Genomic DNA, 119,976 nt, shown 5'->3' with positions numbered 1-119,976 from the left:
TGGGAAAGCCAGATTCACTTAGCAACTGTGTCACTAACGTAACAGTTGCAGTGATTCAGTTAACAACTGTGGCAAGAAAGGTCATAAAATGGGGCAAAATTCACTTAACAAACATCTCATTTAGCAATATAAATTGTTGCTGTTGTTATTTGTGAAATTGTGTCCGACCCATCACGACTCCATGGACAACGTTCCTCCAGGCCTTCCTGTCCTCTACCATCCTCTGGAGTCCATTTAAGCAGCAACATAAATATTGGACTCAAAATTGTAAGTCGAAGACTAACTGTATTTTGAAGTCACTTCCAGTGAGGAATGACAAACTGAGATATTATGGCTGAAAGGTAGCTGGATACTGGATCCAGACTGCCAAAAATTCTCTTTAGATGGGAAATCTTTAGATTACCTATGCATCCTCCAGACAGCTGTTTTTAGTGAGCAAAAACTGCTATTTATTGGTCTCTTGCAAACAGTTGGGAGTCATGTGATTCCATTGTGCTCTGAATCATTAATCTAGCCTTTTAGGGGGTCTCAAAGTTCAACCAAACCATCTTTTTAATCACTTTGGAGCTTCCCCCTCACCTTATTGTTTGTTAAAGTTAAAAAAAACCTTCAGAACTGTAAGTTTGGCACTTGCTGGGTGTTTCTCTTCAATTCATTTAAAAAGAAATAAAATTATACATATACGGTTTTAAGAAATTGCTTGACATAGTGTAAGCCGCCCTGAGTCTTCGGAGAAGGGCGGGATATAAATGCAAATAAATAAATAAATAAATAAATAAATAAATAAATAAATAAATAAATAAATAAATAAATAAATAAATAAATAAATAAATAAATAAATAAATAAATAAATAAATAAATAAATAAATAAATAAATAAATAAATAAATAAATAAATAAATAAATAAATAAATAAATAAATAAATAAATAAATAAATAAATAAATAAATAAATAAATAAATAAATAAATAAATAAATAAATAAATAAATAAATAAATAAATAAATAAATAAATAAATAAATAAATAAATAAATAAATAAATAAATAAATAAATAAATAAATAAATAAATAAATAAATAAATAAATAAATAAATAAATAAATAAATAAATAAATAAATAAATAAATAAATAAATAAATAAATAAATAAATAAATAAATAAATAAATAAATAAATAAATAAATAAATAAATAAATAAATAAATAAATAAATAAATAAATAAATAAATAAATAAATAAATAAATAAATAAATAAATAAATAAATAAATAAATAAATAAATAAATAAATAAATAAATAAATAAATAAATAAATAAATAAATAAATAAATAAATAAATAAATAAATAAATAAATAAATAAATAAATAAATAAATAAATAAATAAATAAATAAATAAATAAATAAATAAATAAATAAATAAATAAATAAATAAATAAATAAATAAATAAATAAATAAATAAATAAATAAATAAATAAATAAATAAATAAATAAATAAATAAATAAATAAATAAATAAATAAATAAATAAATAAATAAATAAATAAATAAATAAATAAATAAATAAATAAATAAATAAATAAATAAATAAATAAATAAATAAATAAATAAATAAATAAATAAATAAATAAATAAATAAATAAATAAATAAATAAATAAATAAATAAATAAATAAATAAATAAATAAATAAATAAATAAATAAATAAATAAATAAATAAATAAATAAATAAATAAATAAATAAATAAATAAATAAATAAATAAATAAATAAATAAATAAATAAATAAATAAATAAATAAATAAATAAATAAATAAATAAATAAATAAATAAATAAATAAATAAATAAATAAATAAATAAATAAATAAATAAATAAATAAATAAATAAATAAATAAATAAATAAATAAATAAATAAATAAATAAATAAATAAATAAATAAATAAATAAATAAATAAATAAATAAATAAATAAATAAATAAATAAATAAATAAATAAATAAATAAATAAATAAATAAATAAATAAATAAATAAATAAATAAATAAATAAATAAATAAATAAATAAATAAATAAATAAATAAATAAATAAATAAATAAATAAATAAATAAATAAATAAATAAATAAATAAATAAATAAATAAATAAATAAATAAATAAATAAATAAATAAATAAATAAATAAATAAATAAATAAATAAATAAATAAATAAATAAATAAATAAATAAATAAATAAATAAATAAATAAATAAATAAATAAATAAATAAATAAATAAATAAATAAATAAATAAATAAATAAATAAATAAATAAATAAATAAATAAATAAATAAATAAATAAATAAATAAATAAATAAATAAATAAATAAATAAATAAATAAATAAATAAATAAATAAATAAATAAATAAATAAATAAATAAATAAATAAATAAATAAATAAATAAATAAATAAATAAATAAATAAATAAATAAATAAATAAATAAATAAATAAATAAATAAATAAATAAATAAATAAATAAATAAATAAATAAATAAATAAATAAATAAATAAATAAATAAATAAATAAATAAATAAATAAATAAATAAATAAATAAATAAATAAATAAATAAATAAATAAATAAATAAATAAATAAATAAATAAATAAATAAATAAATAAATAAATAAATAAATAAATAAATAAATAAATAAATAAATAAATAAATAAATAAATAAATAAATAAATAAATAAATAAATAAATAAATAAATAAATAAATAAATAAATAAATAAATAAATAAATAAATAAATAAATAAATAAATAAATAAATAAATAAATAAATAAATAAATAAATAAATAAATAAATAAATAAATAAATAAATAAATAAATAAATAAATAAATAAATAAATAAATAAATAAATAAATAAATAAATAAATAAATAAATAAATAAATAAATAAATAAATAAATAAATAAATAAATAAATAAATAAATACACAGCAAAAGGGTTATTAAAGTCTTGATTTTAGAAAGTTTTTTTGTAAATGGATGATTTAGATGAATTTGAATTAAAAAATTTTGAAGTTAATTAAAAAGACCCTCTCTCATGAGAATTATTTTTTTACTTATATAACAAACTGATTAACAAGTCTTTGAAAGTTTGGACATTGGCACCAGATGGCTACTTTAAAGGAAATATTTGACACTTGGGTCTCAAGCTGTTTAACTCTGCAATGGAATCAAAAGATGTTATTGAAGAGGAACAAGCTTCATTGAATAAAACTGAAATTAAGTTGGATTAAGTTGGACCCACAGAGGTGGCGAAGAGGAGGAGTCTTTGGGGTTTTTTAGATAGGGCATTTTTAAGGGGTGGGAGGGCAAGGGCGGGTGTTGGGGGAAACCCGTTGGGTGGGGGTCCAGTTCCTGCGTGCGCTCGCGGCAGTAAGTTAATAGGTTCGAAGGTCACGGGGGGGGGGTTGTGTTCCGCCGGTTGAGGGTGGTCTTATTTGTACGGTAAGTGGGAGGGGCAGATATGACGGAAGTGGGGGCTCATATCGTTCTTTGGGGGTGCGCGCTGGATGTTTGCAGGCAATCGCGTGCCCCGAGCCCCCAGACTTTTCCCGTTTCCCGGATGGTCAAGACTCTCAGAGCCTGGGCCTTCGGCTGATGCTGTGCAACGCACGGTCCGTGGCCAATAAGGCCCCCCTAATTTATGATCTTATCCAGGGGGGTGCCGCGGACCTTATGGGCGTTACGGAGACCTGGTTGGGCACAGAAGGGGGCGTGCCCCTTGTTGAGATGTGCCCACCGGGTTTCCGTGCATTCCATCAGCCGAGGGCTCAGGGTAGGGGTGGGGGGGTGGCGGTTGTGATTAGAGAGAGTCTGGAGCCGAGGGAGACCACTGTACCTCAGATTGCCGGGTGCGAATCCCTCTTTGTGAGATGGGGTCATAGGTGTCAGATGGGCTTGCTGGTCGCGTACCTGGCTCCTTGCTGCGTGACAGCTGCCCTGCCCGAGCTCCTGGAGGTGCTTGCTGGGGTGGCAGTTGAGACCCCCAGACTTTTAGTCATGGGGGACTTTAACTTGCCATCTTCCGGCTCGTCATCGACAGCAGCTCGGGAGTTCACGGCTTCCATGACGGCCTTGGACCTGACCCAAGTAGTTGATGGCCCTACTCACATTGGGGGTGGCACTCTGGACTTGATTTTTGTCTCTGGTCAGTGGTTGAGAGATCTGGACTTGAAGGAAATAGTCATTGAACCTTTGTCATGGTCAGATCACTCTCTCCTTCGCCTGGACTTTCTGACCGCCATTCAACACCGCAGGGAGACGGAGCCGATACGTTGGTTCCGTCCCAGGCGCCTGATGGACCCGGAGAGGTTCCGGACGGAGCTTGGGCCATTTCCTGAGGGTCTGGCTCACGGCACGGCTGAGGAACTTGTTGCGGCCTGGGAACGGGCCGCGGCGGGGGCCTTAGACCGTGTCGTGCCTTTGCGGCCTCTGACCCGGCGCAGGTCCCAACCGGCTCCTTGGTTCTCCGAGGAGCTGAGAGGGATGAAGCGCCGGAGAAGACGCCTAGAGAGTTCCTGGAGGTCTAGCCGTTCGAAGGCTGATCGGACACTAGTGAAGTCCTATAATAGGGCTTACCTAGTGGCATTGAGGAAGCGAGGCGTAGCTCGCCTCCTCCCTCATTGCATCGGCAGATAACCGCCCAGCCGCCCTGTTTGGGTGACTCGTTCCCTCCTTCACCAGGGGCGGGATGACCCGTTGCAGGGGCGTGCTGAGGAGTTTAACGGTTATCTATACGATAAAATCGTTCAGCTTGGACGGTCTGGACCAAAATTGCGGTGCCTCAGGTGAGATGTCTGAGGGTGGTCTTGGTGACATTTTATGGGATGAGTTTGACCCTGTGGCTCCCGAGGACATGGACAGGTTGTTGGGTAGGTTGAATGCCACCACGTGTTTACTGGACCCGTGCCCCTCCTGGTTGGTGCTGGCCACTCAGGAGGTGACACGGGGCTGGCTCCAGGCAATTCTGGCGCTTCTTTGGTGGAGGAGTCTTCCGGCCGCCTTGAAAGAGGCGGTGGTGAGACCCTCCTCAAGAAGCCTTCCTGGACCCGGCTGTTTTAGGTAATTATCGTCGGTCTCCAACCCGCCTCGCGAAGGTTGTAGAGAGTATGGTGGCATATCAGTTTCCCTCACACCTGGAGGAAACTGTCTATCTAGACCCGTTCCAGTCTGGTTTCTGGCCCGGTTACAGCATGGAGACGGCTTTCTCTCCTATCTCTCCGATCGGTCGCAGACGGTGTTGACAGGGGGGCAGAGGTCGGCTCCGAGGCGCCTCACTTGTGGGGTGCCGCAGGGGTCGATCCTCTCGCCCCTTCTGTTCAACATCTATATGAAGCCGCTGGGTGAGATCATCAGTGGCTTCAGTGTGAGGTACCAGCTGTATGCTGATGACACCCAGCTGTACTTTTCCACACTGGTCCACCCCAACGAAGCTATCGAAGTGCTGTCCCGGTGTTTGGAGGCCGTACGGGTCTGGATGGGGAGAAACAGGCTCAAGCTCAATCCCTCCAAGACAGAGTGGCTGTGGATGCCGGCATCCCGGTACAGTCAGCTGAGTCCACGGCTGACTGTTGGGGGCGAGTCACTGGCCCCGATGGAGAGGGTGCGCAACTTGGGCGTCCTCCTGGATGAACGGCTGTCTTTTGAAGATCATTTGACGGCCGTCTCCAGGAGAGCTTTTTACCAGGTTCGCCTGGTGCGCCAGTTGCGCCCCTTTCTAGACCGGGATGCCCTATGCACGGTCACTCACGCCCTCGTGACGTCTTGCCTGGATTACTGCAATGCTCTCTACATGGGGCTCCCCTTGAAGGGCATCCGGAGACTGCAGTTAGTTCAGAATGCGGCTGCGCGGGTTATAGAGGGAGCCCCTCGTGGCTCCCGTATGACACCTATCCTGCGCAGACTGCACTGGCTACCTGTGGCCTTCCAGATGCGCTTCAAGGTTTTGGTAACCACCTTTAAAGCGCTCCATGGCATAGGGCCGGGTTACTTACGGGACCGTCTACTGCTACCGAATACCTCTCACCGGCCCGTGCGCTCTCACAGAGAGGGACTCCTCAGGGTGCCGTCAGCTAGGCAGTGTCGTCTGGCGACGCCCAGGGGAACGGCCTTCTCTGTGGGGGCTCCCACCCTCTGGAACGAACTCCCCCCAGGACTCCGTCAACTTCCGGACCTCCGAACCTTCCGTCGCGAGCTTAAAACACACTTATTCATCTGCGCAAGACTGGACTAGTTTTTAAATTTATAGGGGTTTTAATTGGTTTTAATATTTATACTATTTTTAATAATTTGGCTTTTAGAATAAGTTTTTTAATGGTTTTCTTAATTTGTACATATATGTTTTTTACTTGCCTGTGAACCGCCCTGAGTCCTTCGGGAGATAGGGCGGTATACAAATACGAATAAATAAATAAATACATAAATAAATAAATATTCAGTTATCCAGATCATGGTTGTTCCAAAGGTGCTTTTCCAAATGGCAACTGGATTTTCTTGGTTTATTCCTTGAAAATGTTTCGCTTCTTATCCAAGAATTCTTCAGTTCTGACTGAATGATGGGGAATAGAAAGATTGATAAATCCGTTTTTGGGACAACATAAAGGAGGTGTTTGGAAATTTGTTTGCCGCTCAAGGAGCTGATGGCTGAAGATTTTTCTCTATGGCTTGAGGAAGAAGCTGGTAAATAGGATGGGAAACTAACTGATTCAATTTCTTTCTCTATCCCTATGATAGAAAAGCTAATAAAAGCCGCCTCTGGTGGCTCAGACTGCTAAGACAGTCTGTTATTAACAGCAGCTGCTTGCAATTACTGCAAGTTCAAGTCCCACCAGGCCCAAGGTTGACTCAGCCTTCCATCCTTTATAAGGTAGGTAAAATGAGGACCCAGATTGTTGGGGGCAATAAGTTGATTTTGTATATAATATACAAATGGATGAAGACTATTGCTTGACATAGTGTAAGCCGCCCTGAGTCTTCGGAGAAGGGTGAGATATAAATGCAAATAAATAAATAAATAAAAAAGGTAGTCCTTGACTTACAACAGTTCATTTAGTGACCATTTGAAGTTATAATGGCACTAAAATAAGTGACTTATGAAGTTTTTCATACTTAAGACCATTGCAGCATCCCCATGGTTACATGATCAAAATTCAGATGCTTGGTAACTGACTCATGTTTATGACGGTTGCCGTATCCCAGGGTCATATGATCACCTTTTGCGACCTTCTGACAAGCAAAATCAATGGGAAAGCCAGATTCACTTAGCAACTGTGTCACTAACGTAACAGTTGCAGTGATTCAGTTAACAACTGTGGCAAGAAAGGTCATAAAATGGGGCAAAATTCACTTAACAAACATCTCATTTAGCAACATAAATTGTTGCTGTTGTTATTTGTTAAATTGTGTCCGACCCATCACGACTCCATGGACAACGTTCCTCCAGGCCTTCCTGTCCTCTACCATCCTCTGGAGTCCATTTAAGCAGCAACATAAGTATTGGGCTCAAAATTGTAAGTCGAAGACTAACTGTATTTTGAAGTCACTTCCAGTGAGGAATGACAAACTGAGATATTATGGCTGAAAGGTAGCTGGATACTGGATCCAGACTGCCAAAAATTCTCTCTAGATGGGAAATCTTTAGATTACCTATGCATCCTCCAGACAGCTGTTTTTGGTGAGCAAAATTGCTATTTATTGGTCTCTTGCAAACAGTTGGGAGTCATGTGATTCCATTGTGCTCTGAATCATTAATCTAGCCTTTTAGGGGTCTCAAAGTTCAACCAAACCATCTTTTAATCACTTTGGAGCTTCCTCACCTTATTGTTTGTTAAAGTTAAAAAAAACCTTCAGAACTGTAAGTTTGGCACTTGCTGGGTGTTTCTCTTCAATTCATTTAAAAAGAAATAAAATTATACATATACGGTTTTAAGAAATTTTCTTTTTTGCAATACACAGCAAAAGGGTTATTAAAGTCTTGATTTTAGAAAGTTTTTTTGTAAATGGATTAAGGATTCAGATGAATTTGAATTAAAATTTTTTTGAAGTTAATTAAAAAGACCCTCTCTCATGAGAATTATTTTTTTACTTATATAACAAACTGATTAACAAGTCTTTGAAAGTTTGGACATTACAGGGCACCAGATGGCTACTTTAAAGGAAATATTTGACACTTGGGTCTCAAGCTGTTTAACTCTGCAATGGAATCAAAAGATGTTATTGAAGAGGAACAAGCTTCATTGAATAAAACTGAAATTAAGTTGGATTAAGTTGGATTTTAGAGAGACTAAGTTGGATTTTAAAATTACAATTTACATGAAAGAAAGGGAAACATTGGGCTGACAAATAGAATTGGATGACTTAAACATTTAAAAAGCTATCGAATAAGCCAAAATAGTGATGTAGATTATTATTGTTTTTATTTTGAATTATAAGGAATTTAATGGAGCTGTTTCACTGGAACTGCTAAGGGATTTTGATAAAAGTGACAAGAATTTTGAGAGAAGAGACAGAGAGATATGGGAAAGCAGCGGTTAGAAATTTGTGGGTTTCAAAGATAGCTGACAGAAAAAAATAAGGAAATGGTTTATTTGATTAGTTTCAAGAAAACAAAAAAAAGCCAATTCTAGTTCCATTTTTGTATGCCTTCTCATCCCCTTTACTTTTAAAAGTCTTTTAAAAGTAAATTTTGAACCAAAAATGTAATCCCAAATTAAATATTTGCACTTGAATGGTTTCATGTACTCCATGTCGTAACAACTCTTAGCATTAATCTTGTCAGGAATTTCTTTAACAGACTTTTCTAAATATTGAGGGGCTAGATCCCACTCAAAGAGTTTAATATCCCTCCTTTTATTTCCGACTTGCACTTTTCTTTAGGTTTTTTTGTGCAAGATCACAATTTTATTTAGACTAGCACAGATTAATCTGGTTAATAACAGGGCACTCAAGCCCTGTTCGCTGTCAGTTTTCTGAATTTTTGAAATCATATTACCACCTGTATTTCATCTTGTGTGCTTCAGTGAACCAATTTCCAATCACTGATCTATTATTATGAGTTAAATCACTGTCAGGGTATACGCAGAATGGAGGTAGTGAGTGGTTTCTAGCCCTTGAATCTTGGGTGGCTGAATGGACTACCTGCTGGATCCCAGTGTTCTATACTTAAGAGAATTACTGGCCTAGACCTGGTAGAAAAGTCTTGCCTCTCAGCCAGTTTTGCTAATGAAACACATACTTTTTATTCCAATGACGGCAGCAGATGTTCAAATGCTCACTGCCATTTACTGTAATAAAGCATGGAGAATCCCAAAGATCAACATTACGCTCATGTATGATAAATGCAAACTATGTCTTTTCCCAAAGGGAGCAAATCTAAATTCTAACCTCCATTAGAAAAACATACAGCTTAACTTTTTGTTTTTTGCATTTATCATTTGAAATGAATAATTTTTAAAGATATCTTGCTCTGGTCCCTAGCAAAACTAGCAAAACAATGCAAACCAGTGCTCTTTGGCTAACTCACAACTACCTGCGTTATTCAAACCTTTTTTTTTCCTATAGTACATGCTCCCCAGCAACATTTTTTTCTTCGTTATTTCTCTGTGATATTGTCTTCTACTCATTTCCAACCATGAGATAAAATTAAACCGGCCTTAGCTGAACTCTTATTAAAGTGCTACTTATCCCTTATTCCCAATATGGTCCAAAGGCAGCTTCAAGATGGAGACAATGTGTTAAGTCTACAATGCTTGTTAATCTGGAGGGAAATCAGGTGGGGGCAGTGATGTGCAATAGAGGCAGGACAGGGATCAGCAATGGAAATGGCAATTTCCACACCAATTATTTTTCTGCCAAGGATGGAAAACCTCAGCTGAGCATTGGAAAAGGCCCCCAAGAGCCTAACAGAATCAGAGTTTGGATAGAAGCCCTGCTCTGGCAGGAACCAAATGCATGTAGGGCACAATGAAAAATAGGGCTGCTCTAAGAGTTAAGATTCCGCTCCTCCCCCACATTTGGTAGAAATTTGAAGGAAAGCTGTATTTCTATGTACAAGAATGTGATTACAGTTCTTTTGTGTAATTAGAGGTTTTGCTTTACTAAAATCCTGAATACAGTGGTGGCAAACTCCAATTCACTTCATGTTGTTTTCTGAATGAGGTGAGAGTTCATAGACAATGGAGGCTTAGAATATGTACAATGTGCATAGCTCCATTCTCTGTCATTGTCTTAAAGTCAGCAGCGGTAAACCACTTCCTTATTATTGTTAAGAAAGCTACTGGATGTGTTTGGTTCTTTAAAATGGACAGACTTCACTTCAGACTGTCTGGGTTCATGCACCAGCTAAGTTAAAATGTGGTCAGCTGATTTATGGATTCAGGCATTGTATGAGTCCCACCAGAATAGTTGCTTTATAATCCCGTCTGAGAAGCAAACTCAGGCAAATTGGTTAATGTGCTAAACTAGAATTCCATATACTGTTCATAGCAAACTTTGAAAAACATGAAATGCCTATTTGTATCCACAAGTTTATTTTATTTATTGAATTTATTTGCTGCCCATCTCAACAACACAACTCTGGCCAGTTTACAATACAATATGTGAAAAAGTGAAAAAAATTAAAAGTTAAAAAATAAAATTAGAAACCAAGATGATGGGCAGCCTGGGGGAGAGAATCTTCTCTATCCCATCAGCCACTACCAATTTAGCGGCAGCAGAGCCAAATTTTCAGGCTCTTCCAGAAGGCCAGGAGTGTGGGGGCCCAATCTCATCTCTGACAGGAGAATATTCCAGAGGGAGGGGGCCACAGCAGAAAAGGATTAGAAGTAGCTCTTTCTGCTGGAACAAATGGGCAGGTTAATCTCAACAGAGTAAGACAGTTCCTAAAATACCCTGGGAGCCTGCCATAAAGGGCTTTAAAGGTAACCAACACCTTGAATTGAGTCTGGAAGCAAAATGGCAACCAGTGCAGCTGTTATTTCTAATAGCAGTGTCATTTCTGCCACCCCAGGGGCCTTCAGAACTGTCCACACTGTATCTTCGCATATTTATCAGTACTCAGAACCAGTAGTGCACTCTGGAGACTAAAGGTCCCAATGAACAGAAATCTAGCATGTGAAATCCTGCTACACATTTAAGATATTCTTCTTGAAAAGATAGTACACAAAAAGTAATTTTTGTACTGGTTGAATAAAAAAGTATCTTTGCAGTGCTTCTTCATTGCTATGCTTTACAAGCATATCATTTATATCAGTGGGAATGTGTAGGATTTCAAAAAAAGAACACTGCTCCCACTTCAGAAAATGTTGAGCACCTGAGAACCAAATCTTATTTTTAAGGCTTATGTGGATAATTATAAGATTTTAAGAAGTAAAATACTAGGTTAAATACCATGCACACCTGTTCCACAAACAAACCACAGAATGAAAACTAGAGATGGTGTATTGAGATGAATATTTATGTAATATAGGAATGCCTCAAATATTTTAAAATAAAAGTAGAAAACTAACGTGTCAAGGGACAGACTAGAAGTCCTGTGTTTTAATATATTGACTTTGCATGCCTAAAGAGCATGAAGTTACAGTATTATATAAGCCCAAATTGCACAGCTGATTTTAATAGCAATTATATCATAAAACAGCTACTTTGACTCTGAATGTATGTCTATTAACATTGCTATTAATGCTAAGATAAGTGTTTCCTACCAAATATCTGAGTTAGTGATGTAATCACGTCTTTGTGCTTTACCAGCCAGAAAACAAGGGTGAATATAAAGAAAAGCTAACAGGCAGGAGAACATTATTCTTCCCTTGACTTTATGATGGGAGGTGAGGAATAAAAAGCTATTTGTAGGGCTAGACAGGGACATTACAGAGCCCCAGGAGTCTCATGCAAACATGAGCATGTTCTCTGCCTCCTGGAGAGAAGGCAGGCATAAAGACATTCATTCAATTCAACCCCAGGGACCAGATGGGCACACTGTGGCAATAGCAAAGAAGCATTTTGTCACGGCTTTCTTCCAAATTGGCCTTTCAGCTTCCAAATCTAGTTTACCACCCAAATTATCTCCCTGTGATCAGACATCCCAAATACTAACCACATCTGTCTGTAGCTTTTTCAAGGGTGTTCAAAATGTGCTGCCACCTGCTGGGGCCAAAACATTTCATCCAGTTTGTTTGATATCTTCCATTTGAATTCATGCTACTTCTTTACTATTGGAACTGTCAAGGAGAAAAAGGTGTTCTGTAGTGCATCAAGATGCTCACATAGCACCTGTCAGGAACTCCTTAACACAGCTGTATCTTTTTCCAAAGCTCTCTTAAGCTAGCCTCTGCAGAAGCATGAAAAGCAATCTGGTTTAATGTCAACATCTTCCCTAGTGTTATCGGAAACCTTTGCTCTGTATTTTAAAAAGTCCTGGTTTTAAGAGCAGTTGTCTGCAAAGGTTCAGAAACACATGTAATCTGTCTGTCCATTACCTGCGTTTTGGTACTGGTATTAGGAAACACTAATTAAGAATTTAGTTAACAATAAACTAAAGTCATAAGAAACCATTTACTTCTCTGCCAAGGGACCACTCTGTATTTTTCAGTTGTACTTTCCTATGATAAAATTCTACAATTCAAGAAAAAAGCCAGTAAGAAATTCTAAGGAAATAGTTAATATCTGAAAAATGATTAAAACATGACAATTAAATGAATTTTTAATAAACCATCAAAAACTTTATTTACATAAATTAAAATCAATTGCCTATAAATACAGAAGCATATATATATATATATATATATATATATATATATATATATATATATATATATATATATATATATATATATATAAACAAACACACACACACACACAAAACAAATATCTGAAGGTTGTTTAAAGCTTTATTACTAAGCCAACATCTGTTCTGAAAACAAATATCAAAAGTGCACTTTCCTCTCTTAAACGCATGTAACATTTATTGTTCAGACAGTTATGTAATTTCAAACAGGAGAATTCATGAAAAAGTAGAGAACTGCATTCATAATCCCAAGTTTATATAAGGCTTGTTTAACCTCATTAATTGATTTTACAATAGTTCTACAATAAGCATGGACATTTTTCAAGTGCATTTTTTCAAAAAAAAAATTACTAAAATTCTTGAATAGATCAGATTACTACATCATGCCATCCACCAGTTTATTACAAATATCACTTTTATGCTCAAAATCAGTTCCTTATATGTTCTTATTTCTTACAGGCTTGAAATGTTATTGGCTACTATTTATGGGAAAGAGCAGCCTAAATTAGGCAATTTAATTTGTATAACTGCCCACATTAAAGACAAAAATGTCGCTAATCACAAAATTTCCATATGAGTCCAAGTAGAGGACATTCACAGTTCTTATTACCATTAAGAGTCTTAATTATGAATGCAATTAAAATGAAAATTTAGGCTACCAAAGAAAATTCATGTATACATAATATCCATGTACATAGTCTGAGATTTGAGTTCTAGGTTTTATAATCCTATCCATTTGGGAGTTCAGCATTTTTACTTGGGCTCTATTAACACAAAAGAGATTTTCTCACTAAATAATAAGTTTTCCATCAAGTGAGTTTTATTATTTTAATTCTAATAAGATGCTTGTAACAGTGCCCTAAATTCTTCATCAGCTTCTGCCTGATTGCATTAATATTTTTATAACTGGCTTATGATAAACAAAAAATAAGTTCTCTTTACTACTTGTACAGGTTTTTTTTAACATAGGTTTCAATAGATGGGAGTCTATGGTCCCCGAGTAAACTGAACTATAATACTCCTTAAAGCAGAATTAGGTTTACATAAAATAAACAAAACACAAAGCAACCAAATGAGAAAAGTTAGATTACCAAATTCATCCATGTATTCATATATATATTGGATGATATTGTTTGCGATTGAGTTTTTTCCTACAACTTGGACAAGAGTTTGTACTTTTAAGAGAATTTTGGAGGCACTGACTACAAAAGATGTGGCCACATTTTGTTGACATTATAAGTCGTCCACTGTGGATAATTTCTGCATAGCCATCCATGCAAATTGGACAACTCACAGTGCCTGAATATTTCAGACTTCCAATTTTCTCCTTTTCTAATTCTCTAGGCAATTTACTGGCAGCCAACTCCTCACTTTCACTACATTCATTGTCATTATCATTACATACTATACAGCTGTTGAACAGCGGCCGGCTTCTTAATTTTTGGTTTTGCTGTTGTCTAGTCTCTTCTGCAAATACAATGGAATCATTATGTGTAAGATCAACCACTGAAGTGTCACCGGTGAGATCTATTACTTCTACACTTTCATCAAGTTTGAATGGCTCTATTTTTGATACTGCTTCTGCAGCTGAAGCTGATATTCTACTTTGCTTAGGAATTTGCAGGGGAGTCCTCTCTCCATAGCGTTCCTTGTGAATCTCTTCCTGATCCATGCCTCTGCTAACACTCAAGGGGACAACTGCATACAGAAAACTGGGCCCAGCTTTAGGAGAAGAGCCAATAGAGGCAGTTTCTACAGTGGCTATGGGAGAAATGGATGGCAAGGAGAAACTCTTGATTTTAGAAGAAGCTCCTGTAGCCATTTTGCCTGGGCCACTAGAAGGCGTTGCTGGGTTGAACGGACTCTGTGTTTTGCTTTTTCTGCTCTTGTTTCCATCAAGCTTCACACTGGCTGACTTCATGGTATGCAGCAAGAGAACTGGAACAAGTTGCAGAGTATCTGTTTTCTCCCTTATCTCCAACTGCAGGTTAATGCTTAGCTGCCACTCAGTTCTACAGTACTGATTATGAATATTCTGGAGTACCTTTATACAATGGGAGAATTTTTAGAGCACTACAACCATTAAAGTGATCTCTTTAATGCCACGTACTGCCAAGCTGGGAGCAAGTTCAAACTCTTGTGTTGAAATGTTACACTTTAGAACTGCATCAAAGTAGGAAAAAAACATGATTAGGCTCAGAAGCCAGTACATACAATTCATTTTCTATTTTTTTCAGCCAATAATCAGCTAAAAGTATTATGAGGTAATGAAGAAATTCAGATTATTTATTGCAGTATACTAAGTCAAAGCAAGGCTTCTGGTTGCAGATACTATATTTACCTCTGCTCAAACAACTGAGCAAACTAGTTGTCCAATTATCTGTAGGTATCTATTCTATCCGAATTGAAAAACTAGTTACCAATTTTGGGTGCAATCTAAGAATATTAAAACACAACTTAAAGTTGTTGTAATTTTCTGGCTTATTCCAAAGTTGGCAGTCATACCATTTAGGTTGGACCACCTAAAACTAAACATTTTGTCAATTTTGTTTATACACTCAAGCAAAGAAATGCATGTGCAGCAAAGTAATCATTTTGCTGAGGTGATAATCTCAATGACTCCTTGACTGCTACCTTTATAAAAGAAGTCAGAAAAGAAGAGAAAACCAGAAAATGAATGCAAGAAGTGAATGCTTCTTAGGAATAAGTAGGACATAAAGATTTTTTATACATGTTTAAACATTTAAATATTATGTAACTGTTGCTTCAAATGTCTGATAGCATCAGTATGTAAAGTCAGATCTTGCAGAACTACCCAGCATTGGGGTTTGTCTTACAATACTGCAAGAAAGACAACATGGCCTGCATTATGTAAAAAAGGGATATCATTATGGGCTCTCCTGCATGCTGGAATCCCTCTTTTCTTGTTACAATAGCTTATTTTGCTTAGTTGTAGGCTGTTTTGTACAAAGCGACTCTAAAGTGACTCACAATCATAAGTAAATAACTGTAACATTATTTGCAACAGAAAAACTGCTATTTTCCCAAAGCCCCACATCATAAAAGGTGTAAAAAGTTTCCCAAAATCATGAGAGAAGGAGGAGGAGGAAGAGAAAAAAGAACTAGGCACCCATACAGTGTTCCAAGAGCCCCTAAATAGCAATAGCGCTTAGACATATATAGCTTCATAGTGCTTTACAGCCCACTCTAAGTAGTTTATAGAGTCAGCATATTGCCCCCAACAATCACAGTCCTCATATTATGGCTCAATAATGTTCTTCCAATAATGGAAGAAAAAGATCCTAAAGGAAGGATTTTTGAAACTTATTCATATAATTTCAATTTAGCAGTAACATAAAGACAATTTCAAATGAATATGATTTGAATAATATATCTTTTTTTCTGCTTGGGTAAAATGTTAGTTAATTAACGGTATACTCTCTTTCACACAACATTGAGGCTAAAAGGTTAAATTTGTTATTTAAATCTAACCAAAACTAAATCAGAATACCAAAGCAGAAAAGAAAACATTCTGCAATATCCTGATCTTACCCTTGAACTGGTGAAGTGTTTTGTGCACTCAGACTTCGAACTGTAGACCTCAACAGAAATGCTGAAAGAGAAAGAGGGACAAAAAGTCACTCAGATAGGACTTTTTTTTTTAAATTTGCATTTATATCCCGCCCTTCTCCGAAGACTCAGGGCGGCTTACACTATGTTAGCAATAGTCTTCATTCTATTTGTATATTTATATACAAAGTCAACTTATTGCCCCCAACAATCTGGGTCCTCATTTTACCTACCTTATAAAGGATGGAAGGCTGAGTCAACCTTGGGCCTGGTGAGACTAGAACCTGCAGTAATTGCAGGCAGCTGCTGTTAATAACAGACTGCATTAGCAGCCTGAGCCACAGAGGCCCACATTGGATTAAGATGTTCCAATTCTAGAATTAGTAAGAATAGTTTACATTTTTTAAGGAAGAGTAAAAGTTATCCTGGAATCGTCATATTCCTCCTTAGAGACTTTACAATTCCTACAAAAAGATCTTTGCAACCTTTTTGGGGTCAGAGAGGCAAGAGTTTAACAGTAAAGAATCTCATTTAATTGGGCAGACTTAATCACTTAAAACTCTGGCTTATGAGAATTATAAAGAGCTTCAGATATAAAGGCAGACCTAATGAGGTACTAGGTAGACAATCAGCATAGTTGTCAGTAAAGTGGCATACTGGAGCATAGCCAAATATTATGAAAATATGCCGCACCAGATCTTAAATCCTAAAATATGTGCTCACTTTTCAATATGAATAGAATTCCTGAAAACATATTGGATAGATAGACTGAGTAGCAATATTTCATATCATCAAGATTAAGTTTATGCCTTTTTAAATGCAATTTTTCCTTCTTTCATAACAATTGCTTTTATATACAAAATAAAAAAATCGAAGTAAAAAAAATTGGGAAGGGTATTTTAAGATGCTATAAACAGGAAATGGAGAATTAAATGGGTGATCTCCAACATAAACAGGAATAAGTGATAATACAGAGAAGGAGAACATGAAGGTCTCTAGACATTTCAGGTATATAGCCATTGTTTGAAATGGTTGGTTCATACAATCTGAACTAAATTAACTTCTCTTTAATTTGGCACAATACACTGAGCCACAATAACAAACAGGCTAAATTCATGTCACATTGTAGGACAAAACAAACCAAATTTCAGTATATGGTGTGCACCCAGCCATTAGGCCTTTAACTGCTTTAGCTGGGAATGCTATTTGAACGGAGGTGAATAGGGCTGTCACAAGTCCTATTCACCTCGTTTCCTATGTTTCCTCCTCCTGGCAAAGATCTTTTATAACTATTTTTTGGCTTTTTAGATACACTTACATAACACACATAATAGAACCTTGTAACAAAAATTACCCATTTATAAATAATAAATGAACAATAGTTATCTGCAGGAAAATGCCAGCAAAAATTGCTGACTGAAATCCTGAGGGTTAAGTTTGCTCCAACTGATCCAATACTTTCTGATAGACAAAAATTGCACAGATACTACAGTAATTGAAATGGTTCTTTTAAAGCATGTAATGGCAAATAACTTTACTTTCTTGGAATGCTTATTTGGGTAGGTGGGTGTTTGTTCAAATATTACCAGCTTGGAAGAATAAGAAAGGAATAGTAGGATCTCAATCTTGACTGCCATTAGAGCACTCAGATGTTACTCTTTATTAAATGTGGGGTGCTACTTAATACTATCCATACTTAAGAAGTAAATAAAACATTGAGTGAATTTATACTAAAGAGTAAAATAAGTGTAATTTACCAAACTTGTCACTTAAACCACCAGAGTTCAAAAACATGTAACAAGAATGTAGCCATCACAAAATATTCAATTGGAATGAAGACTAACATTTGTTTTATCATATACTTACATCCTAAGAAATAAAACAATTTGGCAATGCTAAAAAAATCAGTGATGAAGCAGTTTAGTTATAAACTACCAAAGCACACAAAACAACAGAAAAAAAGTTGAATATTTAAAGTATTCTATTTTACACTATCAATTTAATAAAATTAAGACTGAAAAGAGTAAAAGGCACTATTAGCAATATCAGTCTTACCATTATTATGCGAGTTTGGTTTGAGTCAGGTTTTCAAAATTTTCAAAAATAGATAGCTCCAAGTTTTCTGGCCGTATTTTTGTAATAATATAAATGAAACATGCAAACATAATACAGAAGATACAACCAGTTAGGCCTCATTGAAATTTAGGGGGAAAATGCAAGAAACATTTGAGCTTTACCGGTTCAAAACCTGACTAAACGTGCTTTGCTTCTTAAAGGCCGAGTTCCTCAGAAATACAGAAATTACTTGCATTATGAGGAACTCATATATGCAACCCATAATTGCTCTTAGCAGGGAAAACACAATAAACAAGGCAAAACAAATATATATATATGCAAATATATATATGTATATTTTTATCTGGCTGTGAACCGCCCTGAGTCCCTAGGGAGATAGGGCGGTATAAAAATACGAAAAATAAATAAATAAATAAAATATATTATCCAGGATTTGAAGCACCCTTTCTCACCTGGTTGAGGTGAGTTACAAATCGGAAAGCATTCTCAATTACAGGACCGGCCAGAGGTGAAGTCCAACGTAATTGGGGAGTTTATGGGGAATGGGGTCGGAGGAAAAGGAAGGCCGCCTGAAGAAAAATGCCAGAATAAACAAGAGCTCGATGCAGGAGATAAAAAAGGTTTTCGATTTAAAACCAGCAGCAAAGAGAACTCAAAGGGTAATTATAATGCAGGCAGAAAGCGCAGAATAAAACAGCCGAGCCACATTAACAGAAAAATACCAGAAAGGTAACCAACCCTGGAAACGAATAAACGTTGGATTTAAAAAGGTCACAGCCCGCGCTCACCTGTGCGAGAAAGAAGCTGCCCGTAACCGAAGGCAGACGCCGCTATTGCCATTACAAGCCGACCAGGTTCTCTCCCGCCTGCGCTCGCTCCCGACGGAACCGGAAGTAAAGCTCTGGGAACAGCTGGGGCGCCATTTATAGGGACCGTGGGGCAACGAGAGTCGGGTTTTAAACGGCCGTTCGTTGGTCGGCACGTCGTTGCCTGCTGTCCCCAGAACGGGGCATCCCGGGGCATCCGCTCAAGCCGGCAGCAATGGCGGCGTCGGTAGAAGAGTTTGTGTCCCGGCAAATGGAGTTGCTAAAGGAGGAAAGAGAGGCCGAAATTTCCGAAGCAAGGTATCCCTTCGGCTAGGGGGCAGTTCGGTTTCTCAGCATCCCTTTGTCCCCATAGCAAAAATAGGAATGTAGTAATTTAAGCAATGCCTTAAGTTATACATTCTGACCTGTGTAAACACGCTTATTGAAATATCTGCTTCCTAATCCTAAATTGCTGCTAGTCAATGCTGGTTTACAACCTGGCTTATAGACATTTGTTAGGGCAAGAACAGGTAAGCTAAGGTGTCTTTCTGTAGACTTTGACCATCGGCCATTAGGAAGAATTGATGGGGGGCTGTAATCAAAAATATTTGAGGGACAGCTGGTTGACCTAGCTTATTCAATTAAACTGTTTAATTTTGAGTATCTATCACCTGCCTTATAACGGAAGACGTGAAACCGTTAAGCAAACCTGCCATTGGAGAATTGGATCTATTAGAAACAAATACTTGTGTAAATACACAAATAGTATTTGTATATTTGATAGATAAATACCATAGTAAACAAGCTCATGTGAGGGCTAAATTCTATAAACCTGTGTGGTATTTACTTCAGAATAAGTATAAGGTACTGCTGGTCAGTTGACCAGAATGACAGAGCAAAAATAGTGAGAAAGTGGCTTGCAGCCATAATGACTGGTTTACAAAGTATGCTAATCCAAACAATTATAGCAGATTTTTATGTGTGAACCCAGTCAATATGTTTCTAGTTATATAGATAGCAGAGTTGAAAGCACATACAAATAAACTAATAATTTAAAAGTATTCATTAAAATATAAAATCCAGATACTTGAACTTAAATATAGTTTTGGTGTCACAAATGCTTGGAAGTTACTGATTAATGTGTTCTCTAAATTGTAACAGCTGCAGGTAATTAGAATAGCACATTAGCTAAGACCTAAGAGGAAAAGTCCTGTACCTATAGTAATACATTGAATACAATGGCACTTTCTTTTGAGCAATACGTTTTTTTAAGAGCCCAGAGAATAAATAAAACAGGCTTCACCTCACTTTCTGATTTCAGCTTTTTCTGTTCTTTATCCAGCACAATACGAAAATTAGGCAATGTTCAAGGTCACTGCTTTCTGCCTTGCAGCAGCATTGCTAGGGAACAATAGAGCAGGTGTTATCAGCATACTAATGAATCCTACTCCGAAGTTTCTGAAGGACTTCCGGCATGTTCATGTATGTGCTTAACAGCATAGAGGCAAGGGAGACCCCTATGGGTTTCTATAGATCAACAATTTATGTATCAAATAGTAGTCTCCCAACACTACTTATCTGGACACATCCTGAGAGGAAGGGTCAGGACCACTGCAATGTAGTGTCCAGGTAGTCCAGAAGGTTATCACAGTCAGGCTTATTAAAAGGTACTGAGAGGTCCAGAGAAACTGGAATAATTGTACTTGCCCCCACTATCTTCCAGCATAAAACATCCATTAAAATGATCAAAGCAATCATCACATCTGGACAAAATCCTGTTTAAATTGATCCAAGTAATCTTTAAGCGATTGCAATAATCAAGTGTGACAAAACTTAGTTTGTTGCTTAGTGTAGGCCCTGAAGTGAACTTTTAGAAAGCAACTAGGTCTGAGATATGTTTAAGATTTCTTCCCATCCTCAACACAACAACATCCCAATGCTTATAGCTAGTAATGGAATATTTTTTCTAGTTGTACCAGTTTACTTGATTCACACATTGTAAAAGCTGTAGTATGTTTAACTATGAATAAATTACTGCTGTTTGGTTTTGCACAATATGTTAACAAGAATCAATAGATTGTGATAGAATATAACTTAAATAAGCAAATGAAATGTTAACATAACATTGGGTAGAGGAGGTGACTGAGCAATTGCCATTGCATTATCAGACAATGAGTTTTAAGAATGCAGGAGTGTCTAGCAATTGATTTCTGGAGAAATGCAATAACCACATGTTTTATTATAGCCAAATTAAATGTATACATACACATTAAAAATTGCTGAAGTAAAAACTATCTGTTCCTTAAATTTGTGAGCTTTTTTTGAACTATTGTTCATTTGCTGATATTAACAAATATGTAATATGTTCCTTGGGTGAAATACTCAGCTGAAAAACAAAAACAGGAGTGGAGGAATATGTGACAAAGTGGCAACTCTTTTGACAGGCTGTTTAGATGGGTAGTGGGAATGCACAATGCCAGGTCCTTCAGCCATTCATTGTCCACAGAAGCTTTGAATGGAATCTCTGGAGACCTTTTTTTTTTTAATAAAAAGTTTTTATTTTTTTACAAAAACAAACATAAAAATCTCATCAATCCAATTACAATGTGTTGGTGGGATGTTTACATATCTTCTTGTGCAATTTCAAAATAAACATCACTTTTGTTCATCTGTCTTACATTGTCCAAATCTCTTAATCAATTTTTAATTAAACAATGGTGTTTTATCTAATAACATTAATCATTCCATTCTCCTAAATTAGTTTAATTCAAATTACTTCTCATAAAAATCTCATCAATCCAATTACAATGTGTTGGTGGGTGTTTACATATCTTCTTGTGCAATTTCAAAATAAACATCACTTTTGTTCATCTGTCTTACATTGTCCAAATCTCTTAATCAATTTTTAATTAAACAATGGTGTTTTATCTAATAACATTAACCATTCCATTCTCCTAAATTAGTTTAATTCAAATTACTTCTCTTAACCTCAACCTTTTTAAACTCTTTTCTAACATATCTTTCCTTCTAACCATTGATAAAATAATTCCCATATTTTATAATATTGCTTATCTTCTTGTTCTCTAATTTCAAATGTCAATTTGCTCATTTCTGCAAATCTGTGGAGACCTTTATGTATTACCAAATTATAGCTCATAATTTGAAAGAAAGGGAAATTAAATTTATGGCTAGAGAACAATCCTGTTAGCTATGTTACTTTACATTAAGAGGAAATGAAAAAAAAATTCCTCTCCACATCTATTATTTTTGGGAGGGTAGCTGCAAGCATGCCATTCAAAACATATATGTGGTTTTCCCCACCCCAAAATCTTCTGCATCCCTGCTAAACATAAACATAAGAGTTAGAAAGTAGTTTGATTTGCTCCATGATTCATTCAAAGCCTAGCATATGCAAGATATGACTCAAGAAAACAAGCAGTCTTGAACATGCTAAATGGGCCACCAAAAATATGAATATTTTACAATATATGACTATTGTAAGATATTGCAGGGTTTCTTCACTTATAGGTTAGGAAATTTATCTGCAATTCAAAGTTAAGCTTACACAATAAATTATAAGCCATACTTATCAGATGTTGTGGCTGGCTTTATGTATTGTGCTAAAACAAGATTAAATGTAATTGCTTAGTATAATCTGTGAATCTTGTTACTGACTCTGACTTTTTAAAATAGTTTTATCTAACTTGATATCTTTCAAATGGAAATTATAAATGTTCTAGTTCAACATATTAGGAAGTTTGAGAAGACTTGCTACAATGTTATGAGTCACCCAGAATTGTTTAAGATGAGTAATTATACACATCTTTTAAATAAATAAAATAACATTATTATCTATATGGGAGATGTTCTTTGTTGTCCGCCAATGTTCTCTCTGGATGGAAGTAAAGAGGGCCACAATATGATTTAGTCTCTCAGGTGGTATCTGGTTAACAATGAAGTGGTTTTTCTCTTTGCATGATCTGTTTCAGAGCATGGCAAGAAGGAATCTCCCTGAAAGAGCTGCAGCGCAGAGGAGTTTGCTTACTGAAACTTGAACTACATTGTCAAAAAACTGGGCTATACGGCCATCTGCTTGTAACTTTACAACCGCAAAAACGTGGCTTAGACACAGAATTACCTTCCAATAGTTTTGGGCCTGGTAAGTAAAAGTGTTTATTTTGAAAGAAAGTTTGTTGTAAAAGGGTAGGTGTAACTATAGATATTGGAAGCCATAGCTTTAGATATTGGAAGGACAGACCTTCATGATGTGATGGGTTCTTTCTGAATCTGTAATGATTTCAGAGTTTTTGAATTACAGCTGCTACATCAAACAATGAGGAAACTAGACTTCTTTTTTTATTCACCCATGGAGTTATTAGCAGCATAAATCTTGCATTCTTTTAAAAATATAAATGCCCAAGAAAAACAGTTTATTATCACAAATATAATACTCTGAGGGACGGAGATAAGGATTTCTCAGTATTCAATCAGTTTTGACAATTTACAGTAGAAGAATAAGCAATATTTTTCCCCCCGAAAATAACTACATTCACATAATTAAAATTTGGTGGAGGGAAACTTTATTGCACTTGCCATCTTTTAGCTTGATTGTAATCTTTCTTTGATTATTGTAAACTACCCAGAACTGTTGTGGATTGAATGGTAAAGAAGTTTAATAAATTCTTACTGTTACAAAAGATAAAGTAAATGAAAACACATTTCTGGGAAATGAGGGAGCAGAAGAAAGAAACTCAAAAAACCCATGCCTTGATTCTGTATGGTAGAAAAGAGGAAGAATGCCACCTCTGGCTGGCTTTCAAAATTCTGCTATTTTATCCTACAACAATAGAGTCCTTGCTGTGTTTTCTTCCTGATCCTGGTCTATTCTGGAGTGCTGACAAACCTGATTGTTTCAGATTGAATTTGTCAGATTGTTGCCTTTGTCATGATGACTTTTGTGAGTACAGTGACAGAGCATCTTGGAGATTCTCTCAAGATAGTCAACGACAATAGTAAAGTTTGTGAAATACACTCAGAAAATAAATGTGCCTTACCTTCTAACCCAGGTTTTTATTTTTTATGCGCAGCTGTTCGTGTTAGCAACTCACTATTTCATAATGAAACAATGTACAATATTAGTAGAGGCTTATGCTTAGAATCTGATTTTCACAGATTTGCAAAGTAATTTTGTCACAGTTCTGCATCCACTCACTTAAGAAAAAGGCTTATCAATTCAGTAAGATTAACTTCTGACTAAATATTTGAATCATACCCTTTCTCTGATTTGTTTTTAAAAAGAGCCTTTATCTTCCTTCCTGCTTGGTTGGTCACACATCATGTTAAGGCCTGATTTGTATTAATTGCATAGTTCAAACATAATTTTAATACAATTTTAAGCCATAAATCATGGTTTACTAACCACCGTGGCTAGGTTCAGAAGCCAAAAACCAAACATTATAAGGTTTATTACAGTTTATGAATCAACTGACTGTAGCCTAAAAAGTGCCATTCTCCAAGAGCTTTATTAAACATTATGTTGCAGTCACTGAGAATGCTACTTACTGCATGCGCAGTTCTGCATTAATGGAGACACACATGCACACGCGCGCGCACACACACACACACACACACACACACACACACACACACACACACACACTTGAGCTGCCTATTGGCCAGTCCTGTAAAACAATAAGTTCTAGGCATATTTTTCAATTTGGATCAGTATTGAATCTCAAGGGTATTTTTTTTTTTTGGTTTAAAAAGGAGATTCAAGACCCTCCCGGCATTCTTTTCCCTTGCCACAGACAGTTGGACTAATTGTATAATTAATTAATTCTATGTTTGAATTAACTGTGTATCAAGTAATCAGGAAGATAATTTTTGTCTTTTTAAAATGCTGTTTAGAAATAGGATGTGTGCAGAATTAGACAAATATGTGCTTTGAAAAGAGCTTCAGGGACTTTGAAAAGCACATGAGCTCAAGACAGGCTGTTTCTGAGGGGCAAGTTTTCTAAACTGAAACTATGTGCTAAAGACACATACTCTGTTAGATTCAGAGTTGCTAGGGGGTGAACCTCCAGCCTTGGGTTCAATAATGCACAATTGCATTTTTCTTGTTGTGAATAAATCAGATACATGTGGAGGGTAATGTTGTGTGAACTTGCACAGGGCATTTCTTATGGCTTAAAGGAGAATAGATTCATTGAATCATGACAGTTTACATTAAAATTGTTATGATGAAAGATGCCCCACAGCTTATATTTAAACAATTGAGCTAATCAGTTTCATTGTCAGTTCAATTACTTTCCAGAACAGAATGTATTCTCACTGGTAAATAAGAGTGGATAGAGGTGGGTTTTTAAAACCTAAATGGGAATGGGATGTAAGAATGTATGTTTCTTACATTTCTTATATTTACATAGAGGCTTAATTTCTGTATCAGTGTTTCAAAATATTTATGGTGTCTGCCAAGAATAGCATCATTCCAGGGCTTTCTGGAAGGCTTTCGTTTTTCTGGATGATGCTAGTCAGAGAGCCTAAAGTAACTTGATTCTGAACTGCCCTCTAAAGCTGTGGGTTTCAATGCGGGGGCTTTCAATGCTTCTTCTGCTTTTACTATTTTGAATTTTAAAAAATGGGGATTGCATCTTCTTTTAAGCTTTGCTTAGCCAAAGACTTTTCCTGTGTATTCAAGTTTTGACCATGGATAAAGGGCTCCCAATGGCAAAATGTGTTCTGGAGCCTGTGGATTTTGCCATTGCATTGGAGCTCTTCTGTGCTGGAATTTTAGCACCCACTGGGAATTAAAGTGAGAAACCTTGGAAAGAATTAAAAGGAATATAAGGTGTCCTAGTTAATTTTAGTGGATTCTCCTCAGATGGGTAGCAATGTCACTTGGTATGACTGACAGTTTTGCCTCCTTTGTGTCTTGTGATGTTTAATAAATTATTATTGTTTTACATATAGTTTATTTCAGTAACCATCCAGGAGGGTTTTTTTTTCTTATGAAAGCCTGGATTCTCTTAATGCATAATTGATGAATCCATCGGACCTGACCTACTTTCAGTCTCATCAGTACAGACCACAGTCTGCATGAGGGCTTTTGAAAAATCTTATCTGCGATGCTATTTTTTTAGTACATTGGAACATTATGAAAGGTAGCAAAAGGATGGCCAGGCAAATTTAGAGTATGATACTTGTCCATTTTTCTGTACAATTCAGTCATTTTTAAACCTCATCTTAATAACTATTGCATTTTGATTGGCACTGCACCAGTTTAGCACCAAAAATGTTGTAATCTCCTTATACATTATTATAATTTCCACATGTCCTGTGAGTTGACAGAAGACTTTAGTATCCTTAAAAAAAAACAAATGCTGCATAGTCTCTCTGGATCCTGTCAAATGATGGTTCACTGTACTATTTCCACAACATATAAACTTCTAATATTATATATTAAACTACCGTATATACTCGAGTATAAGCCGAGTTTTTCAGCACGTTTTTTGTGCTGAAAAGCGGCCCCTCGGCTTATACTCGAGTCTACCCTTGCAGAGTACTGACTACCTAAGTAATATGCCCCCCCTTCCTGGTTGAACGGATCTCCTGCCAACCCAGGGAGAGGGTTTTTTGCCCTCGGGAACAGCTGGGCCGGCAGGACGAGCCCAAATGCTGCCGGCATGCTTTGCCAGCTCGGCCGGCTCGTTTTGGGGCGGCGGCTGGCCTCCGGCGTTTTCTTCCGCCGCTTTTTGATGGCGGCGGCGGCAGTGGTCGGCGGAGGGGGCGGGGGGCGGAGGGGGCGTTTGACATTTTCGCCCCCCTCTCACTCGTCCTCCTCTTGCCTGCGGTGGGGGCGGAGGGGGCGTTTGTCGCCCTCCTCTTACTCGTCCTCCTCTCGCCCTCGGAGGGGGCGGAGGGGGCGTTTGTCACGAATACATCCCAATAAAATGCAAACAGTATAAAAAAAAAAACATTTGCACTCAGTACTTTTTATTTTATTTTATTTTTTGCCAAGTTTTCCCCAGGGTTTTTTTCCCCCCCTATGGAAATTGGGGAGGTGGGGAGAAAGAGGTGAAAAAGAAAAAGCCTCTTGGAAAGCGGAGAAATACGGCAAGAACAAACGATTTCTCCCCCCGCCCCTCCCGGCGCCATCCTTCTCTCCCGCCAGTCACACGGTTCAGTTTTTTTTCAGGCTAACTATACTTTGCGTTTCACTCCCCCGAGTGAGGAAGAAGAAGGGAGGCAAAAGAAACCGACCCTCGCGCAGATCAGCAAATTAGCTTTCCTTCTCCAAACCAATTGGAAGCGGGGGGCGACGCTGCCGAGAAGCCGCTGCTTACAGAGAGCGAAAAAGCCAGGGAGACCTTGGCATAGGTGGGCGGCTGGTGTAAGGCAGGGCAGAACCTTCGACCCGCAAGGATCCCGGGAGGGGGGACGAAGAGAGGCAGAGAAGGAGGGAGGGAGGAGGAAGGAAGGAAAGAAAGAAAAGGGGGAGTGAAAATAAGAGCAGTCCGAGCTCTGAACTGGGGAACGAGAAGGAAAGAAAGAGGGAGAGAGAGAGAGACAGAGAGGGAGAGAGAAAAAGCGAAGAAGGAAGAGAACAGTGCAATGAGTAAGGACTGCCACTGGGGTCAGGGAGCAGAGCACCAGGAAACAGGGCGGCCAACGCGCACATACTACACACACACAAACACAGAGCCAGCTCCTCCCTGCCGCTGTTGAATCTTACTTCACCGCACCCCCTCCACCCCGGCCACACTCACAGCCAAAAAAAAAGGAAGAGCAGCATCCCTCGCCGAACGGCGGCGAATCTTTTGCCTTCCCTGAAAGATTAAAGATTAAATAGGAGAGGAGACCCAAGGCGTGCAAATCATCAGAATGCCTCGACGTTTCGCACTCATTATGTCGTCATCTTAATTAATCAGACCGTGGTGGGGTTCCCTACACCTTCCTCTCCCTTTAAGAAATAGAACAAGGTGCGTTTAAAAAAAAAAAGTAATATTAGCAGGAAGGGTTACAGCAAGGAAAATCAATACTACCGCGTTCTAAGCCGAAAACACATTTATATAAAGAGACCTGAAAACATATTTGTATAGAAACAAATGTATTTGTCTCTTGTGATGATGTATTGCAGGGTTGCCTTAAATTGCTGTGTGATAGTTACAGCATTTCCAGAAAACACAGACTGGAAAAGAAAAGAAAAGGGAACGGTAGGGAATGAAAATGGATGACTGTGTCATCCATATCATCAACCTTTTGTGAAGTGTGTTGGGAAGCAACTTTTTAAAATAAGACCTTTTCTTGATCGTCTCCCTTATTAAAAAGTGGGCGTTTGTCACTCTCGCTCTCCTCTCACTCGCCCTCTTTTCGCCTTTGGAAAAGATAGCTTGCCGGTCCACGGGTCTCTTTGGACAGCTTTCTGGGGGTGATGGTTTCCTGATGGCAGTTGACGTCGTAATAATTTTTTTTTTCCTGTTATAAATGGATCCCAATATTGGTACCGGTACTTCTAATCCTGGACCATCAAAACAAAAACGCAGGTCATACGAAGCTGCTTTCAAACTTAAGGTTGTGTCAAGAGCAGAAGAAAGCAATAACAGTATTGCAAGTAGGGAATTTTGTGTTGACGAAAAACAAGTAAGGGAGTGGCGGAAAATGAAAGCTGACTTGGAAAAGCTTCCAAAGGCAAAAAAAGCTCGACGTGGTTTAACGAGTTCATATGGGGCTCTACAGACTGAATTGCATAAATGGGTTATGGAGTGTCGTCAAAATGGTTACTGTGTAACACGTATGGGAATTCGCTTACATGCCCTTCAAATGGCTAAAGAAGAAAAATTTAAAGTACCAGGCACTGAAAAATTTGTTGCATCAGCAGGATGGTGTACCGCTTCATGAATAGGTTTGGCCTATGTTTGCAAAGAACAAAGATTGCACAGAAGCTGCCAAAAGACCTTGATGAAAAAGTGATGTCATTCCATTCATTCATCATAAAACAAAGAAGGATCCATAACTATGACCTTCAAGATATTGGAAATATGGATGAAACGCCTATGACCTTTGATCTTCCAAGCAACAGAACTGTGGCAAGTTTGGGAGACAAAACAATTTTACTAAGAACCACAGGAAATGAAAAAAACCATTTCACAGTCGTTCTGTCATGTTTGGCTAATGGAACCAAGCTGAGGCCTGTTATTATTTTTAAAAGAAAGACCTTGCCTAAAAAGGTAAAATTCCCGCCACGAATTACAGTGCGTGCACATGTTAAAGGCTGGATGGATGAAGATGGAACAAAAAAATGGCTGGAAGAAATTTGGAACGGACGACCAGGAGCAGCCTTAAAGAAAAAACCATCACTGTTAGTTTGGGATATGTTCAGAGCCCACACATCTGATGACATTAAAAAATTGGCAAAGTCATCTCAAGTCACTTTGGCCGTTATTCCAGGTGGGCTTACATCTGTATTGCAGCCCCTAGATGTCAGTTTAAATAAACCTTTCAAGGACCGTGTGCGAAAGATGTGGCATGAATGGATGACATCTGGTCAAGCTCGTCTGACAAAAGTTGGAAATCTGAGAAAGCCAGACATAGAACTAATAGCACAGTGGGTTCGTGATGCATGGGAAGATATTCCAGAGGACATGGTGCAACGTGCCTTCAAGAAATGTGGCATTAGTAATGCTATGGATGGCAGTGAAGACAGCGCATTGTATGAGAGTGACAGCAGTGATGATGACGACTGTGAACTCAGTGATGACGACAACGTATATGCGGATAACATCACAGAAGCTGAAGTAGCTGAAGCTCTGTTTGGACAAACAGATGATGAGGAGGAGAACTCCAGTTTTGAGGGATTTTAGCTCTTGTTAGCTTGGTTGCTGTTAATTTTAAAGATACTGTATTTTTGATACCATATTCTTTTTGGGGACCCCCTTTTGCACTTTTATTGTTTTTCGTTCAAATAAATATTCATGTTATTTTACTTGGCTCTATCTTTATTTTTTACATTGACCAGTAGCTGCCTCATTTCCCACCCTAGGCTTATACTCGAGTCAATAGTTTTTCCCAGTTTTTTGTGGTAAAATTAGGTACCTCGGCTTATATTCGGGTCGGCTTATACTCGAGTATATACGGTACCTTTCCCTTAGGCATGAAAGTCAGCTGAATGACTGGGCTAATTACTTTCTCTTAGCCTGACCAATCTCACACTGTTGTTATGTGGAAAATAGGAGGTAGAAACAATACAGTTGAGTGCTGCCTTGAGTTGTCCCCAAATAAATGGGTTAAAGTTAAATATATTTTTAGCAATAGGTTGTTTGTTTTGTATAACTTTCTATAAATAATGTTTTAGTACCTGAGGGTTTGTTTTGTTGCTTGATTAAGGGTTAAGACAGAATTGAAATGGCAACAGTAAGGTATGTTATCTCATTTCAACTTTAGAATCACCAGTGCATGGTCTAACCTACAAATCGCCACATTTCAGCTTGTTGAATATGACTTCGAATTTAAAAGCTGATAACTAATCAATTTTTGAGTAAGATAATCTGTTTCGTATTACATATAATACGTAAATCTATTTGATTGGGGATTCATAATTCCTATGTATTAAGTAATTTTTGAGCCTGCACAATTTTTGGAAGACTTTTATACAATGAATTTTGTCTTTACATTTTTGTGTTCCATTTTCCCTAAATTATGCCTGCAGTTATAATTTCTTCCTAATAATCAAGTTCTCTATACCAAATATTTTAAATGTTGAATTACTTTCTGAAGGAAATGTATTTGTCATAGATTAGCGTATATCGAAGCAAGTGTTAATATTTAGCTGTCCCATTTCCCTTTATAAAACTAAACCTCCTATCTTTTTGTATTTTTCACTATAAAATTCAAATTGATTTCATTTAATTTGCTATCTTGTGTTTGATTTATTTGTACTCCCAGAAAATATTTTTATAAAATAATCATTGTTAATGCCTTTATATATATATATATCTTATAGCATTACTACAGATGTATTTAAATATTTGAAATATTTACTAATTCTAGTTCTTTCGATTAGAATTCTTAAACTTCTACATTCAAGGAAACTTTCTTGGTCACTCACAAGGATTTTTTTGCTAATGTTAATTTATTTTTCATATAATTTAGATTGGATTAGATTAGATTAGATTAGATTAGATTAGATTAGATTAGATTAGATTAGATTAGATTAGATTAGATGGTTATAAGGTTCAGTGTTTCTCAACCTTGGCAACTTGAAGATGGGTGGCTTTCAGCTTCCAAAATCCCATCTTCAAGTTGCAATGGCTGAGAAACCAGTGCCTGCCTGTTTGTCTGGATCTTGGAGTCTCCTTGGATCTTAAGCATTTTTATTCTCCACAAACTTTTGTGGGAACAAAAGGTTGTGGGGTCTCCCATTTAGGTTTATGAGCATCTAGTCCATATTCTGTACATATGTTACTGTATACAATGCAAGCTACTCGGTTATGCCATTCTTGCCTACATCTTACACTCTGTCACTTTGTATTGGACTATCTTTGAGGCCTCTCTACTAGCATTGGTCCTTTTTAGTGTGGTAGATCCCTGCTTCTGTGGATCTGGTGTTTAATTCTTGTTCTTGTGCTGCTATGATCAACACTATCTTTTAATCCAGCCCATTCTAGTCATTGGGATTTCCCATTATCTGCCACCTCCGCTACAGTGTCTGTCAACCGTATATTTTACTAAGGATCTTGCCTTGCCTCCTCCCCTCTCCATTCCTCCCTCCCTTCCTGTCTCTCTTTCTTTCTTTCTTTCTCTCTCTCAGAAAGGAAATAATTGGAATATTTAAATAAATAATTTGAAAGGAACTCTTCGCTTAGTCCTTATTTAGTTTCTTGGAACTGTTTCCTTTTCTATAGCTTATCTTGTTGATATCTTGAAATAATATCACTACGATTTCCTTCTTGGTTTATTTCTTGTAGCTCATATTTCTTTCAGATAAGTTTGTCTTTTATGGGTACAGTGAGAAATGTTGATACGTCTCTCACAGTCTTTGTATCTTCATGAAGCAAATACTCTATTTGCATCGTCAATATTCTTATCCATAGGTTTTAGATCAGGAAACAATTCATTAAGTTTTGTCACCAAATAATCAATTATATCAACATTCTCAGCAGTTTCTCTAAAATCTCTGACCCTTAGATTATTTCTTTTGAAGAACTCTGATCTTGTAAATTCACCAAATTTATCTTGCTATTTGAAATACCATTTTTTGAACCTTTTCTATCTTAGATGTATTCTGTATGCTAGAATCATATGATTGGCTACCTATTTAAACTTTATTAGACATTTGCTTTGACATTTCCTTAAATTTTGTATTAATTTATTATGCCTGCTAAATTTTCTCTTATTAGCATTATAATCTTCTCCCATTTCAGTTTTAGATCTTGCCTGAGTTGTCTGATCAATGATTGAATGAGAATCAATGTATTGTTTACCACAATGATGTATCTAAGATGCTTCACCTCTCTTTGTCTTTATTGCTGATTTATTCCTGTTTGTTGCTGGAAGAATGATGAGCTTCGTATATTTGTGGTTTCTTCAGATAGGCTGTAATTCCTGTGCTTTTATGTGAGATATCTTTTCTGTCTCCTAATTTTATTCTTTGTCGTCATTTATCTCCTTCAGGTGACATAGTGGGACTTTATGAAGCAGCTGGACAAAATAATCAGGTCTGCACAGGAATTGTCACCCGGACGGCCTCCAATTCAATTACTATCGCAGTTGATGAGCCTCAGAGTAACCTTGTGAGTTTAGATCAGGAGAATTTGTACCGTCTGTTGAAACTTGCCAATGATGTTACATACAACAGACTCAAAAGGTAAACTAACGAAGAATGATTATGGAACTTTTATGTCTTAAACAAAGAATAACAAATTATTTAATAACCAGAATGCTTGAAAAAAAGTAAGGAAAATAATGGTTGTCCTAGTGGACAACCATTTAGATATGAGCCAGCAGTGTGCAGCAGCTGCCAAAAAAGCCAACACAGTTCTGGGCTGCATAAACAGAGGGATAGAATCAAGAACACGTGAAGTGTTAATACCACTTTATAATGCCTTGGTAAGGCCACACTTGCATTCAGTTTTGGTCGCCACGATGTAAAAAAGATGTTGAGACTCTAGAAAGAGTGCAGAGAAGAGCAACGAAGATGATTAGGGGACTGGAGGCTAAAACATATGAAGAACAGTTGCAGGAATTCGGTATGCGTAGTTTAATGAAAAGAAGGACTAGGGGAGACATGATAGGAGTGTTCCAATATCTCAGGGGTTGCCACAAAGAAGAGGGAGTCAAACTATTCTCCAAAGCACCTGAGGGTAGAAAAAGAAGCAATGGGTGGAAACTAATCAAGGAGAGATGCAACTTAGAACTAAGGAGAAATTTCCTGACAGTTAGAACAATTAATCAGTGGAACAACTTGCCTGCAGAAATTGTGAATGCTCCAACACTGGAAATTTTTAAGAAAATGTTGGATAACCGTTTGTCTGAAGTGGTGTAGGGTTTCCTGCCTGGGCAGGGGGTTGGAATAGAAGACTTCCAAGGTCCCTTCCAACTCTGTTATTATTATTATTATTATTAATAGTTATGCGAAGTATAGTTGGGAGATACCTGTCCATTTACTCCATTGTACCGAGATTTTGGATGATAGCCTCATCTTCCTAGATTCTGGAACTCAAAGATGCATGAATATTTCTCTATTTTTTCTTCACTGGTATATTGGCGGCTGCATTTTTGTCATACACTTTGTAGTGCATATGTTGGCAACATATGTTCATAATCTGAGCCTTTCACTTGTGAAAACGATGAAACAAGTAGGCTCCAGCTGGCACGTGCCTGTTGGGTTAAGTTGGCATGTGGTTGGAAGTTTTTTTTAGCCCTGAATGAAGGAGCTAGTGGAGAACAGCTAATTTAACTTTACAAGACTGATAATACTAAGTTCCTGGGAAGTTTTAGTGTGGTTTTGAGACCACACGATATGTCGTTTCAAGCTGATCACACAGCATTTGTAATTATTTAAGATATTATTGTTTGGTGGTGTTTCCTAAGTTCTGAAGGGGAGTCGTCTGTAAGATTCAGTTCCTTTTATTTTCTTCTCTTTGGAAGGGCTTTAAGTACACTTAATCACTATGGGTCCGGTCCAGCATCTGATCTTATTGATGTGCTTTTGTGTTCTTCTGAACCTAGTGGTGCCAGTGATACAAGTAAGAACTATTTCTTTTTTTTTCTTTAATGAATGTTGAAAAATCTATGGAAATAAAGTTATTCAGTATGCATGATTTAATCCACAACTGGTGTCCCTAAAAAGCCTTACTCTCTTGCCCTCTGTGATGCCTTTTGAAGAAAAGATACAAATGAACCTCATTTTCTTCGTTCAGTGCAATTTTGCACTGACCTGGCATATATTAAGCAAATATAAATATTTATTTCATAGAGGGTAAGCATTTATATCTGGGCAAGTATTGTTCTGTATTGTCTTTATAGATCTTCATAACGCAAGTACAAATGTATATTCATTTATCAAAACGATAGTTGTTGACTAGATTCTCACATCCTGCTAATCCATAACATTGTTGAGGCTTAGTGTAGAATAATGCATATCTTGATAATTTTCCCTCTAGTTTTCCACCTTTAGTAAACATTCTAGCAAGGATCAGAAATTTGTCCATTTGTTTTGTTTTTCACCATTTAGATGTAACTTGTAATTGTTTCCTGCATTTTCCTAGTTGAACATAATTACCTCAGACTTTGCTTCTGTTTTGTGTTGTATTGTTCCTGAAGCATTTCATTTATTTTCATCTATGCCTTAGTCTCAATATATACAGTACACTGCTTTTATTGCATTCAGCAAATCTTCAATCCCATATTCACGAAATGCATTCCATAATTCAAACTTATTTATAATCTACTTTCTTTAAATCAAGTGTCTAAACTTGCTTTTTCACATTTGTATATTTCTCAATTAATTCTGAAGAACAAAAATCTGATCTGCTTGTGTATGCCCCTCCCCCTCTGGTATAAAATCAAACCACATTTTCTAATTTTGCTTATTATCACCTCTCTCATACTCATACCGGCACCCCGGTACAGTCAGCTGCACCCGCAGCTGACTGTTGGGGGCGAGTTAGTGGCCCCAAAGGAGGTGGTTCGCAACTTGGGCATCCTCCTGGATGGTCGGCTGTCCTTTGATGAACATCTGGCGGCCGTCACCAGGAGGGCCTTTTACCAAGTTCGCTTGGTTCGCCAGTTGCGTCCCTTCCTTGACCGGGATGCCTTATGCACAGTCACTCACGCTCTGGTTACGTCTCGGCTGGATTATTGCAATGCTCTCTACATGGGGCTGCCCTTGAGGTGCACCCGGAGGCTGCAGTTAGTCCAGAATGCAGCTGCGCGAGTGGTAATGGGAGCCGCTCGTGGCTCCCACATAACACCACTGCACCACTGCTCCGTAGTCTGCACTGGCTTCCTGTAGTCTTTCGGGTGCGCTTCAAGATCCTGGTTACCACCTTTAAAGCACTCCATGGCTTAGGACCCGGGTACTTACGAGAGTTGCTGTTACCTTATGCCTCCCATCGACCCGTACGCTCTCACAGAGAGGGCCTTCTCAGGGTGCCGTCCGCCAAACAATGTCGGCTGGCGGCCCCCAGGAGTAGGGCCTTCTCTGCGGGAGCACCGACGCTCTGGAACGAACTCCCCCCTGGCTTACGTCAAGTGCCTGATCTTCGGACCTTTCGTCATGAGCTAAAAACATATTTATTCAAGCAGGACTGGCATAAATAGTTGATTTTATATTGGGGTTTTAGTAATATTTTAAATTTTTAAATCTTTTAAATTATCGGCCGTTTAGTAATAGTTTATTTTAAATTCTTTTAATTGTATATATTCTGTATTTTATTCTGGCTGTACACCGCCCTGAGTCCTTCGGGAGAAGGGCGGTATAAAAATCTAATAAAATAGAAATAGAAATAAATAATCCAAACTCCAGATGATGCCCATCCAGCATTCATACTGCGTACTCTCCATTTGTCTTTATAGATCCTGTGCTGATAATGTTCAACATTTAGAATAGAATAGAATAGAATAGAATAGAATAGAATAGAATAGAATAGAATAGAATAGAATAGAATAGAATTCTTTATTGGCCAAGTGTGATTGGACACACAAGGAATTTGTCTTTGGTGCATATGCTCTCAGTGTACATAAAAAGATACACTCATCAAGAATCACAGGGCACAACACCCAGTGACAGTCATACGGTACAATAAGCAATCAAATCATACTAGGATGATTTCATAAATTGACTCTTTATTTTTCTGTTTCCATTTATCAAGAACCCAATTAAGCCAGTAGACACAATTCCTACTGTTAGCAAGCATAGTAATATACTTACACTAAAATCTGTAGATTTTTTTCCCCTTAACTTTTTTTTTTTAATTTGCATTTATATCCCCGCCCTTCTTCGAAGACTCAGGGCGGCTTACACTATGTTAAGCAGTAGTCTTCATCCATTTGTATATTATATACAAAGTCAACTTATTGCCCCCAACAATCTGGATCCTCATTTTACCTACCTTATAAAAGATGGAAGGCTGAGTCAACCTTGGGCCTGGTGGGACTTGAACCTGCAGTAATTGCAAGCAGCTGTATTAATAACAGACTGTCTTAGTCCGTTGAGCCACCAGAGGCCCTTGAGTGAAACAACTTAAATGACCTCAAAAATTATAGATGGCTATATAAGTCATTTTAAATAAATAAATGAGCAAGCCTGTCTGTGAGGAAAAGATCGCGGTCATATAATGCTTCCTTTCTAGTTTATAATAATGGCACACAATGGTTTAATTAGTGTTATGTGAACTGTGAACCTGATCACTATGTTAAATTATAAAACATACTTTAGTGTATTTGTACTGATGTAGTGTATACATCAGAAGTTAAAATGAAGCCACACACATACATATACACATATACTTAGACACACACACACATTTAAAGGCCAATTATATAAAGGCCAACCAATAGAAATAAAGGCCAATCAATATATCAGAAAAAACACATATAATAAAATGAGTCATTCTATTCTGAATAGAAGAGAGAGAATACTTTTAGAAATTCACCTACATTTAAAAATAAGTACCCAGAAGGCTCACCATAGAGAAACCTAGAATTTGGGAATCATATATAAAGATAGTTGGTAACCACCAGAGGTCAGCATTTTTCTATGAGCAGCACAGCCATAACAGTGCGATTGTCACTTTCCCCAAAATTTGCTGCTTCTGCAGAAAAAAAAAACAGACTTAGGCATCCCTGTAAAGCCATACAAATTCTGATAATTTTTGTGCTGCTCGTCTCTATTCTTGTTGGATTCTCATTTGTACCGAGATGTCTTTTTATCCCACTTATGATCAACTATCAGAGGAGAAGTGAGTGAGTGCTGCCTTTAAGAATCAAGGGCAGCAGGTGTGCCTCTTTTCCCTTCATCATTTCCTATAATCATTTGATTACAATTGAATTCCAACCAACTAGAACATCAGATCAATCTTATATGAGTTTATATCTGTGGTAAAGGCTCGTGTAAGCTCCTGAACTACTTTTAGTGGTTGAGTGGTTTTTCATAGTTCCAGTTAGATTTTGGGAATCATTCTATCCTGATATATTAAAGAAAAGGTTAAAAAATGTGATGCTTTGATTGTGTTAATTGGGAAACAGAAACAAGAGTATGCTGTTGTACTCCTGTCCTGCTTTAGCCTTGCTAAAGCATAGTAAAAGCCTCCTCACCATAGTAGGAGGAGATGCTGGACTGAGCAGCCCTTTGGTCCTGTACAGCAGTTCCTACATTCTTAGAAGGGATGGGTCATAAAAGAAACAGCAAATTTTGCTGTTTGAAACTACCTGAAGACAGTTTCCTGAAGCTTACACACAAATAAATATGTACATATGTTACTTTCTTCAGCATTATGTTTTTTGCTAGCTGTGTGCAAGTGCATTTGGTGTCATTCAGAAGTGAATGAATTTCAGCCCCATAGCAAAAAACAGGTCCACTTTCTTAAATACTAGTAATCACTAGCATTCAAGTAATACAATCCAAAAGAAGGTGTGCAGAAAAAGCCAAAACCAACTTGCCATAAATCATGATATACTTTGAGGTTGACAGTAAATACTGCCTTTTTTTCTGTTTTCCCTAACACTTTCCTTGAGAGAACATAAAAATGGCAGTTTATAAATTGCTTATATCTTTAGTGAATTGTGAAAAAGAAGAAGTCTAAATACTGGGGCAAAATCACTGCTGTGAATAGATACAGAATTTGTTCCATGAATTAATCTTTTAGGTAACTTAATGTGGTAGAAAAACTTCTGTCTTTTTACTAAAACTATCTCATACTTCTCATGTGCATCACAGATGCACTGTCCTGTTCTTGAATCTGTTCTGCAGAAAAATAACAAATGCATTATAATTTTCTCTAGTGATTATTTATGCACCTTGGCAAATAGGCACCTTATCAGCTTGCCTAACATGCCTTCCCTCATTCTGCATTTGTCAGCTAATAAATGAATCTGATCTTGTGAATAACTTAGAATGCAGTATAAATGCCAAGTGGAGCCAAAAGCTTCTTTAGCATTTGTGATGTATAGGATTTTTGGCTTTTGAAGGTGTAGCTTAGTTATGACTAACAAACCAGAACTCATTCATGCTATCACAAGAGCTGGGATCTTTCATTTGTACTGTTTTGCGAAGGGCTGCAATATTGCCTTATTCATCAGCAAGAAATAGAACATAAGTATAGTAAATGGAAAATGCACTAAAAGTATGTTTTTTAAAAAAATGAAGAGTCCCTACAGCTCATGTTAAAGTAATTGAAAGTTTAAGGTGTTCAAATGTTCACAACAATTTTTAAAGGTTGACTTTATATGTGGCAAGAGGATTTACTTAAAGGTTCTTATTTTTAGGCATTAAAAGAAATTTTGATGTGACATTTTCAACAATAAAAACATTATAAAACATAGCAAAAAAGCTTAAAATGACATATTGCTTGGATTAGCAGTCCCCAACCTTTCCAGTTCCACCAATTGGCAGCAGTGGCGGGGGAAGGGATAGTTTTGCACGCTTGCTTGGCATTTGGGCAGCCCAGTTCCCAATGGGCCGCAAACCGATAACAGTCCATAGATAGGGAGTTGGGGACCCCTGGCTTGGATTATCTATAAAAAATAGAAATATGGGATGGTGATAACTTTCTAACATATTCTTTACCAATCATTACAAAACTTGCTGTTACTATGATTTTACAAACATCTGTAATTTGCTTTTTGTGTTTTTAAACAAACTTGCTATTTGCATTATTTTAATAAAATCTGCCTGAGAAATAGTTATATGGTAAAACTGTAATGCTAGCATCTCTTCACTTGCAGAAGACCCATTCCAATCGGTCGTCTTAGCAGCAGCAAATTTGGAGAGAGAATTCTTTTCTTGCTGTTCAGAATGCAAAGCCTTTTGGCATCCTGATCCAGCAAAGTGCCAGCTCCTATAGCTAGAGAGGAATTAAATTGTCCATTTAGTGTCTTTTGCCAGTCTGAAATTAAAAATGCCTGTTCCAATAGCATTTGCCAAACTAACAATGACAACAACACCTACTTACCAACTGCTCCCCTATATATAAAATTCCTGTTTATATTTTAGTTGATTTCCTCCGGATTTGGGTGAATAAATGTTCTTCTGCTTCTTCCTGCAATACTGGCATCAAACAAGCTAAAAGCCTCCTCATCTTTGCAATTGAAAATCTGGTGGGATGAAGAGGAGGAGGTGGACAATAATAATGATGATGATGATGATGATGATGATATAATAATGATAATGGCAACAATAATATCAACATTGGCATAATATCAATTCCTGAGATACACCCAAAGAAAAAGTAACATTTTTACAGAAGGGAGGGTCTTCTGAAAGTTCCCTTTCCCCATTCCTGTTGGGACTGCATTCTAGAGGCAGAAGTGAGATGTTACACAGGATGTTAATTGACAGTTCTACTCCAGAGGTGGGTTTCAGCAGGTTCTGATCAGTTCTGGAGAACCGGTAGCAGAATTTTTTAGTAGTTTGGAGAACTGGTAGTAAACATTCTGACTGGCCCCGCCCCCGTCTATTCTCTGCCTCCCGAGTCCCAGCTGATCGGGAGGATGTGGGGATTTTGCAGTATCCTTCCCCTAGAAGCGGGTGGGAATGGAGATTTTACAGTATCCTTCCCCTGCCACGCCCACCATACCACACCCACAGAAGCGGTAGTAAAAAAAAAATTGAAACCCACCACTATTCCACTCCCTCCCCTGCAACTATCATCAAGAAAAAAAGGGTGGTCCTGAATTAAGAAATCAAGGTATAGATGTTTATGTAGTTATTTTAAAGTTTGCACAGCACTCAAAACATGAGGTTTCAAGAAAACAAGGCAGAAGTTGATATTCATACCTGTTAGCTCCATTGTTCTAAGTAGGACCCACCCTCACTGACTAAAGAGTATTTTCCTTGCATCCTTCCAGCAGCCACCATTGTCTGTTAGCTATTTCAAGGTAGCGCTTCTTGCTTTTTTCCCGTCAGTGTCTAATGAATTGTTAGCAGTTCTATGAAACTTTGCTGCTCATCTAATTACACATTAGTGTTCAAAGCTATAATTAGGGTTTTGGCTCGGCATATTGTTTAAAATGTTTGTACTTTTAGGAAAGCAAGGTGTCTGTGTTTTTTCAAGGAATTTCCTAGTAAGGAAAAAAAAAAGTATTCTGTATGGTGGAACAGCTAAAGGCAATGGGCTGTTAAAGCACATTAATCTTCTGTTATTCTTTCAAAGACTGAAAATATTTGCAGTAAAACAGAAACTTTCTTGAGAGATGCCAGGCCTCAGTGGGAGCTTAGAATTGCTCTTAGTAATTATCAGGATGCTTCCTTTGCTGAGAATCTGGTCAATGTCCAAAAGCAGCCTCTTATTTGTATTGTACTTGCTTTCTCGCAAATGTTCTTGATAAGACTGAGATTTGAACAAATGTTCCTGCCGCTTACAGAGCTTTTGAAGTTCTACGATGAATCCCTGGATGCCTCTCAGAAGGAGGCTGTTTGCTTTTCATTGGCACAGAAGGAACTTGCTATCATCCATGGACCACCTGGAACCGGCAAGACGACAACTGTGGTAGAGATAATACTCCAAGCTGTGGAGCAAGGCTTGAAAGTGAGTGAAGGAATACATTTTCTGAGGAGATACCTATTTCCAGGTCAGAATGATTTAGCCCAGAAACTTAGGTCTCTGAGGCCATCGTACTATTATGAGGCAAGAATGGAAAGTGAACCTTGCCATTCAAAATGATGCACATTTCAGCTTTGGTTAAAGCAGGAGGTGGGAAGTAGCTGGCAGAGTGAGGGCAGTGGTGGGATTCAGCCAGTTCACACCACTTCGGGAGAACCGGTTGTTAACTGTCTGAGCAGTTTGGCAAACTGGTTGTTGGAAGAAATCATTAGGGCAGAGAACCGGTTGTTAAAATACATGAATCCCACCACTGAGTGAGGGGTATTGTCTATAATTCTTAATAGACCTGTAGCCTCTTTCCTGCTTATAGCACCTTCTTAGTGTTTTAAGTCCAGTATGGCAGGTGAATTCCGAACGGTCACAATACATACATATGGTAATCATGCTTTTCTCAGAGAATTTAGAATAGAATAGAGCTGGAAGGGACCTTGGAGGTCTTCTAGTCCAGCCCCCTGCTAAAGCAGGAGAACCTATATCAGGGGTGTCAAACTCGCAGCTGACGGGCCAGATGCATCACGTGCCGGCCATGCCCACCCCCGTTTTATCGAAGGGAGGAAAAAATGCAATACATCACATGACGACAATGTGTCGTCGTGAGTTTGACACCCCTGACCTATACCATTTAAGATAAGTGACCGTCTAGTCTCTTCTTAAAAACCTCCAGTGATGGAGCGTCCACAATTTCTGAAGGCATGTGCAAGAAATGGCACATGTATAAGACTTGCAGATTAGGTGAGTTTGTGAGAGAGAGAGAAAAAGAGGGAGAAATGGGCTTTAAGACCATGAACTGCTGGCCAGATGCTTCATATTTGAATGTAGTCAATACTTAATGGTATTGTCCATTACTAATGACTCTAATGTTTGGGGGGAAACAGTGTTCGAACTGATGAAAAGCTTGTACATAAGTTTGTGTGGAACTGTATGCAAATGTTTGAAAGAATGCTATGTGCAATAATGATGTATTTGTTACTGTATAAAAATATGAGGATGCTTGATAACTCCATCCTTCACTTTAAAAGGAAGATATGTAATAGAATAGTAGGTTGATACTCTAATATAATTTAAGTAAAAAGGCTTATTTTTAACAAAGTGTCCAAGGTTTTGGGGTGAGGGGAGAGGGAAGGAATAATTTTACAAAGAGAGAAAATAAAGGAAAAGGAACTGTAAATATAAAACAAATAATAATTGGTAACCCTTATAGAAAAATAAAGTACAGTATGGTAATATTATTATGCTCAGAGGAACAGTTTAGTGTGTGTTAAACTACAATTCCCAATCCTCTCTGTTCACAAAATGTTATTGTTAAATAAAGTTTTAATTGTTCATAATAAACTGGACCTCTGGGTAAATAACCTGAATAAATTTGACAAAATAACATTTGTCCTCAGAATACATTTAGAAAAACATTAGGTCATGAATATGGGAATTTGGATATAATATAAACCTTGGAATATTTCTAGAGAATGGCTATTTGGCAGTATCAAAGATTGGGTATGGGGTCATCTGAAGTCTGATTCTGCAGTCAAAATCTCAGCAGAAAGATACATAATTTTATTTCACAAACAGAAGTTTTTAAAAACCACCATGTTTATCTTATAGTTTAGATTCTTTGTGATGGATAATATTCCATTCCCACTTTCAAAGTGTTATAAATTCATCCAGGCTACTTGTATTTCTAGAAAACCGTTTTTTCCCCTGCTAATCTCTCTCTATATTTCTTGGCTGAAGCCCAACAGTTTCTGCTCAGAGGATCTTCTGCGTTTCAGTGAGATGTAGAAATAAAGCTTGGGAATTAAAGGGTACCATCAGAGACATAAAAGAAAAAGAAAAAGCTGAAAGATCCTTGGCAGGTTAGAAGTTAAATTTGGCTGGGACTAGTTTCTCAAAGTAACTTTTGTCCTTGATCCTGGTTTAATCCTTTGAATTTGTACTGTTCCTTTTAGCTCAGAGGTCTGGCATATAATAAAGTCCTTCAAACTCCAGGTCAAATCCTGATCCAGCATTGACTTGAGAATAATCTCTTTTCCTGGCACTTATAAAATAACCTCCTTTCTTTTCCTTTTGACATTGATGCTTATAGTGTTTCTGTAGATATGAATCTGTGTAAGACTGTAGCTATTTCAGTGAAGCAAATTAATACTGTTTAAAGAGATATTTTTTCTTCCTAGGTTCTCTGTTGTGCTCCCTCTAACATTGCAGTCGATAACTTGGTGGAAAGGCTCTCTGAGCATAAGGTGCGGATCCTGCGTCTGGGTCGCCCAGCTCGTCTCCTGGAGTCCATACAGCACCATTCACTGGATGCTGTCCTGTTGCGTGGAGATAATGCCCAGATTGTAGCAGATATCAGGAAAGATATTGATCAAGCATTCGTAAGTTTTCTATTACATTTTTACAGCCGTTCTTTGAAATAATCTGTAGAATAAATTGTGGCTATAAATCTATGCACTATAAACCTATAGTGTTCTTTGTGACATTGTATTCTTGGAATAAGTACAGTGCTATGCAGAAATGATTTATTTTATTTATTTTTATTTATTTATTTATTTGATCATATTTATATACCGCCCTATCTCCCGAAAGACTCAGGGCGGTTTACAGGCACTTAAAAAACACATAAATACAATATAAAAACAATTAAAAAACTTATTCTAAAAGCCCAATAATTAAAAATATAGGAATAAAACCCAATTTAAAACCCATAAATTTAAAATCTAACTCAGTCCTGCGCAATTAAATAAGTATGTTTTAAGCTCGCGGCGGAAGGTCCGAAGGTCCGGAAGCTGACGAAGTCCGGGGGGTAGATCGTTCCAGAGGGTGGGAGCCCCCACAGAAAAGGCCCTTCCCCTGGGCGTCGCCAGACGACATTGCCTCGCTGACGGCACCCTGAGGAGTCCCTCTCTATGAGAGCGCACGGGTCGGTGAGAGGTATTCGGTAGCAGTAGGCGGTTCCGTAAATAACCCGGCCCTATGCCATGGAGCGCTTTAAAGGTGGTCACCAAAACCTTGAAGCGCACCCGGAAGGCCACAGGTAGCCAGTGCAGTCTGCACAGGATGGGTGTTATGCGGGAGCCACGAGGGGCTCCATCTATCACCCGCGCAGCCGCATTCTGGACTAACTGTAGCCTCCGGATGCCCCTCAAGGGGAGCCCCATGTAGAGAGCATTGCAGTAATCCAGGCGAGACGTCACGAGTGCGTGAGTGACCGTGCATAGGGCATCCCGGTCCAGAAAGGGGCGCAACTGGCGTACCAGGCGAACCTGGTAGAACGCTCTCCTGGAGACGGCCGTCAAATGATCTTCTAGAGACAGCCGTTCATCCAGGAGGACGCCTAAATTGAATATGTGACTTCTTGAAATTGAACCAAAACTCAGCAGGTATATAAGCAGAGTTGGGTTGAATGGCTAAAATTAAAAATAACTATAGCTTTGTAATTGACTTTGACGTAATGTGATACAGGTGGTCCTCGACTTACAACAGTTCATTGAATGACCATTCAAAGCTACGACGGCACTGAAAATCATGACTTACGACCATTTTTTACACTTACGACCGTTGCAGCATTCCAGTGGTCACATAATTTACATTCAGATGCTTGACAACTGATTCATATTTATGACGGTAACAGTGTTCAGGAGTCATTTTGCGACCTTCTGACAAGCAAAGTCAATGGAGAACCCAGATTCACTTAACAACCATGTTACTAATTTAGCAACTGCAGTGATTCACTCAACAAATGTGGCAAGAAAAGTCGTAAAATGGGACAAATTCACTTAACAAATTTTTCACTTAGCAACATAAATTTTGGGCTCAGTTGTAATTGCAAGTTAAGGACTACCTGTATTCTATAGAATGTTCAGGATTCTTTAGGATCCAGTCTTTTCTTTCCATTTTCTTTTTCCCAAGTTTTCTAGCACTGTTAAGATCAAATTGAGATTCCTCACTCAGTTTTTCTCTGCCCTTCTCTCCTGAGTACTTTTCTGTTGTTGTTTTAAACCAGAAAGTCCAATTGCCTTTGGAAAAAACACCTTTGGGACAATCACTGTAGTTGTTAAGCAAATTACGTCGTTAAGCAAATTCAGCTTTGCCCATTGACTTTGCTTGTTGGAAGCCCCCTGGAAAGGTCACCAATGGTGATCACATGGCCCCAGGACACTGCAACTATTGTAAATACATTGTTGTGTCTCGCTCACTCCCCCTGCCGCAGCCGGGCCCCTCTTATCTCCTGCCAGACGCTGATAGTGCTGAAGAATGTCCTGGAATGCCTCCAGCCCCCAGCCCTGGCACCATGCCCGGACAGGCCGAACAAACAAACCTCCCTCCAATAGCATGTGTGCCTGAAGCCAGCCACGAGCTGAGATTACCAACAGCTGGAGACGAAACGATGCAATGGATAGACCCACGCTTCCGGAGAATGGAGAGGCGACTTCACCAAAAGGAAGGGAGGGGCAGGCCTGGATAAGTGCTGAGTCATGGAGCCACACCCCATGGCCTATATAAAGGATCTGCTTTCTGGCATTCTCTGAGTCAGGCAAAGTCTAACTTGGATTGCTGAAGTCACTTCCTGGTCTCCTGCCTGCCTTGAGAACTCTGATAGGACTTTGGCAGAGCTACAGAGGCACGCTTGATACGGACTTCCCCGACCCGGCTGTCAGCGGAGGAGTGGGACACGACATACATGCTGGTTGCCAAGAGCCCAAATTTTGATCACATGATCAGGGGACACTGCGACTGTCATAAGTGTGAAGAATGATCACTTTTTTCAGTACCGTCATGACTTCAAATGGGTGTTAAATGTAAGTCGAGGATTGCAAAGCAGGCAGAAAAGAGAGGCATTTATGTGAGGGTTGAAAGGAGAAAATGTTAAGTGGCTTGCTTATTTGTTATCTTTTAACTTCTGCTGTGCTCAGCACTATGAGTGTGTTCAGTGGCACTTTTTAATACACTTCAACTTAAGATTTTCTGTAAAGTTTAATGTTATTTTTATTGTTTGCTTTGTCCTTTTCAGGGCTAGGAAATTGATTTTAATAAAAGATGAGGTTTGGAGAATTTTGAGAGTAATCTCTTCACCAAGGATAGCTCAGCTGCAAACTTCTGTACAGGCATGCAATATATTCTAGTTGTATTACGTCCCTAGAGAACTTGTAAGGGTGAAGAATGAAAAAGGTATAGATCAAGGATTGATGGGCTCACTCTAAATGAAAAGTCAGCTGCCTTTTCATCACACTCACCGTTCCTGGGATCCTTGAAGTCATTTTCAGTAATTTTCTTGATTGGGCCAACTTTAATTATTCAGAGGAGTATAAGGGATTTATAATTTATAATTTAATTTATAAAGAATTCTCATTGGAGAACAAGGACAGTGATCTCCAATCCTCCCTTAGTTCTCCTGTTAGTGATAATATTTCATAGTGTAGCAAGTTTCATTTGTGTACTTTTGTAAGAAACCAGAAGATCACTTTAAACTAAAAAGAATTGGAGCAAATGACTAGCACTTTGGCGACTTCCCTTTAAATAACAACTTCTTTGTATTCTAAAAGTTATCCCTTTCACTGTTCACCCTGCCTCTGAAAACTGATTTTTTCCCCCGCCAACCCTTTTTGCTTTGCCCCATCCTTCAAATGTTCAAAAAGCAAACCGGTACAAAGTATAGGATCACTGTGTAGGAAAAAAAATCTATACTGGTTGCCAGTTGCCTACTGGACATATTTAAGATAGGATCTCCAACCCTGGCAACTTTAAGACTTGTGGCCTTCAACTCCCAGAGCAAAGCTGGCTGAGGAATTCTGGGAGTTGAAGTCCACAAGTCTTAAAGTTGTCAAGGTTGGAGACCCCTGATTTAAGGTGTGAAATTTTGAATCCCTCTATATTATCATGGTTTTGACTATTTGAGAGACTGTCGATATCACTATGAACTTGCCCACATGGCAAAAGAGGCTGTTTTGAAGGAGCTCCCACTGCCACAGGTGAGGCAGTTCTGTTTTCAGGAATGGGCTTTTACAATGTTTATTCCACTGCAGTGCAGTGCAGGTAGTCCTTGCTTAATGACCAGTCACTTAACGATAGGTCAAAATTACAAAGGCCTCAAAAAAGCAAAGTGTTTCCAACTACCGCAAAATGCCACATCCCCCATATGATCACTGTCTGGGTGCTTGGCAAATATTTGCCAAGCACCCCCTCATGTGATTGCCACTTACCATGTTTCCTGCCAGTCTCCCCAGAGAGTCGATAGGGAAGCTGGCAGGAAAGGTTGAAAACTACTGCCGACTACCAAAAGCGCTCCCTGTCATCTCTGGAAGCTGGATGAAAGAGCTTCTTGCTGATCCATGCCTGCTTGAACCTTAGCAACTGAAATTCAATCACACGTGGACCCCAGAATCCCTCTCTACCTGTCTGCCGAAAGCTTCTCTAAGGCAGGGAAAGAAAAATGGCCAGCTTTGTGCCTGCTTGAGCCAAGAAAGCCTGCAGTCCAAAATCCCTTCACAGGCATTGTGAGGGACTCCATTTGCTTCGCCTGTATAATCATTTAGTGACCGCAACAGGAGTGCTGGGATCAATTATTATTGAGTAAAGGACCCAGGTGGATTTCTCCCTTAATGTCTGCTTTGCTCAGTCACCAAGACTCCAGTCTCAATCGTAGGTTGTTGTTCAAAAAAAGTTTTATTTTGACATTCTTATCCAATAACATATCCAATAACATATTTAATGTACCATCATATACAATTAATCGGATCTGCCCGGTCACCACCCCCTTCTTTTTCCTTTTACTCTCCTTCTCTACCTTCTTCTACTTTCCATAACCATCCTCCCCCTCTCTTATCTACATCCTCTCCTCTTTCCTCCCTACTCCTTTCTTCTCCCTCTTCCCCTCTTCCTTCCTTTCCTCCTCCTCCTCTTCTCTTTCCTCCTTCTCTCTTCTACTTCCTTCTTTCCCATCATTCTAAAGTAGTAGCCAGGCAGGTCCGATCTTACATTAATTATACATCTTCAATCATCTTTGTACATTAACTATCAATCCATTTTCTGCCCCCTCCCCCTCCCTTCCCCTTCCTCCCCCCACCCCCCAAGACTTCCGAGAACCGAATACAGGGTATAAAACTAACAACAAAATTAAAATCTAGCACAAATCATAATCCATAGTCATTCCTTAAAACCTCCACTCCTTCCAAAGACAAAGAAGATACTTTTCTTCCAATCCATTATATATCAGACCATTCCACTCCTAGAGTTCTCAGAAGTTTCCGATTGAGTTAGTGTTTATTCTTGAATAAAGTACATAGTTTTAATATCCAACCTTCATCAATCAATATCAAAACAACGTTCCATCTTCCAATATTCACCAAGGGTTCTTCTAAAATGTCTTTCTTCCTAAGCAGTCTCTCAAAATAGTTCATATTTCCAACTTAGTTTCTTTAATTTTTCTGTCCAACCTTCAAGGGTAAGCAATAGTCCATCTTTTCACATCTTTAACATTTATATATACGACAAATAATATTACAAATATCCAAAGTATCAATTGTAGTAGTTAAAATCTTCACTTTACCTTACTTATATCAAATAACATTATTAAAATTACACCTATAACTTATCCAAAATATATCTATTATAACAATTACATTCTAATTAACATTACATCCATCTCTTAAATATAATATTTAATCCAAATTCCTAAATTTTACTATCTATCCTCCAAAATTAAACAATATTCCATCTTCCTATTCCTTTATACCTTAAATATATCAAATAGTACCCCTAAAATTACACATTTATATCCACAATAAATCATTTACAAAAATTAACCATAATCATATATAATAAAGTTAAACATTCTCCCTCCCCTTCTTCTGTCTTACACATTTTCGACCATCTATTCACCATTCAACTTAACATCTGTTAACAAAGAATTCCCAATCTTTAATACATTAGTATAAAAATCTCGTGCTTTACAAATTGTGTTGAGAAAATACTTTCTTCCTTTATAATTCAGTGTTAAACCAGCTGGAACCTCCCATCTAAAATATATCTGATGTTTCTTAAGCTCATCCACCAGAAAGGCAAATTCTTTTCTCTTTCTTAACATTTTAGGAGGAATTTCCTTCATCATTATTATATCTTGTCCTAATATTTGAAATTTATTTTTATAAAATGCTCGCAAAATTCCATACCTAATCCTCTTATTTGTAAAATAAATAACCACATCTCTCGGTAAGCACTTCTGCCTTGCCCACCAAGAATTAACACGATAAATTTTTTCAATATTAACTTCAAAATCTTCTGGTTCCACTCCCTCTATCTGAGCAAAGGCCTGAATAAAAATCTCTTTCAAATTTTCTTCCTTACACTCTCTTATTCCTCTCACCCTTATAGCATATTCCATTAATTTATATTGTAATATAACCCTTTCTTCCTCTGCCTTATCAGCCTTAACCTGAATATCATCTATTTTATTTTCTAAATTCAAATTAATTTGAACTTCATCTATTTTCCTTTGCAAATCTGAATTAATTTGGTTAAATTCATTCAGTCTTTCTTCTGTCTGTGTACTAGATAACAATAATGGGGTAATTGATTCCTTTAATTTTTTCATCTCTCTACTCTGCTCTTCCAGCAAATCTTTAAAATCCAGTATTTCTTTCTCCATTTCATTAAATTTTGATCTATTTCTGAAAGATGAGCCCATAAGCTCCTGTAAAAATTCCTTAGACTTTCTTTAATATCCTCTCTCAATTTCCGTACCTGAAGTGAAGAAATTTCCAATATTTTAGAAGTGGTTAAATCTCTTTGCTTAAAAGCCATTTTTAAACTAAGTAATATCAAGAAGAAGAAAAAAAAAGGTGGGGGAATAAAAAGAAAAAAAAACCAATAAATTTTTCTTCTTAAACACTGTAAGAAAAAGATAATTAAAAAAAAGAATAGATTTTTAAAAAAAGAATTCCATTTTTTAAAAAATCTTGTTATTTTCTTCTTAAAGGTTCCACGCCAGCAATTGTAATCAGCATTTCCTTAGCTTTCACTTTCAAAACACAAAACGCCATCTTTCTTCATCTCCACTCTTAGATACAAATAACTTCTTTGTCAGGGAGTTAAAATCATCTTACAAACAAATGCCAGCCCTCCTGCTTTCGGCTCTTTCCGTGTTGACAATTTATCAATAATCCTCTTCAGTCACGGAGATGGACGCTGCGTTTTGCTCTGCTTTTGCAGAGGTGTTCTGGATTCTGGAGCTTTTTTTGAGCTATAGAAGGAGCGTTCCCATCAAACCACCAGAAATCATTCTGGGGCTTTTCTTGGGGGCTCAACTTCAGCTCAAATGCTCATCATCCCCCTCCTTGCCTGAGGGTAGAGATTTACGAGCTGTTGACAGCAGATTAACGCTGTCTAAACAGCTCTCACAGAATCACAAAGAACGGGCGGACTAAGATTGCCCGCCATTTAGCGCAGCGGAGCCACCCGGAAGTCCCTCAATCGTAGGTTGTTAAGTGAGGGTTATCTGAATGTTTTTAAATCCAGCAACTTTAAGATGCGTGGACTTCAACTCACCAGCATGTTGCCTAAGAAAGGCCACACATTTTAAATCTCTGCTGACATTGCGAAGCACTGCTCCAATGTTTGGTTCCTGTTCTTCCCTTATTTAGGAAAATGGCAAATAATCCCCTCTTTCAGTTTTGACTTTTGATTGTTAATTGCTTTCAATGATACTGATTTTCATTTATATTATGCAGAATTAATTATACAGTAGTGTTTTTTGCTACTGTAAACTGCTTTGAATATTTATGTAAGCAGAAAAGCAGGTATACATTTAAAAATAACAAGAATTTAATGAGTACTGTTATCAACCTTTTCAGTGGTCATATGTTCATACCAAACTACAACTCTCATTGTCCCCAGACAGTTGATGGGGTCAGATTGGAGAAGATCTACCCAAAAAGCATTTGTGATGTTCTAATTGCATTTTATCAGAGAAATCCTGCTGCTGTTTTACAGTTATCTTGACTACTAAATATGTGCTGTGCTGAGATCATTGTCTCTCTTATGCAGATGAAAACCAGGAAGACTCAAGACAAAGGAGAGAGAAAACATTTTTTTAATGAAATTAAGATACTGAGAAAGGAGCTGAAGGAACGAGAAGAAATGGCTATGTCTGAAACCTTGCAAAAAGCTAATGTTATTCTTGCTACAAATACAGGTTAGGAGAATTTTTCTAGATTGGCCTATAAGGTTTAATCAAATGACTAATTTGATTATTATTGATCTAACTGTTCCATTTGTAACTGTATTTAAACTGGAACTCCCAAACTGCATAGTATAACTTTGAAAAGTTTCTTACCCCGGTATCTGTAAACATAAACAGTGCACTGTATTTATTATTCATTTATTTGTATCTCTCTTTATTATTTTTATCAGTAGCTCAAGGGATCTTCCTCCTTCTATTTTTTCTGCAACAACAAGCCTGTGAGGTGGGTTGAGCTGAGAGAGAGAGTGACTGGCTTAAAGCCACCCATGGCTAAGATGAGACTTGAACACACGGTCTCCTGCTTTCTAGCCTGAAGTCTTAATTACTAGACCAAACGGACTCCAATCTTGCTGCCCAATTTTATCTTTTTTCTTTTGATCAACTTTTACTCTGTGATTGGGTGATTTGATAACTAACCAATACAGATAAATACTGCTGTTCACATTTTACAAAGCATTGCTTGCCATTTTCTTGTTCCATTTAATGAAGGAAAGGAATTTATGCATTATTTATAGGAATAATTAAGCAAAGGAGGGAAATTATTTTTTTTCCAAGTGCATACTCCTGTGCATAACCTCTTGGAGAGGACTCAACCAGACTGCAATTATTTATGGTTGGGGAACTGTTTCCGATCCCGTAAGGATAATTTTCAGGAAACCTTGCAGATAATTTTGTGTAAAGAATACACATTAAAATGTCTATTGTACAAAGTTGATTTATGAACACAATATCAGTTCCAATTTCTTACTGAAAATTATATTCCCCTTCTGCTCTGAAATTTCTCATACCAGAGAATTCTGGGCAAGCTCTGGATGTTATTTAAAAGAAATACTTTAGTCAACAATCTATAGAAGGCATAAAATCATACTCACTCCTTTGTCAATTTAATTTACTTCTCCTGGAAAGGTGCCAAAGCCTGATGACAAGGTTGTTCAGTCTTATTCTGTTCATCCTACCCTAAGTGATGACCTTAAAAAAGGCTATATTCATTTGCAGAAGGACAGGATACATCATACAAAGTGGTATTCACTTTTACAGAGGCAGACACCATCTCTGTAATTAGTGTGGTAAATATCAACATGCATAGTCCATACCATCACAGCCAGCTCAGGAAAGGGAATTAGCCTCAAGTGACAGGTCTCCAACCAAGCCCCCTCCCCCCCCGGTTTTGTGTGGATTTTAATTGCCATGAATACCCATTCAGATGACTTGAGAATAACCTTTTCTCCCAACCACTGTTGAAATAACTTTAAGAACTTTTTGGTAGTTGTCTTGGTCTATCTAGGTTGTTTTGAGGTGCTTGGTCTAATAACTAGGTCCACCATCAAGGTTTTGAAATAACATGTTTTCTGAAAACGTGGGGCTATTACAACAAGCATAGGAATCCTTTTCTCCTTTAGCTTTTTTCATAGAAACCTGGTTTGCATTGGTTGTCAGAAGCAAAATTTCAAACGTTGTGGTTTTAAAGGCAAAATGCAAAATTGTTTTATTTGTTAAAAGACAATTGGGAATAGATTACTCAGCACCTTTCCATTTGTTCATGCAGGCATGCATGTGTATATTTGCTTATATGTATATGTGTGTGTGGGTCTACAATAATCTTTTTGTTCCCTTTGTAAGCATAAACTCTTATGTGTTCATGTTACATACAGTTACATATTTTCTGCAAATGAATTGATTTGAAATCAGTGGCATAGATATCATGAAGATTTACAGTGTTGAAGCATCAATTTCTCTGCAGTAGATTCTTTCTCCCCTCTCCCCTCTCTCCCCCACCTTTTTTTAGAAGCATGTTCCCCTTGCAGCAATTACCCGGTTTTTATAACTAAAGGTAGAAATCATTGTTGCCTTCTCTCTTCTGCAAGGTTATTTGGTGCAACCCAATCTTGTCACTTTATTGCTATGCTCAGCAGGCAAACTTAATTGCTTTTACCCAAGGAACAGAACTGGCTTTTAATTAACTGAGTTCAATACACTAGGATTTTCCCAGAATAGTTAAAGTGGAATAAACCAGGACTGGGGTAATTTTACCTGCGACTTAAAACTCAGAGCCATATAACTGATTATTTATTAAATATTTTTCTTACCTTTCAAACTGTTATGTGTGTACAACCCCTGAGGGCTGTATAGAGAATGTTATGCCATCTCAAATATTACTTGTCCTTCATCCAAAAATTCAGACACCTAGAGACAAATGCAGATTTGCAGCTTTTATTGTTTATTTTCTGCCCTAAATGCTGCACTCACTCACTCACACATCCTTACTTCATTCCAGCCTAGTTAGTCAGGCAAAGAGAAGAAACAAGATATGGGATACCTCTATAATCAAGGCTTGATCAGTCCCAGTCTTGACATTTTTATCTCATTCCTGCTATTTTTCTGCTTGATTGCCACTGCCTCATTCAGTCTTATTATTTTGAGAACTATAATTTTTATTTTATCCAAAGTCTTCATTTTTGTTCTTTTCTACGTGTTCCATAAATTGAAATCATTTTGAGCATCCCTTTCTGAGGCTGGATTGCGATTGCCAGTCTAGGAGGAAGCAAAAGTTTAAGAATAAAGATGTTCTTTCCAATACTTCATTTTCCCTGTTTGTAAGTTACGTTTTCAGCTATTACATGGCCATGTGGCCCTGTGATTCATGGAGGTTTTATTGTTAGGCGACTTCATTGATGGCATCCTTGTTGTCAGCCAGTTTAATGGGCAGGCTGCTTCCATACCAATGCCAAGAAAACTACACAAAAGCAATATATTTCTGGATATTAGTTGGTAGGAAAAAGAGCAGGAGGATGCTGTGGCACTCAAGTCCTCCCTGTAGACTTCCCATTGGTGGAAATGGAAGATTCATGTAGATTGGGCTGCTGTTGGGTCCACAGAATGTTCTGCCAAGCTAAAGAAAAGGGTAAAGGTTATTATGGCATACTGCAGCTCTAAATCCTTCCATAGATATAAACTCGGCAGCTCTTTCATTTATAGGCTTGCAAATCAATTTCTTTTCATTTCACACGTAAATCTGCCAGCTCTTACTTCTGCCCATTCTTCTGACAGATAGATTTCTTATAGCAAATAAACAATTGTGAATAAAAAGGTAGAATTTTACAAGGAGGCTGCAACTGGCATAACCATGTCTGTGTTGTTTTCTGGCAGCAATCTGCCACAGCTCTCTTCTGGGATTTTTATGAGTTCCTAAATTAAGTCTGCAGCTCTGGGATTTGCTGGTGGTCTCTTATCCAACCGTTAACCAAACCCAACCCTGCTTAACTTTCTGAAATCTGTTGATTTCAAGGAGATATTGCATCATTTCTATTCTTCTTCTTCTTTAGTAGAAGAATGTTCTGGTGGAAAGGAAAATTGATATCATTGGAAACTTCATTTGCATGTAATTGAAGATCATACAACTTGAAGAATGGCAGTAATTATATATATATATATATATATATATATATATATATATATATATATATATATATATATGTCGTGTCCCACTCCTCCGCTGACGGCTGGGTCCGGGAAATCCGAATCAGGCGTGCCTCTGCAGCTCTGTCCAAAGTCCTAGCAAAGTCCTCAGAGCAGGCAGGAGACCAGTAAGTGACTTCAGCAAGATAAGTTTGACTTTTTGCCTGACTCAGAGACTGCCAGAAAGTAGCTCCTTTATATAGGCCATGGGGTGTGGCACCATGACTCAGCACTCATTAAGGCCTGCCCCTCCCTTCCCTCTGCAGCCTCCGCCTCTCCAATCTTCTGATGCGAGGGTCACACCAATCAGCTGTTCTTGGGAGTAAACCCTCCTCAGGCTCACCTGCTGTGGAGGAGGGGGAGGGGTCTAGCTGCTCCGTTTGCCTGGGCATGGAGTCAGGGCTGGGGCAGGGAGATTCTCCTTCTGCAGTTTGTGTGGGCATGGAGCCAGGACTGGGACCGGGAGGCATACATTCCTCAGTGTGCGGGAGCAGGTAAGAAGGCCCCGGCTGCTCTGAGGGCGGGCAAGACACAACAATATATATATATATATATATATCTTTGTTTTCTGAGGTTTTCGCGGGTGTTTGTATGTAGGTCTTTGGTTATTTGAGTTTTCTCCCATGTAAAATTGGAAGTGTCTTGGCGACGTTTCGACGAAGTCTCATTCGTCATCTTCAGGCTTCAGCTTCGTGCTTCTGGGAGCAATGAAGCTCCCAGAAGCACGAAGCTGAAGTCTGAAGATGACGAATGAGACTTTGTCGAAACGTCGCCAAGACACTTCCAATTTTACATGGGAGAAAACCCAAATAACCAAAGACCTACATATATATATATATATATAGAGAGAGAGAGAGAGAGAGAGAGAATTGTGTCATGTATATATGTATGTATATGTGTGTGTCTGTCTGTCTGTCTGTCTGTCTGTCTGTCTGTCTGTCTGTCTGTCTATCTATCTATCTATCTATCTATCTATCTATCTATCTATGTTAAATTATGGAGTCCTTGGTGCTCTCTGAGCAGGTAATGAAACATCTGCAGGCAAACAACCACACTCAGAAAGCACCAAAGAATCAGAAGACACAATCTTTTAAGACAACTAGTCCTTTTCCATTTTTGCAGTGGTGAAAGGCTCAATGTAGTTTTTAATCTTGTTTTTAATTAGGTGCTTCTTCTGATGGTCCGTTGAAGCTTCTTCCCGAGAACCACTTTGATCTTGTGGTGATTGATGAATGTGCTCAAGCTCTTGAAGCAAGCTGTTGGATCCCACTGCTGAAGGTTAGGAAGTGTATCCTGGCTGGTGATCACAAACAGCTGCCTCCCACAATCATCTCTCACAAGTAAGAAAATGTCCTCCATTACCAATTAATTATTTTAAAGGTGCTGGGAAAAAGCCTATCTGGAAAAAGGCCTGTCAATTAGAATACCCATCTTTGCATTTAATTGCACAGCAGGTAGAGATAACCTTCCTTGTTTTTTAATGAGATTTGGTTATATATGTCAGCTGCTTATTATAAAGCAGAAAACTTAAATCAACTAACTTAAGATAATAAAGTATTTTTTTTAATTATAATTAACAGAGCACACTCTTGAACTGAATGCACCTTGTGAAAGAATAAGAAATAAGGCTTGAATGTATTTTTAGATTGGAAGAAAACTTTTATATTACAGTCCAATCATTTGAGATATCCACACTTCAGAGGTTCCATCCCTTCTGCTGAGGGGATGGTTGAACTGAATTTATGTTTCCTTGGGCACAATTTGGAATTTCTCTTATAACAAGAACCATGATGAAAAACGAATAGAATAGAATAGAAAATAGAACAGAATAGAATAACAGAGTTGGAAAGGACCTTGGAAGTCTTCTAGTCCAACTCCCTGCTTAGGCAGGAAACCCTACTCACTTCAGACAAATGGCTATCTAGTCTCTTCTTAAAAACTTCCAGTGTTGGAGCATTTACAACTTCTGGAGGCAAGTTGTTCCACTGATTAATTGTTCTAACTGTCAGGAAATTTCTCCTTAGTTCCAAGTTGCTTCTCTCCTTGATTAATTTCCATTCATTGCTTTTTGTTCTGCGCTCAGGTGCTTTGGAGAATAGTTTGACTCCCTCTTCTTTGTGGCAACCCCTGAGATATTGGAACACTGCTATCATGTCTCCCCTAGTCCTTCTTTTCATTAAACTAGACATACCCAGTTCCTGCAACCCTTCTTCATATGTTTTAGTCTCCAGTCCCCTAATCATCTTTGTTGCTCTTCTCTGCACTCTTTCTAGAGTCTCAATATCTTTTTTACATCGTGGCGACCAAAACTGAATGCAATATTCCAAGTGTGGCCTTACCAAAGCATTATAAAGTGGTATTAACACTTCACCTGATCTTGATTCTATCCCTCTGTTTATGCAGCCCAGAACTGTGTTGGCTTTTTTGGCAACTGCAGCACCCTGCTGGCTCATATTTAAGTGATTGTCCACTAGGACTCCAAGATCCATCATCCAAGAAATGATGGATTCTATTATTATTTTTTTTGCTACACCCATACATTTAAGTGGGCCCAGTATAATCTCCAAAATTCGTAGGTAGCTATATGTTTTGCATAAAAGCTTATAGGCATCCAGAAATTGAGGAACTGTAACTCTCAGCATTTCTTCTAATTCAGTTCTGTAGGCTGGGTAGCATTAGAGCTACAGACACTTTTGAAATGCTACAAATCTATCCTTGACCTATTTAAAGGAACCCCTGTTATTCATTTGTTTGTAATTGCTGCCTTGCTCACTATCGATAGATTTTTCAACTGGCTTTTTCCATTCTTAAACTATATACTGTGCTTTAATGAATTACTTCCACTTTCAGTGAAACCATAGCTTTCAATTATACCCGAAGCAAGTTAATTATATTTTACTGGATATAGATTAATCCTGGTTGTGAAGGATCTGTGTGCATTATGTATTATTGGTTAACTTGTAACAAAGATTTCTGCCAAAAGTGAAGCAATTTGTTAGAGACCCACCCCACAGAGTTCATTTGTTATCAAGCAATATATGTGAAACAAGTCTATATTTGACTTTAAAATAGTTTGTAATGGTCAAATTGAAATGATTGATTTAATTATAGAACTGCTCTAGAAGGAAGGCCCAAGCCCCTGAAGCAACGAGGGGGATAAATTTGACAGTACAACAGAACTAGGCTCAAGTGCTAGAAATAAAAAAAAATCACTCATAGAAAGAATGAAGGGAAATTATCACAATGAAACAAACTCCTATGGAAAGAGCTTTGCAATTCTAGACCATGAACTTCTGTTAGCTGCAGAATTTTTCTTGTGTAATAAATCATGTAGGTATTTGGGGGACATTTGCATAGTTCAGTCAATTAAAAAAGGAAACTACTTTGGGAGAGAATGTCTCAACTGGCCAATCAACTGTTGGAAAGAGTAGTTGCAGTAATTAAAGATTCATAAGAATGTATTCATTCTTATATACAGAATGAATTCATTCCATACTTTATCACAGAACATATGATCTAGAAGCATCTGTTGCTGAAATACAACCTGTCTAAAATCTGCTTAAATTAGCTCCCACTAATAAGGTAGGTGAAAAGAGATCAGTATGGAAATGGCATTAGCAGTTTGTCCTTTCATAAGTTTTTATGAAGAGCTACTTGCATCCCATGGTGTTATATCTTGACCAAGATTCCAAATTAAGTTTACTCTAGATCTTCAAATTTCCACATTCTGTGAAACATTTGTTAATCTTTCCCTATCAATATAGTCTTATTGACATCCTGTTCATATTTTAATTGTTAATGATTTATATTCTGTAATTTTCCCCATGGGTGTATGTGTAGGTTGCTTGAATTTTTCTGTTTGCTGTGCTAGAATAAATTGCATGCAATTTATTAAACTGCACCCTGGAAGATGTTAAATCAGAAGCAGGAATGTAATTCTCTACATTTCTGGCAGAAAATTAGCATACAGGAGACTATAAATCGTGCATTGTTGTATATGCTGCACTTGCTATGAAACTCTTCAGTCATTATTGTTTATGCACATATGTTTTATGGCTCTCTCATATATTTTAAGCATGAGAGAGATCCATAAAACGTATGTGCATAAACTTGCCAGGAATAAGTTTAGTTCAGGAAACCTGCACATAATTGCTAATGTAAAGCATTCTTTGTGCTGTTGGCAGATAAAATAGCAAATAGAAATTTCAACTGAAAATTGCATTACTTCCTTGAAGACCAGCCACCCCAAAACAGCCGTCTAGTACAAGTTTATTCTCTGAAGATTATATATTGTTGCTTTACAGATTGTTGTTTTTGTTAGTTGTGAAGTCATGTCCAACCCATTGCAACCCATGGACAACGTTCCTCCAGTCCTTCATATCCTCTACCATCCTCTGGAGTCCATTTAAGCTCACGCCTACTGCTTCAGTGACTCCATCCAGCCATCTCATTCTCTGTCATCACGTTTTTCTTTTGCCCTCAATCTTTCCCAGCATTAGGCTCTTCTCCAGTGAATCCTTCCTTCTCATTATCTTATAGATAAGATGATCCTAATCGCAATAAACTAAACTAAAGGCACAGATTGGTTAAACAGTTTCTGCCAGGACATCACCTTAAGTCCTCTTTTTTTTTTTTTTTTACATTTATATCCCGCCCTTCTCCGAAGACTCAGGGCGGCTTACAGTGTATAAGGCAATAGTCTCATTCTATTTGTATATTTTTTTACAAAGTCAACTTATTGCCCCCCCAACAATCTGGGTCCTCATTTTACCTACCTTATAAAGGATGGAAGGCTGAGTCAACCTTGGGCCGGGCTCGAACCTGCAGTAATTGCAGGCTACTGTGTTCTAATAACAGGCTTCTTAACAGCCTGAGCTATCCCGAGCTTTTAAATTTCCCCATAAGTCTTCTACTTTGATGCCATTAGAGATACAATTTTGGACTAATAATAGATGTAATATTGACCAAGACAGTCTTTTGAAATGTAAAGAAATATTTAGAGCTGTGGTGTCAAACTCGTGGCCCACGGGCCGAATGTGTCATGCGCTGGCCATGCCCACCCCTGTTTTAGCGAAGGGGAAAAAAATCATGATACGTCACTTGATGATGTGACGATACAAGTTTGACACCCCTGGTTTAGAGAGATGAATAGTAGTAGTTATAAGACAGTTTAATTGATTATAACCACAAAATGATGTTTGATAATAATGATTTGAATTATCCAAGTTCTTTCTCCTTAGGGTTAGTGGGAACAGTTTAGAGAGGAAATGCTGGGGTTTGAGGTTGATGTGCAGCAACTGGTATTTCAGCTATAGGTTAGAAATCTGGAGATCAGGCGTTCTAATCCCCATCTTAGACACAACTGGGTGATGTCAGGCCAGCCACTTCTTTTCAGCCCAAGGAAGCAGATAATGGCAAACCACCTCTGAAAAATGTTGGCAAAAAAACTGCAGGGATTTCTCCAGGGAGCCCCCCAAGAATCAAGATTAATTCAAAGGAACCCAAAAAGAGAAATATCTTTAGCTTTTTGGTATGGCAAGGAATGACATGCCCTTAATTGAATGAGATCTGTTATCTTAGGATCAATATCATCATTGCTTTGAAATAGATCCTGTAGGTGTTTTGCTGTTGCTGCAACAGCTATTGACATCCTTATCGTTTAGATCCTGATTAACGTTCTGTGAAATCTTGGCTTATTTGCCCTGATTGTGATCCTTCTGGCAGCAACTGGTTGTGATGAAAAGCAAATTTGTTGAATCAAGAGAACCTTTGATCATATCCAGCAAGGTTCAAATTCTCTTTTCTTTCTCTTCTAATTAGAGAATTCTTAATTAGACATAGTGTCACACAGAAGTTGTTAACGGTATGTTTCTTGGGTTTAACTTTGCCTCCAGAGCAACAATCACATGCTTGCAAAAGGAGAAGCTTATAAATGAAATTGCTCCCAAGGTGACTAAACATAGTTGCACCATATTGGTAGAATATACTGGATTTTCAGTACTTTCCTTTTCTGTAAGGCTTAGCCAAATATCTTTCTTTTTTCTGCCTCTCTTTGTCCCATTAAACTGAGTGTTCCTGATGGAACCATTGAGTTCAGAATTTTTAAGGAGACCACTTCCCTTTCTTTTGCTCCTTAAAATTCAGCATTTACATAGGGGGCACAGAGTTTAAACAGAGTTTCTCAGGAAATTTCTTCTGGGATGAAATATATATATTTCAGAAGAAATTTTCTCGGAATATATATATGTCCTCTTCTATAGCAAGCACTGATTCCTCTCAAACCACAAAAAGCAATTGCTGCACAGAAAAAAAAAGCTGCACATTAATTTCTGCCCATGCCGCAACTTTACTGGTCTCCCTGCAGAGGAATGATAAAAGGACAACAGTTTGAAAAGTGGCATCGCTTTCAAACCTCTTTAACAAGCTTCTAATCTATTTCAGATGTCTACACTGGTTTTCTTGACTATGACATTTTCATCTAAGTTGATAGGTGCAAATTTCCTGTGTCAGATAACACCTCTACATGAAGAACAATGTGTCATAGCATGCCTAATTTAGAAGTAAGACTAGACTTTGCTCAATTTAGAGATCTTTAACATACCAGCTAATTTCTCATAATGTCATCCTAGCACTTTGAATCTTAATCTTATGCAACTCTGCGGTTATTCTGGAAATAATACTGCTACAAAATCAGAGTTCAATCTTCAACTGCAGATCATTTTTTTTTAAATTGCTTTCTGCATCCTAAGTGAACCTATGAGTTCCAGTACATTTTTAAAATAGAACTAGGCTTCTCTTGGAACCAGGGAAAATCTACTTTTGCTTTGCCTTTATATTATAAACTGCTGAGTTGAAGAATTATTATGATGCATTATTTCTAATATCTATCTTTGTATTTGCTAGGAGTCAAACATGACTTTGATGGCACATAATCACTATTTGTGATCTCTCTCAAATTTGTCTGACAAAAACCACCTGTTGAATACTTGTGAAAAACTGGCATTGTACTAGGTTTTAAGAAAAAATTAAAGTATTGGATGTCCTATAAGTTTTGTACTATGGATTACAATTCCATTTATAACTATTTGAATAGGCAAACATTTGCCTATTTATTACATTTAGCTTTATTGCTCAGAAGAACATTCTAGGATAGGGCCGTGGTGGCTCAGGCTGTAAGATAGCCTGTTATTAAAACACAGCAGCCTGCAATTACTGCAGGCTCGAATCCCACCAGAGCCAAGGTTGACTCAGCCTTCCATCCTTTATAAGGTAGGTAAAATGAGGACCCAGATTGTTGAGGGGGGCAATAAGTTGACTTTGTAAATATACAAATAGAATGAGACTATTGCCTTACACACTGTAAGCCGCCCTGAGTCTTCGGAGAAGGGCGGGATATAAATGTAAATAAAAAAAAAAAAGAGTAGACTGGTTCTGTTGGTCCAGACTGGTCCTGTATCTTTAATTTAATGTTCAAATGCACAAAGTGCATACTGTTATATCGATTGAGATAGATTCCCTGGAAAAGATGAGATGTTGGAGTTTTTGTGACATCCTAAGCTGGACTGATTCATAACCATCCTTAATAAGAAAAAAAGTCTAGTTTGGGAGTGGGGGGGAAGAACTGTAACTTCAACCAGTATGCGGTGATGCAGGCCCATGCACCCATTTGGACTTTCAAGTTCAAAATGGGCAAGTTCTTTCAAATTCAAAAAGGTTTCAATTATCAAATTTACTCCTACACCTGTCCAATACTGAGTTTGCAATAGGTGTTGGCCACTTTGTTAGCAGAACAGTTATTGGGTATATGCAAACTGAGAGTGGATATTTCTGTGTAATGTGGCTACATACAATCTGCACATAAGAAAACATAGTTTCTTTTATACTCTTGAATTTCTTGAGTAGTATCTTCTTTTTCCAAGTGGACCTCAAATTAATATTTTAATTACATGCTAATCCCTTCAGGTAAATCAAGGTATTATTGACTCTTTTCTCAAGCTATCCAGTCAGTTTCATGACTGACTCAAGCTTTCAACCACAATTTTTCAAATCCAACACTGCATTCAGGAGCCTGTTGAATCCTAATTCAAGATGTTGATCTTGAGTTGACCCACACCTGTATCAGTTTGAATACAGAAATAAATGCAGAATGTACACTGCATGCAAATATATAACTACCCACAGGGTCATTTTTCATCAAGGCCTTTGGAGGTTTATATGAAAATAAAGTTAAAGGCATAATACAGTATAAAAACTAATTGTCCAAAAGGCAATATGCTTCACATTTTTCTGTATTGTTCTTTTTACCTTGTTAAAAGTACAAATAAGAAAGAATAAGATGAATTTGGATGTTTATAAATATATGAATGGAATACGTTGGCTAGATTTTGCTGCTAACCAGCAGTGGGAGATAAAAGAAGCTTAAGAAGTATGCAGCGTTGGTGAATTAAGACTGTTCTTTAAACAAAGATATCTTATCAAAGGAGAAAATTTATTTGATGTTCAAGAAAGTAGCCCAGCTTCTAAAAAGGAACATTTGTTAACTATAATTTCATTTAAAATTATGGCAACAAAAATAAAACCAGTTATTAAAAGCTTGGTGGAAAATCTCAGTCATAGGAATGACAATATTAGACATAGTTAATTTTTGTAACGAATTTGTGAATTTAAGATGCACGGTCATTAGTAAAAAGAAAGTTACCTCCTGTTCAGTTAGAATAGAATAGAATAGAATAGAATAGAATAGAATAGAATAGAATAGAATAGAATAGAATAGAATTTTTTATTGGCCAAGTGTGATTGGACACACAAGGAATTTGTCTTGGTGCATATGCTCTCAGTGTATATAGAGCATATGCTCTACATAAAAGAAAAGATACCTTCATCAAGGTACAACACTTATAACACTTAATGATAGTCATAGGCTACAAATAAACAATCAGGAAACAATATTGGTATAAATCGTAAGGATACAAGCAACAAAGTTACAATCATAAGTGGAAGGAGATGGGTGATGGGAATGATGAGAAGATTAATAGTAATGCAGATTTAGTAAATAGTTTGACAGTGTTGAGGGAATAATTTTTTAGCAGAAAGATGGCGTTCGGGAAAAAACTGTTCTTGTGTCTAGTTGTTCTGGTGTGCAGTGCTCTATGGCGTCGTTTTGAGGGTAGGAGTTGAAACAGTTTATGTCCAGGATGTGAGGGAATCTGTAAATATTTTCACGGCCCTCTTTTTGATTTAATTTAATTTAATTTAATTACTAAATGATGGTATATGATAAAGATTAACTGAGCAAAATAGCAGAAGAAAAATTGGGATAGAAATTAAAAATGGAAAAAAGTATAGCAATGAGACTAAAGTCTTGAACATAGATGTTTGCTCAGTATGCTCTTTATTGAGCCAATTTGGTGTAGTGGTTAAAGAACCAGGCTAGAAACTGGGAGACTGAGTTCTAGTTCCACCTTCAGATATGAAGCCAGCTGAATGACCTTGGGCCATTCTCCCTCTTAGTCCTAGGAAGGAGGCAATGATAAACCACTTCCAAAATCTTGCCAAGAAAACTGCAGAAACTTGTCCCAGGAGATGCCAGGTGTCAATACTGGCTCAAATTATTGTATTTTGGGTGCATTATAGAAAGACCTAGTTCTTTTGAAAAGTCTGTAATGCTGGGAAAGATACCATAGAAGAAAAGAAAAAGAAGAATGATCAGTAGCAAGTTGGAGGACCAACAATTAGTACCCTGTTAGAAGACCTGAAGGACCAACTTGGAGACAAGTTGTCCTGGAAAAAAATCTATGTGGTTGCCAAGACTCTACCCCAACTTGATAGCATTTATTCAATTGATAGATAAATCTCAGGGAATATCTTATAATAGCAATTAAACTATTTATTGCCATAAAGCCCAAGTGCAAGTTCAATATGATGCTCAGATCAGAGTTTATAAAAAATAGCTTGATACCATCCCTATAATCTAAATTTTGAGAACTATCTTCCAGAAAAACATTTTTTCTTAAACATTCTTTGCTTGGAAGCTGGTATAAATAAAACTGAAAGTGATGTAATTTAATACACTGAACTACTGGCTAAAAGCAGTCTTCTGTTTCAGAAGATTGGATAGAAGAGATCCATTCTGCTTAAGTTGAATTAATGTAGTTTATTGGAGAATGTTACACTAGCCTTAGGCCCTGCCCAAGCCAAAGTCAAGCTAAAGCAAAAAATAATAGAGAAATACAGGAAGCTCAAAGAAATGTGCCTCTAGAGATCTAGTTAGGTGCTCAGCTCTTCAGTTTTAGCCATATTGGAGATAGCTTGAAATGTATAAATATAGATTGCTATGGTGCTAGCATGATCTAGTATTTTACCCATTGCTGTCTTGAAAGGGAAGTGTAGGAAAATTTCTTATACTGAACAGTTTTGCCTGCACAGAATAGCAAATATTCAAACCGGGGTTCATTTTTTTCCTGTCCCACCTGTTTATAGGGATGTAGGGGCTTATTCTGTAGGTCAGTGATGGTTAACCTTTTCAGCACAAAAGTTTCTTGGCGAAACTGGACTGTGCGCATGCTGGAGCACCAGAACCTGGAAGAGAGCAGATGTCCGGCGTCTGTCGTGTCCCACTCCTCCGCTGACAGCTGGGTCAGGGAAATCCGAATCAGGCTTGCCTCTGCAGCTCTGGCCAAAGTCCTAGCAAAGTCCTCAGAGCAGGCAGGAGACCAGTAAGTGACTTCAGCAAGATAAGTTCGACTTTTGCCTGACTCAGAGACTGCCAGAAAGTAGATCCTTTATATAGGCCATGGGGTGTGGCTCCATGACTCAGCACTCATTAAGGCCTGCCCCTCCCTTCCTTCTGTTGCCTCCGCCTCTCCAATCTTCTGATGCGAGGGTCACACCAATCAGCTGTTGGTAATAAACCCTCCTCAGGCTCACATGCTATGGAGGAGGGGGAGGGGTCTAGCTGCTCCGTTTGCCTGGGCATGGAGTCAGGGCTGGGGCAGGGAGGTGCTCCTTCTTCTGCAGTTTGTCTGGGCATGGAGCCAGGACTGGGGCCAGGAGGCATACATTCCTCCGTGTTCGGGAGCAGTTAAGAAGGCCCCGGCTGCTCTGAGGGCAGGCAAGACACAACAGCGTCCATGTACATGACGGAACCCGGAAGAGCAGCTGGCGATGGCGCGCGTGCCCACAGAGAAGGTTCTGCGTGCCACCTCTGGCACATGGGCCATAGGTTTGCCATCATGGCTGTACTTCAGCTCCAAGATTGCTGCATCAGTCTTGTGAGATCAAAGGAAAATTTTAACTTGGGTGACAGGACTATAACACCCTTTCAGCTGAACTGAGTTCATTTCATTGCAGCAACAATGGAGGCAGGATGTTTTTGGTGGAGAAATATTTCTGTTTGTTGTTGTATATTGTATCAGGTTTTGCAGTGACTTGATCTTCCGATTCACAGTGTGAGCCTAATGTGTTAAAATTGTTAACTTGTGTTAAAATTGCTTCACCAAGTGCACTTTAACACCCAGAAAATGTGCTTACCCAATCATTTGAAGCATATAATAAGTTGTTTTAGTGTGAATGGGATTTTTTTGCAATTTGTACATCAGTTGTAATGGTAATCATGTACCATATTTTTCTGAAACAAAGATGGCCTGAATTTAAGATAACTCTCTCCCAAGAGGGGAGTGGTCAGAAAAAAACTGATAGAAGCAAAACCTACATGAGAACCAACTTCCTTATCTTATTCATCTTGACAGCTCTGGGGAGTCCTCTTAATTTTGTTCTGATACTGTGCATATCTCACATTGGTGTGTGTGGGCAGGTTTACATATATAGGTAGTCCTTAACTTACGGCCACAATTGAACCCAAAATTTATGTTAAGTGAGAAATTTGTTAAGTGAGTTTGGCCCCATTTTACGACTTTTCTTGCTGATTTGTTAAGTGAATGACTGCAGTTGTTAAATTAGTAACATAGTTATTAAGTGAATCTGGTTTCCCTATTCCCTTTTGCTTGTCAGAAGATAGGAAAAGGGGATCACATGACCCTGGGACACTGCAACTTTCATAAAAGTGAATCAGTTTCAAGCATCCAAATGTCAATCATGTGGCCATGGGGATGCTGCAGTGGTCATAAGTGTGAAAAATGGTCATGTCACTTTTTTCAGTGATGTTGTAACTTTAGAACGGTCACTAAATGAACTGTTGCAAGTCAAGGACTACCTGTACTTACTAGAGAAAAAATAGAAATACACTAACTGAATTCATAATGAACAACTAAAATGAATTGCCTGTAAAATTAGGTACCTTGTTTGTAAAATGATCTTGATCTCCACATGTCAGTATTCTAGTGTTAGAAATCTGACTACAAGGAAGAGGGGATCAACCTATTCTCCAAAGTGCCTGAAGGCAGGACAAAAAGCAATGGATGGAAACTAATCAAGGAGAAAACCAAGTTAGAACTGAGGAGAAATTTAATCAACAACTTGCCTTCAGAACTTGTGGGTGCTCCTATACTGAGGTTTTTAAAGAAGAAATTGGACAACCAACCATTGGTCTGAAATGTTATAGGGTTTCCTGCTTGAGCAGAGGGTTGTACCAGAAGATTTCCAAAATTCCCTTCCAACTCTGTTATTCTATTATTCTGGGAATAAAGAATGCAGGCAGTTGCTTGAATCAGAGATGAAGTTTCTAGAGTAGAACATACTCTGTCAGCTGTCAGAAGCAGCTGCACCAGGTCCTTTATGTCGAATGGGTGTCAAACTCAAGGTTTAAATCTGGCCTGCAGGGCCCACCTGGAAATAGCAAAGGATTGGCCTGCGGTGCCTCTGGCAGCCAAAATGGGGTGTGGAGGGGCCTCACGCAGCCCCCCCCCATGTCCCAGTTTAGCCAGCAGGGTGCTGCAGGAGGCATCCGTCCCGTCCACGCCGGCCGGCCTGTGGAGAACTACAATGCTTATCCAGCCCTCGAAGAAATCCAGTTTGACACCCCTGATGTAGAAAAACCTTGCCTTTGTTACTTGAAAGTACACAGAAATGTGCCCATGCTCTAGGAATTCCAAGAAAGTACACTTAGCTTGATTTCCTTGAGGGAGCACTCTGGAGTTAGGCACCCTGCTGTGTTGTGGTTTCCACACACATTGTGTACCATACTCCCTTCCAGGAGAAAGTAAAAAAAACCAAGGAAAATTCACAATAAAGATGGATTGAGAGGTGAACTGCACTCGGGAGGAGGGAGAAAAAAAGACAAACCCCATTTTGGCAGAACAAGGTCTAATTTTTAGACTAACTGCCTGCTTTCTTCCTATCTCACTCCTATTCTGGTGTAAATCAATCCCCCTTCTTACTACCAAGTAAATATAGTTTTTCAGTGGAGTGGCCAGTTGCATGAAACCTTTTGCAAGTATAAAAGTGGAAAGGAATATTTTGGATAAACTGGGAAGCAAGATAGAAGGAAGCTTCGTTGCAAAATATACTAACCATGAAGTATGTTTGTAATTAGTTATGTTACATCAAATTGCTAACAGAAGTAATATTCCAAAATGTTTATTGCCACCAATTACTCTGGTACGCTATAAACATTGGGATGCTCCCCATCCCCCTTCCCTCATCTAATTGTGATGATTTGAAATTGGTAGAAATTAGCAAGGACTCTTTAGTATCCTTGGGCTGCTAATAGTTTCTGACTCCAATGGGGTTTATTATCCAATTAATTAAGGACAATAACAAATGTGGTTATAAGGTTTGAGGAGATAGATATATGTTTACTTGCATAATGGATTGACATTGCAAAATAGAAGTTGCATAATGTGATCAGCCCAATGCTTATCCAGTATCGATCTTCCAGGATGATCCCTGCACAAAGGATGTCTTCCATCCCTTTATCCTTTAGAAACCTCTAAATCAGGGGTGTCAAACTCGATTTCATGAGGGCTGCATCAGGGTTGTGTTTGACCATGGGTGGGGGGGACTAGGTGGGCATGCCAGGGTGGGTGTGGCCAGCTCAACATCACGTGTGTCGGGCGCCTGTGGTGGCCCGAGTACCCTGCCAGCAAAAACGGACTCGGGAGCTCCGTTTTTGGCTAGGATGGCCTCCTGCAACCCTCTGCCAGTGAAAACAGAGCTCAGGAGGCCCTCCCGCAGCTGGCAGAAGGCCTCCCGTTTTTGCTGGCAGAGGCACCACGGGCTGGTCCTTTGCTGTTTCCAAGTTGACCCCACAGGCCAGATCTAAGCACCCTGTAGGCTGGATCCAGCCCCTGGGCCTTGAGTTTGACAACCCTGCTCTAAATAGTCTAGATCCGTGATGGCGAACCTATGGCACGCATGCTGGAAATGGCATGCAGAGCCTTCTCTCTGGGCACATCAGCCGTTACCCACTGCTCTTTCGGGTTCCAGCGCATGCATGCACACTGGGCAGTTGGTCTTGGCATGCGTGCCAGAAACCAGAAGACCAGGTGACCAGTGTGCATGTGCATGCTGGAAACCAAAAGCTCAGGTTCCTGACACGCACATGCATACCAGGGAACTGCTCTTCCAGTCTCCAGTGCTCCCCCGCAGGCTCCTGTTTCAGCACTCGTAGCCCAAAAGGTTCACCAACACTGGTCCAGATTACTTCTTTAGGAAGAACCTGGTTGATGGGTTAGAAACCTGCTAGGAAAAGCAAGAAAGAAGTATGAAATGCCATCTTTCTACCTTATTGATGGTCTTTATCCTATAGAGCAGGGTTTTCTGGGGACTTCAAGGCAGAGGGGGAGACGGGCCAAGGAATTTCCTTTCTGAATATCTGCATTTGTAAAGTGCTGGATTCAGGGCTCAGGGGAGAGAAGATATAATATTATGACTCGGGCTACTGACTTTATTTGGCAGAAGAAAAGAAATGGCTGATTTATAAATCATGCAGTGAGAATTATTCAGAGAGTTTCATTATAGCGAATGAGAAGCACTCTAGGATGTGTAAGCTTATGCAATAAAACAGCCCATGTTGTTTCAGAGACAGAAGGCGTATGGAATTCCAAGCCTGCTAATAGGAAAGCTAAATTTGGGAAAGGTATATAAGCTTTCCCTTCCCCAAGTTTTGCATCAAATGTTTCTGTTTCATCAGTTCCAACTCTTCCATTTTGAGCGAAAAAACCTGAGGGAAGTTTCTATTGTTTTCATTGGAACATCACAGGCTCCCCCTCTCTCAAAATAACCCGTCTATTTTTCCCCCCCTGCATATGTTCCTAGCTGAACTCGGGAATTTAGGGAGTTGAAGTTCACAGGTCGTAATGGGTGCATAGTTGCCCACCTTGTTTTTTTTTTACATCAACTCCAATCTCCTTACAGCATCTTATCATATAAATCAAAAGAAATAGCAAGGGTTTTAATTTGATGCTATATATCCATAAGCTTCTTTCTTATCCATTTTTTCTCATGCTTCCCCCCCACCCCTTTGTTTAGCTGATCTAACCCCAATTTGTTAAGTCTAGTTCAGGGGGAAAAGTGATCCTTAACTGTAAATTTCATGCTTTTTATATGTAAAATGTTAATATGATGAACACATTATGTGATCATCTGCAACAATGTTATGATCATGATGTTTTCAAACAAGCTAGGGGTGGCGATTAGCAAAGCTCTGATAGGTAGAAGTTTAGTATTCGAATCACGACTTTCAAATCCCAGCAAGGAAGTTTTCTCATAATACCATTGAAATAGAGCCTCTTCTGGGCTTTTGTTCTTAGCTACAGCATTACTTGAAAGCCAAGAAATGCATTTATTTCCAAAGCATTCGTACATCCATTGCTTCAGTGGTGCTGAAAATTGAGAATTGATTTTACCAGTTGGACTTGCTAATTAATATTGAAGGACATCTGTCTTACGCTTTTATTTCTCTTCCTTGCCCCAATTCCTTACATGTGGTTTCAGCATTAATAACACTTAATGCTAATGCTTATCAATAATTCAAAATCAGCTCTACAGAAATGTCAAAGTAAGTTCAATTATTCCTTTCTTTCCCCCTTCTAAGATGATTGGGGTACTTTGAGCACTATTTATTTTGTTCCAATCTTATTATTTTCAAAAGCTGCAGACACTTTTGAATTAAGGGGTAGTATAGAAATATGTGACAAGTAGAATATCAAATATTGTATATAACAAAACCCAAGAGAGTTTTAGATGCTACTGCTGAGACGATGGTTATCAGTAAGATTGTACAATGCTCCATGTTGTCATAAAAGACTTCTGTTACCTGTTAGTGAGATCGAGAATATCTTGATCTGTTTAGTTATCTTCTGTTTAGAGTATCTTGAGGTAATTATTGACTGGGCTGAAGGAAAAAAAAATCTTGAGGCTAAAGGACTAAACCCTAGGTAAAGGTAAAGGTTCCCCTCGCACATACGTGCTAGTCGTTGCCGACTCTAGGGGGCGGTGCTCATCTCCATTTCAAAGCCAAAGAGCCAGTGCTGTCCGAAGACGTTTCCATGGTCATGTGGCCAGCATGACTTCCCACCAAAGGTGGTGGTCCCTATTTTTTCTACTTGCATTTTTATGTGCTTTTGAAACTGCTAGGTTGGCAGAAGCTGGGACAAGTAACAGGAGCTCACCCCATTACACGGCAGCACTAGGGATTCGAACCGCCGAGCTGCTGACCTTTTGATCACCAAGCTTAACGTCCTAGCCCCTGAGCCACCGCGTCCCTAAGAATATCTTAGATATAAGAATATCTTGATCTGTTTAGTTATCATCTGTTTAGAGTATCTTGAGGTAATTATTGACTGGGCTGAAGGAAAAAAAAAACCTTGAGGCTTAAGGACTAAACCCTAATCCTAACCTAAATGACACATTTTAGGTTAAGCCATCAAATTATAGCCTACTATCATAATTTAATTTTGAGTATGTCATGCAAACTCTGTCATTGTAATCATCTTTGTTTATTTATTTATTTTTAATTATTTATTAATTTATAAAAATTTATAGGCAGCTCATCTTACCTCAAGGTAATTCTTTTAAGGCTTAGTGCTTAACTCTCTGCCTTCTGTTTCATTAAGTTTGACTGCAGGCTTTTTTAAAAAAGCTGATTAAAAATGAACTTATTAGAAAAATACCACTCACATAGAACGAAGAGGCAATTCTGTGTGGCATGCGTCAAATTTGTTTATTTTTACATGTTTAATTAACAAATAATGCTGTCTTTTTATCATCTAAAGGCAATGGAGGATAGTTTAACAGAAAATTTAGATAACTGCTTTTGGACAGTGTTTTGTATAAAATTTGGAAATAATTTAAAAAAGCTTTGAGAAACTCCAAGAAATAAGGTCTACTTGACAAAGAAAATCAAATATTCTGAATTCAAAATCCATATTATTACACAACCATCCCTAAGAAATACATCTCTGTTTGTATGTATATGTGATTCTTACCATGAGTTCATATTCTTTTAAATGCTGGACATTCCAAGAGAACAAAGAATGAATCAGAGGAATATTTTTTCTGCCAATGTTTTAATATGAATAGGTCTTGACTAGGGCCAAGGGTAAATTATTTAAAAGGTGAAAAATCTCTTTGTAATTTTGTAATTAATTCATCTTATCGGGTGTTATATGTCCCCACAGCGTATTGCACAATGCCTTGGGCACAGTTGGACAGTCTTATTGTATATAAAAGTTATATTTCAGAAGCATGGTGAGCTTTATTGGTTCTCTCTTCACTTTTATGAGGTTCCATTAAAACGAATACTTTAGGCCATTTATTACCTGGCATTAAAGCAAAAGGGTTTTAACTGTGAGACAGCTCTGGACTTGCTTCGTATTTCATCTAACAGTTTTGTGAGCTGTGTTGAACATACCAGAATGGCACAGGCATCAGCAATTTTCCTTTCTCTTTCACATGCTTTCTGTCTGCATCATTTTTCTGGCCTGATTATAGACTGTCCTTTAGCATTTTTTGGACCTTAGCAGTACTAAAAACGGTTTGCGGTGCTTAGAAATAACCAGCTGATTTCACGATGGTTGGATTGTACTTGCAGAGGGCCTGGAGGAAAACCTTCTTGAAGATTGTAATGATCACACTTGAAAGAGGCAGAGATAGAGTGGGACACACAGCCCATTCTGGTCCTTCATGATCTCTCAGAAAATTGCAGTATTATTTAACATGATATTCTTCCAGGCCAGCATGAAGCAATGCCATTAAAGTCATGTCCCAGTCGCTAAAGGCTATGAAGGTTTGAATAGGGAAGAATAAGCTCAGATTCACCTTTAGGATGACTGAGTGACCCATTTTTGGTCATGAAAAGATCCAAACTACCTGGTTTGGATCTAGTGTGCAATCTGGGGTTCCTCTTGGATTTACAGCTTCAGCTGAAGCATGAAAAGACAGCTTTGGTCAGGCAGGCTTTGAACAAGTTTGTTCTGTGTACAAAATTGTGCCCTTTGCTACTCTTTGAGATCCTTCTTATGGTCACTCATGCCTCTGATCACTCTGCAGATAAACTATTTCAATACACTATACATGGAGCTGCCCTTAAAAATCCACAAGCTACTTGGTAGCAAATGTAGTACAGGTAGTCCTTGACTTACAGCTGTTCACAGTTACAACAGCATTGAAAAAAATGACACATAATTATTGTTCACACTTATGACTGTTGCAGCATCCCCATGGTTGTGTGATCAAAATTCATGTGCTTGGCAACTGATTCCTATTTATGATGCTTGCAGTGTCCCAGAGTCTTGTGATCACTTTTTGTGGCCTTCTGACAAGCAAAGTCAATGAAGCCAGATTTGCTTAATAACCATTTTACTAACTTCACAAATGCAGCAATTCGCTTAACAACGGTGGTGAGAAAGGTCTTAAAATGGGACAGAACTCACTTAACTACTGTCTTGGCCAGCAACAGACATCAATTGTGGTTATAGGACGAGGACTATCTAGAATGTGGTCAGCAATTAATGGCCTGGGCCATGTCTATATAACACCAAGGCTCTGTGAATTGAACTGGCTATCATTTGGCTTCTAAGTGCAATTCAAGGTGCTGATTGTCATGTTTAAAGCCTTAGAATAGAATAGAATAGAATAGAATAGAATAGAATAGAATAGAATAGAATAGAATAGAATAGAATAGAATAGAATAGAATTTTTATTGGCCAAGTGTGATTGGACACATAAGGAATTTGTCTTGGTGCATATGCTCTCAGTGTACATAAAAGAAAAGATACGTTCATCAAGGTACAATATTTACAATACAATTGATGGTCAATATATCAATATAAATCATAAGGATTGCCAGCAACAAAGTTACAGTCATACAGTCATAAGTGGAAAGAGATTGGTGATGGGAACTATGAGAAGATTAATAGTAATGCAGATTTAGTAAATAGTTTGACAGTGTTGAGGGAATTATTTGTTTAGCAGAGTGATGGCCTTCGAGAAAAAACTGTTCTTGTGTCTAATTGTTCTGTTGTGCAGTGCTCTATAGCATCGTTTTGAGGGTAGGAGTTGAAACAGTTTATGTCCTGGATGTGAGGGATCTGTAAATATTTTCACGGCCCTCTTCTTGATTCGTGCAGTATACAGGTCGATAACCCTAAAAGATTATTTGGGAGTGGGTCATGTCCCCTGATTTCTCTTCATCTGGGTAAGATTAAGATTAAGCAGAATTGGCTCTCTCTTGTCCAGCCAATCCAGTGGTGTAATCCAACAGGACTCAGGAGGCAGTCCTTCAGCACTTGCCCTCTGGAACAGCATCACCCTCAAGATTTGCATGTACCTCCCCCCACCCCGATAATGGCCTTTAAAAGAGCCTTAAAAACACGGCTTCTTCTCCAGACCTTCAGTTAAATGATTGGGGGACATTGTTGTCTATTTTATCTGTGGGAGAGTTGGTTGTTGTTCCCTCCACCCGATTCTATTGTTGGGGTTTTATTTTGATTTTTACTGTTTTCTGTGTAAAGTGATCCAGAATAATTAATAAGAGTTGAACAGCTTGAAAAATAAATGAATAAATGCATTTTATATAGAGGTGGAATTTTCTTTAGGTGCAGTCTGATATCTCTAGCTAACCAGAAGTCCACCCTAGGAATTCCAGAGCTCTTGGCTAGACTGAAATATTGAAACATCATTGCAGAAGACAATGACAACAAACTATTTCCATAATATAGATGGATGCGTTCACCAGGAGTCAAGCTCAACTTCTCATTGACCCCACTACAAGCCCACAGCATTTGGGCTTATATCATAAAACCATAGATAACACTTTTTTCCCATTTTTTGTGAGCACTGTATCTGTTGTTCTTTACTACTAACAGCTGACTGACATTTTCTCCATACAGATGCTGCTTGGGCCAGAACTTTAGAAATGAAATTTTACTTGACACTTTCCCAACATTTATTAGGTTTTCTGTTCTGAGGTTTATATATTGCCAAGAATGCACTTGCTGTTGTGATGCAGTCTCTATCTAGAAGTCTGTACTATTGCAAACATTTGATGTGTTTAGGTTCCATTGCCTTTGGTGAATTATGTGGTTGTATCCCTTGTACATTATGGAAGGAGAGAAATGCAAGTGAATATTCGGAAACACCTGCATGTAAATCAGAATGTGGATCAGATATTCAGTCACACATTATAAGCATCCCTTAAAAAAACTCCTCTAAATATGACAGGCAGTGATGGAAGAAAAGCAACCAGTCTGGCCTTTGTACAGTCCTTGAATGCCTTTTTCTTTTTCACTTTGTTTTTATTACTCCCTTGGTGCAGGGCTGCTGCACAAGGTCTTTCTCTTAGCTTAATGGAACGGCTGATTCAGAAATGTGGAGACCGTGTTGTGAAGATGCTCACAGTGCAGTACCGAATGCACCAAGCTATAATGCAATGGGCTTCTACTGAGATGTATGACGGTCATCTATCAGCTCACTGTTCTGTCGCACAACATTTACTGAAGTAAGTGATCGATGGCTTACTTGCTTTCTTTTTTCTGTCCAAATGTTAAATTGATGCTGTCTTTTAATATTTAAAGGTAATGCAGACTTCTCCTGACTGCACTAAATCTTTTCCTCTAGCTCTGTTCTAGCAAATAGACTTTTGCCCCATTTTCAACTGGCAAATAGCTGATTTCTGCACTGAAGGTTGCAGCATGCAAGTTTTGTTCAACAGCTGAAGATGTGTTGTAGGCTTGAAATTGTTGTCACTGTTGGCCCACCAGCTATCATGCTATTAGATTTGCTAATAATTCTTCCAGAAAATTTTTATTGAAAGTTGGAAGAGAATATTAGCTTCCTATTTCTCTAATTTGCCTTGACTTTTGCTTCTTTCCTTTTCTGGAGATCATCCTGGGATATCTTACAATAAACAAAACTTCTACCTAGAAAGGGAAGGGAGTGGGATATCACCCTGTTTAAAAGAGAAGTAGTTTCAATCCTGACACTGTGGCTGTTGGTTGACTCTCAGGTAAACACAGAGGAGTTTACCTATTGATTATAGTAATATTCCTGACGCATTCATTCATTAGCAATAGCAACAACACTTAAACTTATATACCACTTTACAATGCTTTACACTTTACAGCCCTCTCTAAGCGATTTTACAGAGTCAGCCTATTGCCCCCAACAATTTGAGTCCTCATTTTACCCACCTCAGAAGGATGGAAGGCTGAATCAACCTTGAGCCTGGTGAGATTTGAACTGCCAATTTGCAAGCAGCCAGCAGTCAGTAGAAGTAGCCTGCAGTATTGCACTCTAACCACTGTGCCACCCTGGCTCATTTATTCATTCAAGTCAAAGCGTTATCTAAAGTACAAGAAGGAAAGCAACAGAGTTGCCGGGGTTCACGTCTATATGGGTTTTGGGCCCTAGGCATGCCTTGAAGGAGAGGTCCCCACTTTGGGACCTCACTTGATTTCTAAAATTTAAGCATTCAAAGTTTATTTATAGTCCAAGAGCAAACATATGGAAAAAGAACAGCATTCATATTATAAAAGAATTTTTTAAATTGCAAGAAAATCCTGAAACAATACCCAGTAGTTAATAATATGATGGAGGAACCAGACAGTTTCTAAGAGTTGTAGCTATTGATAGAAATTTTGAAACTTTCTTATGGATTTCTGAAGACGGGTCACAAAAAGAAGGTTCATGGTCTCTTGATCACAATAGCAATATGACCACGAAATATCAAGTTCTATCATCATTGGGTATACAGTGGATATTTTACTAGAAAATGTGAAACAGATTTTACTTCCATGTCTGAAAACAACTATGGCTTTCATGTGGAAGACGTAAATATCTGCCAGTTTTTGCTCTAATAGATAATGCCCAATTAGGCTACTGTAATAGTCTTTTATGTGGGCCATATAGAACTTTGAAGAAATATCTAGGAATAGGCCAGAGAAGAAAGAAAATTGTGTTATCACTAATATGCTTTCTTAGGGCTGCAGAGAACTATCTAGCATGGTGAGATGGACCAAGCAATTTCCTTTTTAGGCTTCCATCAGCCAAATCCTAGGACAGGAAAATTGGGCCCAAGGGAAGTGCAGCCAAGTTCCAGTCAAATTGCAACATAAGAAATTAAATGAGGGACTTGCAATAAGATTTTTTTAAAAATTTGACTGAATTGCTTTTAATCTTGAAGACCTCCTTGTAGGTACATCCGAGCACTATATAGCATTATGCCCAGAACTTTAATTTTACATAGTTTAATAGCTTCTGAGAGATCATTGTTTCCAGATTGATCTGCAAATTTAGTAATTGCAAGGGATGCTTTTTGGATTCTTGCTAGTAGCTCTCTTGCGTGAATAGGCTTTCAAGTAGAAGATTTAAAATAGATATCTAGATACTTAAAAGATTTAACTTGCTTGATACGTTTGCTGCTAATTATCCAATCAGAGCTTTAAAGTATCTCTTAGAGAATACTAATACCTTTGTTTTAGAATAATTTATTTTGAGGCATTCTCTGGAGCAGTAAAGCAGTAGAGTTTTAAGGTGTCTTTGAGGGTCTGCTTGGTTTAGAGAGTAGGACTTCATCTTTACTATCGAGGAGATGTCTATACACCAATGCACAGAGTATGAGGAATAAACTGGGTGAATTAGAAATTCAAATGAGGGTAGATATGATATTGTTGCCCTTATGGAAACTTGGTGGGATGAAACTGACAAATGGAACATACAGCTAGAGGGATATAAATTATTTAAAAGAAACAGACCAAATAAAAGAGGAGGTGGAGTTGCACTATATATAAGAAATAACTACATCTCTACAGAAATAGAGCACAACAATGATGAAAATTATCTTGAATGCATTTGGGTCAATATTAAAGGGAGGGAAAATGATATTGCCATAGGTATATACTATAGGCCACCCAACCAAACAGAGGAAGTAGATGAACTTTTTACTAGTCAGCTAACTAAGGTATGTAGGAAGCACATCACAGTAGTAATGGGGGATTTTAACTACCCTGATATCAACTGGGAGACAAACTCTGCACCAAGTGGAAAATCCAACAGGTTCCTAACAAACCTAGCAGACAACTTTGTTTCCTAAAAAGTAGAGAAGGGAACAAGGGGATCAGCCATATTGGACTTAATTCTCACTAACAGAGATGAAATGATAGAAAGTGTTGAAGCTATAGGAATCTTGGGGGCAAGTGATCACGCAATATTGGAATTCAGCATTATGCAAACACAAGTAGTAGAACAAAGTCAAACTAGAGTCTTGGACTTCAAGAGAGCTAATTTCAATAGACTCAGAAAGAGCCTGAGAAAGATTCCATGGATGAGAATCTTCAAGGGGAAAGCAACTCAAGAAGCTTGAGAAATTTTGAAAAGTGAGATTATAAAAGCCCAGTCTAGCACAATACCAATGAGGAAGAAAAATAATAGATCTGAAAAGAAACCAGCATGGATGCATAAAGAACTATCTGACAAATTGAAAACAAAAAGGACAAGTATAAAAAGTGGAAAGAGGGGCAAATAACTAAGGCAGAATATCAGCAAATAGCCCGAGCCTGTAAAGATGAAGTCAGGAAAGCTAAGGCTCACAATGAAGAAAGGCTAGCGACAAAAGTAAAAAATAACAAAAAAAGCTTCTTCCAACATGTTAAAAACAAGAAAAAAGTCAAGGAAACAATTGGCCCATTGCTGGGAAAAAGTGGCAAGAAGGTGACAAGTAACAGGGAGAAAGCAGATCTACTTAACTCATTTTTTGCATCTGTCTTTATACAAAAGGAAAAAAACAATCCAACCTATCAAAAACAGCACCACAAAAAACAGATTAGGAACACAAGTTAAAATAGGGGAAAAAATGGTACGTGAACATCTGTCTACCCTAGACGAGTTCAAATCACCAGGACCGGATGGATTACGCCCCAGGGTTCTGAAGGAACTGGCAGGCAAAATTTCAGAACCACTGAATTATATCTTTCAAAGATCCTGGAGCACCAGGGAACTGCCAGAGGACTGAAAAAGAGCTGATGTAGTTCCCACCTTCAAAAAAGGGGGGAAAAAAACAGATCCAGGAAACTACAGACCTATCTGCCTAATCTCAATACCAGGGAAGATTCTGGAAAAGATGATCAAGCAACGAATCACCGAACACCTAGAAGCAAACAAAGTAATAACCAAAAGCCAACATGGGTTTGTCAAAAACAGATCATGCCAGACTAATCTTATTGCATTCTTTGACAAAGTGACAAAATTAGTGGACCAGAGGAATGCTGTCGATACAATTTACTTGGACTTCAGTAAAGCATTTGATAAAGTAGGCCATAACCTACTACTAGATAAAGTAGAAAAATGTGGGTTAGACAACACCACCAGCAGATGGATTCGTAACTGGCTGACCAAACGCACTCAACGTGTAGTCCTCAACGGAACTACATCCACATGGAGGGAAGTATGCAGTGGAGTACCCCAAGGCTCTGTTTTAGGCTCAGTACTCTTCAACATCTTCATCAATGACTTGGATGAGGGGATACATGGGGAACTCATCAAATTTGCAGATGACACTAAGCTGGCAGGAATAGCCAACACTCCAAAAGATAGGCTCAAGATACAGAAAGATCTTGACAGACTTGAACATTGGGCACTATCTAACAAAATGAAATTCAACAGTGAAAAAAGGAAGGTTCTATATTTAGGCCAAAAAAACAAAATGCACAGGTACCGTATATGTGGTACCTTGCTCAATAGTAGTACATGTGAGAGGGATCTTGGAATCCTAGTGGACAACCATTTAGATATGAGCCAGCAGTGTGCAGCAGCTGCCAAAAAAGCCAACACAGTTCTGGGCTGCATAAACAGAGGGATAGAATCAAGATCACGTGAAGTAAGGCCACATTAGGAATATTGCATTCAGTTTTGGTCGCCACGATGTAAAAAAAGATGTTGCAGAGAAGACCAACAAAGATGATTAGGGGACTGGAGGCTAAAACATATGAAGAACGGTTGCAGGAACTCGGTATGTCTAGTTTAATGAAAAGAAGGACTAGGGGAGACATGATAGCAATGTTCCAATATCTCAGGGTTGCCACAAAGAAGAGGGAGTCAAACTATTCTCCAATGCACCTGAGGGTAGAACAAGAAGCAATAGGTGGAAACTAATCAAGGAGAGATGCAACTTAGAACTAAGGAGAAATTTCCTGACAGTTAGAACAATCAATAAGTGGAACAACTTGCCTGCAGAAGTTGTGAATGCTCCAACACTGGAAATTTTTAAGGAAGTGTTGGATAACCATTTGTCTGAAATGGTGTAGGGTTTCCTGCCTGGGCAGAGGGTCGGACTAGAAGACCTCCAAGGTCCCTTCCAACTCTGTTGTTGTTGTTGTTGTTATTATTATTATTATTAAGAATAGAGATTGGGTGGTGGGCAAGGCAGGGTGGATGGAATTCTAGCTTAGCAGACTTAACAATATTTTTAAACTAAAGGTTGAACAGTTGTGTGGAAGAATATAGTCTTGTTTAACATCTTGCAAGTAGAGACACATTTAATTAAATAATCAGCAATATTGCCCTTAACTTGAATCGTAATGCCACGATGCGATAACATTCTGGTAACCACCTTTAAAGCGCTCCATGGCATAGGGCCGGGCTACTTACGGGACCGTCTACTGCTACCGGATACCTCTCACCGGCCCGTGCGCTCTCACAGAGAGGGACTCCTCAGGGTGCCGTCAGCTAGACAGTGTCGTCTGACGACGCCCAGGGGAAGGGCCTTCTCTGTGGGGGCTCCCACCCTCTGGAACGAACTCCCCCCAGGACTCCGTCAACTTCCAGACCTCCGAACCTTCCGTCGCGAGCTTAAAACACACCTATTTATCTGCGCGGGACTGGACTAGTTTTTTAAATTTTTTAAAATTTAAATTTTTAAATTTTATAGGGGTTTTAATTGGTTTTAATATTTATATTATTTTTAATAATTAGGCTTTCTGAATATGTTTTCTTAATGGTTTTCTTAATTTGTATATATATGTTTTTTTATCTGCCTGTGAACCGCCCTGAGTCCTTCGGGAGATAGGGCGGTATATAAATTTGAATAAATAAATAAATAAATAAATAAATTATTAGTTTAAGAAGATGGTGTTGTAGTAACTAACTTCTTTAGAGTTTTTCTCATGGTATTAACTCACACTCTGCCCACCCCCCAACAATGTGTTTGATTTTTGCCTTACTGTGTTCAAAGAAGCATGCACAATTGCAGTTTTAATATCCATTTCAGTATTAAGGAAATGTATAAATAATTTTAACTGGATTCAGCATGATGTTAACATTATTATGAAATATGTACCATCATATTCCATAAGCATATTCCCAGTGAAATTTTGTAAAACACTGGCTCAATTGCACCTTTGCTTTCAGCTTTTCGAATACACGGGGAAGTGCATTATTTGCTTTTGCTCTTATTGATAACACATTCATCTTAACTTTTCTCACAACCCAGCACTGTTTGCATAGATAGCCAAAACCCTTGATCATACAGTGTGCATCTTTCTTTTTAAATCCACATTTTAACCAATTCTCTTTTGCATTCCTTAATAACTACTGATGGTACAGTGAGAATTGGTTTGCTATCCCAGTAGCTTTAATCTCATAAAGATTGTATCTAAATTTTGAAGGGAGAGTCATTTGACATAAAGATTCTTTTGGCATGATTTTCTCTGCAGATGGAATTATTTTAAAAGAACAAAAATGGAGTTGAAAAAAGAGTATAAGTAGAGAAGAACAAAAGCTTCAGTAACCTGCTGGCATTGTCTCTGTATATCGACTAATATGCGAGAGACCAGCTCTGCATCTGAAGCCTTGCAGTAGAACAATGGATAATGCTGAAATATTTGTTTTTTTAAAAATCAGTACTGTAATTGCTTACTTCTCCATCCAGAACAAAGAATTGGTCTTTGGGGAACATGCTACCAGGAACAACTTGCAAATGCAGTTTTGAACAAATTATGTCCATTAAACTTAACATTATAGTCGGAGATCTTCAAGGAAGACTGCTTCAGCGCATATTCATGCTGACAAACCTCCATCCTTTTCGGTTGGTGGGAAGTTTGTGGTCATTTCCACTTTTAGCTTACAATGTTTTCTCTTACATGTAGACCAACAAACTGTACTAAATGGTAACTAAAGTTTAAAATATGTTAACTTTAAGCTACGATTTCTGAAATTACTTTGGTTGAACCAATACAATTAATATTCATCACAGTTCCTGGGCAATCCAGAATTGTAACTTGGTTATTTAATACTTAAAAATTTAATACTTTTAATACTTAATAACAGGAGCAACAACTTCTTAATTTGGAGAAGGGGTTTGATACAACTCTAGTCCTTCATGTGTCTATAGAGAATTTCTTCACAGCTGTGACAAGCCAAGCCATATTTGTATTGCTCCTGTTTGTCTATATATTGGCAACTATCAATACACTTGCAAGTAATGAAACATTATGCCAAGGGACAGATAATGGTGCCAGAAAGAGCTGGGCTACCTAGCTTGCAGTTTGATGGTAATTGGGTCCCCAGGAGTCATTGATGGGAGAGAAGGTAAACCTCTCTTTTGGATCTTTGTATTTTCCTTTGCATCCCCCTGCAATTATATCTGTTCATATGGTGTTATGATTTTATATTCTGAGTCCTTTCTTATCAATAGCTTCTGTATGTGACCAAGATTTAAAAAAAAGGAATTTACATTCTCATACTTCAAATCCTATCCATCCTTGGATACCTTAAAATTATTTTCATGTGTTTGCTCAGAGATTAGATATATAAGGAACAACTCTAGTTCTGTAATGTTGATGATTAATATGGCTCTTCTAAGTACAAACAAGATCTTTTTGCGGTTATTAGACCCACAGAGTGTATCTTTTCCTAATATCACAGCTGTCACATTACTGTCTCCAGCAATAAATCAAGGCACGCTTCTTTTGTTTCTGAGCGAAGGAAGTAGTTGTGTTCGGTGAAAGCTTTTGTCTATAATTTTATTCTTTGCTTTCATTGAAAACAATTTTTAACTGCCCTGTTCTGTAATTTGCTTGATATATGTATTACTAGAAGCAACGCTACTGTTAAACAGGAACACCATATATGCTAATTTGTGTTCCCATTCGGGTGCATGTATTGTTTCTTTCCCCATAATAACTAAGAATGGGTTCTAAGGTCTCCTAGTTGCAGACAGAGAATAAAATGACCTTACAGCTTCTTGCAAAAGTAGTTTGTGTCATTCTTTTTCATAATTTGACAGAGACTTGCCAGGAGTGGCCCCCACAGAAGAGACCAGTATCCCATTGCTGCTTATAGATACAGCTGGTTGTGGCTTATTTGAACTAGAAGTGGAAGAAGAACAATCTAGAGGAAACCCAGGTACCATCATTTACTCTGCTTCATGATTTTTGTTTCCTGAGTGGCATCTTCCCCCCTTCCCCAAAAAAACCTGCCCCTTCCATTTATATTACCCATATAGTCATTTTGTAATACCAGCTAATGCAAAAGTTTCATTGTACCAGCAAAGTATGGTAAAAAATGAGTTATTGACTGTTAATATTATACCCATGATCACAGGTACAACTCCTGTGGAAATTGTTGAACATGTCTGTGTCTGGAAATTTCTTGCATGCCATGCTTGAATTAGATATGTTATATCCTTGAGGCAGATGAATAGCCTGTTTAAATTAGCCATGGCTTCCAAGGCTGTTTTTAGAGTTTTGTTTCTAGGTGGGTTTTTTTGTTTTTTGGATCCAAATGTAAGTGATAACTATGAAAGAGACAGATGTTCACATACCAAAAACTCCATCCACATCACACTGTACTATAGTACAACTATTGAATCAATATAAAACATACAATGGAGTAAGAAAGAGACAGAAGGTAGCACAATTTTGGTTGTGACTAGAAGTAGCAAAATCCTAAATATTATTTTGTTTCGTAAGTTTGAACTTTGTACCCCCGTAGTTAAGAGTTATAGAATTTTAAATTGGGCTGAAAAAATAGAAATCAATGTTGCAATGAAACGACTGCACATGCACATGGGATTGAAGCAGCTTGCAAAACCGACATGAGGCCTTTAAAAAGAAGTTGCTGCTTTAACAATTCAGAAAGAGAACTTTCCTATGCATTCCCATGAATTAAGTGAATGAAACCTAGCCTTGGTGGAACAAAAGGCTACTAAACTGGTAGAAAACATGCTCATGGGTTTTAGGTGGAAATCAATTGTGGTGGGTTATAATTAACTTGGCTTGGAAATTTTATGAGAATAAACAATGCATGCTGAAATTGAATAACCAATAGTATGTATTTTAGAAGCTGTTCATACTTATGTTTGCTCTGACATGCCACTGTTTTTCTGGCATCTATTATTTTTCCCTTGTTTTTGCCACTGCCCACTGTTCCTGGCATCTATTTTGTTACCATATGTACATAGGGTTGCAGCCCTAAATAATCTCACTTGGGCATTGATGCATAATTGAATGTCAAATGGCCTGCAGTATTATGTTTCATTCCCACTTTTTAACCAGAAAAGGCTCTGAAAAGTTATAGTAATGTTGTCCTTATCTGTCTCGTTAGACACATTCAAGGATACTTTTTTATATATGCAGGAACATTTGATTCTCTGAACTTGAATAAGGCTGCTTATGTAAGTTTGAAATAATGTCAGGTTTTTGAGCAATTCTGCAAAATAGATTAATCTGCTAGGAGAATCTTTATAACATTGATTTCTTGCCTGTTTAAAAGGCAAGGAATCAGATCTTTTTTACAATCATGAAACTGAATAATAAACATGAACAATATGGAAAAGTGTTTGTTGTTCTTTTAACTAGAGGAACAGTAGCTGGTGATGGGGAAGAAAAAAAATCCATGTGTTTGTCTTGTTATATGAAAGAACTGGGGAGTGGAGGGGGGGGATGGAGAATGTTAAATTTCTCCAGATACTGTTAAATTCCATTTTGCTTTAAAAAGGATCAGGGAAAGTGGGAGTTGTAGTCTGTTATCTTCTGGATCACCACATGAAATAATTTTAAAAATAACCTTCTGGATGAGCACAGATTTCTTACCTCTACCCTAAGCTCAAATAGAAAGTTGGGATGACGTTCTAAATAACAGGTAGTAGTAGAGGCTCCTATGGCCAGGTTGAAAGCCCAGACCAATCTACTGGTCTCCAGCAAGACAACTTACATCTTGATAACAGCTGGGCAAATTGTATGGGCAGTTACCAGCGATGCTTGTCATATCTTGCAGCTGAAGTTTAAATATCTTTCTAGATACACAACTGGCTCTGAAGCAACAGGAAAGATATCAGCGCTCAGCCAGGAATATTGATATCCATTCTGTTTGTGGCACAGCAGAGTTGAGAGAGCTTTCACTTTTAACTGTCTTGCCACATCACTGGACAAAAACTGGACAGTTTTGAGCAAACAAAGGCACAAACCTATGCAGTTAAAAAGAATGGTTAAAAATACATCAAGAACTAAAGAGAATTTGGGAAATATTGTTCGAAAGCCATAAGTCTTAGAATCCATGTTTCTGAATAATGTTTAGTGACATTTTCCAAAACAGCAATATGTCTATGTGGTTTCTTTTATGCTAGAAGAAGAATAGGTCAATGCTCAAACATTGAGTAAGACTTTCTTAGTGGATCTGGCTTTATGGAACTGGCTCCTTCCTTGCCCTCCTTGAATTTCAGAAAGCCTGTCAGAATGATTTTACATCAGCAGGCCTTTGCACTCTGGAGTTTCTGGCACACATCTATTTTATTTGCCTTTACGATGTCTCCTTACTATAATTTCAGTTTGGTTTTCTAGGTAGGAAATATTCATTCGGTATTTGTTTGCTAAGGTGCGCTTCCCAGAGCCATGTAAACTGGGGCAGTTTATAAACACTACAAATAAATAAAGTAGCTTTTTTTTTAAAAAAAATCTTGTTTACAATGTACAGTTTATGACACATGTAAATGAGGACCATTTTATGTTTTAGTGTGTACATACACCCTTGCTAATTTTGCCAAGGAACAGTTGTGGACAGCTCTTTTCTCGTGTGGTGACCAGCAAGAGCCTAGTGAATGAATAAATGGAACAAAAGAATGTTTCTTGGTTTGCCAACCACAGGGCCTATGGCAAGGATTTATGTTCTTGATCATCTAAATCAAGAACATAAACCCTTAGCAAGGTGACCTACGGCATAACTGCTGTATTAGGAAAATAGCAATTCCTAGCAGTGGGAAACCGACATTTATTTTCTTTTGGCTTCCTATAACCTTTGAATTCTTAGGAAATAAATCTGTGCTTATATACTAGATGATTACACACACAGTGCTGGTTTTTCTTTTATTTAGAACGTGAAGTGAAATTTAAAGGTCGGCTTGGTTTTTTAATTGAACCTGCCTGCCTGCTTCTTCAACCTTAAAGTTGCTTGTTCCTTGTTCCCAGGTGAGGTACAGCTTACCGGTTTGCATATAGATGCTTTGATAGAAGCTGGTGTGAAAGCCAAAGATGTAGCTGTCATTGCTCCTTACAATCTTCAGGTTAGTGCATCTACTGCCATATACTAAGAAACATGTCATGCTTAATAAAAATTGAAAACTTAAGCACAAAATGATAGAAAGAAATATGCTGGCATTGATGATGTTTTCTAGTTTGGTAATGAAATGTCTGAAAGAAAATTACCAAGCTCAGAGAGCACCTGTGACACCATAGTAAGTACAAAAGAAAATGAAACTGATTTGAATCTTCAGGAACCTAAATTTCTCTCACTAATAATAAATTCAGTGAAGTAGAGGCAGAACTTTATTCCATTTTCTTGATCTATATGGACTTACATGCTTTGTGTGCTGTTTGGTGTAGACCTAACAGCTTCTTCCAGCATCTGCTGGTCTACAGTAAGTTAGGAAGATCCCCATTCCTCCCTCCAGGCTGTAGGTCCTACTTCACCAGTTCAGAAATAGTAGAATGAACATCAGATTTATTTTATTTAATTTATTTATTTATTTTTGTTACAACAATATACACAAGCATCACACAAAATGATTATATAGTATATAAACATATATATGAGAAAATATAAGGAAGTATAAGTATAAGTATAAGTATAAGCAATTTGCTCCCAGAAGCACGAAGCTGAAGCCTGAAGATGACGAATGAGACTTCGTCGAAACGTCGCCAAGACACTTCCAATTTTACGCGGGAGAAAACCCGAATAACCAAAGACCTACATACAAACACCCGCGAAAACCTCAGAAAACAAATATATATATATATATATATATTGATATATATATAGGCACGTTTGTATGTAGCTTTTTTACATACTTTTTTTACATACGTTTGTATGTAGCTTTTTGTTCCTTTTTCTAGGCAGCAGTCTACCTTCTCAGATATAAGATGCTTAATTTCTCTTGGAAAGAGAGGACTTTTTCAGTAATATGGCATTCATTTCCTGTGCCAATAAGCGCTTTGTTTTCCAGGTGGACATGCTAAGAAAACATCTGTATCAGAAGTATCCAGAGCTGGAGATTAAATCAGTGGATGGCTTCCAAGGAAGAGAAAAGGAGGCAGTGGTTCTTTCTTTTGTAAGGTCTAATAGAAAAGGTAAATACAGTCATGCAGAATGAAAACAAGGAATTTACAAGAAGCACTGATGCTATTGCATGTTTATGTGGTTGCGACTGATTCATGGTTCTGGCTGAGGAATTAAAAAGAACATTATGATTTTCTATATAATTCTTTTCAAAAATGGAGACCAGAATGGCGAACAGTTAAGAAAATGATAAAATAATTGAGTCAACCTTTTTGCTAATTATGGTGACTGCCGTTCAGTTTAAAATTCTGTCTTGCAGCCACATGAATCATAACTATTCAGATGACTGTGAATGTAACTCAAAAGATGTTTCTAAAGTCTGTAAATATTTTTCTTCTTTCCCATTATAATAGCGGGGCATGATATGGGCAGGGATTTCTTCTCTGCTTCATATGGTTGCTGGAGAAAAAAAATGCCTCCCTGTTTAAAATAGATAAGCAAATTGTGGTTCATTGTTGTCTATATATTATGTCTTCCGATATAGTTTTGACACTTGGTAATTACTTCCCAGGTTAGGCTTCTCGAGCGCAAATTGGTGACTCACATATTTTAATGTGCCCTTTAATGTTTATTTTTCCATTTGTCTTCTGCCTAGCTCCTTATATGGGACTCAACCCCGTCAGTTAAGTAGCTGAGTTGACTCATCCTGGCATTTGCTATCTGTTATTATAAAATCTAAAAAAACCTGGAGATCAGAAATAGCTTGTATAAAAGGCTTTGTCATTTCTAGCTATTTATTCAGTCTTGGATGCTGTTTTCTTTTAAAGATTATGCTAAATATTTTTCTGACCTTTATCAGACTTGTTAATAATTAGAAATGAGCAAAATGAGCATTTGCAATACTTCAAGAAGACTTCCTCACGTTAAATTCTTCTTGTCAGATATAGCTCCAGTCTAGAACTAGTTCTATTGTAGACAAAAACTTTATAAAGCTTATCTAATCAACATGAACAGTCCATATGCTTTCCCTCCCCATTGTGAAACAAAATGAACACTTGAACATCTTTCAGAAGTCATATCAAGTGCTAAAATTTCTTATTTTTCTAGCTCCTGGCCGTTTATTGAATTTTGCTTTCCTTATTTAAAAGTAAAATGTGTTGAAACTGGATTTCTCAGAAAAATATATTAAAATAATATTGCAACCTATCCAAAGCTTCAGTGTTCCTTGGGCCTTCCACGCTAGGTTATTGACTAAAGAAGTGCCTTTCTGGAAATTAATGATAAGTAACTTTCAAGCATATTCTACTGAAATGAAAACAAGCCTGAATTTAAGCATTTCTCCTCTCCTTTAGTTTTACTTTTCCAAAAACTGGGGAGGGCCTTCTGAGATCCTTCAAACCCCTCTTTTTCTTCTGTGGACTTGAGATACCTGTAGCATGATGGTTGTCTAGGCTGAGGCTTTTCCTTCTGTCCATAAGGTCATTTCCACGTATCATTGGTCTATAAGACAAGTTATCCCTCTGTCAAAATGGTGTCCATGAACACTTGTCAAGTGCATCTGATCTTTGTCATACACTGGATTAGGTGTGGTTTTGGGTGATTATGAGACTTGGCTACATATGTTTTCTACTTTGAAGTTGTCAACATGAGCATTCAGTTTGACATTCGGCACAGGCAATGACACTCCCACCTCAGATTTCATAGTTTTACAATAATGATAATAAGGAAGCTATAGTATGACTGTTGAAATTTTCATGGGATCTGTTTATGCAGGCCCTTGGTGCTGAAAATGTGTTTGGATTTGTTTGTAAATAAATAAATTTCTGCCTGCGCTCTGTTCACGTGTTCAATCCATTTTAGAAACGTCATTCTTGGGCAATAGTTTAGATAATTATAGAAAGAAGCAATATACTTTACTGAATCCCATGGAGTTCAGTCTAACTTGCTTCTGAGGAAATATGCTTGCAGTAAAACTGGCTCTATTATCATTACTTTACATGGTCTGCAAAGCTCTGCATCCTGACTTTCTGTTTCTATGATGTGTAGGTGAAGTGGGATTCCTCGCCGAAGACAGGAGAATAAATGTTGCAATTACCCGGGCCCGACGTCATGTGGCTGTAATCTGTGACTCTTGCACCATTAGTAACCACAGTTTTCTTAAACGGCTGGTGGAGTATATGAACACCCACGGAGAAGTGCGCACGGCCTTTGAATACCTGGATGATATTGTACCTGGAAACTACACTCCCAAGAGTTCTTTGGGTCCCCCTGACCAGGAAAAGAAACTTAAATGCAGCATTGGCCCAGTCCCAAAGGCTCTTGGAGAGAAACCAAAAGGAAGACCTGCCCAAAAGCCTAGAGAGAGGCTAACAAAATGTTCCCTGGAAAACACGGGCAAAGTCACAACATCAGACACCAAAGAGAATGAAAACTCATTTAAACATAAAGCAAGAATCTTGGAGTTTCTGGATAGTGGTGAGGTCCAACTGGATTTCCCTTCCTCTTTAAACGCTCACGATAGAATGCTTATCCATCAGTTGGCTGAAGAATACGGGCTGCAGCATGTGAGCACAGGAGAAGGCAGCGCACGACACATAAGTATTCGGAGGAGAGATTCTCCAACAGAATTATCTTTGGGAGATACTGCGGCTTGTCAACCTGAATTAATTCAAGGCTGTCCAGAAGAAATAGATGCAGGCAGTGAAGAGAGGGGGAGCGGTGCTGGCCCAGACCTAAAAACGTTGCATGTGGAACGGATCCAAAGAGAGAGAAAGAAGAAAGAAGAGAGAGTGAAACAAAGCCGAGAATCCAATGTAAATCTTCAGGAAATAATTGGGAAGAAAGAAAAAAATGTTGGAGGTAAAGAATCCATTTTTAAAAGTTTAAAAGATGCCCCTTTTATTCTTTTTTAATCCGCTGTTTATCCTGTTTTTCTTTGCAATCCCTACATAGATTCTCTCCTGAAAACGGTAGTGTATCCTTTGAGGAGCTTTGGGGAAATTTTAAACCAAAATGCAGCCAACAGAACTCTCTGCTTTAAATATCAAGCCTCCTATTTTTATACAGTGCTTACAGAAGGAGTTGCTAGAAGCAGGCTTACTTCTAAAACACAACTACTTTTTGAGAGCAACCACTAATTTCAGATTTAGGAAGCACAGTGTGTTTTCTACACATAGGCTTCTTTCGAAAATGTCAGCCAAATATTTGTCCTGGCTTTTGGAAATACATGGATTTCCCCCAAAATCAGTATCTCTGAAATTTTCAGAACAGATGACCTAGGGTACGACATAGGCTTGCTTTGTGCAGTTGGATTATTGCTTAGAACATTTTGAAGAGACAAAATACAGATCCTTAGCTGACACCAAGCTGAGCCAGACTACATAAATATCCTCTAACATACCCTAGTTGTCTTTCTCGGATCTTTATGTTCACATAGAGGCTATACATGAGCTTGCCAATACAAATAAAAAAAATGGTATCAATAGAAAAGAAAAAAATTCTTTGCCTTGTTAGGAAGGTGTCCGTGCGCAAACACCTGAGTATTTGCACATACTCGACATGTACCCATTTTCTGTGATTGATACTTTGGGGGGGAAATGAAACCACTGAATATGTGCATAGATACTTTCTGAAATTCACATCCTTCCAGCTTTCTAAAGAGGAAGAAAATCCCCTCTGGTACATTGATAAGATTGCTATAAAATATAGAGGCAATTGGATTTCTTGGGCATGGGAATAAACCTGTATCCAGGCAGTGCCTTTGATTTTGATTCTAAAATCAAGAGTGTGGCCCCTAATTTTTGAATCGGTAACATTTTCTGGAGCAGCCTTCTCAAACTATGACACCCTCCAGGTGTATGGCTTTCTACTGTCAGCAGCCCTAACCCTAACCCTTTTTCCTTCTTTAAAATCTTCTCTAAAAGAGTTTCTAATTTGGTTGGGCAGCTTCGAAGATAGTTCAGCTAGTCTCAGGCAGTTTGTCTTCATACACACAAGCCAATGGGGAGTCTCCTCCAAGAGCACCAGACACGGCCCATATCAGATTGATGATCAATCTGGCACCTGAGGCACCTGAGGAGCAATGATAAGCAATCTGGCATCTGAGGAGGAGAAAGGTACCTTTGTTTTTAACCGTGTTTTCTAGATTGCGGTGAGCCATCTAGAGACATTGTCTGAAAATAGGCAGCCATGTAAGTCCTATAAACAAACAAACAAACAAATCTCATTATTGCCACTCCATTATCATGCTTTGCCTACTCTTATTTGTCCATTTTATCTTACCGATTCCTTCTGAAGGAGAAGTTAGTGCTATCCGTTGGCCATCTGGTTGCACAGAGCCAGCATCCTGCCAGTGCTTTTTCAAGAGACAATTGGGCTTTCTTGTTTTTCTTTGAAGACATTTCACTTCTTCAGCTCTGACTGGATGGTGGGGAATGAAAGGAGTTCCAGAAAAATGTAAAACGCGGGTGGTTCCTGTGGTCTGCAATTTTTCTGGAAATCCTTCCATTCCCCACCATCCAGTCAGAGCTGAAGAAGCTTCTTGGATGAGAAACGTCTTTAAAGAAAAACCAGAAAGCCCAGTTGTCTCTCGAAAAAAGTACATTTGGGAAACTTGTCAAATTCTTGATCAACACAGCTGTGCCTCTTTATGTCCATAATAAAATGTTGTGTGCAACCTTTTTGTTACTGCTCTCTAATTATTTTATGTCCTTATACTTATTTAGGAAAGGCATCCAATAAATCCAAAAAGGAAATTGCAGCCAATGAAGATTTTGATGCTATGATCTCTGCAGCAATTAAAGCAGACAACACATGTGGTTTCTCCAAATGCAAAGCCAGCGTAACAACCCTGGGACAGCTCTGCCAGCATTGCAACAGATGCTACTGTCTCAGCCACCATATCCCAGAGGTACACTTTGGTCTCTCTCCTCAGGCAGACAAAGCACATCCATTTTCTCGCCTCTCCAACCCAGGTTTTCAGAGCCAGTGTCATTTTCAGGCGAAATTGAGGTGCCATTTTTCAGTGTAGTTGACTTTTTCAAGGAATCTCATCATTATAAAGGCTATTCAATAGCAATAGCACTTAGATTTATGTAATGCTTTACCGTGCTTTACAGCCTTCTCTAAGCTGTTTACAGAGTCAGCATATTGCCCCCAACAATTTGGGTCCTCATTTTACCCACCTCGGAAGGATGGAAGGCTGAGTCAACGTTAAGCCTGGTGAGATTTGAATTGCCAAATTGCAGGCAGCTGGCAGTCAGCAGAAGTAGCCTGCAGTACTGCATTCTAACCACTGCGCCACCCTGGCTCAGACTATAGGTAAATCCAGTGGAGGGTAACTTTCCCCCATTTATCTTACCTTCCCATTTAATATATACATGGGCTTATAAACACAGAAAAATACATGTACTTGTGAAAAAAATCTACCTTTAGAAAGGTAGAGATGGGTGTTCGGCCTTATGAAAGCAATGTAGCATAATAAACACACAGGGCATAATTCACAAAAGAATTGAAGCTATAGTTGCCTCCAGTTTAATTTCCCAATGCTTGGAAATGCGTCCTCTGCTGTGCAATCAGAAGAAAAAATGTTGGTCTGCAGGGCTGTTTTTGTTTGTCTTTAGGTTTTAAAAATGAAGTGGGATTTTGTTTTGTTTTTTTTGTTCTCCTCTTGGTATTTTTTTATGGGGATCTGTACTTTTGAAACATCTTTTTATCTCTTTCTAATATAAAGAATGATTTTATTTCCGGTTAAAGTGCACACTATTCTTTTTCACTCTCCTCCTTTCTTTAAATTTATATATACACACGTACAGCTACTACCCTCTCTCTTGATTCTTCAAAATGAATTGGATGAAGAGAATGTGCATCCTTCAATGGAATGAGCATTCTAGGCCATTAAAAGGCATTTAACCTTGTGGAGCAAGATATCTGTTTTTAATGCTGAAATAATGGGATTTTTCTGTGTCCTTTCCATCAAGCTTCTGAGTCATTCTGTCTTTACCCCAAATCACCTCTTTATTTTAAACTCCCATTCACATTCATTCCCAATTGCCAGATAACTTGAAGGAGTCTAATGCTCTAGCGAGCAGAGATGTTTTGCATCTCCTCAGAAGTAGACCTTAATGTCCTTTGTATCCATTCAAGAGGTAGCCATGAGTCTTATATAATGTGGAAATGTTTATTTGTCCAACTCTGTCAGGTCTATGCATGTGTTCTACCAATGCAGCATTTTAAATCTTGTCTGACAGGAATAAATTACAGTGATTACCAACGAGGAATGTTTTCAGGTATCTTCATTTGGGCCTGATTTATTTGAAATAATTGATCATAGGCTCTTTTAATCTCATGGGGAAAATGTTGTACCTAGTTACTAGAACATTTTGATCCAAAAGATAAGTATATACAAAAAAAGGTCTGCAAAGTTTGGGTCCTCACCAAACCTAAAAAACAGGCCAAGAACAGTGATTTTTATGGACTAACTATATTTATGCTAGAACAATTATGAATCTTAAAGCAAGTTTCAGTCAAGAACCAATTGAATTGTGCAATTCATGAATAAAAATATTGGTTTGCAGAGAAACATCCTAAATGTTTGGATGGGGTTTGGATTAAAAGATGTTTACGGAGTGCTTTGTTGACAGGCAACTAAATGAAAGACATTGCTGTAAGCTAAAATAATAGCAGCAGCAACTCCTAAGTAATGGATAGCTTACCACCTTACTACATGTGAATAGTTTCATTGCTTTCCTTCGTCCCCTATAGCAGGGGTGTTAAACTCAAGGCCCGGGGGCCAGACCTGGCCCACGGGTACTTAGATCTGGCCCGCGGGGCCACCCTGGAAACAGTGAAGCTCTCCCCAGCTCCATTTTCCCTGGCAGAGGGTTGCAGGAGGCTATTGCATTCACTGGCAGAGCACTCGGGCCATGCCCACCCCGCCATGCCCAAGGTCAAACATAACCCTGATGCGGCCGTGAAAGAAATTCAGTTTGACACCCCTGCCCTATAATCACATCAAGGCACAGAGTCAGATAAAATAGCTTTCCTACTTGGTTCCCTTCCTATATGCTGGACCAAGTTCACAGTCATCTTCTCGTGTCTTAAATGTTACTAGTTTTAACAATTGGTGTTTTAGTATCATTTTATGGTGGGTACGTGGGCGGGTATTTCAAGATTTTGTTAACTGCCTCACATATTCAAGTGATCAGAAAGATGAAATAGAATTCATAATACTCAATCCAGTTGGCACCATGGAGATAGCTGACATAGTATTTCTGTCTCTTCGCTGATACTCCCACGGCTATTCTCATAGTTCCAGTGACTAGAAAAAGCCCACATTCATATACAGAAAAAGATATAAAATCTTCCGTTTTTCGATCAGTGTGGTAGCTGCTTTCGTTTAAAGAAGAATGAACTGTCAATAAAGTGAGATTCACAATGTTGCTGAATGTTACATAGATCAGACTTCTTTTTTTAAACATCTAATGTTTTGTAAATTGTAAAAGTTAATAACAAAAACAATATATTTTGATTTGTATTTTACCAGTATCAGGCACAAAAAATCAGGAGCCAAGATGGCTTTCAAAAGCATTGTAAGTTTATTTCATGCTACCTATATACAAGTATCTGACCTATTGATGGTCAATGCAAATTGGCATCAGATAAGACTTCAAGAGGGGCTGGAGTTAGGTCTCTTTCAGGGGTGTAGGGACTCCGGACTGAGGATGTGTTTGACACACACACACACACACACACACACACACACACACACAGGCTCAGCCTGGTCATTCATCTCCTACATCCTACAACCAATTTAGTATCAACATTTTCTAGTCTCAGTACAGAGCATATTATACTTTCCATATATCTTGTAAGTTGACAGAAGACTTAGTATCATTTATAAGACAAATACAATTCCTCCAGATTCTGAAGAATTAGGTTTATTATATCTCATATGCAGTGGTAGGCTCCAATTTTTTTAACAACTGGTTCTCTATGATAAAATGCTGTACAATCAGGCCAGAAATGCACTAACAAGGGAGATCAGAGCAGCAAAAAGAAGCTACTCTGAAAAGCTAAAGAATCAGTTTTCAGCAAATGAACCAGCAAACATGTGGAAAACTCTTAAAAATATCACCGGCTATGGCAAACCTCCTTCCCAGGCTGAAGGTAATCAACAACTGACAGATGACCTGAATGAATTTTACTGCAGGTTTGAAAGGAAACTACAGCCACCTATCTCCACAACCCCCATCTCAGACACACCAACAACAGCCAAGCCTCCTACAACTGACCCCATTTCATTGGGTTCACAACCCCTAGTGATCACAGAAAAGGAAGTGCAGGACCTATTTCACAGACAAAAGCCAGGAAAAGCTCCAGGCCCAGACAAGATAACTCCTTCTTGCTTAAAAGTCTTTGCTGACCAATTGGCCCCCATCTTCACCCATATTTTCAATAAATCACTAGAGATGTGCTATGTTCCTTCTTGCTTCAAACGCTCTACCATCATCCCAGTGCCGAAGAAGCCCACCATCAAGGAACTGAATGACTACAGACCAGTTGCTTTAACATCTGTAGTCATGAAAACCTTTGAAAGGCTAGTGCTTTCCTACTTGAAAACCATCACGGATCCGCTGTTAGACCCTTTGCAATTTGCATACCGAGCAAATAGATCAACAGATGATGCTGTTAATATGGCACTGCACTACATCCTACAACATCTTGAGTCTCCAAAGACCTATGCAAGGGTCCTTTTTGTAGACTTTAGTTCAGCATTCAATACCATCATTCCAGACATTCTTCTAACTAAGCTAAACCAGCTACAGGTATCGGAACAGACTTGTAAGTGGATCACAAGCTTCCTAACAAACAGGAAGCAGCAGGTGAAGCTAAGCAAGATCACATCAAATACCTGTACAATTAGCACAGGGGCCCCCCAAGGCTGTGTGCTCTCCCCACTTCTCTCTGTATACCAATGACTGCATCTCCAATGATCCATCTGTTAAGCTACTGAAGTTCGCAGATGACACAACAGTGATTGGTCTCATTCGAGACAATGACGAATCCGCATATAGACCAGAGGTCGAACGACTAGCCTTGTGGTGCACAATCTGGAACTGAACAATCTGGAACTGAACACACTCAAAACCGTAGAAATGGTGGTAGACTTTAGGAGAAACCCTTCCATACTTCCACCTCTCACAGTATCAACAGTAGAAACCTTCAAATTTCTACGTTCTATCATATTGCAAGATCTAAAATGGACAGCTAACATCAAAAACATCATTAAAAAAGGACAACAAAGAATGTTCTTTCTGCGCCAACTCAGTAAGCTCAAACTGCCCAAGGAGCTGCTGATTCAGTTCTACAGAGGAATTATTGAGTCTGTCATTTGCACCTCTATAACTGTCTGGTTCGGTTCTGCAACCCAACAAGAAAAACACAGACTTCAGAGGATAATTAGAACTGCAGAAAAAATAATTGCTACCAACCTGCCTTCCATTGAGGACCTGTATACTGCACGAATCAAGAAGAGGGCCGTGAAAATATTTACAGATCCCTCACATCCTGGACATAAACTGTTTCAACTCCTACCCTCAAAACGACGCTATAGAGCACTGCACACCAGAACAACTAGACACAAGAACAGTTTTTTCCCGAAGGCCATCACTCTGCTAAACAAATAATTCCATCAACACTCAAACTATTTACTGAATCTGCACTACTATTAATTTTTTCATAGTTCCCATCACCAATCTCTTTCCACTTATGACTGTATGACTATAACTTGTTGCTGGCAATCCTTATGATTTATATTGATATACCGACCATCAATTGTGTTGTAAATGTTGTACCTTGATGAACGTATCTTTTCTTTTATGTACACTGAGAGCATATGCACCAAGACAAATTCCTTGTGTGTCCAATCACACTTGGCCAATAAAAAATTCTATTCTATTCTATTCTATTCTGCCCTAATGACTGGCTGGCTGGGTGTGGCTGGATGGGGTCATGTGACTGAGTGGGTGTGGCCAACCATGTTACTTGTGTAGGTGGTACCTGTATGGGACAGGCAGGGTTGGGGAGGGAATCCAGGGGTCTCCTGTGAAGGGGGGGAGGAAATAAAGATCCAACATGTTTGTGTGTGTGCGTGTGCGTGTGTGAGAGAGAGACTGGGTCAAGCTAGACTAGGAACGCTGGCTGTGACAGGAAGAGAAGCTGGGTAAGTTGAACCCAGGCGCTTCCCGGGTCCCTGCATCCCAGAAGCAGCAACCTCGCACTCTCCCCTCTCTGATAGCCCCCTTCTTCGCATGGGATTGCCCAGCAGCAGAGACAAAGAGGGAGAAGTGGGCAGCGGGTTGAGGGGAGAGTGCCAGAAGAAAGCCCTTGGAAATATGTAGCCACAAAAGAGTAATTCCTTTTTTTTTACTATAATATCATTGCTAATTTTAAAACAGAACGCTTGATATAAGCTAGTTTTTAAAAACATATTCATATTGCTTAGTTCAATAATTTTTGTCTCACACCCTGCATTTGCATAGGTCTCATTTGAGAAAAGAAGGAAGATTTTATCTTTTTAAAATTTAAGTCATGGAAAAATTCATATGGGCCAGCCCAAATGCTTGATCAATTAAGACAGAACTAAAAAATGTGAACATTTTAGGTGTATGCTTGGGTTTGATCCAGGACAATCACAGTTTAATTTCTGCATTTGCTTCAAATCTTTTACCAGAATGTTTTATACTTTCTTGTTGCCCTTTAAATCTAGATCTTATATGCTTATTAAAATAAAGCTTTCTGACATAATACAATTACCTGAGTTGATCCACTTTATAATCTTATTTTCCAGAAATTCTGTCTGATTCCATCATCCCTTACTATTAATAAAACAGACTTCTATCAAAGCCATTTTCAGTCTTTATTATAACCTTTATTTTATTAAAGTGCTTAACTTTTCCCTCTAGGTATTTTCTCCTCATATTTTCTCATAATTTGAGAATTACTGTGTGCTCAATCTCTCCCCAGATATAAATTATTATTCCTGGCACTTTGTTTCATACATACTTTTATTTATTCATTCAATTCATGCAGTGGATATTGGCTGTCCAGCTCGCAAATCGTAATTCTGTGTGGCTAACAGAAAATGAAAAGAGACAAACAATAGCAACAAATATTAAAACAGCAGAGAATGTAATGCCTCTGAAGCCCACATAGTTATTTTCTTAACCATTACAAGACAGGCTCAACCAACAATCTAACTAGATTTTCAAGGCCTTACCAAATTGGGCCCTTTGAATCTCGGGGGGCTGCTGTTCCAGGTCAGGCCCTGTAACAAACAAGGGCCCACAAGAAAGCCATAGAGGGTATCTGAAGTATGTCCATTCTGGTTGGGTCTCAGATCCGAAGCAATAGTACCCCCAGAAGCCTACTGTGAACCCATGCAGCTTGCAAAATACCATAATGGGCCTATCCTATAAGCCCTGGGCTTGTAGGATAGGCCCATTTTTTCTGGGCTTCTGCAAGCAATTTTCTCTCTGGGTATTGGCCAGGGTAAAGCCTGTCTGCTTCAGTTAGGTAAGTGGCATTTTGTACCCACTAGCTGCTCATTGGGTTTTGCCCATTTGATGGCAAATTGGCTTCTACAAATATCTGTTGTTTGTATTTATACAGCTGTGTTGCTGTTGATTTTCTTCCAATACTCTTCAGAAGCATCTCTCTTTATAATATTGGAGTTTAAAGAATGATGATACAGTTGTATTTTATCAGACCAAGAAACAAACTTGTCCAGAAGATGGAATAGAGATTTCTCATCTACTTGTAGAGTTTAAAAAAAAATACTTAAGCTGTCTGAAAAGTTGAATTAATTTCACTTTAGTTTCTACTGGGGAGGGGGGTGATTGGATTTATTTATTTTTTTGCTTTTGGAATTAAAAGAACTGAGGGTAAACAAACTACTTGTATAGTTCTGTAAAGTTTAGGGCAGATGTATGAAGTAATGTAACCTCTCATTTTTCTTTTACTAATACATTTTCCTACTGGAGCATCTTGATCTTCTGCCTTTTATTTCCCACAGGTTCACGGTTGTGGGGAGAAAGCCAAAGCAAATGCTCGGCAGAGAATCAGCAAGGAAGGAATTCTCTATCCTGGGAGTGGGATGAAGGACAAGTCCTTGGATCCTACCAAGAGAGCTCACCTCCAGAGATGCTTGGACCAGAAACTCAGCGAACTGTCCAAACAGCGAAAGAGCAAAAGGAAAGATAGAGAGAAATAAGAGGATGTGTGGAAAGGAATTAAAGCCAACAAGCTGTCCTTTAAAGCTTGTTCAACTTTGCAGAAAAAAAAGCCAATAAAAAAATTGAACACTTGGGCTCCTTTTTTCCTGTTATAACCAGAACATGCTTTTGAATGTCATGGTTCTCAGAGGACCCAGCACTGCTTAAAGTTGCATACGGAAAACCTTACCTGCAGATTTTGAAAAATGTTCTGGATGCACCTTATGCTGTAAAATGTGAAAACCTCTCACATCAAGGTTATAAAACCCTGTTGATTAGGGGAGAAAAGCAGGCTGCTTTGGCTTTCAATAATTACTTTTGCTGGCGGTGTAATCAAATATACAGTAAATAGTTAAATAGGCAGCTACGCAATAAAGAGGGATGTTTTGTTAAGAGCATGAATCAGTGAATGAAAGAAGCACAGGGATGCAGTATATTTGTGAAAATGATAGGAAGGGAAAGGATGCTGTAGATCTGGATGAAAGTGAACTGATATTATGGAGTAGAGCTCATAAATGAATATATGTGAGAAAGTGAAGCTGTAGATTTAATTATGAAAAAGCTATAATATATATGTTGGTATGATCTAGAACAGGGGTGTCACACTGAAGGCCCGCGTGCCGGATTTGGTCCGCGGGGTGCCTAGATCTGACCCGTGGAGCTGCCCTGGAAACAATGAAGGACTGGCCCACAGTGTCTCTGCCGGCCCTCCTGGGCTCCATTTTCTCTGGCAGAGGCTGCAGGATATCAAACCACACCCACCCCACCCGCAGCCACCGCAGCCACGCCGACTCAGCCCCCCAAGGTCAAACATAACCTCGATGTGGCCCTCAATGAAATTGAGTTTGACACCCCTAATCTAGAATATAGGTGCACATGCAAGAAGAAATTAATAGTTTGATCATAATTTCATGATGCTCTCCATCAGTGCTTATATTGGAAGAGCCAAGGATGAGCCTAGGGGAAAACGTGTGACCTGAATCAAACTGAAGAAAAAAATAGCCTGCTAGTTGATAGGAATGGATGAGTGGGAAGAAGATGAAAAAGTGCAATAAAAGTTAAATGGGCTACTTGAAGACCCAAAAATGAATGGGAGCTATTTTGTGACCATTTACTTAGAGGAACTTGTGCTTTAAATGGTATGTGTTTTAATATGTATTTTTCAGTAGACATTAAAAAGCAATTAATCCTTTTGGATGGTGATTTTGATTCTGATAAAAGATTGAGAGGTTTTCTGAAGTATACAAATATAATAGAAGCTTCTGACTGCGAGACAGACTATAATAATGTCACGGGTGGATCTTGGGGAGTAGGAGAAAATGCAACTAGGAAAAAAAAATGAGTGGAAGTAGAATGAGTAAGGAAAAAGTACAAATCCTGAATGAAGAATTATTTGTACATTAATTACTCTCGAGAATTAATAGAAAGTAGACACAAGCAAGGGGATATGGACATTATTTGGAAAAGAATAACCAATATAAAGTTACAAATGCCACAGAAATACATGCAATTACACTAATGAGTATTAAAAAGGATGCTTGAATCATAATGAATGGGGGTGAACAAAACATTGCATATAAGAGAATAGCTGCTGCAAAAATGAGAATGAACAAAGTATATTTTACGATGTGTACAGACGCAAAAGTGTAATACCAAAGAATATGAAACAAAGGGCTGCATTAAGATAGAGGCAGAAGGGTTTTCACTGAAGTAAAACTTCATTTTAGAACTAGGTGAAAAACTGAACAAGAAGCATCCAGCAGTGAATGAATTAACCCAGGGGTCTCCAAGCTTGGTCCCTTTAAGACTTGTGGAATTCAATTCTTAAAAATTAAAAATTAATTAAATTAATTAAAAATTATTTAATTAAATTAATTAAAAATTAATTAAAAATTAAAGCTTTGCTGGCTGAGGGACTCTGGGAGTTGAAGTCCACAAGTCTTAAAAGGGACCAAGGTTGGAGACCCCTGAATTATTATTTTTTTATTTGCATTTATATTCCGCCCTTCTCCGAAGACTCAGGGCGGCTTACACTATGTCAAGCAATAGTCTTCATCCATTTGTATATTATATACAAAGTCAACTTATTGCCCCCAACAATCTGGGTCCTCATTTTACCTACCTTATAAAGGATGGAAGGCTGAGTCAACGTTGGGCCTGGTGGGACTTGAACCTGCAGTAATTGCAAGCAGCTGCTGTTAATAACAGACTGCATTGGCCTGTTGAGCCACCAGAGGCCCTTAATTAACCAATAGAAGAGAATATATGTAGCTCCAGGTTCAACTGTGGAGTCCTTGGTGCTCTCTGAGGTTGGTTGGTTGCTTGCAGATGTTTTAGTTACCAAACTGAATGAATTAAAAATGAAAATGAGGAACTGAATTGGAATATAGCTTAAGTGAGGAAATATTGAAGAAGGGTTATGGAGATTTATATAGTGAAGAGTGGAATTAAAATGAATGTTAGTGTTAAGGGAAGGGAAGGGAAAGGAAAAAGAGAAATGGGCTATAAATGCAGGTGGAATTACTGGAGAGTTTAAAATATGGATGTAATTTTATTATGGAATGTCTGTGACTTCCTTAATACGATTCTATAAAAAGTGCTAAAAAGAATGCAAAAATGTTTTAGCTTATAAAGTGTCAGTAAAAAGTGGCAGATTATCGCCTGAAAATATGCTGAGGTGATAATGAGCAAAGTTAGAGAAGAGTCATGCAGCTTTATGCTAATGAGGTGTAGACCAGATATTTGCTCCTCGGCAATTAACTAATAAATGTATGAATGTGACGTAAAAAGTTTATTAAACATTAATTGATTTCCCATCATATGGGATACTATATGATGATGTGAATAGGCTTGAATTATGAAGTGCTTTGTATAAAATAGTGAAGTTGGTTACCGAATGCCATAAAAGCAGTGTATTTGGAAGTGTAAAGTATGTGTGAGAATAAATGGTTCAATACTGAGCAGGGAGTAAGGCAAGGATTGTGATGTCCTACTGTTTGTTTATATGTATTTATGGATAAATGTATAAGGAAGACTTGTACTATTGGAGGTATATTGGTTGGGAATGTGAATGTGCATTTTTGTTTGTCAAAGGCTAAGAACTAGAATAATGTGAGGTTAATATCAGATCTATGATGCAGAAAATTAATGCAATGAAGATGAATGAACAGTAGTATTTATTTTTAAAAGGTATGAACAATAGCAAACATAAATGATGAAAAATCTTTGCCAGATAAATGGATTTGTGTGCCCTGATAATTTTCTACAGATGGAAAAATGGCTGGATGTGCAAATGTTAATAGAAGAGTAGTGTTGGGAGGAATGAATGAATGTTTTTTGAAAGAAACAAAAATGGCTGTCTTAAGAAGTTGCTTCTGCCCACATTGTTATAGGGAGACAAAGTTGTGTATGTCAGGCAAAGCATAGCGGTAAGCTGAGTGCAATTGGAATACGGTATTTTAATGGTGTATATAGCAAAGCCAAAACCAGAACTCAATCGTGAGAGAGGGATAAATGAATGTAGATTGAATGCAAAAGTGAGTGACAATAAGAAATAGTTTGAAAGTGATGGGTTATGTGAATAAATGAATGAAAGTAAATGAGGGATTAAGGACTGAATCACAAAACAAATATATGATGGAAAATTAATGAGTTATGTAGAAGGGAGTGACTGAAAACCTTGGAATTGAATGAAATTAATGAGAACCTGAGAAAACAGAGGAAAGACATTTAAAGAACAAACTCTCTTTCTCCCTCTCTTTCTTTGTCTTCTACTTACTGTTCTTTTTTAGGCTTTACACGATGTTGCTTATTCCCAAAAGGGGTAGATTGATCATTATGGTCAGATGGATGGATGACTTCCGTAATACAAGCATACATTCAGGCAGAGAAAAATCTAAAATGAAACCCACAATTGGCTATTTTGATTCATATTTCTTTATGCCTTTCCTTGCCTTTTTATCTACAAAAATATCTTGTCTCTTCCCTGCTTGCCTTGAAGAATACTGCAGTTTGCTTTGAAGATATATAAAGAAGACAAATAGCTTTTCTTTCAAACTGCGTAACCCTTTTTTCTCAGCAAGTCATTATAAAATCTTTGAAGCAACATATTTTAGTCCACTGTTGGAACCCAACTATAAAAGTCCAAATGGGCATTGCTCCTTTTAAGAAGAGGGATTTTGGCAAAACATGCCACATGTAGAGAATATGATTGTGCTTCTTTGATCATTACATAAATGGTAAAGCAAAATTGCACATACTGCAAGCATCTACACCCCCATTATAATAACAGCATGTTCTTTTGATGGAGGGAAGAGTGGCTGTCCAGCATGCCCACATCTGTTACCATTCTGCCTGGCTTTGGTGAAAGTTGGAATCTAGTACCGTAATATCTGAATTCGTCACAGTTGTTGCCCATTTATTTTATTTGTCAAGGCCAACCAACTCCAGAAAGTTTGGGCAGTGGAATTTGGAGCAGATCCAGGTACACAATATCTTCTTAGTGCATCAGGAAGAGAAATAAATTGGTGCAACAAAAGGAAGACTTTGGATCCAGAACTCCAAGATCTTTTTAGAAAATTACTGCAGCATTAGGAGGGAGGTGTGATTCTGGCATCTTCCACAACATATGTATCCAGCTGCCTCCTGTTGTCAGATACAGTTGTTTATTTAGAATAGGAGTTGCAAGCTACACATGGATACCCTCTTAGCATCCCAGGATCACACTGCAAAAACTCAGCAGCAAAATTTCAATTCTGAACTCAGAAAATTATTGGCTTTTCTTTTTGGTCATTGTCTTGAAATTAAAGTGCTGTTGATGTTTTATCATCCAGATAAACTGGTTTCCTATCATTTCCGTGATGCTAAACACAATGTGGCTTCAACCTTGACTGCACTTGGATTTAGCATGTGTGATTTATGAATAACCTGAGACTGCAATAATACAAAGGAAATGGATTCCTTTTCTTTAAAAAAGACCATAATTATGGCTGACATAAAATAAATGTATATAGTTTAGAAAATCACGGTGTGACACAATATTTTAGAGCAAATGGAGGCTACAAAGTTGAAGGCAGAGAGATTCAAATTGGCTCTAATGATGGTAGCTTGATTAACTGCTGAAATAACATTAACTTAGACGATCCAGATCACAGCATACTTGATATAGAGCAGGGGTATCAAACTCAATTTCATTGAGGGCCACATCAGAGTTGTGTTTGACCTCGGGGGGCCAAAGCGGGTGTGGTCAACTCAACATCACTTGTGTAAGGGGCGCCTGTAGTCTGAGCGCTCTGCCAGTGAAAACGGGCTCCGAAGCTCCATTTTCGGCTACAATGGACTCCTGTAACCCTCTGCCAGCAAAAACAGAGCTAACTCACTGTGGCCAACTCACCATTGGACAAGAGTTACACTATTATCGAAGAAATAGTTGATTAGCATCATTAAAGATAGGATGCCAAAGGAGGGACAAAATGAAATGTGAATGACAAAAACTAAAACAATTTTTTAATTATTTTAAATAATTGAATTGTTAAATTATCCTGCAGCAAGCTGTCATGTGGCAAATTGGCCATGATCAGTTGACTGTGAAGAGTGGGCTGTGGTGAGTTGGCTGTGGCAAGCTGTCCCATTCTGTGCTGAATGAGCCCCTGGTCTCCCTGGGACAATCTGGATCAGGGGTCTCCAACCTTGGCAACTTGAAGACTTGTGGGCTTCAACTCCCAACTCTGGGAGTTGAAGTCCACAAGTCTTCAAATTGCCAAGGTTGGAGACCCCTGATTTGGATTAAACATCATGCTTGTTTTTTGTATACATCCATAGATTTAGCTATCAGCCTGTACCCTAAAGCATTTGGAAAATGTTTTAACAAATACAAAAAGATGAAGAAATGTGTTAATAGTTTTCCTTAAACTGATGCCCTCCAAATGAGTTGGTAGGTGAGTTCCATTAACCTCAAACAACATTACAACATTTTGTAATGGAAAAAATGCAAGAAAAAAGGAAGAGAAGAAGCATCATGCCAGCGGTGAAATGCACTTACCTTTGCTACCAGTTCAGGAGTGTGAGCGCGCACTCCTCTTCTGCGCATGCGCAGAGCGTTCTGCACATGTGCAGAGGGTAAAAAATGGGACGTAATGGCATCCTGGTGGGTGGGCGGAGCCGCCTGCTGCCAACGCTACCAATTTGTGTGAGCTGGATAGATCCGGCCAGATTTCACCGCTGCATCATGCCCTTGGCTGAAGAATAGGTGTTTCCCTCCCAATTATATTTAGGAATATATTTTATGATAGTAGATCTTACCTTACCTTGGCATTCTACATTGCTGTAGTGCTGCCTTTGCTACTTTGGAGACTTCTAGTTTGCCATGAATCCTCACTTGAAATCAGTTGGTTAATGGTTAACATATCCTGATGTGTCAAAGTATTTCAAAGATGAACTGTAATGAAACATTAACAATCCAATAGCCATAAAAGTAAGTGATCAGAAGCAAGATACAAGACATAATGACAATACATGGAAAGAGGACAATAATTCCTCAAATGCATGTTCAGCTTTTATCTGATTAAATTGTCTTGGCAACTATACTAAGCAATCAACACCAGGCAAATTTCTAGCTGATATGATGATGCTCAATTACATATAATCTCGGCTGACGAGAATGAATTACCACCCCCAGATCATCCTCAATCACCATCACTACCACCACTTATATACTGATTTCCATACTTGCTAGAGTTTTTTCTCTCCATAGTTTATCCAGTTTCATTCCGCCTTTATCCTAGATGACTTTGATACCTGCTATCAATCCAGAATCAGATGAGTCTTCATTGCACAAGGGCATCATGGACCATATTCAGATATGCTTCAGACAGCTAAGTCCCACAGCTGTCCATTCCCACACAGAATTAGAGTGGTTGAGTTCCGAGTCACATTTGTATTAAGAGTGCATTGGTGTGTGTGAACAGATAAGACTGCAGAGAAATTACTCCCTGGCTACTGTTTTGTAACCTCTTCCAATCAAGACTGATCTACTTACATAATATAGTTAAGCAAGTCATTTCCACAATTCCCATTAAACCTAATCCTGTGCTCTAAATCAGGGGTCTCCAACTCTTGGTCCATGGCCCACTACCGATCAGCCTGTTGGGAACAGTGTTGTGTCTGCGCCCCCCGAGCCAGGCACCCTGCCAGAAAGTGACTTGGAAAGTGAGGGGGAAGGGCCATCAGGTCTTACCTTGGAAACACCGGCTTCCCTGGCTCAGCTCCAGGAGCCAGAGGCAGGCCAGGTGGAAGAGATAACGAGGCCTCCGTCCCCTGACTCTTCCTCCCCAGGCCACGCCTCCAGATCCATCTGATGGCAATCAGGCCTGGCTGGACCCTAGGTTTTGTAGGCAGGAGAGGCGGGAACAACAGAAGCAGGGGTGGGGCAGGCCTTGGAAGTCCTGAGTCATGGAGCCACACCCCACAGGATATGAAACCAGCAAGGGCTGCTATGCCTCTTCGTAGCAGGCAAATCAACTGCTTAACTAGAGCTGAAGTACTGTTTGTTCCTGTGTGACTCATCGGCATCAAGGGAGATAACAGAGTCACTTGGCAGATGCTCGCTAGTTTGCTGCCAGAGCTGATAGTGCCGGCTAATTAAGCCATCGCTCAGACAGAGGTGAGGGGGGACAGAACATCCAGGCTCTGAAAGTGGTAGGTGCACACATGATTGTGCAAAACTCCATTTGTGGGCACATGCATGAAACCACCCTCTCTCCCCCTGCCACTGCCACCACTGTTGCCAGTCCACAGAGCTGGAAAGTTGAGACCACTGCTCTAAATGGGCAGAAATCATTTAATATCTTCTTCTTGTGCCATATCTGTCATTGGATGTTGGCGATCCTATTTTTATCAACAGCCGCATGAAAAAGTGCTGTTGAATTTTTCAACCCTGAGGATCTGTAGCAGGGATCTTTGGAGTTGTGAGCCAAAATGTCAAGAGAATTCCAGTTTGAGGAAGGCTGTTATAGGCATTTTTAAATATCTCCTCCGTGCAATTGTGTAGTATAAACTGGAACACATCATAATTTCCTGAAACTAGACATACTCCAATTGGCAATACCAGACCAAGCATTTAAACATACTCTCACTTAAAATCTCATTCCTTGTCTTGCTTTTCTTGTAGCATTTTCATCTTTAGTGTTGGCTCATTACCCTCCTCTTGCACCCTTCGTCTGCTCCATTGTTGGCAGTTGTGTAGTATAATCAACATCTTAATTTATATCCCAGTGATACATCTAATAGCTTTTTTTTTCCAGGGTGCGGAAAAAAGCTTCAAATGATGCCATTTGGAAGAAGTGGAGTTAAATCCTAAAGCTATCCTTAGAAGGGCTGGGTCTGCAGAAAATGCAAGCCCGTGTTCCATGTTGATTGAACAGAAAATAACTAAGCACTTATAGATAATGTCTGTCCATAGAAAAAAAGCAGATTTGCGCTGGATGATTTGCTCACATTAGAAATTTTTGCAGTCAGAGCTGAAGAGTGAAGTGGAGGGGAGGCAGAGGTGGTATTCAGCAGGTTCTGATGAGTTCTGGAGAACTGGTAGCGGAAATTTTGAGTAGTTCGGAGAACCGGTAAATACCACCTCTGACTGGCCCCGCCCCCATCTATTCTCTGCCTCCTGAATCCCAGCTGATCAGGAGGAAATGCGGATTTTTCAGTAACCTTCTCCTACTACGCTGACCAAGCCACACCCACCAAGCCACACCCACAGAACTGGTAGTAAAAAACTTTGAATCCCACACAGGTGAGGCATTCCTCTTTTCCTCTCAAGGAAGCATGATCAAGAGTGGCTATATATAAATGATAACCAAGAAGATTTTTATGGAAAATTACACAGGAAAATAATGGTATTTGAAATATGAAAATAACTGCGTGATGGGTAATTTTAATGCAATAACAGAAGTTGATTTGGACTATAAAGCTACAAAGATAAATAAGAAGTCCAGGAAAACTCTTCCAAAAGCCTTTTTTTACAATGGTGGAGGAATTAAGCATTCAAGATGCTTGGAGAGGAAGATATCCGAAAGAAAAACAATACACTTTCTATTCAAACAGACATAGTCTAGAATAGACACGATGTGGATATCAACTGATTTATTAGCTAATGTACAAGATATAAATATTGAAGCAAGCACATGGGCAGATCATAATCCGATCACAATTATATGGAAGGGACAAAAGAAGAGATCCAGATGGACATTAAATCAAACAATATTGAATGAAAAAGAGTTTCAACAATTTATGGAGAAAGAATTGCTATTCTTTTTCAGAGAAAATAAGAAGGAAGATACCTCACTACAAAATGTGTGGGACACAGCAAAAGCATACATTTGAGGATTGGCAATGACTTACCGTGTTTCCCCGAAAATAAGACAGGGTCTTATTTTCTTTTGACTCCCCCCCCCAAATAAGGGCTTGGCCTTATTATCGGGGGGGGGTGTCTTATTATTTTGGGGGTGCAAGAGGCAGCGAGTGTGGGACTGGATGTCCCATCACTGCTTTCGCCTCCCCTCCCTGTTCTTCGTGCCGGCTGAGTGGCCCAACACGTCCCACCCTGCCTCAATGGCAACAGGTGCTTCCCTTACCCGCCGTCTCTTTATCAAGAGGGGTGGCAGGTAGGGCAGGGGAGAAGCAAGACAGGTGGAGCAAGACATGGCTCTTCTTGCCGTCTCTTCTCCCCCCCTCACCGGGCATGATAGGGCTCCTGCCCCTTGCTTAGCCACCCGCCCCCTTTAGGGATGCAATGTGGGGGTGGCAGGTAGGGCAGGTGAGAAGCGGGATGCACGTCTTACCTTTCCAGCTCCGTTGCATTCCTTGCTGTTGTGTCCAGGGAAACATGCTGTAAAAGAAAACCTTCTCACGAGTTTGAGAAGTTTGATTGAACTTGCAAGAAGTTTTTCTTTTTCTTGTTCTCATCTTACAAGACATTCTACAGAATTTCAAGTAAATTCCTAGATTAAATGAAATTACTCAGCTAAGGTGCACGTTCTTAGCCAGCTCTTGCTGATCAGGAAAAAAAGGTAAGCAGATGGTAGTTAGGTCAATCCTAAAAGGTAAACTGGGCTAAGAAATCAATGCCATATAGGTTAGGGCTACTTTTATTGGAACAGCTACGGTAAAGGGTTCTTGCAAGTCTGAATGTGCTTCCCTCATTTTATCTTCATGGGAATTGGGGAGGGCCTTGTCTGAGAAGTTTTCTGAAGTTAGTTTCTTGAAATGGGCCCAAGTCATCTGATCCTTCCCTCCTGTCCTCCAAGGCCACTCCCTTTACCCTCTGCAGGTTACTATAGGTAGTGTTCAACTTACAGCTGTATTGGAAATGAAATTTCTGTCATAAGTGTGACCCACTTTTTTGCAGTGACTGATAAGCAAACTCCACAAGTCAATACATTCCTATGGGTGTTTTTTGCCCAGAAACTATTCAAAAAGGACAGTGTCTGCCATAAAAAAAACCCATGTAAATGATGTCATATGATGGGGAACACTGCAACTAGTCATAAATACAAACCAATTTCCAAGAACTAGAACATCATGTGACTGCAGAGGAGCTACATCTATCGGAATACTGGAACTATCCAGTCAGTATTTGGGGAGGGGGATCCATCATAACACTAACTGATTGGTCATTAAGTGAGGACTGTCTGTATTTGAATGGGAAGCTACCAAGAAATTCGAGGGTTGGCAGAATACCTTGTGGAGAGGATCCCAGAAAAAATAGCAAACTATTTCCACAGTCTTACCTAAAAACATTACATGGCCTCATAGGCATCTGTTCCCAACCATAATGCCAAAGTACAACATGCATCATGACATCGTACACAAAGACAGAGCAGAGTTGGCATTATATATAATTACAAAATGACATTTTGTCATTTGCTCCTCTTCAACATCTATATGCTCAGATATGTTCCTATTATCCCAGACTGAGCACAACTCTTAGATATCTTCAACATACAAGAATTAAGTTTGAGCTGAGTCTTAGGAATAAGCCATATCAGAAATGTGTGTATATGTGTTTGTATGTTTGACTTGCAAATAAGATTATTGCTGCCTCTGGACAAGAGATATCGTGTGCATGTATGTGCATGTCCTGGCCGCTATCTGTTCTTGTCCACATACTTGAGGGGTGTATGAATATTGTAATTCCACAGAACAGGGGCTATGGGTTGAATATATGAATATTAATAACTTAAAATGTTCCTAGTTCCCTGTAATCCCATTTACCAACCCTTTGAAGTTGCTTGTGACTAATGCTAGCATCGAAGTGCCTGAGGAAACCATCATTACCAACTAATTGTGTCTATCTGGATTTTTCAATTCCCTCCTTCCCATGGCACAATTAGTAAAGCTTTTTGTGTCATAGAAATTTTAGTCTAACCTGAGAAGACAGAAGTGCTGGCTGGGAATTTAAAGTTACATCTTAAAAGTTGCCAAAGTTGAGAAATGCTGATCTAGATTGAAAGATGGCCAAACTTATTCAGACTGGTACGCTGCATTGACAGAAATCATGTTATAATTGCATTTTATAGTCCAAGCATTTTACAAAGGCAGGAGTTAGATGCGAACTGCTATTAAATAAATGGTTTGAATATTAAATACTACATAAAGTTGTCTGTATCTCACTTTAAGCACATTTTAAAATGTTATTTCCATCTTGAATCTCTAGGGCAGGGGTCTCCAACCTTGACAACTTTAAGACTTCAACTCCTGGGAGTTGAAGTCCACAAATCTTAAAGTTGCCAAGGTTGGAGACCTTTGCTCTAGGGTAACGGATGCATAAGATTCACCACTTCTGCTCTGCAGGAACATTTTTGATCCCTAACTCAGCTCTATCAGGCAATGCGGGCTGAGCGAGTCACTCAATGAGTGTTCATGGTTGAGTGGGCCTGAACATGGACCTCCCCAAGACCTTCATTACTACACATCATTGGCTGTGACATCTAGTCAGAAACTGAACCTCTGGTGGCTGCCCTACACCAACCAGTGTTCTATGATCCTTAAATTGTGCAATAGTTGCTTGCTTCTTTCTAACTGAAGATGTGTCCATTTGTATACATATGCAGTTATTTATTTATTTATTTATTTATTTTGTCACAACAATATATGTAGGTATCATACAAAAAGATTATATAGTGTATAAACATATATGAGTAAATATAAGGAGGTATAAGCATATATATAGGAAGAAGAAAAGAAAAACAATAGGACAGGAACGGTAGGCACGTTTGTGCGCTTATGCACGCCCCTTATGGTCCTCTTAGGAATGGGGTGAGGTCAATAGTAGAAAGTTTTTGGATAAAACTTTTAGGATTATGGGAAGAGACCACAGAGTCAGATAAAGTGTTCCAAGCACTGATGATTCTGTTACAGAAGTCATATTTTCTGCAATCTAGATTAAAGCGGTTGACATTAAGTTTAAATCTATTAGTTGTTCTAGTATTATTGCAATTAAAGCTGAAGTAGTCTTTGACAGGAAGGACATTACAATAGATGATTCTGTGAGTTAAACTTAGGTCTTGTCGAAGGCGACGGAGTTCCAAGTTTTCTAAGCCTAGGATTTTCAAGTCTGGTGGGATAAGGTATTTTGTTGTTTTCAGAGGAATGGAGAACTCTTCTTGTAAAATATTTCTGGACACGTTCAATTGTATTGATGTCAGAGATGTGGTGAGGGTTCCAAACAGGCGAGCTGTATTCTAGAATTGGTCTAGCAAATGTTTTATATGCTCTGGTTAGTAGTGTGGTGTTTTTGGAAAAGAAGCTACACAAGATTAGGTTTACAACTCTTAGAGCTTTTTTTGCTATGTAGTTGCAGTGGGCTTTGGCACTTAGATCATTTGACATGAAAACTCCAAGGTCTTTAACGGGATGGGGGTCGTCTGTAAGGTAATGTCCATCTAGTATGTACTTAGTGTTTGGGTTCTTTTTTCCTATATGTAAGACTGAGCATTTGCTGGTTGAGATTTGGAGTTGCCAAGTTTTAGACCATTCAGATACAAAGTCAAGGTCTTTTTGGAGGATAGCTGTATTGTTGGTGGTGTTAAATAGTTTGACATTATCAGCAAAGAGAACACAATTACTTGAGATATGGTCACAAAGATCATTAATGTATAGTATAAAGAGTGTTGGTCCAAGAACACTGCCTTGAGGAACGCCACTCTTGACAGGAACAGGGTTTGATAAAGCATTGCCAATTTTGACCACTTGTTGTCTGTTAGACAGAAAAGCAGATATCCATTTGTGGAGGGGTCCTGAGATGCCATAGGATTTTAGTTTTAGGAGAAGTTTATCATGTACTACTGAGTCAAAAGCTTTGCAGAAGTCTATGTAGATTGCATCTATTGATTTGCCTTGATCAAGATTTGAAGTCCATATGTTTTTGCAGTGGAGAAGTTGTAAGTTACATGATAATTTTTTCCTGAAACCAAATTGTTTGTTGGAGAGTAGGTTGTTTGTTTCTAAGTGTGAGGTAATGGATTGGTTGATGATAGATTCCATGACTTTGCAGGTGACGCAGCAAAGGGAGATCGGTCTGTAGTTTTCAACTAAGCTGGGGTCTCCTTTTTTGAAGATAGGGATGACTGTGGCTAGTGACCAAAGTTTGGGAAGAGAACTGGTAGTGAAAGCTTTATCAAAGATAATACTTAGGGGTTCTACTATATTAATGGAAAGTTTTTTTAAGAAGTAGGCACATAGTCCATCGGGTCCAATAGATAGCAATGGTTTTAAGTTATGAAGAGCTTTTCCAACGTTGTCTTCTGTGAAATCTATATGAGTTAAATCATCATAATCATTGCAGGTACGTTTGTGGAATGTCGGATATGTGTTATCAGAGTTAACGAAAACTGAGCCAAAGAAAATGTTGAAGAGGTTTGCTTTAACTGTTTCGTCATTGCATTCTTTGTTGTTAGAATCTTTTAGTGGTGGGATGGATCTAGAGTCTTTAAGTTTATTGTTAACAAAATTATAAAAGGCACGATTGGAATTTGTGTGCAGAAGGTTCTCTTCTTGCTTGGTGTGGTAATTTGTGCATTCAGTTTTTATTTGGTTGCATATGTTTCTGTAGCGGTTTTTGAAATTTGTAACATAACCTTTTTTGTTTCTTTTCCAGAGGGATTTTTTTTTGATTGAAGCTTTTTTATTGATATGGGTAGTTTGTTTTTCTTGATCATGGTAGTCATTTGTGGTACATATAGTTTAATGACTCTATTGATTTCAAGTAGGAAGACTCTATAGTGGTCTTCAGCGGTTATGCAGGTTGCAAACAGATTTTGCCAGTCCAGAAATGAAAGATCGTTGTTTATAAGGTCGTAATTGGCTTTTTTGAAGTTGTAGTTGGGAGTACTGTTGTTATGACGATTTAAGTATGGACGTATATTGAGACGAAAATCAATCATGCAGTGGTCACTGTTGGAAAAAGGTTCTTTAATTTGTAGTCCGTAAATTGAGTTTGAATTGTTGCAGAAGATGAGGTCAAGGCAGTTGTTGAGTCTTGTATTGTTAGTTACAAGTTGTTCAAGACCTAGGTTTGTAACAGCGTTGTATAGTGTAGTATGGATTGGGTCAGTTGAACATTCATTAGTTGTCCAGTTAATGAGAGGTAGATTTAGGTCACCCAGGAAGATGAGAGGATATGGGCAAGAGGTAGCCCATGTTAGCATGGAGGTTAGCATATTTGCATGGGTAATGTCATAGTCAGGGGCTCTGTAGCATAGTAAGAATCGAAGAGTAGTGTCAAGGGATAGGTCGCAAACAATAGTTTCAGGAAGAGAGAGTTTATGTGCTACTTGGATATTTTTTAGATTCAGTGACTTTTTGTAAAAGATAGCCACTCCACCACCTCTTCGGATTTCACAATCTGATCGATAGACTTGATATTCTTTGTTTGAGATAATGGAGTCAGGAAGGGATGAGTTCAGCCATGTTTCACAAACAAAAATGATATCAAATGTGCCACTGTTTAATAAGAGTTTAATTGTTTAACTGTTTAATAAGAGGATAAGTTCAGGTAATTTGTTGACTATGCTTCTTGCAGTTAAGGCAAATTGCTCTGGGAATAATTTTTTCTGTCTTATCTTGCCTCCAGACACTGCATGTATGTTGTGCAGGACATGATGGAAGTTGTGAGGGGGAGAAGAAGCTGAAATGAAGTGTTCTGTGTTAGCAAACCCATAGCTCCAATTGCTTCTGTTACTTTTCGGTGGGACCACCGCCTTCCAGTCCCTGATCTCCCTCAGCCATCTTTCAGCTGTAAGGAAGACCCAGATTCTTCTGAGCTTTCTCAATAGGTCTTCCTGTCACTTGGTTGATCTACAGAGTATAAAACTTGGATCTCTGGACTTAAAGAAAGTATAACAGAATAGCAGAGTTGGAACGGACCTTGGAGGTCTTCTAATCCAACCCTCTGCTCAAGCAGGAAACCCTACACTATTTCAGATAAATGCTTGTCCAATCTCTTCTTAAAAACTTCCAGTGTTGGAGCATCCACAATTTCTGGAGGCAAGACATTTCACTTATTAATTGTTCCAACTGTCCTTAGTTCTAGGTTGCTTCTCTCCTTGATTAGATTCCATCTATTGTGTCTTGTCCTGCCTTCAGGTGCTTTGGAGGATAGATTAACCCTCTCTTCTTTGTGGCAGCACCTCAAAGTAATTAGACATATAATTGAAAAGATTTTTACCCTTGTGTTTTGAAAGCATACTATGGAGGAATTTCCTTTGCAACAATTGGGACTTTCAGGAACCCCGACTCCTCTTTCTTCTCATCTAATTTCGTAGGATTATTGAATACGTTTGCAACCCTATTCACCTTCTTTTTCAACCTTCTGCTCTGCAATGGCACATTCAGCAACTGCAGATATCCAGAGGGCCACTAGATGGCAGCCAAAAAATACAAAACTCTCATTCTTAACTGCAGCCTAGAAGATAATGGTCAACAGTTCACCACTCAAGGATAGTTTCAAGAAATAATGAAAAAATTAAATCAGTCAAAAGTATGAAAAGAACGAAAAAAAGGAGGGGGAATGTAATGCTTGGGGTAAGCAGAGGGCTGTGCATGCCAGCTGGGGGAGGCATGCTTTTCACATGGTTAGACAATGCTGGAATTTCAGATGAGGGAATCATCACATCACCCTAGAACCACAAACCTATGGCACGGGTGCCCAAAGTGGCACATGAAGCCACGTTGTCCGGCACATGTAGCCGTGCCTGTTTGTTTTCCTGGGTTTTGGCGCATATGTGCGCACGAGGATCAGCTGTCCTTCGCATATGTGGCAGTGCCAAAAACCAGTATGCGCATGCTCGCCAGCCAGCTGATTGTCGGGTGTGCATGTGTGCCAGAACCTGGACATTCAGCTTTTCTGGAGTATGATCCCTTCATGTGCACGGTAGTGCCAAAACCCGGCCTGCGCATGCACACCAGCCAACTGATCAGCGGGCGTGCATGCGTGCTAAAACCTGGAAGTTCGGCTTTTCCAAAGCTCGGCCCCAACGAGTGTGCATATGCGCCCGATGCGTTCATGCAACCTTTTTGGCACTTGCCGAAAAGGTTCACCATCACTGCCCTAGAACATGATATGTGATGCTCTGTATGAACATCAGGGCATCTCAGACACATTGGGGGTACGCATTAAGGGTGCACTGTGTGGCCAAAAAATTTTAGGACAGTGTGATTTTTTTTGCCAGCTCTGGGGCAGAAGACCCCATGTGTGCACGTAGCCTGAATCAATAGTATTTCTCAGTCGGTCTTGACATGTTAAGCTTCAAACTCTACAGGAAAGATAGCAGTCACCATATTAACTCATTGCTCTGCCCAAAGAACCCCCAGGCACAATACAAAGGTACAACCTGGGAAAGCAGTTGAAGTATCTACTCAACTATCACAATACAAAAAATAAGTGGCCACCCTTTGTTTTCCAATATGTCAGAATATTTACAAGTTTCATATACCTGTTCTCTCACCACCATATCATACTTGGTGGGCTTATTTTTAAATATTCTAATTTGCTATCATACTTGCTAGCAAGCAAGTCCAAATGTAACCAGTGGGACTTTTATTCAAGTGAACATATTTAAGTCTGAATTGTAAAGCATGCACGTAGGGAACATTTATGCAAACTAAGCAGTTCAGCATTTATTGAAGCAATTTAATTCCTTCTAGGGCAGAAAAATTAGATTTGCTTGGTAGAGCAATTTTCTGAGTTTCCTTCATGCAGAATTTGATTCAGAAGTTTCCTTGGTGCTCCAGTTTAGAAATAGATATTTCTGACAATTATTAATAAGATAAAAATATGAAATGTTATTGTTTCATGGATCTTGTTTGCAAAATAAATCTACTCAATGTACAAAATGAGAAATGCAATACATCTTTCCTCTTCACATCCAGTGTTCAAAGATTCAAATTCTCTTCAAAAATATTATAATTGAAAAAAGAGGTTTTGGGTGTTTTGTAAAACTACAGACTTTTTGCCTGGGATGAACTGTGGCATAAGATGGTACAATAATGGTCTAATTATAAGATCATGATGCTCAAATGATATTGCTTTGGCACACTCTTTATAATTATCTGAGTAATAGCCTTCCTTCCTTCCTTCCTTCCTTCCTTCCTTCCTTCCTTCCTTCCTTCCTTCCTTCCTTCCTTCCTTCCTTCCTTCCCAATAACCATGCCTCACTAATTTTATCTTCACAACTCCATGGACAATTAGACATGTAGAAACTAGTTTTTCCTCTCCAAACCGATTTGAGCTGGAGAGAATTTGACCTGTGAGAATCTTTCCATGCATGTTTCTTCTGGGCCTCCAAGTTGTTAGAAAAGTCCTAGCTAATTGGTCTAGTTGCACCTTGGTAACTGGAAGAGGCTTGTGAGTTGGATGCAGTTCCCTTCTACATATAAATAGACAGATTTGACTCAACAGAGGCATTTGTATTTCATATTTTTCTATAAGAATGTGAGGGAGTCCCATGACTGATAACTGGCAAGTTTTCTCAGGAAACTTGCTTATTATTCATGACCATCTGTTCATATGCAAGAAGAGAGAATGTCCTTGTATTTTTGGAAAGAGGGGGATGGGATGGCTCCTGATGCCATTACAGTTGAGCATCAGGCACGGGTGGGAGATTCATGGCAGGGGGTTATTCAGATGGTTATATGGGCAGATGGGTGGCATGTAAAGTGAACATACTGACAGCAAATATGTACCGACATTGAGAAGGCAGGCAGACTTTAGCACCTGGGATTTACTTTAGTGTATCTCTGAGCAGTACCACTAGAGCAACATAGTGGCTCATGTGATGGGCATTTGGTAGACACTAAGCACATGCTCAACTTAGAAACTTGTCATCAGAAATTCTTCCACATAAAAATTTATTCCCTGTTTTATCTTTGGTGTGTTTAATCAGCACTTCATTTAGGAGCAAAAGACCTCTTTATAATCATTGCTCTTGTTAGACATCTGAGAGTCAAATATGTGACTACAAGCTCATATACTAAAGGTTTATTGAGATCATCCAGTAGATTCTGAGTAAGTAAGCAGTGAAGAAAAAGGAGCTTGTGGGTTAATTGCATATATCCAGAGTTGTTACTAATAAACATACAGAGATTTATGGGGACTATTAGTGGGTAGGACCAGAGCAGCTTGGTGGTCTAGAGGTGAAGATGCTTGCCTGCCACTTGGCAGATGTTTCTCTATTAAGGCCCAAAGAGAAAATATCTGCTGGGAACTCTGCGTAGCTATATCTTCACACAGAAGTCATAGGATGTACACAATACATGGTTCTCCTACATTTCCTGACAACTGCAACCCTGCAAAGTAGATTGAGCTTAGAGAACATGAATGGCCAAGCTCCCACGGCTGGAGAGGGACTAGAACTGGGGTCTCCCAGTGCCATTCAGCATCTTAACCACTGCATGACCCTGGCTCTCTCTTGTCAAGCGGATTTTATTTATTTTTATTTATTTATTTATTGATCAAATTTATATACCTCTGCATAGGACTCTTTTTTTGTGATGTTTTATGTTTGCTTTGTTGTTTGGGTTGCTAACATGTACCGTATTTTTCAGAGTATAAGTTGCACTTTTTCCCCCCCAAAAAGGGTGAAAATCTGGATGCATCTTATACTCCAAATGTAGCCCCGCCCAGCTTATCAAATGGAGGTTTCAGAGACTGAAAAAAGCATAAGAAATGAAGCTTTAAAAAACAAGCCCCCAAACAGAGCTTTAGAAAAGAAGCTCCCAAACAGAACTTCAGAGGCTTTTTTTCTGAAGCTCCGTTTTGGAGGCTTTCAGAGGCAGAAAAACGTTTTTTCTGAAACAGAGTTTCAGAGGCAGGGAAAAAAACACACCAAAAAAACCCAAAAAACCCCAACAAGCCACAGAGCTCACAACCAAGGAACCTGTTGCTAAAATTCACTTCTGGGAACAGCTGATTAGGGGTAATCCAGGAGGCAATCCA

General features: G+C 38.2%; 2 protein-coding genes across 3 annotated transcripts; one reads left to right on the top strand and one right to left on the bottom strand.

The window, feature by feature from the left end:
• Positions 1–11,793: 11,793 nt before the first annotated feature.
• LOC131184784 (E3 ubiquitin-protein ligase RNF4-like) lies at positions 11,794–19,406 on the bottom strand. Of its 2 annotated transcripts, none has more exons than XR_009152031.1 (3): positions 19,252–19,389; positions 16,370–16,430; positions 11,794–12,251 (listed from the first exon to the last, which is right to left on the bottom strand). XR_009152031.1 is itself a non-coding variant. In XM_058156498.1 (3 exons), exon 3 carries the CDS (start codon positions 14,736–14,738, stop codon positions 13,926–13,928), a length of 813 nt encoding a protein of 270 aa, XP_058012481.1. In that variant the 5' UTR covers positions 14,739–14,980; positions 16,370–16,430; positions 19,252–19,406; the 3' UTR covers positions 12,884–13,925. The 2 variants fall into 2 exon arrangements, 1 of the variants encoding a protein (XP_058012481.1); XM_058156498.1 differs by lacking the exon at positions 11,794–12,251 and adding an exon at positions 12,884–14,980 and having other exon boundaries at positions 19,252–19,406.
• IGHMBP2 (immunoglobulin mu DNA binding protein 2) lies at positions 19,398–100,580 on the top strand. The gene is made up of 15 exons (XM_058156448.1): positions 19,398–19,587; positions 23,259–23,428; positions 32,938–33,130; positions 34,414–34,511; positions 41,350–41,513; positions 43,757–43,957; positions 51,624–51,771; positions 56,441–56,615; positions 75,989–76,171; positions 83,951–84,069; positions 87,129–87,223; positions 88,163–88,286; positions 90,262–91,074; positions 92,940–93,124; positions 100,289–100,580. Exons 1-15 carry the CDS (start codon positions 19,505–19,507, stop codon positions 100,484–100,486), a joined length of 2,949 nt encoding a protein of 982 aa, XP_058012431.1. The 5' UTR covers positions 19,398–19,504; the 3' UTR covers positions 100,487–100,580.
• Positions 100,581–119,976: the final 19,396 nt, after the last annotated feature.

The sequence above is a fragment of the Ahaetulla prasina genome, chromosome 1 (assembly GCF_028640845.1).
Source record: "Ahaetulla prasina isolate Xishuangbanna chromosome 1, ASM2864084v1, whole genome shotgun sequence".
Classification (NCBI taxonomy): Eukaryota; Metazoa; Chordata; class Lepidosauria; order Squamata; family Colubridae; genus Ahaetulla; species Ahaetulla prasina.
This window is presented reverse-complemented; position numbering and strand designations above follow the sequence as displayed.

Bases quoted from the DNA above. Each gene is read 5' to 3' on its own strand.
- IGHMBP2 (XM_058156448.1), top strand. From the start codon at position 19,505: ATGGCGGCGTCGGTAGAAGAGTTTGTGTCCCGGCAAATGGAGTTGCTA. The intron at 41,514-43,756 runs GTGAGTGAAGGA...TTTTCTTCCTAG, and splicing joins CTGTGGAGCAAGGCTTGAAA to GTTCTCTGTTGTGCTCCCTC. The intron at 84,070-87,128 runs GTACCATCATTT...CCTTGTTCCCAG, and splicing joins ACAATCTAGAGGAAACCCAG to GTGAGGTACAGCTTACCGGT.
- LOC131184784 (XM_058156498.1), bottom strand. From the start codon at position 14,738: ATGAAGTCAGCCAGTGTGAAGCTTGATGGAAACAAGAGCAGAAAAAGC.